The sequence below is a fragment of the Triturus cristatus genome, unplaced genomic scaffold (assembly GCF_964204655.1).
Source record: "Triturus cristatus unplaced genomic scaffold, aTriCri1.1 SCAFFOLD_465, whole genome shotgun sequence".
NCBI lineage: Eukaryota > Metazoa > Chordata > Amphibia > Caudata > Salamandridae > Triturus > Triturus cristatus.
In genome coordinates, this window is record NW_028187791.1 from 15,671 (window position 1) to 152,460 (window position 136,790).

A 136,790-nucleotide genomic window follows, 5' to 3' on the forward strand; every position below is an offset into this window, starting at 1 on the left:
ATTTGTAGGTGTTAGGCTTCAAGGGGATGAAGTCGCACCTTCTACCCAGGGTCATGGAGCTTCGCGCAGGGTAAGATTTCAGGGTTCACCCCTGGCTGGAGGTGTGAAAATAAAACACTTCACATACTCAGGAAAGTGTATTTAACTGCTTTACAGTATCACAATAAGGCCTGCAAGGCCTTGGGTGTGTTTCCAGCCTCCAGGCATCAGTTTTACTGATACTTGTGACATTTGCAGGTGTTAGGCTTCAAGGGGATGAAGTCGCACCTTCTACCCAGGGTTATGGAGCTCCGCGCAGGGTGAGATTTCAGGGTTCACCCCTGGATGGAAGTGTGAAAATAAAACACTTCACTTACTCAGGAAAGTGTATTTAACTCCTTTACAGTATCAGAACAAGGCCTGCAAGGCCTTGGGTTTGTTTCCAGCCTCCAGGCACCAGTTGTACTGATACTTGTGACACTTGGAGGTGTTATGCTTCAAGGGGATGAAGTCGCACCTTCTACCCAGGGTTATGGAGCTCCGCGCAGGGTGAGATTTCAGGGTTCACCCCTGGATGGAAGTGTGAAAACAAAACACTTCACATTCTCAGTAAAGTGTATTTAACTCCTTTACAGTATCAGAATAGGACCTGCAATGCCTTGGGTGTGTTTCCAGCCTCCAGACACCAGTTTTACTGATACTGGTGACATTTGCAGGTGTTAGGCTTCAAGGGGATGAAGTCGCAACTTCTACCCAGCGTTATGGAGCTCCGCGCAGGGTGAGAATTCAGGGTTCACCCCTGGCTGTTGGTGTGAAAACAAAACACTTTACATACTCAGTAAAGTGTATTTAACTCCTTCACAGTATCATAACAAGGCCTTGGGCCTAGTTCCAGCCTCCTAGCACCAATTTACTGATACTTGTGACATTTGCAGGTGTTAGGCTTCAAGGGGATGAAGTTGCACCTTCTACCCAAGGTTATGGAGCTCCGCGCAGGGTGAGAATTCAGGGTTCACCCCTGGCTGTTGGTGTGAAAACAAAACACTTTACATACTCAGTAAAGTGTATTTAACTCCTTCACAGTATCAGAACAAGGCCTGCCAGGCCTTGGGCCTAATTCCAGCCTCCTGGCACCAATTTACTGATACTTGTGACATTTGCAGGTGTTAGGCTTCAAGGGGATAAAGTTGCACCTTCTACCCAAGGGTATGGAGCTCCGCGCAGGGTGAGATATCAGGGTTCACCCCTGGCTGGAGGTGTGAAAATAAAACACTTCACATACTCAGGAAAGTGTATTTAACTCCTTTACAGTATCAGAATAAGGCCTGCAAGGCCTTGGGTGTGTTTCCAGCATCCAGGCACCAGTTTTACTGATGCTTGTGACATTTGCAGGTGTTAGGCTTCAAGGGGATGAAGTCGCACCTTCTACCCAGGGTCATGGAGCTCCGCGCAGGGTTATGTTTCAGGGTTCACCCCTGGCTCAAGGTGTGAAAACAAAACACTTCACATACTCAGGAAAGTGTATTTAGCTGCTTTACAGTATCAGAACAAGGCCTACAAGGCCTTGGGCCTACTTTCAGCCTCCTGGCACCAGTTTTACTGATACTGGTGACATTTGCAGGTGTTAGGCTTCAAGGGGATGAAGTCGCAACTTCTACCCAGGGTTATGGAGCTCCGCGCAGGGTGAGAATTCAGGGTTCACCCCTGGCTGTTGGTGTGAAAACAAAACACTTTACATACTCAGTAAAGTGTATTTAACTCCTTCACAGTATCAGAACAAGGCCTGCAAGGCCTTGGGCCTACTTCCAGCCTCCTAGCACCAATTTACTGATACTTGTGACATTTGCAGGTGTTAGGCTTCAAGGGGATGAAGTTGCACCTTCTACCCAAGGTTATGGAGCTCCGCTCAGGGTGAGAATTCAGGGTTCACCCCTGGCTGGTGGTGTGAAAACAAAACACTTTACATACTCAGTAAAGTGTATTTAACTCCTTCACAGTATCAGAACAAGGCCTGCAAGGCCTTGGGTGTGTTTCCAGCCTCCAGGTACCAGTTTTACTGATACTTTGTGACATTTTAAGGTGTTAAGCTTCAAGGGGATGAAGTCTCACCTTCTACCCAGGGTTATAGAGCTCCGCGCAGGGTGAGATTTCAGGGTTCACTCCAGGTTGGAGGTGTGAAAATAAAACACCTCACATTCTCAGGAAAGTGTATTTAGCTCCTTTACAGTATCAGAATATGGCCTGCAAGGCCTTGGGCCTACTTCCAGCCTCCTGGCACCAGTTGTACTGATACTTGTGACATTTGTAGGTGTTAGGCTTCAAGGGGATGAAGTCGCACCTTCTACCCAGGGTCATGGAGCTCCGCGCAGGGTGAGATTTCAGGCTTCACCCCTGGCTGGAGGTGTGAAAATAAAACACTTCACATACTCAGGAAAGCGTATTTAGCTGCTTTACAGTATCAGAATAAGGCCTGCAAGGCCTTGGGCCTACTTCCAGCCTCCTGGCACCAGTTTTACTGATACTTGTGACATTTGTAGGTGTTAGGCTTCAAGGGGATGAAGTCGCACCTTCTACCCAGGGTCATGGAGCTCCGCGCAGGGTGAGATTTCAGGGTTCACCCCAGGCTTGAGGTGTGAAAAATATACACTTCACATACTCAGGAAAGTGTATTTAGCTGCTTTACAATATCAGAATAAGGCCTGCAAGGCCTTGGGCCTACTTCCAGCCTCCTGGCACCAGTTTTACTGATACTTGTGACATTTGTAGGTGTTAGGCTTCAAGGGGATGAAGTCGCACCTTCTACCCAGGGTTATGGAGCTCCGCGCAGGGTGAGATTTCAGGGTTCACCCCTGGATGGAAGTGTGAAAATAAAACACTTCACATACTCAGGAAAGTGCATTTAGCTGCTTTACAGTATCAGAATAAGGCCTGCAAGGCCTTGGGCCTACTTCCAGCCTCCTGGCACCAGATTTACTGATACTTGTGACATTTGCAGGTGTTAGGCTTCAAGGGGATGAAGTCGCACCTTCTACCCAGGGTTATGGAGCTCCGCGCAGGGTGAGATTTCAGGGTTCACCCCTGGATGGAAGTGTGAAAATAAAACACTTCACTTACTCAGGAAAGTGTATTTAACTCCTTTACAGTATCAGAACAAGGCCTGCAAGGCCTTGGGTTTGTTTCCAGCCTCCAGGCACCAGTTGTACTGATACTTGTGACACTTGGAGGTGTTATGCTTCAAGGGGATGAAGTCGCACCTTCTACCCAGGGTCATGGAGCTCCGCGCAGGGTGAGATTTCAGGCTTCACCCCTGGCTGGAGGTGTGAAAATAAAACACTTCACATACTCAGGAAAGTGTATTTAGCTGCTTTACAGTATCAGAATAAGGCCTGCAAGGCCTTGGGCCTACTTCCAGCCTCCTGGCACCAGTTTTACTGATACTTGTGACATTTGTAGGTGTTAGGCTTAAAGGGGATGAAGTTGCACCTTCTACCCAGGGTTATGGACCTTCGCGCAGGGTATGATTTCGGGTTTCAACCCTGGCTGGAGATGTGAAATCAAAACACTTCACAGACTCAGTAAAGAGTATTTAAGTCCTTCACAGTAACAGAACAAGGCCTGCAAGGCCTTTGGCCTGATTCCAGCCTCCTGGCACTAATTTACTGATACTTGTGACATTTGCAGGCGTTAGGCTTCAAGGGGACAAAGTCGCACCTTCTACCCGGGCTTATGGAGCTCCGCGCAGGGTGAGATATCAGGGTTCACCCCTGGCTGGAGGTGTGAAAATAAAGCACTTCGCATACTCAGGAAAGTGTATTTAACTCCTTTAACGTATCAGAATAATGCCTGCAAGGCCTTGGGTGTGTTTCCAGCCTCCAGGCACCAGTTTTACTGATAATTGTGACATTTGCCGGTGTTAGGCTTCATGGGGATGAAGTTGCACCTTCTACCCAGGGTTATGGAGCTCCGCGCAGGGTGAGAAGTCAGGGTTCACCCCTGGCTGGAGGTGTGAAAATAAAACACTTCACATACTCAGGAAAGTGTATTTAGCTGCTTTACAGTATCGGAATAAGGCCTGCAAGGCCTTGGGCCTACTTCCAGCCTCCTGGCACCAGTTTTACTGATACTTGTGACATTTGTAGGTGTTAGGCTTCAAGGGGATGAAGTCGCAACTTCTACCCAGGGTTATGGAGCTCCGCGCAGGGTGAGATTTCAGGGTTCACCCCTGGATGGAAGTGTGAAAATAAAACACTTCACTTACTCAGGAAAGTGTATTTAACTCCTTTACAGTATCAGGATAAGGCCTGCAAGGCCTTGGGTGTGTTTCCAGCACCCAGGCACCAGTTTTACTGATGCTTGTGACGTTTGCAGGTGTTAGGCTTCAAGGGGATGAAGTCGCACCTTCTACCCAGGGTTATGGAGCTCCGCTCAGGGTGAGAATTCAGGGTTCCCCCCTGGCTGGTGGTGTGAAAACAAAACACTTCACATACTCATTAAAGTGTATTTAACTCCTTTACAGTATCAGAATAGGACCTGCAATGCCTTGGGTGTGTTTCCAGCCTCCAGACTCCAGTTTTACTGATACTGGTGACATTTGCAGGTGTTAGGCTTCAAGGGGATGAAGTCGCAACTTCTACCCAGGGTTATGGAGCTCCGCGCAGGGTGAGATATCAGGGTTCACCCCTGGATGGAAGTGTGAAAATAAAACACTTCACTTACTCAGGAAAGTGTATTTAACTCATTTACAGTATCAGAACAAGGCCTGCAAGGCCTTGGGTTTGTTTCCAGCCTCGAGGCACCAGTTGTACTGATACTTGTGACACTTGGAGGTGTTATGCTTCAAGGGGATGAAGTCGCACCTTCTACCCAGGGTCATGGAGCTTCGCGCAGGGTAAGATTTCAGGGTTCACCCCTGGCTGGAGGTGTGAAAATAAAACACTTCACATACTCAGGAAAGTGTATTTAACTGCTTTACAGTATCATAATAAGGCCTGCAAGGCCTTGGGTGTGTTTCCAGCCTCCAGGCACCAGTTTTACTGATACTTGTGACATTTGCAGGTGTTAGGCTTCAAGGGGATGAAGTCGCACCTTCTACCCAGGGTTATGGAGCTCCGCGCAGGGTGAGATTTCAGGGTTCACCCCTGGATGGAAGTGTGAAAATAAAACACTTCACTTACTCAGGAAAGTGTATTTAACTCCTTTACAGTATCAGAACAAGGCCTGCAAGGCCTTGGGTTTGTTTCCAGCCTCCAGGCACCAGTTGTACTGATACTTGTGACACTTGGAGGTGTTATGCTTCAAGGGGATGAAGTCGCACCTTCTACCCAGGGTCATGGAGCTCCGCGCAGGGTGAGATTTCAGGCTTCACCCCTGGCTGGAGGTGTGAAAATAAAACACTTCACATACTCAGGAAAGTGTATTTAGCTGATTTACAGTATCAGAATAAGGCCTGCAAGGCCTTGGTACTACTTCCAGCCTCCTGGCACCAGTTTTACTGATACTTGTGACATTTGTAGGTGTTAGGCTTAAAGGGGATGAAGTTGCACCTTCTACCCAGGGTTATGGACCTTCGCGCAGGGTATGATTTCGGGTTTCAACCCTGGCTGGAGATGTGAAATCAAAACACTTCACAGACTCAGTAAAGAGTATTTAAGTCCTTCACAGTAACAGAACAAGGCCTGCAAGGCCTTTGGCCTGATTCCAGCCTCCTGGCACTAATTTACTGATACTTGTGACATTTGCAGGCGTTAGGCTTCAAGGGGACAAAGTCGCACCTTCTACCCGGGCTTATGGAGCTCCGCGCAGGGTGAGATATCAGGGTTCACCCCTGGCTGGAGGTGTGAAAATAAAGCACTTCGCATACTCAGGAAAGTGTATTTAACTCCTTTAACGTATCAGAATAATGCCTGCAAGGCCTTGGGTGTGTTTCCAGCCTCCAGGCACCAGTTTTACTGATAATTGTGACATTTGCCGGTGTTAGGCTTCATGGGGATGAAGTCGCACCTTCTACCCAGGGTTATGGAGCTCCGCGCAGGGTGAGAAGTCAGGGTTCACCCCTGGCTGGAGGTGTGAAAATAAAACACTTCACATACTCAGGAAAGTGTATTTAACTCCTTTACAGTATCAGAATAAGGCCTGCAAGGCCTTGGGTGTGTTTCCAGCATCCAGGCACCAGTTTTACTGATGCTTGTGACCTTTGCAGGTGTTAGGCTTCAAGGGGAGGAAGTCGCACCTTCTACCCAGGGTCATGGAGCTCCGCGCAGGGTTAGATTTCAGGGTTCACCCCTGGCTCAAGGTGTGAAAACAAATCACTTCACATACTCAGTAAAGTGTATTTCACTCCTTTACAGTATCAGAATAGGGCCTGCAATGCCTTGGGTGTGTTTCCAGCCTCCAGACACCAGTTTTACTGATACTGGTGACATTTGCAGGTGTTAGGCTTCAAGGGGAAGAAGTCGCACCTTCTACCCAGGGTCATGGAGCTCCGCGCAGGGTTAGATTTCAGGGTTCACCCCTGGCTCAAGGTGTGAAAACAAAACACTTCACATACTCAGGAAAGTGTATTTAACTCCTTTACAGTATCAGGATAAGGCCTGCAAGGCCTTGGGTGTGTTTCCAGCACCCAGGCACCAGTTTTACTGATGCTTGTGACGTTTGCAGGTGTTAGGCTTCAAGGGGATGAAGTCGCACCTTCTACCCAGGGTTATGGAGCTCCGCTCAGGGTGAGAATTCAGGGTTCACCCCTGGCTGGTGGTGTGAAAACAAAACACTTCACATACTCAGTAAAGTGTATTTAACTCCTTTACAGTATCAGAATAGGACCTGCAATGCCTTGGGTGTGTTTCCAGCCTCCAGACTCCAGTTTTACTGATGCTTGTGACATTTGCAGGTGTTAGGCTTCAAGGGGATGAAGTCGCAACTTCTACCCAGGGTTATGGAGCTCCGCGCAGGGTGAGAATTCAGGGTTCACCCCTGGCTGTTGGTGTGAAAACAAAACACTTTACATACTCAGTAAAGTGTATTTAACTCCTTCACAGTATCAGAACAAGGCCTGCAAGGCCTTGGGCCTACTTCCAGCCTCCTAGCACCAATTTACTGATACTTGTGACATTTGCAGGTGTTAGGCTTCAAGGGGATGAAGTTGCACCTTCTACCCAAGGTTATGGAGCTCCGCGCAGGGTGAGAATTCAGGGTTCACCCCTGGCTGTTGGTGTGAAAACAAAACACTTTACATACTCAGTAAAGTGTATTTAACTCCTTCACGGTATCAGAACAAGGCCTGCAAGGCCTTGGGCCTAATTCCAGCCTCCTGGCACCAATTTACTGATACTTGTGACATTTGCAGGTGTTAGGCTTCAAGGGGATAAAGTTGCACCTTCTACCCAAGGGTATGGAGCTCCGCGCAGGGTGAGATATCAGGGTTCAACCCTGGCTGGAGGTGTGAAAATAAAACACTTCACATACTCAGCAAAGTGTATTTAACTCCTTTACAGTATCAGAATAAGGCCTGCAAGGCCTTGGGTGTGTTTCCAGCATCCAGGAACCAGTTTTACTGATGCTTGTGACATTTGCAGGTGTTAGGCTTCAAGGGGATGAAGTCGCACCTTCTACCCAGGGTTATGGAGCTCCGCGCAGGGTGAGAATTCAGGGTTCACCCCTGGCTGTTGGTGTGAAAACAAAACACTTTACATACTCAGTAAAGTGTATTTAACTCCTTCACAGTATCAGAACAAGGCCTGCAAGGCCTTGGGCCTACTTCCAGCCTCCTAGCACCAATTTACTGATACTTGTGACATTTGCAGGTGTTAGGCTTCAAGGGGATGAAGTTGCACCTTCTACCCAAGGTTATGGAGCTCCGCGCAGGGTGAGAATTCAGGGTTCACCCCTGGCTGTTGGTGTGAAAACAAAACACTTTACATACTCAGTAAAGTGTATTTAACTCCTTCACAGTATCAGAACAAGGCCTGCAAGGCCTTGGGCCTAATTCCAGCCTCCTGGCACCAATGTACTGATACTTGTGACATTTGCAGGTGTTAGGCTTCAAGGGGATAAAGTTGCACCTTCTACCCAAGGGTATGGAGCTCCGCGCAGGGTGAGATATCAGGGTTCACCCCTGGCTGGAGGTGTGAAAATAAAACACTTCACATACTCAGGAAAGTGTATTTAACTCCTTTACAGTATCAGAATAAGGCCTGCAAGGCCTTGGGTGTGTTTCCAGCATCCAGGCACCAGTTTTACTGATGCTTGTGACATTTGCAGGTGTTAGGCTTCAAGGGGATGAAGTCGCACCTTCTACCCAGGGTTATGGAGCTCTGCGCAGGGTGAGAATTCAGGGTTCACCCCTGGCTGTTTGTGTGTAAACAAAACACTTCACATACTCAGTAAAGAGTATCTATCTCCTTCACAGTAACTGAACAAGGCCTGCAAGGCCTTGGGCCTAATTCCAGCCTCCAGACACCAGTTTTAATGATCCTTGTGACATTTGCAGGTGTTAGGCTTCAAGGGGAGGAAGTCGCACCTTCTACCCAGGGTCATGGAGCTCCGCGCAGGGTTAGATTTCAGGGTTCACCCCTGGCTCAAGGTGTGAAAACAAAACACTTCACATTCTCAGTAAAGTGTATTTAACTCCTTTACAGTATCAGAATAGGACCTGCAATGCCTTGGGTGTGTTTCCAGCCTCCAGACACCAGTTTTACTGATACTGGTGACATTTGCAGGTGTTAGGCTTCAAGGGGATGAAGTCGCAACTTCTACCCAGCGTTATGGAGCTCCGCGCAGGGTGAGAATTCAGGGTTCACCCCTGGCTGTTGGTGTGAAAACAAAACACTTTACATACTCAGTAAAGTGTATTTAACTCCTTCACAGTATCAGAACAAGGCCTGCAAGGCCTTGGGCCTACTTCCAGCCTCCTAGCACCAATTTACTGATACTTGTGACATTTGCAGGTGTTAGGCTTCAAGGGGATGAAGTTGCACCTTCTACCCAAGGTTATGGAGCTCCGCGCAGGGTGAGAATTCAGGGTTCACCCCTGGCTGTTGGTGTGAAAACAAAACACTTTACATACTCAGTAAAGTGTATTTAACTCCTTCACAGTATCAGAACAAGGCCTGCAAGGCCTTGGGCCTAATTCCAACCTCCTGGCACCAATTTACTGATACTTGTGACATTTGCAGGTGTTAGGCTTCAAGGGGATAAAGTTGCACCTTCTACCCAAGGGTATGGAGCTCCGCGCAGGGTGAGATATCAGGGTTCACCCCTGTCTGGAGGTGTGAAAATAAAACACTTCACATACTCAGGAAAGTGTATTTAACTGCTTTACAGTATCATAATAAGGCCTGCAAGGCCTTGGGTGTGTTTCCAGCCTCCAGACACCAGTTTTACTGATACTGGTGACATTTGCAGGTGTTAGGCTTCAAGGGGATGAAGTTGCACCTTCTACCCAAGGTTATGGAGCTCCGCGCAGGGTGAGAATTCAGGGTTCACCCCTGGCTGTTGGTGTGAAAACAAAACACTTTACATACTCAGTAAAGTGTATTTAACTCCTTCACAGTATCAGAACAAGGCCTGCAAGGCCTTGGGCCTAATTCCAGCCTCCTGGCACCAATTTACTGATACTTGTGACATTTGCAGGTGTTAGGCTTCAAGGGGATAAAGTTGCACCTTCTACCCAAGGGTATGGAGCTCCGCGCAGGGTGAGATATCAGGGTTCACCCCTGGCTGGAGGTGTGAAAATAAAACACTTCACATACTCAGGAAAGTGTATTTAACTCCTTTACAGTATCAGAATAAGGCCTGCAAGGCCTTGGGTGTGTTTCCAGCATCCAGGCACCAGTTTTACTGATGCTTGTGACATTTGCAGGTGTTAGGCTTCAAGGGGATGAAGTCGCACCTTCTACCCAGGGTTATGGAGCTCCGCGCAGGGTGAGAATTCAGGGTTCACCCCTGGCTGTTTGTGTGTAAACAAAACACTTCACATACTCAGTAAAGAGTATTTATCTCCTTCACAGTAACTGAACAAGGCCTGCAAGGCCTTGGGCCTAATTCCAGCCTCCAGACACCAGTTTTACTGATGCTTGTGACATTTGCAGATGTTAGGCTTCAAGGGGAAGAAGTCGCACCTTCTACCCATGGTCACGGAGCTCCGCGCAGGGTTAGATTTCAGGGTTCACCCCTGGCTCAAGGTGTGAAAACAAAACACTTCACATACTCAGTAAAGTGTATTTCACTCCTTTACAGTATCAGAATAGGGCCTGCAATGCCTTGGGTGTGTTTCCAGCCTCCAGACACCAGTTTTACTGATACTGGTGACATTTGCAGGTGTTAGGCTTCAAGGGGAAGAAGTCGCACCTTCTACCCAGGGTCATGGAGCTCCGCGCAGGGTTAGATTTCAGGGTTCACCCCTGGCTCAAGGTGTGAAAACAAAACACTTCACATACTCAGGAAAGTGTATTTAACTCCTTTACAGTATCAGGATAAGGCCTGCAAGGCCCTGGGTGTGTTTCCAGCATCCAGGCACCAGTTTTACTGATGCTTGTGACGTTTGCAGGTGTTAGGCTTCAAGGGGATGAAGTCGCACCTTCTACCCAGGGTTATGGAGCTCCGCTCAGGGTGAGAATTCAGGGTTCACCCCTGGCTGGTGGTGTGAAAACAAAACACTTCACATACTCAGTAAAGTGTATTTAACTCCTTTACAGTATCAGAATAGGACCTGCAATGCCTTGGGTGTGTTTCCAGCCTCCTAGCACCAATTTACTGATACTTGTGACATTTGCAGGTGTTAGGCTTCAAGGGGATGAAGTTGCACCTTCTACCCAAGGTTATGGAGCTCCGCGCAGGGTGAGAATTCAGGGTTCACCCCTGGCTGTTGGTGTGAAAACAAAACACTTTACATACTCAGTAAAGTGTATTTAACTCCTTCACAGTATCAGAACAAGGCCTGCAAGGCCTTGGGTGTGTTTCCAGCCTCCAGGTACCAGTTTTACTGATACTTTGTGACATTTTAAGGTGTTAAGCTTCAAGGGGATGAAGTCTCACCTTCTACCCAGGGTTATAGAGCTCCGCGCAGGGTGAGATTTCAGGGTTCACCCCAGGTTGGAGGTGTGAAAATAAAACACCTCACATTCTCAGGAAAGTGTATTTAGCTCCTTTACAGTATCAGAATATGGCCTGCAAGGCCTTGGGCCTACTTCCAGCCTCCTGGCACCAGTTGTACTGATACTTGTGACATTTGTAGGTGTTAGGCTTCAAGGGGATGAAGTCGCACCTTCTACCCAGGGTCATGGAGCTCCGCGCAGGGTGAGATTTCAGGGTTCACCCCTGGATGGAGGTGTGACTATGTGGAGTGTTTTGTTTTCACACCTCCAGCCAGGCATGAACCCTGAAATCTCACCCTGCGCGGAGCTCCTCAACCCTGTGTAGAAGGTGCAACTTCATCCCCTTGAAGCTGTACACCTCCAAATGTCACACATATTACTAAAACAGGTACCTGGAAGCTAGGGATGGGCCGGAGATCCTGAAGGCTAAGATCTGATACTGGGACTGGTGTTCATGTACGTTCTGGACTATGTGAAGTGTTCTGTTTTCTTCCCCTACCTCCGTCCAAATTAGCAGCAGGCCTCGATTAGGCTACAGGGCGCAGAATATCATTTCTGGTCTCAGGTCTCCCTCGTGATATACCATTGGATTCAGGAGTGGTCCCCACTCCAGCGATAGGGCTCAGTAGAACAGTTGTAGTCACATGCCTCACTCTGTACTGTACTATTCAGTTCCGCAGTGGGCCTCCCCCCGGTCATAGGCTCAGCGTCTGACATACAGTAACTCACTCTGTCTACAGATGTCACCTCAGACGTACACCTAGCTCCAGCTTTAAAAATCAGCTCAGTAGAGTGCCTCCATGCCGGTACTGGGGTCTCCATTTCAGGTGCATTCCCACCCTCTGCTCTCACTTGGGGTGTTTTTAAACATGTAGGCCTAACTCGGCCGCCTTCCTTCGTTGTGTCACTGTATTTATTTTATTTAGTCTGCGCCCGCCTCCTCTGGCTCGGCGCTCGGCAGTGAATGCCCTCTGCCTGCATGTGAAGCTGCCAGCACACGGCCGCCTGGTGATGCATGCGAGGCCGGAGCCAGGGCCGTGCCCCGCTGCTTGTAAAAGGCCTCCGGTTGCGCCCCCCCCAGCCGTGGGTGCCACAGCCGAGGGTGCAGGCGCCGGGCTGGGGGCTCCCTGGCATTGTTTCCACCCCGCGCTCGGCCGGCGGAGCCCTGTGTTACTTCGGCCCGTTCCAGAACGCGCTCCCCGCGGCCCCCGCAGCCCCACTGTGACGCCGCAGGGCCCGCTCCCTGCAGGAGCCCCCTCCCTCCCGCGGGCCGCCGCTCCCGGCCGCAGGAGGCGAGAGTGGACCGGGGAAAAGGGGCCGGGAGCCCGCGATTTCAGGCATGGAGGCGTCCACCGTCGGGGGAGCGCCGTCTCCCCGCGGATCACAAGCCAGGGACGAGGGGTGGATCCGAAACGGGGGCAGGCCCGGGAGAGGGCCGAAGCTGGGCTCCTGGTCATACATGTGTGGAAGCGCGTGTTTAACTGATTGTGCTTTAAAACGTGGATAATCGGAAGGTAGGAAACACAAAAGTCAGCTCGGAGCAGAGAGCCGAGTGTGCCTCGCAGAGCCCTGTCTGCTCGCGACCAATCAGAGGCTGGCTCCTCCCTGTATATATTCACGGGGCTCGGGCCGAGAGGGACATTTCTGTTCTGTGACAGCGCCCGCGCCGAGACTTGCATTGCAATGGCCGAAACCGCTCCAGCCGCCGCGGCGCCTCCCGCTGAGGTCGCCCCCAAGAAGAAGCAGCAGAAGAAGACAGCGGGGGCCTCCAAGGCCAAGAAGCCTTCCGGCCCCAGCGTGGCCGATCTGATCTTGAAGGTGGTGACCGCCTCTGCCGAGAGGAAGGGAGTCTCCCTGTCGGCCATGAAGAAGGGGCTGATCGCCGAGGGCTACGATGTGGACAAGAACAAGAGCCGGGTCAAGGCCTCCGTCAAGAGCCTGGTCAGCAAAGGCGCCCTGGCCCAGCTGAAGGGCACCGGGGCCTCCGGATCCTTCAAGGTGAACAAGAAGCAGCTGGAGGGCAAGAAGGCGGCCAAGAAGGCGGCCGCCAAGACCAAGAAACCAGCGGCCAAGAAAGCTGCCCCTGCTGCCAAGAAGCCCAAAAAGGCTCCCGCGGGGGTCAAGAAGAGCCCTAAGAAGGTCAAGAAGCCAGCGGCAGCAAAGAGCCCCAAGAAGCCCAAGGCTGCCCCCGCCAAGAAGGCTGCCAAGAGCCCAGCGAAAGCCAAGGCGGCGAAGCCCAAAGTGGCCAAGAAAAGCCCTGCCAAGGTAGTCAAACCCAAGGCAGCCAAGCCCAAAGCAGCCAAGCCCAAGAAGGCAGCGCCCAAGAAGAAGTAAGGGCTTGCACCGAGACACTGCAAACACAACGGCTCTTTTAAGAGCCATCCACCCGGTCTAGAAGAGAGCTTGTTCACCCCCACCCTTTCACCCCGCGTGCACACTTCTCAATAATAATAAACGGCACAGTAAATCCCTAGCGCACCTTTACACACGCGAGTGCCGTGTGTGATCTTGGTCATATGAACGGCTCTTTTGGTGCTGCGTGGATTGGAATCTTTATAACAAAGAAAGAAGGGGGTCTGGGAGTTATTAGACCTCAGTTTATAATAAATGTGAGATAACGTGTGCCTTGGTGCTTTCACTGTATCCGGGCAGACTCGAAGTGGTGTCTGCATAAAGCAGACGATTGTGAACGTGAAATCGAGCGCAGTCAACGGCGGCGTGTTCCAGGGTGACCAAGGGCGGTACACTTAAAACATCCTGGTCTCCTCGCCCAGTTGATCGGGGGCGAGTGGTTCGTGTGACTACAAATGAGTGGATGGACACGGAGACAAAGGTTGACCGAAGCGCGGGCTTCGGCTCCAACGTACATCGTCCAATCGGAGGGTGTCTTTTTCTCCACAGCTCATTGGAGAGGCAGGCTACAGCCTCCGGTTGAGTAGCCAATCGTTGCACACCGCGGGCTGTTTTCAAACCTGGGGCGGTCGCTTCAGCCAACCAGAGCAGCCCTCCGTCTTCGAGTGCATAAATAGGGCTCTTGCCTGCTCGAACTCCATTCTTCCTCGCTCGTCGTTGAGAGAGACCGCTCCCGCCATGGCCCGCACCAAGCAGACAGCCCGCAAGTCCACCGGCGGCAAAGCGCCTCGCAAGCAGCTGGCCACCAAGGCTGCCCGCAAGAGCGCCCCTGCCACCGGTGGAGTCAAGAAGCCTCACCGCTACCGACCCGGCACTGTGGCTCTCCGCGAGATCCGCCGCTACCAGAAGTCCACCGAGCTCCTCATCCGCAAGCTGCCCTTCCAGCGCTTGGTGAGGGAGATCGCCCAGGACTTCAAGACCGACCTGCGCTTCCAGAGCTCCGCCGTCATGGCCCTGCAAGAGGCCAGCGAGGCCTACCTGGTCGGGCTCTTCGAGGACACCAACCTGTGCGCCATCCACGCCAAGAGGGTGACCATCATGCCCAAGGACATCCAGCTGGCCCGTCGTATCCGAGGCGAGAGGGCCTAAGGAGACACCGACCCGAACAACCACCACAACGGCTCTTTTAAGGGCCACCACCCTGTCACCTACGAGCTTCTCTTATCTGCCATGTTCTACAGGTGTGGGTGGGTGGGCTGGCTGAGAGTACCCCGAGTACTGGGTAACTTATACCGGCACTGGGAAACTTATACCGGCACTGGGAAATCCGAGCACTCGGTGTGCACAGCCACCTCTTCAATTAATAAAGCGCTTTGTTTGGGTAGAGGGTCGTGCTGGGATCCGCTGGTCACAAGCCAGCGCTGTGGGGCATCTGTACATCGGGTTTATGTGTCCCGATTTCGGGAGCCTTTGCCCTGGGGCGGATGTTAGCCGTTGCCCCTGGTCTTAAAGTACAAACACAACGTGACACCCGCACACACTAAAACTGGTCGCAGGAAACAATAAGCCCGGGGGCAGCCGTGCGAGTTCCGCGTGGGCTTTATTTAACGTCATCGTTACATTACAGTGCTTGTGTGACACTTGGTCCCAAAGAGGGCTCATTCATATAAACATGCTTATTAAAACGGGTTGCCTGGTCCATCGTCCCTCGGTCTGCAGCAAGCCCCGTGAGAGCGGGTCTTGTGCGCTCAACATTACCGTTTAAAACACTTCTTTCTCCGGTCATAAATGAAGCACATTAGCTCTTAGGGGAGGACGTGAGTGGCCCTTAAAAGAGCCGTTGTGTTAGTTGGGGATGCGCCTCGAAGCCTTACTTGGCGCTGGTGTACTTGGTGACGGCCTTGGTGCCCTCGGACACGGCGTGCTTGGCCAGCTCTCCGGGCAGCAGCAGACGCACTGCGGTCTGGATCTCCCGGGAGGTGATGGTGCGCCGCGAGTTGTAGTGGGCCAGGCGGGAAGCCTCCCCGGCGATGCGCTCGAAGATGTCGTTCACGAAGGAGTTCATGATGCCCATGGCCTTGGAGGAGATGCCGGTGTCCGGGTGCACCTGCTTCATCACTTTGTAAATGTAGATAGCATAGCTTTCCTTCCTGCTCCTCTTGCGCTTCTTCCCGTCCTTCTTGGGCGGCTTGGAGAGCGCTTTCTTGGAGCCCTTCTTGGGAGCCGGCGCGGACTTGGCTGGTTCAGGCATGGTCGACAATCTGCACCGCTTCCTGTGGAGCCGAGAGAAATAAGGCAGGCGAGCCCGGCACTTGTATTTATAGGCTGGCCGTGTAAAGTAGCTGCTTCTCTGCTCTCCCGTCTCATTGGCAGGCTCAGGCAGGGCCCCCACTTCCCTTTGTAATGCGGTACTGGAACTTTGATTGGTGAAAAGGAAGCCCTCCTCCCTCCAATGAGAAGAACTATCAGAGCCTAGCTGTCAACCAATCAGAAGCGCCCGAAGTCTTTATATCGCCGGAGTCCCGCAGAACAGCAGTACTATTCTCTCTGTTGTGTGAGTGAGCCCCTGCATCGATCGCCATGTCTGGACGCGGAAAGCAAGGAGGAAAGGCCCGCGCTAAGGCCAAGACACGCTCTTCCAGAGCCGGGCTCCAGTTCCCCGTGGGCCGTGTGCACAGGCTGCTCCGCAAGGGAAGCTACGCCGAGAGGGTGGGCGCCGGTGCCCCAGTCTATCTGGCTGCAGTCCTGGAGTACCTGACCGCTGAGATCCTGGAGCTGGCCGGCAACGCGGCCCGGGACAACAAAAAGACCCGCATCATCCCCAGACACCTCCAGCTGGCCATCCGCAACGACGAGGAGCTGAACAAGCTGCTGGGCCGAGTCACCATCGCCCAGGGAGGAGTCCTGCCCAACATCCAGGCCGTGCTGCTGCCCAAGAAAACCGAGAGCCACAAGGCAGGGGGCAAAGCAAGCAAGTAAAGGCCCGCAGACCACCGTGGAAACGCACCCTAAACACAAAGGCTCTTTTCAGGGCCAACCACAGACTCCATCAAAGAGCGTATCCGTGGCCAAGGTGTTACTCTGGCGGCTTCATAGTTGCGGCAGCGCCCGCACCGTCGCTACATAGGAGGGCATGCACAAGCCCTCGGACGTACACGTAGATCTTGCCCCCGTCCCAAAACCTAGCTTGAGGCCCACAATAATAATGTTTTTGTAAAAAAAAAAAAAAAATGTACATTTTAATAGGGGCAGTTTACAGACTTGCCACAACCGGGCGTGACATGTGGACAGTGTTACGGGGTGGCGGGCGGCCGCACACAGCTGGGTGCTGCCGGCGAGGCCGTTAACCTGTTTGCTCCATTAACACTTTTCAGAGCCTTCTGTTCATGGTGGGAGCGGGCACCGAGCGCCAGGGTTAGGCGGGCCGCGGTGACGAGTGGGGGCCCGGGAAGGGAGGCGCGTGTGTGTGTGCTTGACTGTGATCTATGCCCCGGCGGCAGCTGCAGAGTCCACGACAAAGAGGCGGCTGGGAGCGCGCTCTTTTTCAAACGGCAACGGCCGCTCCAGCCCCCGCTCCCTGCAGAGGGCGGTCCGGGGCGGGCTCCCTCGCCATCCTTTGAGTCACGTGGGCCGCTTGCAGCGCCCTAGCTGGTCCGGCACAGCTCCTCCATATAAGCAGCCGCCGCTGGCCGCGGCCCTCATTTCTGCTCAGTCACAGCACCGACAGGAGACCATGTCTGGACGCGGTAAAGGAGGGAAGGGGCTCGGCAAAGGCGGCGCCAAGAGGCACCGCAAGGTGCTCCGGGACAACATCCAGGGCATCACCAAGCCAGCCATTCGCCGCCTGGCGCGCCGTGGCGGGGTCAAGCGCATCTCCGGCCTCATCTACGAGGAGACCCGCGGGGTGTTGAAGGTTTTCCTGGAGAACGTGATCCGGGACGCCGTCACCTACACCGAGCACGCCAAGAGGAAGACCGTCACCGCCATGGATGTGGTCTACGCCCTGAAGCGTCAGGGTCGCACCCTCTACGGATTCGGCGGGTAAACACTCGGCTTGCCCACGGAAAAAACAAAACAAAACCCAAAGGCTCTTTTAAGAGCCGACCACGATGTCATGGGAGAGCTGTGTCTATGCGCTAGGGCTGCTTTCTAGGCCCACAGCGGGTCGAGTGAGGGGTGCATCAGGGGAACTCTCCGCAGCCACCCTGCCATGCAAGGCACTGTCCCGGGGCCAGGGTGCCTTCCTGGAGCCCCGGCATGGGGGTCCAGGGGCGCGTTCATCCCAGTCCAGCCCATGGGGCCGCTATCCTGAAGCCCTGTACTGGGCACCTAAGGCGGGTATAGCCCGGCCCAGGGGCCCGCCATCCTGGAGCCCTGAACTGGGGACCTAAGGCGGGTATAGGCCGGCCCAGGGGCCCGCCATCCTAGAGCCCTGTACTGGGGACCCAAGGCGAGTTTGGCCCGGCCCAGGGCCGGTCATTTCTCCCTCAACTATTAAGCCCCCACGTAGTGGGGGTTTACAGAACACGGACGAGGGACAAAGGTTAGAGTTAGCCGCGCCGGGAGTGCGGCCGGCCATCTGGTCGCCGAGTTGCGCGACCAGATGGCCCTCGGAGCTGAGCGACCAGATGGCCGGGCGGCGGATCGGCCGCGCTAACTCTAACTTTTGTCTCCCGCTCGGGCGCTGTAAGCCCCCACTCCGTGGGGGCTTAATAGTCAGTAAAATAGAGTTCCCATGCAGGGCCATGGGGTGTGGGATCCTCATTTTTTTTGTGATCGATCGTGACCGATTTCGGGACCCTCTGGGCCTCTAAGCACCTGTTTTAGTACTTTTTTTAAATTTATTTATTTATTCTTTTGTTGGCATTTTGGTTCAAGGGGACCATGGCACTACTTCTACCCAGGGCAATGGAGCTCCGCTTCGGGTAACATTTCAGGTTTTCCCCCTTAGCTGGAGATGGGCCCCAATAAAAAAAAAAAATCGCAATAATAATATAATACATATATTTTTATTTTTTTATTTTTTTTTCGCCCAAAAATGAAATAATGTCCTTCACAGTATCTGGTCCATTTTATTAGCCTCCAGTCACCCCTTTAACAATGTTTAATACAAAAATAAAAAAAAAGTACTAACATTTTAGGTCCAAGGGGACGAAGTCACTTTTTCTACACAGGGCTATGGAGCTTCGATTGGGGTAATATTTCAGGATTTAACCCTCGGCTGGAGGTGGGAAAAAAAACTTCACTCAAAAGGTACACAAAGCCCTTTACATTATCAGATCCAAGACTTCAGTGTCTCGGGCCCATTTCTAGCCTCCAGGCGCTTGATTTATTCTTTTTATGACATTTTGAAAATTACAGGTTTAAGGGGACACAGTATCTCCTTCTACCCAGGGCTATGGAGCTCCGCGCAGGGTGAGATTTCAGGGTTCACCCCTGGCTGCAGGTGTGAAGATAAAACACTTCACATAATCAGGAAAGTGTATTTAGCTGCTTTACAGTATCAGAACAAGGCCTGCAAGGTCTTGGGTTTGTTTCCAGCCTCCAGGCACCAGTTGTACTGATCCTTGTGACACTTGGAGGTGTTATGCTTCAAGGGGATGAAGTCGCACCTTCTACCCAGGGTCATGGAGCTCCGCACAGGGTGAGATTTCAGGCTTCACCCCTGGCTGGAGGTGTGAAAATAAAACACTTCACATACTCAGGAAAGTGTATTTAGCTGCTTTACAGTATCAGAATAAGGCCTGCAAGGCCTTGGGCCTACTTCCAGCCTCCTGGCACCAGTTTTACTGATACTTGTGACATTTGCAGGTGTTAGGCTTCAAGGGGATGACGTCTCACCTTCTACCCAGGGTCATGGAGCTCCGCGCAGGGTGAGATTTCAGGGTTCACCCCTGGATGGAAGTGTGAAAATAAAACACTTCACATACTCAGGAAAGTGTATTTAACTCCTTTACAGTATCAGAACAAGGCCTGCAAGGCCTTGGGCCTACTTCCAGCCTCCTGGCACCAGATTTACTGATACTTGTGACATTTGTAGGTGTTAGGCTTCAAGGGGATGAAGTCGCACCTTCTACCCAGTGTCATGGAGCTCCGTGCAGGGTGAGATTTCAGGCTTCACCCCTGGCTCAAGGTGTGAAAACAAAACACTTCACATACTCAGTAAAGTGTATTTCACTCCTTTACAGTATCAGAATAGGGCCTGCAATGCCTTGGGTGTGTTTCCAGCCTCCAGACACCAGTTTTACTGATACTGGTGACATTTGCAGGTGTTAGGCTTCAAGGGGAAGAAGTCGCACCTTCTACCCAGGGTCATGGAGCTCCGCGCAGGGTTAGATTTCAGGGTTCACCCCTGGCTCAAGGTGTGAAAACAAAACACTTCACATACTCATGAAAGTGTATTTAACTCCTTTACAGTATCAGAACAAGGCCTTGGGCCTACTTCCAGCCTCCTGGCACCAGATTTACTGATACTTGTGACATTTGTAGGTGTTAGGCTTCAAGGGGATGAAGTCGCACCTTCTACCCAGGGTCATGGAGCTCCGCGCAGGGTGAGATTTCAGGGTTCACCCCAGGCTTGAGGTGTGAAAATAAAACACTTCACATACTCAGGAAAGTGTATTTAGCTCCTTTACAGTATCAGAATAAGGCCTGCAAGGCCTTGGGCCTACATCCAGCCTACTGGCACCAGTTTTACTGATACTTGTGACATTTGCAGGTGTTGGGCTTCAAGGGGATCAAGTCGCACTTTCTACCCAGGGTTATGGAGCTCCGCGCAGGGTGAGATTTCAGGGTTCACCCCATGCTTGAGGTGTGAAAATAAAAGCTTCACATACTCAGGAAAGTACATTTAGCTCCTTTACAGTATCAGAATAAGGCCTGCAAGGCCTTGGGCCTACTTCCAGCCTCCTGGCACCAGATTTACTGATACTTGTGACATTTGTAGGTGTTAGGCTTCAAGGGGATGAAGTCGCACCTTCTACCCAGTGTCATGGAGCTCCGTGCAGGGTGAGATTTCAGGCTTCCCCCCTGGCTGGAGGTGTGAAAATAAAACACTTCACATACTCAGGAAAGCGTATTTAGCTGCTTTACAGTATCAGAATAAGGCCTGCAAGGCCTTGGGCCTACTTCCAGCCTCCTGGCACCAGTTTTACTGATACTTGTGACACTTGGAGGTGTTATGCTTCAAGGGGATGAAGTCGCACCTTCTACCCAGGGTCATGGAGCTCCGCGCAGGGTGAGATTTCAGGCTTCACCCCTGGCTGGAGGTGTGAAAATAAAACACTTCACATACTCAGGAAAGTGTATTTAGCTGCTTTACAGTATCGGAATAAGGCCTGCAAGGCCTTGGGCCTACTTCCAGCCTCCTGGCACCAGTTTTACTGATACTTGTGACATTTGTAGGTGTTAGGCTTCAAGGGGATGAAGTCGCACCTTCTACCCAGGGTCATGGAGCTCCGCGCAGGGTGAGATTTCAGGCTTCACCCCTGGCTGGAGGTGTGAAAATAAAACACTTCACATACTCAGGAAAGTGTATTTAGCTCCTTTACAGTATCAGAATAAGGCCTGCAAGGCCTTGGGCCTACTTCCAGCCTCCTGGCACCAGTTTTACTGATACTTGTGACATTTGCAGGTGTTAGGCTTCAAGGGGATGAAGTCGCACCTTCTACCCAGGGTCATGGAGCTCCGCGCAGGGTAAGGTTTCAGGCTTCACCCTAGGCTGGAGGTGTGAAAATAAAACACTTCACATACTCAGGAAAGTGTATTTAGCTGCTTTACAGTATCAGAATAAGGCCTGCAAGGCCTTGGGCCTACTTCCAGCCTCCTGGCACCAGATTTACTGATACTTGTGACATTTGTAGGTGTTAGGCTTCAAGGGGGTGAAGTCGCACCTTCTACCCAGGGTCATGGAGCTCCGCGCAGGGTGAGATTTCAGGGTTCACCCCAGGCTTGAGGTGTGAAAATAAAACACTTCACATACTCAGGAAAGTGTATTTAGCTCCTTTACAGTATCAGAATAAGGCCTGCAAGGCCTTGGGCCTACATCCAGCCTACTGGCACCAGTTTTACTGATACTTGTGACATTTGCAGGTGTTGGGCTTCAAGGGGATCAAGTCGCACCTTCTACCCAGGGTTATGGAGCTCCGCGCAGGGTGAGATTTCAGGGTTCACCCCATGCTTGAGGTGTGAAAATAAAAGCTTCACATACTCAGGAAAGTATATTTAGCTCCTTTACAGTATCAGAATAAGGCCTGCAAGGCCTTGGGCCTACTTCCAGCCTCCTGGCACCAGTTTTACTGATACTTGTGACATTTGCAGGTGTTAGGCTTCAAGGGGATGAAGTCGCACCTTCTACCCAGCGTCATGGAGCTCCGCGCAGGGTGAGATTTCAGGCTTCACCCCTGGCTGGAGGTGTGAAAATAAAACACTTCACATACTCAGGAAATTGTATTTAGCTGCTTTACAGTATCAGAATAAGGCCTGCAAGGCCTTGGGCCTACTTCCAGCGTCCTGGCACCAGTTTTACTGATACTTGTGACATTTGCAGGTGTTAGGCTTCAAGGGGATGAAGTCGCACCTTCTACCCAGTGTCATTGAGCTCCGCGCAGGGTGAGATTTCTGGCTTCACCCCAGGCTTGAGGTGTGAAAATAAAACACTTCACATCCTCAGGAAAGTGTATTTAACTGCTTTACAGTATCATATTAAGGCCTGCAAGGCCTTGGGTGTGTTTCCAGCCTCCAGGCACCAGTTTTACTGATACTTGTGACATTTGCAGGTGTTAGGCTTCAAGGGGATGAAGTCGCACCTTCTACCCAGGGTCATGGAGCTCCGCGCAGGGTGAGATTTCAGGGTTCACCCCAGGCTTGAGGTGTGAAAAATATACACTTCACATACTCAGGAAAGTGTATTTAGCTGCTTTACAGTATCAGAATAAGGCCTGCAAGGCCTTGGGCCTACTTCCAGCCTCCTGGCACCAGTTTTACTGATACTTGTGACATTTGTAGGTGTTAGGCTTCAAGGGGATGAAGTCGCACCTTCTACCCAGGGTTATGGAGCTCCGCGCAGGGTGAGATTTCAGGGTTCACCCCTGGATGGAAGTGTGAAAATAAAACACTTCACATACTCAGGAAAGCGTATTTAGCTGCTTTACAGTATCAGAATAAGGCCTGCAAGGCCTTTGGCCTACTTCCAGCCTCCTGGCACCAGATTTACTGATACTTGTGACATTTGCAGGTGTTAGGCTTCAAGGGGATGAAGCCGCACCTTCTACCCAGGGTTATGGAGCTCCGCGCAGGGTGAGATTTCAGGCTTCACCCCTGGCTGGAGGTGTGAAAATAAAACACTTCACATACTCAGGAAAGCGTATTTAGCTGCTTTACAGTATCAGAATAAGGCCTGCAAGGCCTTGGGCCTACTTCCAGCCTCCTGGCACCAGTTTTACTGATACTTGTGACATTTGTAGGTGTTAGGCTTCAAGGGGATGAAGTCGCACCTTCTACCCAGGGTCATGGAGCTCCGCGCAGGGTGAGATTTCAGGCTTCACCCCTGGCTGGAGGTGTGAAAATAAAACACTTCACACACTCAGGAAAGTGTATTTAGCTCCTTTACAGTATCAGAATAAGGCCTGCAAGGCCTTGGGCCTACTTCCAGCCTCCTGGCACCAGTTTTACTGATACTTGTGACATTTGCAGGTGTTAGGCTTCAAGGGGATGAAGTCGCACCTTCTACCCAGGGTCATGGAGCTTCGCGCAGGGTGAGATTTCAGGGTTCACCCCTGGATGGAAGTGTGAAAATAAAACACTTCACATACTCAGGAAAGCGTATTTAGCTGCTTTACAGTATCAGAATAAGGCCTGCAAGGCCTTTGGCCTACTTCCAGCCTCCTGGCACCAGATTTACTGATACTTGTGACATTTGCAGGTGTTAGGCTTCAAGGGGATGAAGCCGCACCTTCTACCCAGGGTTATGGAGCTCCGCGCAGGGTGAGATTTCAGGCTTCACCCCTGGCTGGAGGTGTGAAAATAAAACACTTCACATACTCAGGAAAGCGTATTTAGCTGCTTTACAGTATCAGAATAAGGCCTGCAAGGCCTTGGGCCTACTTCCAGCCTCCTGGCACCAGTTTTACTGATACTTGTGACATTTGTAGGTGTTAGGCTTCAAGGGGATGAAGTCGCACCTTCTACCCAGGGTCATGGAGCTCCGCGCAGGGTGAGATTTCAGGCTTCACCCCTGGCTGGAGGTGTGAAAATAAAACACTTCACACACTCAGGAAAGTGTATTTAGCTCCTTTACAGTATCAGAATAAGGCCTGCAAGGCCTTGGGCCTACTTCCAGCCTCCTGGCACCAGTTTTACTGATACTTGTGACATTTGCAGGTGTTAGGCTTCAAGGGGATGAAGTCGCACCTTCTACCCAGGGTCATGGAGCTTCGCGCAGGGTGAGATTTCAGGGTTCACCCCTGGATGGAAGTGTGAAAATAAAACACTTCACTTACTCAGGAAAGTGTATTTAACTCATTTACAGTATCAGAACAAGGCCTGCAAGGCCTTGGGTTTGTTTCCAGCCTCCAGGCACCAGTTGTACTGATACTTGTGACACTTGGAGGTGTTATGCTTCAAGGGGATGAAGTCGCACCTTCTACCCAGGGTCATGGAGCTTCGCGCAGGGTAAGATTTCAGGATTCACCCCTGGCTGGAGGTGTGAAAATAAAACACTTCACATACTCAGGAAAGTGTATTTAACTGCTTTACAGTATCACAATAAGGCCTGCAAGGCCTTGGGTGTGTTTCCAGCCTCCAGGCACCAGTTTTACTGATACTTGTGACATTTGCAGGTGTTAGGCTTCAAGGGGATGAAGTCGCACCTTCTACCCAGGGTTATGGAGCTCCGCGCAGGGTGAGATTTCAGGGTTCACCCCTGGATGGAAGTGTGAAAATAAAACACTTCACTTACTCAGGAAAGTGTATTTAACTCCTTTACAGTATCAGAACAAGGCCTGCAAGGCCTTGGGTTTGTTTCCAGCCTCCAGGCACCAGTTGTACTGATACTTGTGACACTTGGAGGTGTTATGCTTCAAGGGGATGAAGTCGCACCTTCTACCCAGGGTCATGGAGCTCCGCGCAGGGTAAGATTTCAGGGTTCACCCCTGGCTGGAGGTGTGAAAACAAATCACTTCACATACTCATTAAAGTGTATTTCACTCCTTTACAGTATCAGAATAGGGCCTGCAATGCCTTGGGTGTGTTTCCAGCCTCCAGTCACCAGTTTTACTGATACTGGTGACATTTGCAGGTGTTAGGCTTCAAGGGGAAGAAGTCGCACCTTCTACCCAGGGTCATGGAGCTCCGCGCAGGGTTAGATTTCAGGGTTCACCCCTGGCTCAAGGTGTGAAAACAAAACACTTCACATACTCAGGAAAGTGTATTTAACTCCTTTACAGTATCAGGATAAGGCCTGCAAGGCCTTGGGTGTGTTTCCAGCACCCAGGCACCAGTTTTACTGATGCTTGTGACGTTTGCAGGTGTTAGGCTTCAAGGGGATGAAGTCGCACCTTCTACCCAGGGTTATGGAGCTCCGCTCAGGGTGAGAATTCAGGGTTCACCCCTGGCTGGTGGTGTGAAAACAAAACACTTCACATACTCATTAAAGTGTATTTAACTCCTTTACAGTATCAGAATAGGACCTGCAATGCCTTGGGTGTGTTTCCAGCCTCCAGACTCCAGTTTTACTGATACTGGTGACATTTGCAGGTGTTAGGCTTCAAGGGGATGAAGTCGCAACTTCTACCCAGGGTTATGGAGCTCCGCGCAGGGTGAGATATCAGGGTTCACCCCTGGATGAAAGTGTGAAAATAAAACACTTCACTTACTCAGGAAAGTGTATTTAACTCATTTACAGTATCAGAACAAGGCCTGCAAGGCCTTGGGTTTGTTTCCAGCCTCCAGGCACCAGTTTTACTGATACTGGTGACATTTGCAGGTGTTATGCTTCAAGGGGATGAAGTCGCACCTTCTACCCAGGGTCATGGAGCTTCGCGCAGGGTAAGATTTCAGGGTTCACCCCTGGCTGGAGGTGTGAAAATAAAACACTTCACATACTCAGGAAAGTGTATTTAACTGCTTTACAGTATCACAATAAGGCCTGCAAGGCCTTGGGTGTGTTTCCAGCCTCCAGGCACCAGTTTTACTGATACTTGTGACATTTGCAGGTGTTAGGCTTCAAGGGGATGAAGTCGCACCTTCTACCCAGAGTTATGGAGCTCCGCGCAGGGTGAGATTTCAGGGTTCACCCCTGGATGGAAGTGTGAAAATAAAACACTTCACTTACTCAGGAAAGTGTATTTAACTCCTTTACAGTATCAGAACAAGGCCTGCAAGGCCTTGGGTTTGTTTCCAGCCTCCAGGCACCAGTTGTACTGATACTTGTGACACTTGGAGGTGTTATGCTTCAAGGGGATGAAGTCGCACCTTCTACCCAGGGTCATGGAGCTCCGCGCAGGGTGAGATTTCAGGCTTCACCCCTGGCTGGAGGTGTGAAAATAAAACACTTCACATACTCAGGAAAGTGTATTTAGCTCCTTTACAGTATCAGAATAAGGCCTGCAAGGCCTTGGGCCTACTTCCAGCCTCCTGGCACCAGTTTTACTGATACTTGTGACATTTGCAGGTGTTAGGCTTCAAGGGGATGAAGTCGCACCTTCTACCCAGGGTCATGGAGCTCCGCGCAGGGTAAGGTTTCAGGCTTCACCCCAGGCTGGAGGTGTGAAAATAAAACACTTCACATACTCAGGAAAGTGTATTTAGCTGCTTTACTGTATCAGAATAAGGCCTGCAAGGCCTTGGGCCTACTTCCAGCCTCCTGGCACCAGTTTTACTGATACTTGTGACATTTGCAGGTGTTAGGCTTCAAGGGGATGAAGTCGCACCTTCTACCCAGGGTCATGGAGCTCCGCGCAGGGTGAGATTTCAGGCTTCACCCCTGGCTGGAGGTGTGAAAATAAAACACTTCACATACTCAGGAAATTGTATTTAGCTGCTTTACAGTATCAGAATAAGGCCTGCAAGGCCTTGGGCCTACTTCCAGCGTCCTGGCACCAGTTTTACTGATACTTGTGACATTTGCAGGTGTTAGGCTTCAAGGGGATGAAGTCGCACCTTCTACCCAGTGTCATGGAGCTCCGCGCAGGGTGAGATTTCTGGCTTCACCCCAGGCTTGAGGTGTGAAAATAAAACACTTCACATCCTCAGGAAAGTGTATTTAACTGCTTTACAGTATCATAATAAGGCCTGCAAGGCCTTGGGTGTGTTTCCAGCCTCCAGGCACCAGTTTTACTGATACTTGTGACATTTGCAGGTGTTAGGCTTCAAGGGGATGAAGTCGCACCTTCTACCCAGGGTCATGGAGCTCCGCGCAGGGTGAGAATTCAGGGTTCACCCCTGGCTGTTGGTGTGAAAACAAAACACTTTACATACTCAGTAAAGTGTATTTAACTCCTTCACAGTATCAGAACAAGGCCTGCAAGGCCTTGGGCCTACTTCCAGCCTCCTGGCACCAGTTTTACTGATACTTGTGACATTTGTAGGTGTTAGGCTTCAAGGGGATGAAGTCGCACCTTCTACCCAGGGTCATGGAGCTTCGCGCAGGGTAAGATTTCAGGGTTCACCCCTGGCTGGAGGTGTGAAAATAAAACACTTCACATACTCAGGAAAGTGTATTTAACTGCTTTACAGTATCACAATAAGGCCTGCAAGGCCTTGGGTGTGTTTCCAGCCTCCAGGCATCAGTTTTACTGATACTTGTGACATTTGCAGGTGTTAGGCTTCAAGGGGATGAAGTCGCACCTTCTACCCAGGGTTATGGAGCTCCGCGCAGGGTGAGATTTCAGGGTTCACCCCTGGATGGAAGTGTGAAAATAAAACACTTCACTTACTCAGGAAAGTGTATTTAACTCCTTTACAGTATCAGAACAAGGCCTGCAAGGCCTTGGGTTTGTTTCCAGCCTCCAGGCACCAGTTGTACTGATACTTGTGACACTTGGAGGTGTTATGCTTCAAGGGGATGAAGTCGCACCTTCTACCCAGGGTTATGGAGCTCCGCGCAGGGTGAGATTTCAGGGTTCACCCCTGGATGGAAGTGTGAAAACAAAACACTTCACATTCTCAGTAAAGTGTATTTAACTCCTTTACAGTATCAGAATAGGACCTGCAATGCCTTGGGTGTGTTTCCAGCCTCCAGACACCAGTTTTACTGATACTGGTGACATTTGCAGGTGTTAGGCTTCAAGGGGATGAAGTCGCAACTTCTACCCAGCGTTATGGAGCTCCGCGCAGGGTGAGAATTCAGGGTTCACCCCTGGCTGTTGGTGTGAAAACAAAACACTTTACATACTCAGTAAAGTGTATTTAACTCCTTCACAGTATCATAACAAGGCCTTGGGCCTAGTTCCAGCCTCCTAGCACCAATTTACTGATACTTGTGACATTTGCAGGTGTTAGGCTTCAAGGGGATGAAGTTGCACCTTCTACCCAAGGTTATGGAGCTCCGCGCAGGGTGAGAATTCAGGGTTCACCCCTGGCTGTTGGTGTGAAAACAAAACACTTTACATACTCAGTAAAGTGTATTTAACTCCTTCACAGTATCAGAACAAGGCCTGCCAGGCCTTGGGCCTAATTCCAGCCTCCTGGCACCAATTTACTGATACTTGTGACATTTGCAGGTGTTAGGCTTCAAGGGGATAAAGTTGCACCTTCTACCCAAGGGTATGGAGCTCCGCGCAGGGTGAGATATCAGGGTTCACCCCTGGCTGGAGGTGTGAAAATAAAACACTTCACATACTCAGGAAAGTGTATTTAACTCCTTTACAGTATCAGAATAAGGCCTGCAAGGCCTTGGGTGTGTTTCCAGCATCCAGGCACCAGTTTTACTGATGCTTGTGACATTTGCAGGTGTTAGGCTTCAAGGGGATGAAGTCGCACCTTCTACCCAGGGTCATGGAGCTCCGCGCAGGGTTATGTTTCAGGGTTCACCCCTGGCTCAAGGTGTGAAAACAAAACACTTCACATACTCAGGAAAGTGTATTTAGCTGCTTTACAGTATCAGAACAAGGCCTACAAGGCCTTGGGCCTACTTTCAGCCTCCTGGCACCAGTTTTACTGATACTGGTGACATTTGCAGGTGTTAGGCTTCAAGGGGATGAAGTCGCAACTTCTACCCAGGGTTATGGAGCTCCGCGCAGGGTGAGAATTCAGGGTTCACCCCTGGCTGTTGGTGTGAAAACAAAACACTTTACATACTCAGTAAAGTGTATTTAACTCCTTCACAGTATCAGAACAAGGCCTGCAAGGCCTTGGGCCTACTTCCAGCCTCCTAGCACCAATTTACTGATACTTGTGACATTTGCAGGTGTTAGGCTTCAAGGGGATGAAGTTGCACCTTCTACCCAAGGTTATGGAGCTCCGCTCAGGGTGAGAATTCAGGGTTCACCCCTGGCTGGTGGTGTGAAAACAAAACACTTTACATACTCAGTAAAGTGTATTTAACTCCTTCACAGTATCAGAACAAGGCCTGCAAGGCCTTGGGTGTGTTTCCAGCCTCCAGGTACCAGTTTTACTGATACTTTGTGACATTTTAAGGTGTTAAGCTTCAAGGGGATGAAGTCTCACCTTCTACCCAGGGTTATAGAGCTCCGCGCAGGGTGAGATTTCAGGGTTCACTCCAGGTTGGAGGTGTGAAAATAAAACACCTCACATTCTCAGGAAAGTGTATTTAGCTCCTTTACAGTATCAGAATATGGCCTGCAAGGCCTTGGGCCTACTTCCAGCCTCCTGGCACCAGTTGTACTGATACTTGTGACATTTGTAGGTGTTAGGCTTCAAGGGGATGAAGTCGCACCTTCTACCCAGGGTCATGGAGCTCCGCGCAGGGTGAGATTTCAGGCTTCACCCCTGGCTGGAGGTGTGAAAATAAAACACTTCACATACTCAGGAAAGCGTATTTAGCTGCTTTACAGTATCAGAATAAGGCCTGCAAGGCCTTGGGCCTACTTCCAGCCTCCTGGCACCAGTTTTACTGATACTTGTGACATTTGTAGGTGTTAGGCTTCAAGGGGATGAAGTCGCACCTTCTACCCAGGGTCATGGAGCTCCGCGCAGGGTGAGATTTCAGGGTTCACCCCAGGCTTGAGGTGTGAAAAATATACACTTCACATACTCAGGAAAGTGTATTTAGCTGCTTTACAATATCAGAATAAGGCCTGCAAGGCCTTGGGCCTACTTCCAGCCTCCTGGCACCAGTTTTACTGATACTTGTGACATTTGTAGGTGTTAGGCTTCAAGGGGATGAAGTCGCACCTTCTACCCAGGGTTATGGAGCTCCGCGCAGGGTGAGATTTCAGGGTTCACCCCTGGATGGAAGTGTGAAAATAAAACACTTCACATACTCAGGAAAGTGCATTTAGCTGCTTTACAGTATCAGAATAAGGCCTGCAAGGCCTTGGGCCTACTTCCAGCCTCCTGGCACCAGATTTACTGATACTTGTGACATTTGCAGGTGTTAGGCTTCAAGGGGATGATGTCGCACCTTCTACCCAGGGTTATGGAGCTCCGCGCAGGGTGAGATTTCAGGGTTCACCCCTGGATGGAAGTGTGAAAATAAAACACTTCACTTACTCAGGAAAGTGTATTTAACTCCTTTACAGTATCAGAACAAGGCCTGCAAGGCCTTGGGTTTGTTTCCAGCCTCCAGGCACCAGTTGTACTGATACTTGTGACACTTGGAGGTGTTATGCTTCAAGGGGATGAAGTCGCACCTTCTACCCAGGGTCATGGAGCTCCGCGCAGGGTGAGATTTCAGGCTTCACCCCTGGCTGGAGGTGTGAAAATAAAACACTTCACATACTCAGGAAAGTGTATTTAGCTGCTTTACAGTATCAGAATAAGGCCTGCAAGGCCTTGGGCCTACTTCCAGCCTCCTGGCACCAGTTTTACTGATACTTGTGACATTTGTAGGTGTTAGGCTTAAAGGGGATGAAGTTGCACCTTCTACCCAGGGTTATGGACCTTCGCGCAGGGTATGATTTCGGGTTTCAACCCTGGCTGGAGATGTGAAATCAAAACACTTCACAGACTCAGTAAAGAGTATTTAAGTCCTTCACAGTAACAGAACAAGGCCTGCAAGGCCTTTGGCCTGATTCCAGCCTCCTGGCACTAATTTACTGATACTTGTGACATTTGCAGGCGTTAGGCTTCAAGGGGACAAAGTCGCACCTTCTACCCGGGCTTATGGAGCTCCGCGCAGGGTGAGATATCAGGGTTCACCCCTGGCTGGAGGTGTGAAAATAAAGCACTTCGCATACTCAGGAAAGTGTATTTAACTCCTTTAACGTATCAGAATAATGCCTGCAAGGCCTTGGGTGTGTTTCCAGCCTCCAGGCACCAGTTTTACTGATAATTGTGACATTTGCCGGTGTTAGGCTTCATGGGGATGAAGTTGCACCTTCTACCCAGGGTTATGGAGCTCCGCGCAGGGTGAGAAGTCAGGGTTCACCCCTGGCTGGAGGTGTGAAAATAAAACACTTCACATACTCAGGAAAGTGTATTTAGCTGCTTTACAGTATCGGAATAAGGCCTGCAAGGCCTTGGGCCTACTTCCAGCCTCCTGGCACCAGTTTTACTGATACTTGTGACATTTGTAGGTGTTAGGCTTCAAGGGGATGAAGTCGCAACTTCTACCCAGGGTTATGGAGCTCCGCGCAGGGTGAGATTTCAGGGTTCACCCCTGGATGGAAGTGTGAAAATAAAACACTTCACTTACTCAGGAAAGTGTATTTAACTCCTTTACAGTATCAGGATAAGGCCTGCAAGGCCTTGGGTGTGTTTCCAGCACCCAGGCACCAGTTTTACTGATGCTTGTGACGTTTGCAGGTGTTAGGCTTCAAGGGGATGAAGTCGCACCTTCTACCCAGGGTTATGGAGCTCCGCTCAGGGTGAGAATTCAGGGTTCCCCCCTGGCTGGTGGTGTGAAAACAAAACACTTCACATACTCATTAAAGTGTATTTAACTCCTTTACAGTATCAGAATAGGACCTGCAATGCCTTGGGTGTGTTTCCAGCCTCCAGACTCCAGTTTTACTGATACTGGTGACATTTGCAGGTGTTAGGCTTCAAGGGGATGAAGTCGCAACTTCTACCCAGGGTTATGGAGCTCCGCGCAGGGTGAGATATCAGGGTTCACCCCTGGATGGAAGTGTGAAAATAAAACACTTCACTTACTCAGGAAAGTGTATTTAACTCATTTACAGTATCAGAACAAGGCCTGCAAGGCCTTGGGTTTGTTTCCAGCCTCGAGGCACCAGTTGTACTGATACTTGTGACACTTGGAGGTGTTATGCTTCAAGGGGATGAAGTCGCACCTTCTACCCAGGGTCATGGAGCTTCGCGCAGGGTAAGATTTCAGGGTTCACCCCTGGCTGGAGGTGTGAAAATAAAACACTTCACATACTCAGGAAAGTGTATTTAACTGCTTTACAGTATCATAATAAGGCCTGCAAGGCCTTGGGTGTGTTTCCAGCCTCCAGGCACCAGTTTTACTGATACTTGTGACATTTGCAGGTGTTAGGCTTCAAGGGGATGAAGTCGCACCTTCTACCCAGGGTTATGGAGCTCCGCGCAGGGTGAGATTTCAGGGTTCACCCCTGGATGGAAGTGTGAAAATAAAACACTTCACTTACTCAGGAAAGTGTATTTAACTCCTTTACAGTATCAGAACAAGGCCTGCAAGGCCTTGGGTTTGTTTCCAGCCTCCAGGCACCAGTTGTACTGATACTTGTGACACTTGGAGGTGTTATGCTTCAAGGGGATGAAGTCGCACCTTCTACCCAGGGTCATGGAGCTCCGCGCAGGGTGAGATTTCAGGCTTCACCCCTGGCTGGAGGTGTGAAAATAAAACACTTCACATACTCAGGAAAGTGTATTTAGCTGATTTACAGTATCAGAATAAGGCCTGCAAGGCCTTGGTACTACTTCCAGCCTCCTGGCACCAGTTTTACTGATACTTGTGACATTTGTAGGTGTTAGGCTTAAAGGGGATGAAGTTGCACCTTCTACCCAGGGTTATGGACCTTCGCGCAGGGTATGATTTCGGGTTTCAACCCTGGCTGGAGATGTGAAATCAAAACACTTCACAGACTCAGTAAAGAGTATTTAAGTCCTTCACAGTAACAGAACAAGGCCTGCAAGGCCTTTGGCCTGATTCCAGCCTCCTGGCACTAATTTACTGATACTTGTGACATTTGCAGGCGTTAGGCTTCAAGGGGACAAAGTCGCACCTTCTACCCGGGCTTATGGAGCTCCGCGCAGGGTGAGATATCAGGGTTCACCCCTGGCTGGAGGTGTGAAAATAAAGCACTTCGCATACTCAGGAAAGTGTATTTAACTCCTTTAACGTATCAGAATAATGCCTGCAAGGCCTTGGGTGTGTTTCCAGCCTCCAGGCACCAGTTTTACTGATAATTGTGACATTTGCCGGTGTTAGGCTTCATGGGGATGAAGTCGCACCTTCTACCCAGGGTTATGGAGCTCCGCGCAGGGTGAGAAGTCAGGGTTCACCCCTGGCTGGAGGTGTGAAAATAAAACACTTCACATACTCAGGAAAGTGTATTTAACTCCTTTACAGTATCAGAATAAGGCCTGCAAGGCCTTGGGTGTGTTTCCAGCATCCAGGCACCAGTTTTACTGATGCTTGTGACCTTTGCAGGTGTTAGGCTTCAAGGGGAGGAAGTCGCACCTTCTACCCAGGGTCATGGAGCTCCGCGCAGGGTTAGATTTCAGGGTTCACCCCTGGCTCAAGGTGTGAAAACAAATCACTTCACATACTCAGTAAAGTGTATTTCACTCCTTTACAGTATCAGAATAGGGCCTGCAATGCCTTGGGTGTGTTTCCAGCCTCCAGACACCAGTTTTACTGATACTGGTGACATTTGCAGGTGTTAGGCTTCAAGGGGAAGAAGTCGCACCTTCTACCCAGGGTCATGGAGCTCCGCGCAGGGTTAGATTTCAGGGTTCACCCCTGGCTCAAGGTGTGAAAACAAAACACTTCACATACTCAGGAAAGTGTATTTAACTCCTTTACAGTATCAGGATAAGGCCTGCAAGGCCTTGGGTGTGTTTCCAGCACCCAGGCACCAGTTTTACTGATGCTTGTGACGTTTGCAGGTGTTAGGCTTCAAGGGGATGAAGTCGCACCTTCTACCCAGGGTTATGGAGCTCCGCTCAGGGTGAGAATTCAGGGTTCACCCCTGGCTGGTGGTGTGAAAACAAAACACTTCACATACTCAGTAAAGTGTATTTAACTCCTTTACAGTATCAGAATAGGACCTGCAATGCCTTGGGTGTGTTTCCAGCCTCCAGACTCCAGTTTTACTGATGCTTGTGACATTTGCAGGTGTTAGGCTTCAAGGGGATGAAGTCGCAACTTCTACCCAGGGTTATGGAGCTCCGCGCAGGGTGAGAATTCAGGGTTCACCCCTGGCTGTTGGTGTGAAAACAAAACACTTTACATACTCAGTAAAGTGTATTTAACTCCTTCACAGTATCAGAACAAGGCCTGCAAGGCCTTGGGCCTACTTCCAGCCTCCTAGCACCAATTTACTGATACTTGTGACATTTGCAGGTGTTAGGCTTCAAGGGGATGAAGTTGCACCTTCTACCCAAGGTTATGGAGCTCCGCGCAGGGTGAGAATTCAGGGTTCACCCCTGGCTGTTGGTGTGAAAACAAAACACTTTACATACTCAGTAAAGTGTATTTAACTCCTTCACGGTATCAGAACAAGGCCTGCAAGGCCTTGGGCCTAATTCCAGCCTCCTGGCACCAATTTACTGATACTTGTGACATTTGCAGGTGTTAGGCTTCAAGGGGATAAAGTTGCACCTTCTACCCAAGGGTATGGAGCTCCGCGCAGGGTGAGATATCAGGGTTCAACCCTGGCTGGAGGTGTGAAAATAAAACACTTCACATACTCAGCAAAGTGTATTTAACTCCTTTACAGTATCAGAATAAGGCCTGCAAGGCCTTGGGTGTGTTTCCAGCATCCAGGAACCAGTTTTACTGATGCTTGTGACATTTGCAGGTGTTAGGCTTCAAGGGGATGAAGTCGCACCTTCTACCCAGGGTTATGGAGCTCCGCGCAGGGTGAGAATTCAGGGTTCACCCCTGGCTGTTGGTGTGAAAACAAAACACTTTACATACTCAGTAAAGTGTATTTAACTCCTTCACAGTATCAGAACAAGGCCTGCAAGGCCTTGGGCCTACTTCCAGCCTCCTAGCACCAATTTACTGATACTTGTGACATTTGCAGGTGTTAGGCTTCAAGGGGATGAAGTTGCACCTTCTACCCAAGGTTATGGAGCTCCGCGCAGGGTGAGAATTCAGGGTTCACCCCTGGCTGTTGGTGTGAAAACAAAACACTTTACATACTCAGTAAAGTGTATTTAACTCCTTCACAGTATCAGAACAAGGCCTGCAAGGCCTTGGGCCTAATTCCAGCCTCCTGGCACCAATGTACTGATACTTGTGACATTTGCAGGTGTTAGGCTTCAAGGGGATAAAGTTGCACCTTCTACCCAAGGGTATGGAGCTCCGCGCAGGGTGAGATATCAGGGTTCACCCCTGGCTGGAGGTGTGAAAATAAAACACTTCACATACTCAGGAAAGTGTATTTAACTCCTTTACAGTATCAGAATAAGGCCTGCAAGGCCTTGGGTGTGTTTCCAGCATCCAGGCACCAGTTTTACTGATGCTTGTGACATTTGCAGGTGTTAGGCTTCAAGGGGATGAAGTCGCACCTTCTACCCAGGGTTATGGAGCTCTGCGCAGGGTGAGAATTCAGGGTTCACCCCTGGCTGTTTGTGTGTAAACAAAACACTTCACATACTCAGTAAAGAGTATCTATCTCCTTCACAGTAACTGAACAAGGCCTGCAAGGCCTTGGGCCTAATTCCAGCCTCCAGACACCAGTTTTAATGATCCTTGTGACATTTGCAGGTGTTAGGCTTCAAGGGGAGGAAGTCGCACCTTCTACCCAGGGTCATGGAGCTCCGCGCAGGGTTAGATTTCAGGGTTCACCCCTGGCTCAAGGTGTGAAAACAAAACACTTCACATTCTCAGTAAAGTGTATTTAACTCCTTTACAGTATCAGAATAGGACCTGCAATGCCTTGGGTGTGTTTCCAGCCTCCAGACACCAGTTTTACTGATACTGGTGACATTTGCAGGTGTTAGGCTTCAAGGGGATGAAGTCGCAACTTCTACCCAGCGTTATGGAGCTCCGCGCAGGGTGAGAATTCAGGGTTCACCCCTGGCTGTTGGTGTGAAAACAAAACACTTTACATACTCAGTAAAGTGTATTTAACTCCTTCACAGTATCAGAACAAGGCCTGCAAGGCCTTGGGCCTACTTCCAGCCTCCTAGCACCAATTTACTGATACTTGTGACATTTGCAGGTGTTAGGCTTCAAGGGGATGAAGTTGCACCTTCTACCCAAGGTTATGGAGCTCCGCGCAGGGTGAGAATTCAGGGTTCACCCCTGGCTGTTGGTGTGAAAACAAAACACTTTACATACTCAGTAAAGTGTATTTAACTCCTTCACAGTATCAGAACAAGGCCTGCAAGGCCTTGGGCCTAATTCCAACCTCCTGGCACCAATTTACTGATACTTGTGACATTTGCAGGTGTTAGGCTTCAAGGGGATAAAGTTGCACCTTCTACCCAAGGGTATGGAGCTCCGCGCAGGGTGAGATATCAGGGTTCACCCCTGTCTGGAGGTGTGAAAATAAAACACTTCACATACTCAGGAAAGTGTATTTAACTGCTTTACAGTATCATAATAAGGCCTGCAAGGCCTTGGGTGTGTTTCCAGCCTCCAGACACCAGTTTTACTGATACTGGTGACATTTGCAGGTGTTAGGCTTCAAGGGGATGAAGTTGCACCTTCTACCCAAGGTTATGGAGCTCCGCGCAGGGTGAGAATTCAGGGTTCACCCCTGGCTGTTGGTGTGAAAACAAAACACTTTACATACTCAGTAAAGTGTATTTAACTCCTTCACAGTATCAGAACAAGGCCTGCAAGGCCTTGGGCCTAATTCCAGCCTCCTGGCACCAATTTACTGATACTTGTGACATTTGCAGGTGTTAGGCTTCAAGGGGATAAAGTTGCACCTTCTACCCAAGGGTATGGAGCTCCGCGCAGGGTGAGATATCAGGGTTCACCCCTGGCTGGAGGTGTGAAAATAAAACACTTCACATACTCAGGAAAGTGTATTTAACTCCTTTACAGTATCAGAATAAGGCCTGCAAGGCCTTGGGTGTGTTTCCAGCATCCAGGCACCAGTTTTACTGATGCTTGTGACATTTGCAGGTGTTAGGCTTCAAGGGGATGAAGTCGCACCTTCTACCCAGGGTTATGGAGCTCCGCGCAGGGTGAGAATTCAGGGTTCACCCCTGGCTGTTTGTGTGTAAACAAAACACTTCACATACTCAGTAAAGAGTATTTATCTCCTTCACAGTAACTGAACAAGGCCTGCAAGGCCTTGGGCCTAATTCCAGCCTCCAGACACCAGTTTTACTGATGCTTGTGACATTTGCAGATGTTAGGCTTCAAGGGGAAGAAGTCGCACCTTCTACCCATGGTCACGGAGCTCCGCGCAGGGTTAGATTTCAGGGTTCACCCCTGGCTCAAGGTGTGAAAACAAAACACTTCACATACTCAGTAAAGTGTATTTCACTCCTTTACAGTATCAGAATAGGGCCTGCAATGCCTTGGGTGTGTTTCCAGCCTCCAGACACCAGTTTTACTGATACTGGTGACATTTGCAGGTGTTAGGCTTCAAGGGGAAGAAGTCGCACCTTCTACCCAGGGTCATGGAGCTCCGCGCAGGGTTAGATTTCAGGGTTCACCCCTGGCTCAAGGTGTGAAAACAAAACACTTCACATACTCAGGAAAGTGTATTTAACTCCTTTACAGTATCAGGATAAGGCCTGCAAGGCCCTGGGTGTGTTTCCAGCATCCAGGCACCAGTTTTACTGATGCTTGTGACGTTTGCAGGTGTTAGGCTTCAAGGGGATGAAGTCGCACCTTCTACCCAGGGTTATGGAGCTCCGCTCAGGGTGAGAATTCAGGGTTCACCCCTGGCTGGTGGTGTGAAAACAAAACACTTCACATACTCAGTAAAGTGTATTTAACTCCTTTACAGTATCAGAATAGGACCTGCAATGCCTTGGGTGTGTTTCCAGCCTCCTAGCACCAATTTACTGATACTTGTGACATTTGCAGGTGTTAGGCTTCAAGGGGATGAAGTTGCACCTTCTACCCAAGGTTATGGAGCTCCGCGCAGGGTGAGAATTCAGGGTTCACCCCTGGCTGTTGGTGTGAAAACAAAACACTTTACATACTCAGTAAAGTGTATTTAACTCCTTCACAGTATCAGAACAAGGCCTGCAAGGCCTTGGGTGTGTTTCCAGCCTCCAGGTACCAGTTTTACTGATACTTTGTGACATTTTAAGGTGTTAAGCTTCAAGGGGATGAAGTCTCACCTTCTACCCAGGGTTATAGAGCTCCGCGCAGGGTGAGATTTCAGGGTTCACCCCAGGTTGGAGGTGTGAAAATAAAACACCTCACATTCTCAGGAAAGTGTATTTAGCTCCTTTACAGTATCAGAATATGGCCTGCAAGGCCTTGGGCCTACTTCCAGCCTCCTGGCACCAGTTGTACTGATACTTGTGACATTTGTAGGTGTTAGGCTTCAAGGGGATGAAGTCGCACCTTCTACCCAGGGTCATGGAGCTCCGCGCAGGGTGAGATTTCAGGGTTCACCCCTGGATGGAGGTGTGACTATGTGGAGTGTTTTGTTTTCACACCTCCAGCCAGGCATGAACCCTGAAATCTCACCCTGCGCGGAGCTCCTCAACCCTGTGTAGAAGGTGCAACTTCATCCCCTTGAAGCTGTACACCTCCAAATGTCACACATATTACTAAAACAGGTACCTGGAAGCTAGGGATGGGCCGGAGATCCTGAAGGCTAAGATCTGATACTGGGACTGGTGTTCATGTACGTTCTGGACTATGTGAAGTGTTCTGTTTTCTTCCCCTACCTCCGTCCAAATTAGCAGCAGGCCTCGATTAGGCTACAGGGCGCAGAATATCATTTCTGGTCTCAGGTCTCCCTCGTGATATACCATTGGATTCAGGAGTGGTCCCCACTCCAGCGATAGGGCTCAGTAGAACAGTTGTAGTCACATGCCTCACTCTGTACTGTACTATTCAGTTCCGCAGTGGGCCTCCCCCCGGTCATAGGCTCAGCGTCTGACATACAGTAACTCACTCTGTCTACAGATGTCACCTCAGACGTACACCTAGCTCCAGCTTTAAAAATCAGCTCAGTAGAGTGCCTCCATGCCGGTACTGGGGTCTCCATTTCAGGTGCATTCCCACCCTCTGCTCTCACTTGGGGTGTTTTTAAACATGTAGGCCTAACTCGGCCGCCTTCCTTCGTTGTGTCACTGTATTTATTTTATTTAGTCTGCGCCCGCCTCCTCTGGCTCGGCGCTCGGCAGTGAATGCCCTCTGCCTGCATGTGAAGCTGCCAGCACACGGCCGCCTGGTGATGCATGCGAGGCCGGAGCCAGGGCCGTGCCCCGCTGCTTGTAAAAGGCCTCCGGTTGCGCCCCCCCCAGCCGTGGGTGCCACAGCCGAGGGTGCAGGCGCCGGGCTGGGGGCTCCCTGGCATTGTTTCCACCCCGCGCTCGGCCGGCGGAGCCCTGTGTTACTTCGGCCCGTTCCAGAACGCGCTCCCCGCGGCCCCCGCAGCCCCACTGTGACGCCGCAGGGCCCGCTCCCTGCAGGAGCCCCCTCCCTCCCGCGGGCCGCCGCTCCCGGCCGCAGGAGGCGAGAGTGGACCGGGGAAAAGGGGCCGGGAGCCCGCGATTTCAGGCATGGAGGCGTCCACCGTCGGGGGAGCGCCGTCTCCCCGCGGATCACAAGCCAGGGACGAGGGGTGGATCCGAAACGGGGGCAGGCCCGGGAGAGGGCCGAAGCTGGGCTCCTGGTCATACATGTGTGGAAGCGCGTGTTTAACTGATTGTGCTTTAAAACGTGGATAATCGGAAGGTAGGAAACACAAAAGTCAGCTCGGAGCAGAGAGCCGAGTGTGCCTCGCAGAGCCCTGTCTGCTCGCGACCAATCAGAGGCTGGCTCCTCCCTGTATATATTCACGGGGCTCGGGCCGAGAGGGACATTTCTGTTCTGTGACAGCGCCCGCGCCGAGACTTGCATTGCAATGGCCGAAACCGCTCCAGCCGCCGCGGCGCCTCCCGCTGAGGTCGCCCCCAAGAAGAAGCAGCAGAAGAAGACAGCGGGGGCCTCCAAGGCCAAGAAGCCTTCCGGCCCCAGCGTGGCCGATCTGATCTTGAAGGTGGTGACCGCCTCTGCCGAGAGGAAGGGAGTCTCCCTGTCGGCCATGAAGAAGGGGCTGATCGCCGAGGGCTACGATGTGGACAAGAACAAGAGCCGGGTCAAGGCCTCCGTCAAGAGCCTGGTCAGCAAAGGCGCCCTGGCCCAGCTGAAGGGCACCGGGGCCTCCGGATCCTTCAAGGTGAACAAGAAGCAGCTGGAGGGCAAGAAGGCGGCCAAGAAGGCGGCCGCCAAGACCAAGAAACCAGCGGCCAAGAAAGCTGCCCCTGCTGCCAAGAAGCCCAAAAAGGCTCCCGCGGGGGTCAAGAAGAGCCCTAAGAAGGTCAAGAAGCCAGCGGCAGCAAAGAGCCCCAAGAAGCCCAAGGCTGCCCCCGCCAAGAAGGCTGCCAAGAGCCCAGCGAAAGCCAAGGCGGCGAAGCCCAAAGTGGCCAAGAAAAGCCCTGCCAAGGTAGTCAAACCCAAGGCAGCCAAGCCCAAAGCAGCCAAGCCCAAGAAGGCAGCGCCCAAGAAGAAGTAAGGGCTTGCACCGAGACACTGCAAACACAACGGCTCTTTTAAGAGCCATCCACCCGGTCTAGAAGAGAGCTTGTTCACCCCCACCCTTTCACCCCGCGTGCACACTTCTCAATAATAATAAACGGCACAGTAAATCCCTAGCGCACCTTTACACACGCGAGTGCCGTGTGTGATCTTGGTCATATGAACGGCTCTTTTGGTGCTGCGTGGATTGGAATCTTTATAACAAAGAAAGAAGGGGGTCTGGGAGTTATTAGACCTCAGTTTATAATAAATGTGAGATAACGTGTGCCTTGGTGCTTTCACTGTATCCGGGCAGACTCGAAGTGGTGTCTGCATAAAGCAGACGATTGTGAACGTGAAATCGAGCGCAGTCAACGGCGGCGTGTTCCAGGGTGACCAAGGGCGGTACACTTAAAACATCCTGGTCTCCTCGCCCAGTTGATCGGGGGCGAGTGGTTCGTGTGACTACAAATGAGTGGATGGACACGGAGACAAAGGTTGACCGAAGCGCGGGCTTCGGCTCCAACGTACATCGTCCAATCGGAGGGTGTCTTTTTCTCCACAGCTCATTGGAGAGGCAGGCTACAGCCTCCGGTTGAGTAGCCAATCGTTGCACACCGCGGGCTGTTTTCAAACCTGGGGCGGTCGCTTCAGCCAACCAGAGCAGCCCTCCGTCTTCGAGTGCATAAATAGGGCTCTTGCCTGCTCGAACTCCATTCTTCCTCGCTCGTCGTTGAGAGAGACCGCTCCCGCCATGGCCCGCACCAAGCAGACAGCCCGCAAGTCCACCGGCGGCAAAGCGCCTCGCAAGCAGCTGGCCACCAAGGCTGCCCGCAAGAGCGCCCCTGCCACCGGTGGAGTCAAGAAGCCTCACCGCTACCGACCCGGCACTGTGGCTCTCCGCGAGATCCGCCGCTACCAGAAGTCCACCGAGCTCCTCATCCGCAAGCTGCCCTTCCAGCGCTTGGTGAGGGAGATCGCCCAGGACTTCAAGACCGACCTGCGCTTCCAGAGCTCCGCCGTCATGGCCCTGCAAGAGGCCAGCGAGGCCTACCTGGTCGGGCTCTTCGAGGACACCAACCTGTGCGCCATCCACGCCAAGAGGGTGACCATCATGCCCAAGGACATCCAGCTGGCCCGTCGTATCCGAGGCGAGAGGGCCTAAGGAGACACCGACCCGAACAACCACCACAACGGCTCTTTTAAGGGCCACCACCCTGTCACCTACGAGCTTCTCTTATCTGCCATGTTCTACAGGTGTGGGTGGGTGGGCTGGCTGAGAGTACCCCGAGTACTGGGTAACTTATACCGGCACTGGGAAACTTATACCGGCACTGGGAAATCCGAGCACTCGGTGTGCACAGCCACCTCTTCAATTAATAAAGCGCTTTGTTTGGGTAGAGGGTCGTGCTGGGATCCGCTGGTCACAAGCCAGCGCTGTGGGGCATCTGTACATCGGGTTTATGTGTCCCGATTTCGGGAGCCTTTGCCCTGGGGCGGATGTTAGCCGTTGCCCCTGGTCTTAAAGTACAAACACAACGTGACACCCGCACACACTAAAACTGGTCGCAGGAAACAATAAGCCCGGGGGCAGCCGTGCGAGTTCCGCGTGGGCTTTATTTAACGTCATCGTTACATTACAGTGCTTGTGTGACACTTGGTCCCAAAGAGGGCTCATTCATATAAACATGCTTATTAAAACGGGTTGCCTGGTCCATCGTCCCTCGGTCTGCAGCAAGCCCCGTGAGAGCGGGTCTTGTGCGCTCAACATTACCGTTTAAAACACTTCTTTCTCCGGTCATAAATGAAGCACATTAGCTCTTAGGGGAGGACGTGAGTGGCCCTTAAAAGAGCCGTTGTGTTAGTTGGGGATGCGCCTCGAAGCCTTACTTGGCGCTGGTGTACTTGGTGACGGCCTTGGTGCCCTCGGACACGGCGTGCTTGGCCAGCTCTCCGGGCAGCAGCAGACGCACTGCGGTCTGGATCTCCCGGGAGGTGATGGTGCGCCGCGAGTTGTAGTGGGCCAGGCGGGAAGCCTCCCCGGCGATGCGCTCGAAGATGTCGTTCACGAAGGAGTTCATGATGCCCATGGCCTTGGAGGAGATGCCGGTGTCCGGGTGCACCTGCTTCATCACTTTGTAAATGTAGATAGCATAGCTTTCCTTCCTGCTCCTCTTGCGCTTCTTCCCGTCCTTCTTGGGCGGCTTGGAGAGCGCTTTCTTGGAGCCCTTCTTGGGAGCCGGCGCGGACTTGGCTGGTTCAGGCATGGTCGACAATCTGCACCGCTTCCTGTGGAGCCGAGAGAAATAAGGCAGGCGAGCCCGGCACTTGTATTTATAGGCTGGCCGTGTAAAGTAGCTGCTTCTCTGCTCTCCCGTCTCATTGGCAGGCTCAGGCAGGGCCCCCACTTCCCTTTGTAATGCGGTACTGGAACTTTGATTGGTGAAAAGGAAGCCCTCCTCCCTCCAATGAGAAGAACTATCAGAGCCTAGCTGTCAACCAATCAGAAGCGCCCGAAGTCTTTATATCGCCGGAGTCCCGCAGAACAGCAGTACTATTCTCTCTGTTGTGTGAGTGAGCCCCTGCATCGATCGCCATGTCTGGACGCGGAAAGCAAGGAGGAAAGGCCCGCGCTAAGGCCAAGACACGCTCTTCCAGAGCCGGGCTCCAGTTCCCCGTGGGCCGTGTGCACAGGCTGCTCCGCAAGGGAAGCTACGCCGAGAGGGTGGGCGCCGGTGCCCCAGTCTATCTGGCTGCAGTCCTGGAGTACCTGACCGCTGAGATCCTGGAGCTGGCCGGCAACGCGGCCCGGGACAACAAAAAGACCCGCATCATCCCCAGACACCTCCAGCTGGCCATCCGCAACGACGAGGAGCTGAACAAGCTGCTGGGCCGAGTCACCATCGCCCAGGGAGGAGTCCTGCCCAACATCCAGGCCGTGCTGCTGCCCAAGAAAACCGAGAGCCACAAGGCAGGGGGCAAAGCAAGCAAGTAAAGGCCCGCAGACCACCGTGGAAACGCACCCTAAACACAAAGGCTCTTTTCAGGGCCAACCACAGACTCCATCAAAGAGCGTATCCGTGGCCAAGGTGTTACTCTGGCGGCTTCATAGTTGCGGCAGCGCCCGCACCGTCGCTACATAGGAGGGCATGCACAAGCCCTCGGACGTACACGTAGATCTTGCCCCCGTCCCAAAACCTAGCTTGAGGCCCACAATAATAATGTTTTTGTAAAAAAAAAAAAAAAATGTACATTTTAATAGGGGCAGTTTACAGACTTGCCACAACCGGGCGTGACATGTGGACAGTGTTACGGGGTGGCGGGCGGCCGCACACAGCTGGGTGCTGCCGGCGAGGCCGTTAACCTGTTTGCTCCATTAACACTTTTCAGAGCCTTCTGTTCATGGTGGGAGCGGGCACCGAGCGCCAGGGTTAGGCGGGCCGCGGTGACGAGTGGGGGCCCGGGAAGGGAGGCGCGTGTGTGTGTGCTTGACTGTGATCTATGCCCCGGCGGCAGCTGCAGAGTCCACGACAAAGAGGCGGCTGGGAGCGCGCTCTTTTTCAAACGGCAACGGCCGCTCCAGCCCCCGCTCCCTGCAGAGGGCGGTCCGGGGCGGGCTCCCTCGCCATCCTTTGAGTCACGTGGGCCGCTTGCAGCGCCCTAGCTGGTCCGGCACAGCTCCTCCATATAAGCAGCCGCCGCTGGCCGCGGCCCTCATTTCTGCTCAGTCACAGCACCGACAGGAGACCATGTCTGGACGCGGTAAAGGAGGGAAGGGGCTCGGCAAAGGCGGCGCCAAGAGGCACCGCAAGGTGCTCCGGGACAACATCCAGGGCATCACCAAGCCAGCCATTCGCCGCCTGGCGCGCCGTGGCGGGGTCAAGCGCATCTCCGGCCTCATCTACGAGGAGACCCGCGGGGTGTTGAAGGTTTTCCTGGAGAACGTGATCCGGGACGCCGTCACCTACACCGAGCACGCCAAGAGGAAGACCGTCACCGCCATGGATGTGGTCTACGCCCTGAAGCGTCAGGGTCGCACCCTCTACGGATTCGGCGGGTAAACACTCGGCTTGCCCACGGAAAAAACAAAACAAAACCCAAAGGCTCTTTTAAGAGCCGACCACGATGTCATGGGAGAGCTGTGTCTATGCGCTAGGGCTGCTTTCTAGGCCCACAGCGGGTCGAGTGAGGGGTGCATCAGGGGAACTCTCCGCAGCCACCCTGCCATGCAAGGCACTGTCCCGGGGCCAGGGTGCCTTCCTGGAGCCCCGGCATGGGGGTCCAGGGGCGCGTTCATCCCAGTCCAGCCCATGGGGCCGCTATCCTGAAGCCCTGTACTGGGCACCTAAGGCGGGTATAGCCCGGCCCAGGGGCCCGCCATCCTGGAGCCCTGAACTGGGGACCTAAGGCGGGTATAGGCCGGCCCAGGGGCCCGCCATCCTAGAGCCCTGTACTGGGGACCCAAGGCGAGTTTGGCCCGGCCCAGGGCCGGTCATTTCTCCCTCAACTATTAAGCCCCCACGTAGTGGGGGTTTACAGAACACGGACGAGGGACAAAGGTTAGAGTTAGCCGCGCCGGGAGTGCGGCCGGCCATCTGGTCGCCGAGTTGCGCGACCAGATGGCCCTCGGAGCTGAGCGACCAGATGGCCGGGCGGCGGATCGGCCGCGCTAACTCTAACTTTTGTCTCCCGCTCGGGCGCTGTAAGCCCCCACTCCGTGGGGGCTTAATAGTCAGTAAAATAGAGTTCCCATGCAGGGCCATGGGGTGTGGGATCCTCATTTTTTTTGTGATCGATCGTGACCGATTTCGGGACCCTCTGGGCCTCTAAGCACCTGTTTTAGTACTTTTTTTAAATTTATTTATTTATTCTTTTGTTGGCATTTTGGTTCAAGGGGACCATGGCACTACTTCTACCCAGGGCAATGGAGCTCCGCTTCGGGTAACATTTCAGGTTTTCCCCCTTAGCTGGAGATGGGCCCCAATAAAAAAAAAAAATCGCAATAATAATATAATACATATATTTTTATTTTTTTATTTTTTTTTCGCCCAAAAATGAAATAATGTCCTTCACAGTATCTGGTCCATTTTATTAGCCTCCAGTCACCCCTTTAACAATGTTTAATACAAAAATAAAAAAAAAGTACTAACATTTTAGGTCCAAGGGGACGAAGTCACTTTTTCTACACAGGGCTATGGAGCTTCGATTGGGGTAATATTTCAGGATTTAACCCTCGGCTGGAGGTGGGAAAAAAAACTTCACTCAAAAGGTACACAAAGCCCTTTACATTATCAGATCCAAGACTTCAGTGTCTCGGGCCCATTTCTAGCCTCCAGGCGCTTGATTTATTCTTTTTATGACATTTTGAAAATTACAGGTTTAAGGGGACACAGTATCTCCTTCTACCCAGGGCTATGGAGCTCCGCGCAGGGTGAGATTTCAGGGTTCACCCCTGGCTGCAGGTGTGAAGATAAAACACTTCACATAATCAGGAAAGTGTATTTAGCTGCTTTACAGTATCAGAACAAGGCCTGCAAGGTCTTGGGTTTGTTTCCAGCCTCCAGGCACCAGTTGTACTGATCCTTGTGACACTTGGAGGTGTTATGCTTCAAGGGGATGAAGTCGCACCTTCTACCCAGGGTCATGGAGCTCCGCACAGGGTGAGATTTCAGGCTTCACCCCTGGCTGGAGGTGTGAAAATAAAACACTTCACATACTCAGGAAAGTGTATTTAGCTGCTTTACAGTATCAGAATAAGGCCTGCAAGGCCTTGGGCCTACTTCCAGCCTCCTGGCACCAGTTTTACTGATACTTGTGACATTTGCAGGTGTTAGGCTTCAAGGGGATGACGTCTCACCTTCTACCCAGGGTCATGGAGCTCCGCGCAGGGTGAGATTTCAGGGTTCACCCCTGGATGGAAGTGTGAAAATAAAACACTTCACATACTCAGGAAAGTGTATTTAACTCCTTTACAGTATCAGAACAAGGCCTGCAAGGCCTTGGGCCTACTTCCAGCCTCCTGGCACCAGATTTACTGATACTTGTGACATTTGTAGGTGTTAGGCTTCAAGGGGATGAAGTCGCACCTTCTACCCAGTGTCATGGAGCTCCGTGCAGGGTGAGATTTCAGGCTTCACCCCTGGCTCAAGGTGTGAAAACAAAACACTTCACATACTCAGTAAAGTGTATTTCACTCCTTTACAGTATCAGAATAGGGCCTGCAATGCCTTGGGTGTGTTTCCAGCCTCCAGACACCAGTTTTACTGATACTGGTGACATTTGCAGGTGTTAGGCTTCAAGGGGAAGAAGTCGCACCTTCTACCCAGGGTCATGGAGCTCCGCGCAGGGTTAGATTTCAGGGTTCACCCCTGGCTCAAGGTGTGAAAACAAAACACTTCACATACTCATGAAAGTGTATTTAACTCCTTTACAGTATCAGAACAAGGCCTTGGGCCTACTTCCAGCCTCCTGGCACCAGATTTACTGATACTTGTGACATTTGTAGGTGTTAGGCTTCAAGGGGATGAAGTCGCACCTTCTACCCAGGGTCATGGAGCTCCGCGCAGGGTGAGATTTCAGGGTTCACCCCAGGCTTGAGGTGTGAAAATAAAACACTTCACATACTCAGGAAAGTGTATTTAGCTCCTTTACAGTATCAGAATAAGGCCTGCAAGGCCTTGGGCCTACATCCAGCCTACTGGCACCAGTTTTACTGATACTTGTGACATTTGCAGGTGTTGGGCTTCAAGGGGATCAAGTCGCACTTTCTACCCAGGGTTATGGAGCTCCGCGCAGGGTGAGATTTCAGGGTTCACCCCATGCTTGAGGTGTGAAAATAAAAGCTTCACATACTCAGGAAAGTACATTTAGCTCCTTTACAGTATCAGAATAAGGCCTGCAAGGCCTTGGGCCTACTTCCAGCCTCCTGGCACCAGATTTACTGATACTTGTGACATTTGTAGGTGTTAGGCTTCAAGGGGATGAAGTCGCACCTTCTACCCAGTGTCATGGAGCTCCGTGCAGGGTGAGATTTCAGGCTTCCCCCCTGGCTGGAGGTGTGAAAATAAAACACTTCACATACTCAGGAAAGCGTATTTAGCTGCTTTACAGTATCAGAATAAGGCCTGCAAGGCCTTGGGCCTACTTCCAGCCTCCTGGCACCAGTTTTACTGATACTTGTGACACTTGGAGGTGTTATGCTTCAAGGGGATGAAGTCGCACCTTCTACCCAGGGTCATGGAGCTCCGCGCAGGGTGAGATTTCAGGCTTCACCCCTGGCTGGAGGTGTGAAAATAAAACACTTCACATACTCAGGAAAGTGTATTTAGCTGCTTTACAGTATCGGAATAAGGCCTGCAAGGCCTTGGGCCTACTTCCAGCCTCCTGGCACCAGTTTTACTGATACTTGTGACATTTGTAGGTGTTAGGCTTCAAGGGGATGAAGTCGCACCTTCTACCCAGGGTCATGGAGCTCCGCGCAGGGTGAGATTTCAGGCTTCACCCCTGGCTGGAGGTGTGAAAATAAAACACTTCACATACTCAGGAAAGTGTATTTAGCTCCTTTACAGTATCAGAATAAGGCCTGCAAGGCCTTGGGCCTACTTCCAGCCTCCTGGCACCAGTTTTACTGATACTTGTGACATTTGCAGGTGTTAGGCTTCAAGGGGATGAAGTCGCACCTTCTACCCAGGGTCATGGAGCTCCGCGCAGGGTAAGGTTTCAGGCTTCACCCTAGGCTGGAGGTGTGAAAATAAAACACTTCACATACTCAGGAAAGTGTATTTAGCTGCTTTACAGTATCAGAATAAGGCCTGCAAGGCCTTGGGCCTACTTCCAGCCTCCTGGCACCAGATTTACTGATACTTGTGACATTTGTAGGTGTTAGGCTTCAAGGGGGTGAAGTCGCACCTTCTACCCAGGGTCATGGAGCTCCGCGCAGGGTGAGATTTCAGGGTTCACCCCAGGCTTGAGGTGTGAAAATAAAACACTTCACATACTCAGGAAAGTGTATTTAGCTCCTTTACAGTATCAGAATAAGGCCTGCAAGGCCTTGGGCCTACATCCAGCCTACTGGCACCAGTTTTACTGATACTTGTGACATTTGCAGGTGTTGGGCTTCAAGGGGATCAAGTCGCACCTTCTACCCAGGGTTATGGAGCTCCGCGCAGGGTGAGATTTCAGGGTTCACCCCATGCTTGAGGTGTGAAAATAAAAGCTTCACATACTCAGGAAAGTATATTTAGCTCCTTTACAGTATCAGAATAAGGCCTGCAAGGCCTTGGGCCTACTTCCAGCCTCCTGGCACCAGTTTTACTGATACTTGTGACATTTGCAGGTGTTAGGCTTCAAGGGGATGAAGTCGCACCTTCTACCCAGCGTCATGGAGCTCCGCGCAGGGTGAGATTTCAGGCTTCACCCCTGGCTGGAGGTGTGAAAATAAAACACTTCACATACTCAGGAAATTGTATTTAGCTGCTTTACAGTATCAGAATAAGGCCTGCAAGGCCTTGGGCCTACTTCCAGCGTCCTGGCACCAGTTTTACTGATACTTGTGACATTTGCAGGTGTTAGGCTTCAAGGGGATGAAGTCGCACCTTCTACCCAGTGTCATTGAGCTCCGCGCAGGGTGAGATTTCTGGCTTCACCCCAGGCTTGAGGTGTGAAAATAAAACACTTCACATCCTCAGGAAAGTGTATTTAACTGCTTTACAGTATCATATTAAGGCCTGCAAGGCCTTGGGTGTGTTTCCAGCCTCCAGGCACCAGTTTTACTGATACTTGTGACATTTGCAGGTGTTAGGCTTCAAGGGGATGAAGTCGCACCTTCTACCCAGGGTCATGGAGCTCCGCGCAGGGTGAGATTTCAGGGTTCACCCCAGGCTTGAGGTGTGAAAAATATACACTTCACATACTCAGGAAAGTGTATTTAGCTGCTTTACAGTATCAGAATAAGGCCTGCAAGGCCTTGGGCCTACTTCCAGCCTCCTGGCACCAGTTTTACTGATACTTGTGACATTTGTAGGTGTTAGGCTTCAAGGGGATGAAGTCGCACCTTCTACCCAGGGTTATGGAGCTCCGCGCAGGGTGAGATTTCAGGGTTCACCCCTGGATGGAAGTGTGAAAATAAAACACTTCACATACTCAGGAAAGCGTATTTAGCTGCTTTACAGTATCAGAATAAGGCCTGCAAGGCCTTTGGCCTACTTCCAGCCTCCTGGCACCAGATTTACTGATACTTGTGACATTTGCAGGTGTTAGGCTTCAAGGGGATGAAGTCGCACCTTCTACCCAGTGTCATGGAGCTCCGTGCAGGGTGAGATTTCAGGCTTCACCCCTGGCTCAAGGTGTGAAAACAAAACACTTCACATACTCAGTAAAGTGTATTTCACTCCTTTACAGTATCAGAATAGGGCCTGCAATGCCTTGGGTGTGTTTCCAGCCTCCAGACACCAGTTTTACTGATACTGGTGACATTTGCAGGTGTTAGGCTTCAAGGGGAAGAAGTCGCACCTTCTACCCAGGGTCATGGAGCTCCGCGCAGGGTTAGATTTCAGGGTTCACCCCTGGCTCAAGGTGTGAAAACAAAACACTTCACATACTCATGAAAGTGTATTTAACTCCTTTACAGTATCAGAACAAGGCCTTGGGCCTACTTCCAGCCTCCTGGCACCAGTTTTACTGATACTTGTGACATTTGCAGGTGTTAGGCTTCAAGGGGATGAAGTCGCACCTTCTACCCAGGGTCATGGAGCTTCGCGCAGGGTGAGATTTCAGGGTTCACCCCTGGATGGAAGTGTGAAAATAAAACACTTCACATACTCAGGAAAGCGTATTTAGCTGCTTTACAGTATCAGAATAAGGCCTGCAAGGCCTTTGGCCTACTTCCAGCCTCCTGGCACCAGATTTACTGATACTTGTGACATTTGCAGGTGTTAGGCTTCAAGGGGATGAAGCCGCACCTTCTACCCAGGGTTATGGAGCTCCGCGCAGGGTGAGATTTCAGGCTTCACCCCTGGCTGGAGGTGTGAAAATAAAACACTTCACATACTCAGGAAAGCGTATTTAGCTGCTTTACAGTATCAGAATAAGGCCTGCAAGGCCTTGGGCCTACTTCCAGCCTCCTGGCACCAGTTTTACTGATACTTGTGACATTTGTAGGTGTTAGGCTTCAAGGGGATGAAGTCGCACCTTCTACCCAGGGTCATGGAGCTCCGCGCAGGGTGAGATTTCAGGCTTCACCCCTGGCTGGAGGTGTGAAAATAAAACACTTCACACACTCAGGAAAGTGTATTTAGCTCCTTTACAGTATCAGAATTAGGCCTGCAAGGCCTTGGGCCTACTTCCAGCCTCCTGGCACCAGTTTTACTGATACTTGTGACATTTGCAGGTGTTAGGCTTCAAGGGGATGAAGTCGCACCTTCTACCCAGGGTCATGGAGCTTCGCGCAGGGTGAGATTTCAGGGTTCACCCCTGGATGGAAGTGTGAAAATAAAACACTTCACTTACTCAGGAAAGTGTATTTAACTCATTTACAGTATCAGAACAAGGCCTGCAAGGCCTTGGGTTTGTTTCCAGCCTCCAGGCACCAGTTGTACTGATACTTGTGACACTTGGAGGTGTTATGCTTCAAGGGGATGAAGTCGCACCTTCTACCCAGGGTCATGGAGCTTCGCGCAGGGTAAGATTTCAGGATTCACCCCTGGCTGGAGGTGTGAAAATAAAACACTTCACATACTCAGGAAAGTGTATTTAACTGCTTTACAGTATCACAATAAGGCCTGCAAGGCCTTGGGTGTGTTTCCAGCCTCCAGGCACCAGTTTTACTGATACTTGTGACATTTGCAGGTGTTAGGCTTCAAGGGGATGAAGTCGCACCTTCTACCCAGGGTTATGGAGCTCCGCGCAGGGTGAGATTTCAGGGTTCACCCCTGGATGGAAGTGTGAAAATAAAACACTTCACTTACTCAGGAAAGTGTATTTAACTCCTTTACAGTATCAGAACAAGGCCTGCAAGGCCTTGGGTTTGTTTCCAGCCTCCAGGCACCAGTTGTACTGATACTTGTGACACTTGGAGGTGTTATGCTTCAAGGGGATGAAGTCGCACCTTCTACCCAGGGTCATGGAGCTCCGCGCAGGGTAAGATTTCAGGGTTCACCCCTGGCTGGAGGTGTGAAAACAAATCACTTCACATACTCATTAAAGTGTATTTCACTCCTTTACAGTATCAGAATAGGGCCTGCAATGCCTTGGGTGTGTTTCCAGCCTCCAGTCACCAGTTTTACTGATACTGGTGACATTTGCAGGTGTTAGGCTTCAAGGGGAAGAAGTCGCACCTTCTACCCAGGGTCATGGAGCTCCGCGCAGGGTTAGATTTCAGGGTTCACCCCTGGCTCAAGGTGTGAAAACAAAACACTTCACATACTCAGGAAAGTGTATTTAACTCCTTTACAGTATCAGGATAAGGCCTGCAAGGCCTTGGGTGTGTTTCCAGCACCCAGGCACCAGTTTTACTGATGCTTGTGACGTTTGCAGGTGTTAGGCTTCAAGGGGATGAAGTCGCACCTTCTACCCAGGGTTATGGAGCTCCGCTCAGGGTGAGAATTCAGGGTTCACCCCTGGCTGGTGGTGTGAAAACAAAACACTTCACATACTCATTAAAGTGTATTTAACTCCTTTACAGTATCAGAATAGGACCTGCAATGCCTTGGGTGTGTTTCCAGCCTCCAGACTCCAGTTTTACTGATACTGGTGACATTTGCAGGTGTTAGGCTTCAAGGGGATGAAGTCGCAACTTCTACCCAGGGTTATGGAGCTCCGCGCAGGGTGAGATATCAGGGTTCACCCCTGGATGAAAGTGTGAAAATAAAACACTTCACTTACTCAGGAAAGTGTATTTAACTCATTTACAGTATCAGAACAAGGCCTGCAAGGCCTTGGGTTTGTTTCCAGCCTCCAGGCACCAGTTTTACTGATACTGGTGACATTTGCAGGTGTTATGCTTCAAGGGGATGAAGTCGCACCTTCTACCCAGGGTCATGGAGCTTCGCGCAGGGTAAGATTTCAGGGTTCACCCCTGGCTGGAGGTGTGAAAATAAAACACTTCACATACTCAGGAAAGTGTATTTAACTGCTTTACAGTATCACAATAAGGCCTGCAAGGCCTTGGGTGTGTTTCCAGCCTCCAGGCACCAGTTTTACTGATACTTGTGACATTTGCAGGTGTTAGGCTTCAAGGGGATGAAGTCGCACCTTCTACCCAGGGTTATGGAGCTCCGCGCAGGGTGAGATTTCAGGGTTCACCCCTGGATGGAAGTGTGAAAATAAAACACTTCACTTACTCAGGAAAGTGTATTTAACTCCTTTACAGTATCAGAACAAGGCCTGCAAGGCCTTGGGTTTGTTTCCAGCCTCCAGGCACCAGTTGTACTGATACTTGTGACACTTGGAGGTGTTATGCTTCAAGGGGATGAAGTCGCACCTTCTACCCAGGGTCATGGAGCTCCGCGCAGGGTGAGATTTCAGGCTTCACCCCTGGCTGGAGGTGTGAAAATAAAACACTTCACATACTCAGGAAAGTGTATTTAGCTCCTTTACAGTATCAGAATAAGGCCTGCAAGGCCTTGGGCCTACTTCCAGCCTCCTGGCACCAGTTTTACTGATACTTGTGACATTTGCAGGTGTTAGGCTTCAAGGGGATGAAGTCGCACCTTCTACCCAGGGTCATGGAGCTCCGCGCAGGGTAAGGTTTCAGGCTTCACCCCAGGCTGGAGGTGTGAAAATAAAACACTTCACATACTCAGGAAAGTGTATTTAGCTGCTTTACTGTATCAGAATAAGGCCTGCAAGGCCTTGGGCCTACTTCCAGCCTCCTGGCACCAGTTTTACTGATACTTGTGACATTTGCAGGTGTTAGGCTTCAAGGGGATGAAGTCGCACCTTCTACCCAGGGTCATGGAGCTCCGCGCAGGGTGAGATTTCAGGCTTCACCCCTGGCTGGAGGTGTGAAAATAAAACACTTCACATACTCAGGAAATTGTATTTAGCTGCTTTACAGTATCAGAATAAGGCCTGCAAGGCCTTGGGCCTACTTCCAGCGTCCTGGCACCAGTTTTACTGATACTTGTGACATTTGCAGGTGTTAGGCTTCAAGGGGATGAAGTCGCACCTTCTACCCAGTGTCATGGAGCTCCGCGCAGGGTGAGATTTCTGGCTTCACCCCAGGCTTGAGGTGTGAAAATAAAACACTTCACATCCTCAGGAAAGTGTATTTAACTGCTTTACAGTATCATAATAAGGCCTGCAAGGCCTTGGGTGTGTTTCCAGCCTCCAGGCACCAGTTTTACTGATACTTGTGACATTTGCAGGTGTTAGGCTTCAAGGGGATGAAGTCGCACCTTCTACCCAGGGTCATGGAGCTCCGCGCAGGGTGAGAATTCAGGGTTCACCCCTGGCTGTTGGTGTGAAAACAAAACACTTTACATACTCAGTAAAGTGTATTTAACTCCTTCACAGTATCAGAACAAGGCCTGCAAGGCCTTGGGCCTACTTCCAGCCTCCTGGCACCAGTTTTACTGATACTTGTGACATTTGTAGGTGTTAGGCTTCAAGGGGATGAAGTCGCACCTTCTACCCAGGGTCATGGAGCTTCGCGCAGGGTAAGATTTCAGGGTTCACCCCTGGCTGGAGGTGTGAAAATAAAACACTTCACATACTCAGGAAAGTGTATTTAACTGCTTTACAGTATCACAATAAGGCCTGCAAGGCCTTGGGTGTGTTTCCAGCCTCCAGGCATCAGTTTTACTGATACTTGTGACATTTGCAGGTGTTAGGCTTCAAGGGGATGAAGTCGCACCTTCTACCCAGGGTTATGGAGCTCCGCGCAGGGTGAGATTTCAGGGTTCACCCCTGGATGGAAGTGTGAAAATAAAACACTTCACTTACTCAGGAAAGTGTATTTAACTCCTTTACAGTATCAGAACAAGGCCTGCAAGGCCTTGGGTTTGTTTCCAGCCTCCAGGCACCAGTTGTACTGATACTTGTGACACTTGGAGGTGTTATGCTTCAAGGGGATGAAGTCGCACCTTCTACCCAGGGTTATGGAGCTCCGCGCAGGGTGAGATTTCAGGGTTCACCCCTGGATGGAAGTGTGAAAACAAAACACTTCACATTCTCAGTAAAGTGTATTTAACTCCTTTACAGTATCAGAATAGGACCTGCAATGCCTTGGGTGTGTTTCCAGCCTCCAGACACCAGTTTTACTGATACTGGTGACATTTGCAGGTGTTAGGCTTCAAGGGGATGAAGTCGCAACTTCTACCCAGCGTTATGGAGCTCCGCGCAGGGTGAGAATTCAGGGTTCACCCCTGGCTGTTGGTGTGAAAACAAAACACTTTACATACTCAGTAAAGTGTATTTAACTCCTTCACAGTATCATAACAAGGCCTTGGGCCTAGTTCCAGCCTCCTAGCACCAATTTACTGATACTTGTGACATTTGCAGGTGTTAGGCTTCAAGGGGATGAAGTTGCACCTTCTACCCAAGGTTATGGGGCTCCGCGCAGGGTGAGAATTCAGGGTTCACCCCTGGCTGTTGGTGTGAAAACAAAACACTTTACATACTCAGTAAAGTGTATTTAACTCCTTCACAGTATCAGAACAAGGCCTGCCAGGCCTTGGGCCTAATTCCAGCCTCCTGGCACCAATTTACTGATACTTGTGACATTTGCAGGTGTTAGGCTTCAAGGGGATAAAGTTGCACCTTCTACCCAAGGGTATGGAGCTCCGCGCAGGGTGAGATATCAGGGTTCACCCCTGGCTGGAGGTGTGAAAATAAAACACTTCACATACTCAGGAAAGTGTATTTAACTCCTTTACAGTATCAGAATAAGGCCTGCAAGGCCTTGGGTGTGTTTCCAGCATCCAGGCACCAGTTTTACTGATGCTTGTGACATTTGCAGGTGTTAGGCTTCAAGGGGATGAAGTCGCACCTTCTACCCAGGGTCATGGAGCTCCGCGCAGGGTTATGTTTCAGGGTTCACCCCTGGCTCAAGGTGTGAAAACAAAACACTTCACATACTCAGGAAAGTGTATTTAGCTGCTTTACAGTATCAGAACAAGGCCTACAAGGCCTTGGGCCTACTTTCAGCCTCCTGGCACCAGTTTTACTGATACTGGTGACATTTGCAGGTGTTAGGCTTCAAGGGGATGAAGTCGCAACTTCTACCCAGGGTTATGGAGCTCCGCGCAGGGTGAGAATTCAGGGTTCACCCCTGGCTGTTGGTGTGAAAACAAAACACTTTACATACTCAGTAAAGTGTATTTAACTCCTTCACAGTATCAGAACAAGGCCTGCAAGGCCTTGGGCCTACTTCCAGCCTCCTAGCACCAATTTACTGATACTTGTGACATTTGCAGGTGTTAGGCTTCAAGGGGATGAAGTTGCACCTTCTACCCAAGGTTATGGAGCTCCGCTCAGGGTGAGAATTCAGGGTTCACCCCTGGCTGGTGGTGTGAAAACAAAACACTTTACATACTCAGTAAAGTGTATTTAACTCCTTCACAGTATCAGAACAAGGCCTGCAAGGCCTTGGGTGTGTTTCCAGCCTCCAGGTACCAGTTTTACTGATACTTTGTGACATTTTAAGGTGTTAAGCTTCAAGGGGATGAAGTCTCACCTTCTACCCAGGGTTATAGAGCTCCGCGCAGGGTGAGATTTCAGGGTTCACTCCAGGTTGGAGGTGTGAAAATAAAACACCTCACATTCTCAGGAAAGTGTATTTAGCTCCTTTACAGTATCAGAATATGGCCTGCAAGGCCTTGGGCCTACTTCCAGCCTCCTGGCACCAGTTGTACTGATACTTGTGACATTTGTAGGTGTTAGGCTTCAAGGGGATGAAGTCGCACCTTCTACCCAGGGTCATGGAGCTCCGCGCAGGGTGAGATTTCAGGCTTCACCCCTGGCTGGAGGTGTGAAAATAAAACACTTCACATACTCAGGAAAGCGTATTTAGCTGCTTTACAGTATCAGAATAAGGCCTGCAAGGCCTTGGGCCTACTTCCAGCCTCCTGGCACCAGTTTTACTGATACTTGTGACATTTGTAGGTGTTAGGCTTCAAGGGGATGAAGTCGCACCTTCTACCCAGGGTCATGGAGCTCCGCGCAGGGTGAGATTTCAGGGTTCACCCCAGGCTTGAGGTGTGAAAAATATACACTTCACATACTCAGGAAAGTGTATTTAGCTGCTTTACAATATCAGAATAAGGCCTGCAAGGCCTTGGGCCTACTTCCAGCCTCCTGGCACCAGTTTTACTGATACTTGTGACATTTGTAGGTGTTAGGCTTCAAGGGGATGAAGTCGCACCTTCTACCCAGGGTTATGGAGCTCCGCGCAGGGTGAGATTTCAGGGTTCACCCCTGGATGGAAGTGTGAAAATAAAACACTTCACATACTCAGGAAAGTGCATTTAGCTGCTTTACAGTATCAGAATAAGGCCTGCAAGGCCTTGGGCCTACTTCCAGCCTCCTGGCACCAGATTTACTGATACTTGTGACATTTGCAGGTGTTAGGCTTCAAGGGGATGAAGTCGCACCTTCTACCCAGGGTTATGGAGCTCCGCGCAGGGTGAGATTTCAGGGTTCACCCCTGGATGGAAGTGTGAAAATAAAACACTTCACTTACTCAGGAAAGTGTATTTAACTCCTTTACAGTATCAGAACAAGGCCTGCAAGGCCTTGGGTTTGTTTCCAGCCTCCAGGCACCAGTTGTACTGATACTTGTGACACTTGGAGGTGTTATGCTTCAAGGGGATGAAGTCGCACCTTCTACCCAGGGTCATGGAGCTCCGCGCAGGGTGAGATTTCAGGCTTCACCCCTGGCTGGAGGTGTGAAAATAAAACACTTCACATACTCAGGAAAGTGTATTTAGCTGCTTTACAGTATCAGAATAAGGCCTGCAAGGCCTTGGGCCTACTTCCAGCCTCCTGGCACCAGTTTTACTGATACTTGTGACATTTGTAGGTGTTAGGCTTAAAGGGGATGAAGTTGCACCTTCTACCCAGGGTTATGGACCTTCGCGCAGGGTATGATTTCGGGTTTCAACCCTGGCTGGAGATGTGAAATCAAAACACTTCACAGACTCAGTAAAGAGTATTTAAGTCCTTCACAGTAACAGAACAAGGCCTGCAAGGCCTTTGGCCTGATTCCAGCCTCCTGGCACTAATTTACTGATACTTGTGACATTTGCAGGCGTTAGGCTTCAAGGGGACAAAGTCGCACCTTCTACCCGGGCTTATGGAGCTCCGCGCAGGGTGAGATATCAGGGTTCACCCCTGGCTGGAGGTGTGAAAATAAAGCACTTCGCATACTCAGGAAAGTGTATTTAACTCCTTTAACGTATCAGAATAATGCCTGCAAGGCCTTGGGTGTGTTTCCAGCCTCCAGGCACCAGTTTTACTGATAATTGTGACATTTGCCGGTGTTAGGCTTCATGGGGATGAAGTTGCACCTTCTACCCAGGGTTATGGAGCTCCGCGCAGGGTGAGAAGTCAGGGTTCACCCCTGGCTGGAGGTGTGAAAATAAAACACTTCACATACTCAGGAAAGTGTATTTAGCTGCTTTACAGTATCGGAATAAGGCCTGCAAGGCCTTGGGCCTACTTCCAGCCTCCTGGCACCAGTTTTACTGATACTTGTGACATTTGTAGGTGTTAGGCTTCAAGGGGATGAAGTCGCAACTTCTACCCAGGGTTATGGAGCTCCGCGCAGGGTGAGATTTCAGGGTTCACCCCTGGATGGAAGTGTGAAAATAAAACACTTCACTTACTCAGGAAAGTGTATTTAACTCCTTTACAGTATCAGGATAAGGCCTGCAAGGCCTTGGGTGTGTTTCCAGCACCCAGGCACCAGTTTTACTGATGCTTGTGACGTTTGCAGGTGTTAGGCTTCAAGGGGATGAAGTCGCACCTTCTACCCAGGGTTATGGAGCTCCGCTCAGGGTGAGAATTCAGGGTTCCCCCCTGGCTGGTGGTGTGAAAACAAAACACTTCACATACTCATTAAAGTGTATTTAACTCCTTTACAGTATCAGAATAGGACCTGCAATGCCTTGGGTGTGTTTCCAGCCTCCAGACTCCAGTTTTACTGATACTGGTGACATTTGCAGGTGTTAGGCTTCAAGGGGATGAAGTCGCAACTTCTACCCAGGGTTATGGAGCTCCGCGCAGGGTGAGATATCAGGGTTCACCCCTGGATGGAAGTGTGAAAATAAAACACTTCACTTACTCAGGAAAGTGTATTTAACTCATTTACAGTATCAGAACAAGGCCTGCAAGGCCTTGGGTTTGTTTCCAGCCTCGAGGCACCAGTTGTACTGATACTTGTGACACTTGGAGGTGTTATGCTTCAAGGGGATGAAGTCGCACCTTCTACCCAGGGTCATGGAGCTTCGCGCAGGGTAAGATTTCAGGGTTCACCCCTGGCTGGAGGTGTGAAAATAAAACACTTCACATACTCAGGAAAGTGTATTTAACTGCTTTACAGTATCATAATAAGGCCTGCAAGGCCTTGGGTGTGTTTCCAGCCTCCAGGCACCAGTTTTACTGATACTTGTGACATTTGCAGGTGTTAGGCTTCAAGGGGATGAAGTCGCACCTTCTACCCAGGGTTATGGAGCTCCGCGCAGGGTGAGATTTCAGGGTTCACCCCTGGATGGAAGTGTGAAAATAAAACACTTCACTTACTCAGGAAAGTGTATTTAACTCCTTTACAGTATCAGAACAAGGCCTGCAAGGCCTTGGGTTTGTTTCCAGCCTCCAGGCACCAGTTGTACTGATACTTGTGACACTTGGAGGTGTTATGCTTCAAGGGGATGAAGTCGCACCTTCTACCCAGGGTCATGGAGCTCCGCGCAGGGTGAGATTTCAGGCTTCACCCCTGGCTGGAGGTGTGAAAATAAAACACTTCACATACTCAGGAAAGTGTATTTAGCTGATTTACAGTATCAGAATAAGGCCTGCAAGGCCTTGGTACTACTTCCAGCCTCCTGGCACCAGTTTTACTGATACTTGTGACATTTGTAGGTGTTAGGCTTAAAGGGGATGAAGTTGCACCTTCTACCCAGGGTTATGGACCTTCGCGCAGGGTATGATTTCGGGTTTCAACCCTGGCTGGAGATGTGAAATCAAAACACTTCACAGACTCAGTAAAGAGTATTTAAGTCCTTCACAGTAACAGAACAAGGCCTGCAAGGCCTTTGGCCTGATTCCAGCCTCCTGGCACTAATTTACTGATACTTGTGACATTTGCAGGCGTTAGGCTTCAAGGGGACAAAGTCGCACCTTCTACCCGGGCTTATGGAGCTCCGCGCAGGGTGAGATATCAGGGTTCACCCCTGGCTGGAGGTGTGAAAATAAAGCACTTCGCATACTCAGGAAAGTGTATTTAACTCCTTTAACGTATCAGAATAATGCCTGCAAGGCCTTGGGTGTGTTTCCAGCCTCCAGGCACCAGTTTTACTGATAATTGTGACATTTGCCGGTGTTAGGCTTCATGGGGATGAAGTCGCACCTTCTACCCAGGGTTATGGAGCTCCGCGCAGGGTGAGAAGTCAGGGTTCACCCCTGGCTGGAGGTGTGAAAATAAAACACTTCACATACTCAGGAAAGTGTATTTAACTCCTTTACAGTATCAGAATAAGGCCTGCAAGGCCTTGGGTGTGTTTCCAGCATCCAGGCACCAGTTTTACTGATGCTTGTGACCTTTGCAGGTGTTAGGCTTCAAGGGGAGGAAGTCGCACCTTCTACCCAGGGTCATGGAGCTCCGCGCAGGGTTAGATTTCAGGGTTCACCCCTGGCTCAAGGTGTGAAAACAAATCACTTCACATACTCAGTAAAGTGTATTTCACTCCTTTACAGTATCAGAATAGGGCCTGCAATGCCTTGGGTGTGTTTCCAGCCTCCAGACACCAGTTTTACTGATACTGGTGACATTTGCAGGTGTTAGGCTTCAAGGGGAAGAAGTCGCACCTTCTACCCAGGGTCATGGAGCTCCGCGCAGGGTTAGATTTCAGGGTTCACCCCTGGCTCAAGGTGTGAAAACAAAACACTTCACATACTCAGGAAAGTGTATTTAACTCCTTTACAGTATCAGGATAAGGCCTGCAAGGCCTTGGGTGTGTTTCCAGCACCCAGGCACCAGTTTTACTGATGCTTGTGACGTTTGCAGGTGTTAGGCTTCAAGGGGATGAAGTCGCACCTTCTACCCAGGGTTATGGAGCTCCGCTCAGGGTGAGAATTCAGGGTTCACCCCTGGCTGGTGGTGTGAAAACAAAACACTTCACATACTCAGTAAAGTGTATTTAACTCCTTTACAGTATCAGAATAGGACCTGCAATGCCTTGGGTGTGTTTCCAGCCTCCAGACTCCAGTTTTACTGATGCTTGTGACATTTGCAGGTGTTAGGCTTCAAGGGGATGAAGTCGCAACTTCTACCCAGGGTTATGGAGCTCCGCGCAGGGTGAGAATTCAGGGTTCACCCCTGGCTGTTGGTGTGAAAACAAAACACTTTACATACTCAGTAAAGTGTATTTAACTCCTTCACAGTATCAGAACAAGGCCTGCAAGGCCTTGGGCCTACTTCCAGCCTCCTAGCACCAATTTACTGATACTTGTGACATTTGCAGGTGTTAGGCTTCAAGGGGATGAAGTTGCACCTTCTACCCAAGGTTATGGAGCTCCGCGCAGGGTGAGAATTCAGGGTTCACCCCTGGCTGTTGGTGTGAAAACAAAACACTTTACATACTCAGTAAAGTGTATTTAACTCCTTCACGGTATCAGAACAAGGCCTGCAAGGCCTTGGGCCTAATTCCAGCCTCCTGGCACCAATTTACTGATACTTGTGACATTTGCAGGTGTTAGGCTTCAAGGGGATAAAGTTGCACCTTCTACCCAAGGGTATGGAGCTCCGCGCAGGGTGAGATATCAGGGTTCAACCCTGGCTGGAGGTGTGAAAATAAAACACTTCACATACTCAGCAAAGTGTATTTAACTCCTTTACAGTATCAGAATAAGGCCTGCAAGGCCTTGGGTGTGTTTCCAGCATCCAGGAACCAGTTTTACTGATGCTTGTGACATTTGCAGGTGTTAGGCTTCAAGGGGATGAAGTCGCACCTTCTACCCAGGGTTATGGAGCTCCGCGCAGGGTGAGAATTCAGGGTTCACCCCTGGCTGTTGGTGTGAAAACAAAACACTTTACATACTCAGTAAAGTGTATTTAACTCCTTCACAGTATCAGAACAAGGCCTGCAAGGCCTTGGGCCTACTTCCAGCCTCCTAGCACCAATTTACTGATACTTGTGACATTTGCAGGTGTTAGGCTTCAAGGGGATGAAGTTGCACCTTCTACCCAAGGTTATGGAGCTCCGCGCAGGGTGAGAATTCAGGGTTCACCCCTGGCTGTTGGTGTGAAAACAAAACACTTTACATACTCAGTAAAGTGTATTTAACTCCTTCACAGTATCAGAACAAGGCCTGCAAGGCCTTGGGCCTAATTCCAGCCTCCTGGCACCAATGTACTGATACTTGTGACATTTGCAGGTGTTAGGCTTCAAGGGGATAAAGTTGCACCTTCTACCCAAGGGTATGGAGCTCCGCGCAGGGTGAGATATCAGGGTTCACCCCTGGCTGGAGGTGTGAAAATAAAACACTTCACATACTCAGGAAAGTGTATTTAACTCCTTTACAGTATCAGAATAAGGCCTGCAAGGCCTTGGGTGTGTTTCCAGCATCCAGGCACCAGTTTTACTGATGCTTGTGACATTTGCAGGTGTTAGGCTTCAAGGGGATGAAGTCGCACCTTCTACCCAGGGTTATGGAGCTCTGCGCAGGGTGAGAATTCAGGGTTCACCCCTGGCTGTTTGTGTGTAAACAAAACACTTCACATACTCAGTAAAGAGTATCTATCTCCTTCACAGTAACTGAACAAGGCCTGCAAGGCCTTGGGCCTAATTCCAGCCTCCAGACACCAGTTTTAATGATCCTTGTGACATTTGCAGGTGTTAGGCTTCAAGGGGAGGAAGTCGCACCTTCTACCCAGGGTCATGGAGCTCCGCGCAGGGTTAGATTTCAGGGTTCACCCCTGGCTCAAGGTGTGAAAACAAAACACTTCACATTCTCAGTAAAGTGTATTTAACTCCTTTACAGTATCAGAATAGGACCTGCAATGCCTTGGGTGTGTTTCCAGCCTCCAGACACCAGTTTTACTGATACTGGTGACATTTGCAGGTGTTAGGCTTCAAGGGGATGAAGTCGCAACTTCTACCCAGCGTTATGGAGCTCCGCGCAGGGTGAGAATTCAGGGTTCACCCCTGGCTGTTGGTGTGAAAACAAAACACTTTACATACTCAGTAAAGTGTATTTAACTCCTTCACAGTATCAGAACAAGGCCTGCAAGGCCTTGGGCCTACTTCCAGCCTCCTAGCACCAATTTACTGATACTTGTGACATTTGCAGGTGTTAGGCTTCAAGGGGATGAAGTTGCACCTTCTACCCAAGGTTATGGAGCTCCGCGCAGGGTGAGAATTCAGGGTTCACCCCTGGCTGTTGGTGTGAAAACAAAACACTTTACATACTCAGTAAAGTGTATTTAACTCCTTCACAGTATCAGAACAAGGCCTGCAAGGCCTTGGGCCTAATTCCAACCTCCTGGCACCAATTTACTGATACTTGTGACATTTGCAGGTGTTAGGCTTCAAGGGGATAAAGTTGCACCTTCTACCCAAGGGTATGGAGCTCCGCGCAGGGTGAGATATCAGGGTTCACCCCTGTCTGGAGGTGTGAAAATAAAACACTTCACATACTCAGGAAAGTGTATTTAACTGCTTTACAGTATCATAATAAGGCCTGCAAGGCCTTGGGTGTGTTTCCAGCCTCCAGACACCAGTTTTACTGATACTGGTGACATTTGCAGGTGTTAGGCTTCAAGGGGATGAAGTTGCACCTTCTACCCAAGGTTATGGAGCTCCGCGCAGGGTGAGAATTCAGGGTTCACCCCTGGCTGTTGGTGTGAAAACAAAACACTTTACATACTCAGTAAAGTGTATTTAACTCCTTCACAGTATCAGAACAAGGCCTGCAAGGCCTTGGGCCTAATTCCAGCCTCCTGGCACCAATTTACTGATACTTGTGACATTTGCAGGTGTTAGGCTTCAAGGGGATAAAGTTGCACCTTCTACCCAAGGGTATGGAGCTCCGCGCAGGGTGAGATATCAGGGTTCACCCCTGGCTGGAGGTGTGAAAATAAAACACTTCACATACTCAGGAAAGTGTATTTAACTCCTTTACAGTATCAGAATAAGGCCTGCAAGGCCTTGGGTGTGTTTCCAGCATCCAGGCACCAGTTTTACTGATGCTTGTGACATTTGCAGGTGTTAGGCTTCAAGGGGATGAAGTCGCACCTTCTACCCAGGGTTATGGAGCTCCGCGCAGGGTGAGAATTCAGGGTTCACCCCTGGCTGTTTGTGTGTAAACAAAACACTTCACATACTCAGTAAAGAGTATTTATCTCCTTCACAGTAACTGAACAAGGCCTGCAAGGCCTTGGGCCTAATTCCAGCCTCCAGACACCAGTTTTACTGATGCTTGTGACATTTGCAGATGTTAGGCTTCAAGGGGAAGAAGTCGCACCTTCTACCCATGGTCACGGAGCTCCGCGCAGGGTTAGATTTCAGGGTTCACCCCTGGCTCAAGGTGTGAAAACAAAACACTTCACATACTCAGTAAAGTGTATTTCACTCCTTTACAGTATCAGAATAGGGCCTGCAATGCCTTGGGTGTGTTTCCAGCCTCCAGACACCAGTTTTACTGATACTGGTGACATTTGCAGGTGTTAGGCTTCAAGGGGAAGAAGTCGCACCTTCTACCCAGGGTCATGGAGCTCCGCGCAGGGTTAGATTTCAGGGTTCACCCCTGGCTCAAGGTGTGAAAACAAAACACTTCACATACTCAGGAAAGTGTATTTAACTCCTTTACAGTATCAGGATAAGGCCTGCAAGGCCCTGGGTGTGTTTCCAGCATCCAGGCACCAGTTTTACTGATGCTTGTGACGTTTGCAGGTGTTAGGCTTCAAGGGGATGAAGTCGCACCTTCTACCCAGGGTTATGGAGCTCCGCTCAGGGTGAGAATTCAGGGTTCACCCCTGGCTGGTGGTGTGAAAACAAAACACTTCACATACTCAGTAAAGTGTATTTAACTCCTTTACAGTATCAGAATAGGACCTGCAATGCCTTGGGTGTGTTTCCAGCCTCCTAGCACCAATTTACTGATACTTGTGACATTTGCAGGTGTTAGGCTTCAAGGGGATGAAGTTGCACCTTCTACCCAAGGTTATGGAGCTCCGCGCAGGGTGAGAATTCAGGGTTCACCCCTGGCTGTTGGTGTGAAAACAAAACACTTTACATACTCAGTAAAGTGTATTTAACTCCTTCACAGTATCAGAACAAGGCCTGCAAGGCCTTGGGTGTGTTTCCAGCCTCCAGGTACCAGTTTTACTGATACTTTGTGACATTTTAAGGTGTTAAGCTTCAAGGGGATGAAGTCTCACCTTCTACCCAGGGTTATAGAGCTCCGCGCAGGGTGAGATTTCAGGGTTCACCCCAGGTTGGAGGTGTGAAAATAAAACACCTCACATTCTCAGGAAAGTGTATTTAGCTCCTTTACAGTATCAGAATATGGCCTGCAAGGCCTTGGGCCTACTTCCAGCCTCCTGGCACCAGTTGTACTGATACTTGTGACATTTGTAGGTGTTAGGCTTCAAGGGGATGAAGTCGCACCTTCTACCCAGGGTCATGGAGCTCCGCGCAGGGTGAGATTTCAGGGTTCACCCCTGGATGGAGGTGTGACTATGTGGAGTGTTTTGTTTTCACACCTCCAGCCAGGCATGAACCCTGAAATCTCACCCTGCGCGGAGCTCCTCAACCCTGTGTAGAAGGTGCAACTTCATCCCCTTGAAGCTGTACACCTCCAAATGTCACACATATTACTAAAACAGGTACCTGGAAGCTAGGGATGGGCCGGAGATCCTGAAGGCTAAGATCTGATACTGGGACTGGTGTTCATGTACGTTCTGGACTATGTGAAGTGTTCTGTTTTCTTCCCCTACCTCCGTCCAAATTAGCAGCAGGCCTCGATTAGGCTACAGGGCGCAGAATATCATTTCTGGTCTCAGGTCTCCCTCGTGATATACCATTGGATTCAGGAGTGGTCCCCACTCCAGCGATAGGGCTCAGTAGAACAGTTGTAGTCACATGCCTCACTCTGTACTGTACTATTCAGTTCCGCAGTGGGCCTCCCCCCGGTCATAGGCTCAGCGTCTGACATACAGTAACTCACTCTGTCTACAGATGTCACCTCAGACGTACACCTAGCTCCAGCTTTAAAAATCAGCTCAGTAGAGTGCCTCCATGCCGGTACTGGGGTCTCCATTTCAGGTGCATTCCCACCCTCTGCTCTCACTTGGGGTGTTTTTAAACATGTAGGCCTAACTCGGCCGCCTTCCTTCGTTGTGTCACTGTATTTATTTTATTTAGTCTGCGCCCGCCTCCTCTGGCTCGGCGCTCGGCAGTGAATGCCCTCTGCCTGCATGTGAAGCTGCCAGCACACGGCCGCCTGGTGATGCATGCGAGGCCGGAGCCAGGGCCGTGCCCCGCTGCTTGTAAAAGGCCTCCGGTTGCGCCCCCCCCAGCCGTGGGTGCCACAGCCGAGGGTGCAGGCGCCGGGCTGGGGGCTCCCTGGCATTGTTTCCACCCCGCGCTCGGCCGGCGGAGCCCTGTGTTACTTCGGCCCGTTCCAGAACGCGCTCCCCGCGGCCCCCGCAGCCCCACTGTGACGCCGCAGGGCCCGCTCCCTGCAGGAGCCCCCTCCCTCCCGCGGGCCGCCGCTCCCGGCCGCAGGAGGCGAGAGTGGACCGGGGAAAAGGGGCCGGGAGCCCGCGATTTCAGGCATGGAGGCGTCCACCGTCGGGGGAGCGCCGTCTCCCCGCGGATCACAAGCCAGGGACGAGGGGTGGATCCGAAACGGGGGCAGGCCCGGGAGAGGGCCGAAGCTGGGCTCCTGGTCATACATGTGTGGAAGCGCGTGTTTAACTGATTGTGCTTTAAAACGTGGATAATCGGAAGGTAGGAAACACAAAAGTCAGCTCGGAGCAGAGAGCCGAGTGTGCCTCGCAGAGCCCTGTCTGCTCGCGACCAATCAGAGGCTGGCTCCTCCCTGTATATATTCACGGGGCTCGGGCCGAGAGGGACATTTCTGTTCTGTGACAGCGCCCGCGCCGAGACTTGCATTGCAATGGCCGAAACCGCTCCAGCCGCCGCGGCGCCTCCCGCTGAGGTCGCCCCCAAGAAGAAGCAGCAGAAGAAGACAGCGGGGGCCTCCAAGGCCAAGAAGCCTTCCGGCCCCAGCGTGGCCGATCTGATCTTGAAGGTGGTGACCGCCTCTGCCGAGAGGAAGGGAGTCTCCCTGTCGGCCATGAAGAAGGGGCTGATCGCCGAGGGCTACGATGTGGACAAGAACAAGAGCCGGGTCAAGGCCTCCGTCAAGAGCCTGGTCAGCAAAGGCGCCCTGGCCCAGCTGAAGGGCACCGGGGCCTCCGGATCCTTCAAGGTGAACAAGAAGCAGCTGGAGGGCAAGAAGGCGGCCAAGAAGGCGGCCGCCAAGACCAAGAAACCAGCGGCCAAGAAAGCTGCCCCTGCTGCCAAGAAGCCCAAAAAGGCTCCCGCGGGGGTCAAGAAGAGCCCTAAGAAGGTCAAGAAGCCAGCGGCAGCAAAGAGCCCCAAGAAGCCCAAGGCTGCCCCCGCCAAGAAGGCTGCCAAGAGCCCAGCGAAAGCCAAGGCGGCGAAGCCCAAAGTGGCCAAGAAAAGCCCTGCCAAGGTAGTCAAACCCAAGGCAGCCAAGCCCAAAGCAGCCAAGCCCAAGAAGGCAGCGCCCAAGAAGAAGTAAGGGCTTGCACCGAGACACTGCAAACACAACGGCTCTTTTAAGAGCCATCCACCCGGTCTAGAAGAGAGCTTGTTCACCCCCACCCTTTCACCCCGCGTGCACACTTCTCAATAATAATAAACGGCACAGTAAATCCCTAGCGCACCTTTACACACGCGAGTGCCGTGTGTGATCTTGGTCATATGAACGGCTCTTTTGGTGCTGCGTGGATTGGAATCTTTATAACAAAGAAAGAAGGGGGTCTGGGAGTTATTAGACCTCAGTTTATAATAAATGTGAGATAACGTGTGCCTTGGTGCTTTCACTGTATCCGGGCAGACTCGAAGTGGTGTCTGCATAAAGCAGACGATTGTGAACGTGAAATCGAGCGCAGTCAACGGCGGCGTGTTCCAGGGTGACCAAGGGCGGTACACTTAAAACATCCTGGTCTCCTCGCCCAGTTGATCGGGGGCGAGTGGTTCGTGTGACTACAAATGAGTGGATGGACACGGAGACAAAGGTTGACCGAAGCGCGGGCTTCGGCTCCAACGTACATCGTCCAATCGGAGGGTGTCTTTTTCTCCACAGCTCATTGGAGAGGCAGGCTACAGCCTCCGGTTGAGTAGCCAATCGTTGCACACCGCGGGCTGTTTTCAAACCTGGGGCGGTCGCTTCAGCCAACCAGAGCAGCCCTCCGTCTTCGAGTGCATAAATAGGGCTCTTGCCTGCTCGAACTCCATTCTTCCTCGCTCGTCGTTGAGAGAGACCGCTCCCGCCATGGCCCGCACCAAGCAGACAGCCCGCAAGTCCACCGGCGGCAAAGCGCCTCGCAAGCAGCTGGCCACCAAGGCTGCCCGCAAGAGCGCCCCTGCCACCGGTGGAGTCAAGAAGCCTCACCGCTACCGACCCGGCACTGTGGCTCTCCGCGAGATCCGCCGCTACCAGAAGTCCACCGAGCTCCTCATCCGCAAGCTGCCCTTCCAGCGCTTGGTGAGGGAGATCGCCCAGGACTTCAAGACCGACCTGCGCTTCCAGAGCTCCGCCGTCATGGCCCTGCAAGAGGCCAGCGAGGCCTACCTGGTCGGGCTCTTCGAGGACACCAACCTGTGCGCCATCCACGCCAAGAGGGTGACCATCATGCCCAAGGACATCCAGCTGGCCCGTCGTATCCGAGGCGAGAGGGCCTAAGGAGACACCGACCCGAACAACCACCACAACGGCTCTTTTAAGGGCCACCACCCTGTCACCTACGAGCTTCTCTTATCTGCCATGTTCTACAGGTGTGGGTGGGTGGGCTGGCTGAGAGTACCCCGAGTACTGGGTAACTTATACCGGCACTGGGAAACTTATACCGGCACTGGGAAATCCGAGCACTCGGTGTGCACAGCCACCTCTTCAATTAATAAAGCGCTTTGTTTGGGTAGAGGGTCGTGCTGGGATCCGCTGGTCACAAGCCAGCGCTGTGGGGCATCTGTACATCGGGTTTATGTGTCCCGATTTCGGGAGCCTTTGCCCTGGGGCGGATGTTAGCCGTTGCCCCTGGTCTTAAAGTACAAACACAACGTGACACCCGCACACACTAAAACTGGTCGCAGGAAACAATAAGCCCGGGGGCAGCCGTGCGAGTTCCGCGTGGGCTTTATTTAACGTCATCGTTACATTACAGTGCTTGTGTGACACTTGGTCCCAAAGAGGGCTCATTCATATAAACATGCTTATTAAAACGGGTTGCCTGGTCCATCGTCCCTCGGTCTGCAGCAAGCCCCGTGAGAGCGGGTCTTGTGCGCTCAACATTACCGTTTAAAACACTTCTTTCTCCGGTCATAAATGAAGCACATTAGCTCTTAGGGGAGGACGTGAGTGGCCCTTAAAAGAGCCGTTGTGTTAGTTGGGGATGCGCCTCGAAGCCTTACTTGGCGCTGGTGTACTTGGTGACGGCCTTGGTGCCCTCGGACACGGCGTGCTTGGCCAGCTCTCCGGGCAGCAGCAGACGCACTGCGGTCTGGATCTCCCGGGAGGTGATGGTGCGCCGCGAGTTGTAGTGGGCCAGGCGGGAAGCCTCCCCGGCGATGCGCTCGAAGATGTCGTTCACGAAGGAGTTCATGATGCCCATGGCCTTGGAGGAGATGCCGGTGTCCGGGTGCACCTGCTTCATCACTTTGTAAATGTAGATAGCATAGCTTTCCTTCCTGCTCCTCTTGCGCTTCTTCCCGTCCTTCTTGGGCGGCTTGGAGAGCGCTTTCTTGGAGCCCTTCTTGGGAGCCGGCGCGGACTTGGCTGGTTCAGGCATGGTCGACAATCTGCACCGCTTCCTGTGGAGCCGAGAGAAATAAGGCAGGCGAGCCCGGCACTTGTATTTATAGGCTGGCCGTGTAAAGTAGCTGCTTCTCTGCTCTCCCGTCTCATTGGCAGGCTCAGGCAGGGCCCCCACTTCCCTTTGTAATGCGGTACTGGAACTTTGATTGGTGAAAAGGAAGCCCTCCTCCCTCCAATGAGAAGAACTATCAGAGCCTAGCTGTCAACCAATCAGAAGCGCCCGAAGTCTTTATATCGCCGGAGTCCCGCAGAACAGCAGTACTATTCTCTCTGTTGTGTGAGTGAGCCCCTGCATCGATCGCCATGTCTGGACGCGGAAAGCAAGGAGGAAAGGCCCGCGCTAAGGCCAAGACACGCTCTTCCAGAGCCGGGCTCCAGTTCCCCGTGGGCCGTGTGCACAGGCTGCTCCGCAAGGGAAGCTACGCCGAGAGGGTGGGCGCCGGTGCCCCAGTCTATCTGGCTGCAGTCCTGGAGTACCTGACCGCTGAGATCCTGGAGCTGGCCGGCAACGCGGCCCGGGACAACAAAAAGACCCGCATCATCCCCAGACACCTCCAGCTGGCCATCCGCAACGACGAGGAGCTGAACAAGCTGCTGGGCCGAGTCACCATCGCCCAGGGAGGAGTCCTGCCCAACATCCAGGCCGTGCTGCTGCCCAAGAAAACCGAGAGCCACAAGGCAGGGGGCAAAGCAAGCAAGTAAAGGCCCGCAGACCACCGTGGAAACGCACCCTAAACACAAAGGCTCTTTTCAGGGCCAACCACAGACTCCATCAAAGAGCGTATCCGTGGCCAAGGTGTTACTCTGGCGGCTTCATAGTTGCGGCAGCGCCCGCACCGTCGCTACATAGGAGGGCATGCACAAGCCCTCGGACGTACACGTAGATCTTGCCCCCGTCCCAAAACCTAGCTTGAGGCCCACAATAATAATGTTTTTGTAAAAAAAAAAAAAAAATGTACATTTTAATAGGGGCAGTTTACAGACTTGCCACAACCGGGCGTGACATGTGGACAGTGTTACGGGGTGGCGGGCGGCCGCACACAGCTGGGTGCTGCCGGCGAGGCCGTTAACCTGTTTGCTCCATTAACACTTTTCAGAGCCTTCTGTTCATGGTGGGAGCGGGCACCGAGCGCCAGGGTTAGGCGGGCCGCGGTGACGAGTGGGGGCCCGGGAAGGGAGGCGCGTGTGTGTGTGCTTGACTGTGATCTATGCCCCGGCGGCAGCTGCAGAGTCCACGACAAAGAGGCGGCTGGGAGCGCGCTCTTTTTCAAACGGCAACGGCCGCTCCAGCCCCCGCTCCCTGCAGAGGGCGGTCCGGGGCGGGCTCCCTCGCCATCCTTTGAGTCACGTGGGCCGCTTGCAGCGCCCTAGCTGGTCCGGCACAGCTCCTCCATATAAGCAGCCGCCGCTGGCCGCGGCCCTCATTTCTGCTCAGTCACAGCACCGACAGGAGACCATGTCTGGACGCGGTAAAGGAGGGAAGGGGCTCGGCAAAGGCGGCGCCAAGAGGCACCGCAAGGTGCTCCGGGACAACATCCAGGGCATCACCAAGCCAGCCATTCGCCGCCTGGCGCGCCGTGGCGGGGTCAAGCGCATCTCCGGCCTCATCTACGAGGAGACCCGCGGGGCGTTGAAGGTTTTCCTGGAGAACGTGATCCGGGACGCCGTCACCTACACCGAGCACGCCAAGAGGAAGACCGTCACCGCCATGGATGTGGTCTACGCCCTGAAGCGTCAGGGTCGCACCCTCTACGGATTCGGCGGGTAAACACTCGGCTTGCCCACGGAAAAAACAAAACAAAACCCAAAGGCTCTTTTAAGAGCCGACCACGATGTCATGGGAGAGCTGTGTCTATGCGCTAGGGCTGCTTTCTAGGCCCACAGCGGGTCGAGTGAGGGGTGCATCAGGGGAACTCTCCGCAGCCACCCTGCCATGCAAGGCACTGTCCCGGGGCCAGGGTGCCTTCCTGGAGCCCCGGCATGGGGGTCCAGGGGCGCGTTCATCCCAGTCCAGCCCATGGGGCCGCTATCCTGAAGCCCTGTACTGGGCACCTAAGGCGGGTATAGCCCGGCCCAGGGGCCCGCCATCCTGGAGCCCTGAACTGGGGACCTAAGGCGGGTATAGGCCGGCCCAGGGGCCCGCCATCCTAGAGCCCTGTACTGGGGACCCAAGGCGAGTTTGGCCCGGCCCAGGGCCGGTCATTTCTCCCTCAACTATTAAGCCCCCACGTAGTGGGGGTTTACAGAACACGGACGAGGGACAAAGGTTAGAGTTAGCCGCGCCGGGAGTGCGGCCGGCCATCTGGTCGCCGAGTTGCGCGACCAGATGGCCCTCGGAGCTGAGCGACCAGATGGCCGGGCGGCGGATCGGCCGCGCTAACTCTAACTTTTGTCTCCCGCTCGGGCGCTGTAAGCCCCCACTCCGTGGGGGCTTAATAGTCAGTAAAATAGAGTTCCCATGCAGGGCCATGGGGTGTGGGATCCTCATTTTTTTTGTGATCGATCGTGACCGATTTCGGGACCCTCTGGGCCTCTAAGCACCTGTTTTAGTACTTTTTTTAAATTTATTTATTTATTCTTTTGTTGGCATTTTGGTTCAAGGGGACCATGGCACTACTTCTACCCAGGGCAATGGAGCTCCGCTTCGGGTAACATTTCAGGTTTTCCCCCTTAGCTGGAGATGGGCCCCAATAAAAAAAAAAAATCGCAATAATAATATAATACATATATTTTTATTTTTTTATTTTTTTTTCGCCCAAAAATGAAATAATGTCCTTCACAGTATCTGGTCCATTTTATTAGCCTCCAGTCACCCCTTTAACAATGTTTAATACAAAAATAAAAAAAAAGTACTAACATTTTAGGTCCAAGGGGACGAAGTCACTTTTTCTACACAGGGCTATGGAGCTTCGATTGGGGTAATATTTCAGGATTTAACCCTCGGCTGGAGGTGGGAAAAAAAACTTCACTCAAAAGGTACACAAAGCCCTTTACATTATCAGATCCAAGACTTCAGTGTCTCGGGCCCATTTCTAGCCTCCAGGCGCTTGATTTATTCTTTTTATGACATTTTGAAAATTACAGGTTTAAGGGGACACAGTATCTCCTTCTACCCAGGGCTATGGAGCTCCGCGCAGGGTGAGATTTCAGGGTTCACCCCTGGCTGCAGGTGTGAAGATAAAACACTTCACATAATCAGGAAAGTGTATTTAGCTGCTTTACAGTATCAGAACAAGGCCTGCAAGGTCTTGGGTTTGTTTCCAGCCTCCAGGCACCAGTTGTACTGATCCTTGTGACACTTGGAGGTGTTATGCTTCAAGGGGATGAAGTCGCACCTTCTACCCAGGGTCATGGAGCTCCGCACAGGGTGAGATTTCAGGCTTCACCCCTGGCTGGAGGTGTGAAAATAAAACACTTCACATACTCAGGAAAGTGTATTTAGCTGCTTTACAGTATCAGAATAAGGCCTGCAAGGCCTTGGGCCTACTTCCAGCCTCCTGGCACCAGTTTTACTGATACTTGTGACATTTGCAGGTGTTAGGCTTCAAGGGGATGACGTCTCACCTTCTACCCAGGGTCATGGAGCTCCGCGCAGGGTGAGATTTCAGGGTTCACCCCTGGATGGAAGTGTGAAAATAAAACACTTCACATACTCAGGAAAGTGTATTTAACTCCTTTACAGTATCAGAACAAGGCCTGCAAGGCCTTGGGCCTACTTCCAGCCTCCTGGCACCAGATTTACTGATACTTGTGACATTTGTAGGTGTTAGGCTTCAAGGGGATGAAGTCGCACCTTCTACCCAGTGTCATGGAGCTCCGTGCAGGGTGAGATTTCAGGCTTCACCCCTGGCTCAAGGTGTGAAAACAAAACACTTCACATACTCAGTAAAGTGTATTTCACTCCTTTACAGTATCAGAATAGGGCCTGCAATGCCTTGGGTGTGTTTCCAGCCTCCAGACACCAGTTTTACTGATACTGGTGACATTTGCAGGTGTTAGGCTTCAAGGGGAAGAAGTCGCACCTTCTACCCAGGGTCATGGAGCTCCGCGCAGGGTTAGATTTCAGGGTTCACCCCTGGCTCAAGGTGTGAAAACAAAACACTTCACATACTCATGAAAGTGTATTTAACTCCTTTACAGTATCAGAACAAGGCCTTGGGCCTACTTCCAGCCTCCTGGCACCAGATTTACTGATACTTGTGACATTTGTAGGTGTTAGGCTTCAAGGGGATGAAGTCGCACCTTCTACCCAGGGTCATGGAGCTCCGCGCAGGGTGAGATTTCAGGGTTCACCCCAGGCTTGAGGTGTGAAAATAAAACACTTCACATACTCAGGAAAGTGTATTTAGCTCCTTTACAGTATCAGAATAAGGCCTGCAAGGCCTTGGGCCTACATCCAGCCTACTGGCACCAGTTTTACTGATACTTGTGACATTTGCAGGTGTTGGGCTTCAAGGGGATCAAGTCGCACTTTCTACCCAGGGTTATGGAGCTCCGCGCAGGGTGAGATTTCAGGGTTCACCCCATGCTTGAGGTGTGAAAATAAAAGCTTCACATACTCAGGAAAGTACATTTAGCTCCTTTACAGTATCAGAATAAGGCCTGCAAGGCCTTGGGCCTACTTCCAGCCTCCTGGCACCAGATTTACTGATACTTGTGACATTTGTAGGTGTTAGGCTTCAAGGGGATGAAGTCGCACCTTCTACCCAGTGTCATGGAGCTCCGTGCAGGGTGAGATTTCAGGCTTCCCCCCTGGCTGGAGGTGTGAAAATAAAACACTTCACATACTCAGGAAAGCGTATTTAGCTGCTTTACAGTATCAGAATAAGGCCTGCAAGGCCTTGGGCCTACTTCCAGCCTCCTGGCACCAGTTTTACTGATACTTGTGACACTTGGAGGTGTTATGCTTCAAGGGGATGAAGTCGCACCTTCTACCCAGGGTCATGGAGCTCCGCGCAGGGTGAGATTTCAGGCTTCACCCCTGGCTGGAGGTGTGAAAATAAAACACTTCACATACTCAGGAAAGTGTATTTAGCTGCTTTACAGTATCGGAATAAGGCCTGCAAGGCCTTGGGCCTACTTCCAGCCTCCTGGCACCAGTTTTACTGATACTTGTGACATTTGTAGGTGTTAGGCTTCAAGGGGATGAAGTCGCACCTTCTACCCAGGGTCATGGAGCTCCGCGCAGGGTGAGATTTCAGGCTTCACCCCTGGCTGGAGGTGTGAAAATAAAACACTTCACATACTCAGGAAAGTGTATTTAGCTCCTTTACAGTATCAGAATAAGGCCTGCAAGGCCTTGGGCCTACTTCCAGCCTCCTGGCACCAGTTTTACTGATACTTGTGACATTTGCAGGTGTTAGGCTTCAAGGGGATGAAGTCGCACCTTCTACCCAGGGTCATGGAGCTCCGCGCAGGGTAAGGTTTCAGGCTTCACCCTAGGCTGGAGGTGTGAAAATAAAACACTTCACATACTCAGGAAAGTGTATTTAGCTGCTTTACAGTATCAGAATAAGGCCTGCAAGGCCTTGGGCCTACTTCCAGCCTCCTGGCACCAGATTTACTGATACTTGTGACATTTGTAGGTGTTAGGCTTCAAGGGGGTGAAGTCGCACCTTCTACCCAGGGTCATGGAGCTCCGCGCAGGGTGAGATTTCAGGGTTCACCCCAGGCTTGAGGTGTGAAAATAAAACACTTCACATACTCAGGAAAGTGTATTTAGCTCCTTTACAGTATCAGAATAAGGCCTGCAAGGCCTTGGGCCTACATCCAGCCTACTGGCACCAGTTTTACTGATACTTGTGACATTTGCAGGTGTTGGGCTTCAAGGGGATCAAGTCGCACCTTCTACCCAGGGTTATGGAGCTCCGCGCAGGGTGAGATTTCAGGGTTCACCCCATGCTTGAGGTGTGAAAATAAAAGCTTCACATACTCAGGAAAGTATATTTAGCTCCTTTACAGTATCAGAATAAGGCCTGCAAGGCCTTGGGCCTACTTCCAGCCTCCTGGCACCAGTTTTACTGATACTTGTGACATTTGCAGGTGTTAGGCTTCAAGGGGATGAAGTCGCACCTTCTACCCAGCGTCATGGAGCTCCGCGCAGGGTGAGATTTCAGGCTTCACCCCTGGCTGGAGGTGTGAAAATAAAACACTTCACATACTCAGGAAATTGTATTTAGCTGCTTTACAGTATCAGAATAAGGCCTGCAAGGCCTTGGGCCTACTTCCAGCGTCCTGGCACCAGTTTTACTGATACTTGTGACATTTGCAGGTGTTAGGCTTCAAGGGGATGAAGTCGCACCTTCTACCCAGTGTCATTGAGCTCCGCGCAGGGTGAGATTTCTGGCTTCACCCCAGGCTTGAGGTGTGAAAATAAAACACTTCACATCCTCAGGAAAGTGTATTTAACTGCTTTACAGTATCATATTAAGGCCTGCAAGGCCTTGGGTGTGTTTCCAGCCTCCAGGCACCAGTTTTACTGATACTTGTGACATTTGCAGGTGTTAGGCTTCAAGGGGATGAAGTCGCACCTTCTACCCAGGGTCATGGAGCTCCGCGCAGGGTGAGATTTCAGGGTTCACCCCAGGCTTGAGGTGTGAAAAATATACACTTCACATACTCAGGAAAGTGTATTTAGCTGCTTTACAGTATCAGAATAAGGCCTGCAAGGCCTTGGGCCTACTTCCAGCCTCCTGGCACCAGTTTTACTGATACTTGTGACATTTGTAGGTGTTAGGCTTCAAGGGGATGAAGTCGCACCTTCTACCCAGGGTTATGGAGCTCCGCGCAGGGTGAGATTTCAGGGTTCACCCCTGGATGGAAGTGTGAAAATAAAACACTTCACATACTCAGGAAAGCGTATTTAGCTGCTTTACAGTATCAGAATAAGGCCTGCAAGGCCTTTGGCCTACTTCCAGCCTCCTGGCACCAGATTTACTGATACTTGTGACATTTGCAGGTGTTAGGCTTCAAGGGGATGAAGCCGCACCTTCTACCCAGGGTTATGGAGCTCCGCGCAGGGTGAGATTTCAGGCTTCACCCCTGGCTGGAGGTGTGAAAATAAATCACTTCACATACTCAGGAAAGCGTATTTAGCTGCTTTACAGTATCAGAATAAGGCCTGCAAGGCCTTGGGCCTACTTCCAGCCTCCTGGCACCAGTTTTACTGATACTTGTGACATTTGTAGGTGTTAGGCTTCAAGGGGATGAAGTCGCACCTTCTACCCAGGGTCATGGAGCTCCGCGCAGGGTGAGATTTCAGGCTTCACCCCTGGCTGGAGGTGTGAAAATAAAACACTTCACACACTCAGGAAAGTGTATTTAGCTCCTTTACAGTATCAGAATAAGGCCTGCAAGGCCTTGGGCCTACTTCCAGCCTCCTGGCACCAGTTTTACTGATACTTGTGACATTTGCAGGTGTTAGGCTTCAAGGGGATGAAGTCGCACCTTCTACCCAGGGTCATGGAGCTTCGCGCAGGGTGAGATTTCAGGGTTCACCCCTGGATGGAAGTGTGAAAATAAAACACTTCACATACTCAGGAAAGCGTATTTAGCTGCTTTACAGTATCAGAATAAGGCCTGCAAGGCCTTTGGCCTACTTCCAGCCTCCTGGCACCAGATTTACTGATACTTGTGACATTTGCAGGTGTTAGGCTTCAAGGGGATGAAGCCGCACCTTCTACCCAGGGTTATGGAGCTCCGCGCAGGGTGAGATTTCAGGCTTCACCCCTGGCTGGAGGTGTGAAAATAAAACACTTCACATACTCAGGAAAGCGTATTTAGCTGCTTTACAGTATCAGAATAAGGCCTGCAAGGCCTTGGGCCTACTTCCAGCCTCCTGGCACCAGTTTTACTGATACTTGTGACATTTGTAGGTGTTAGGCTTCAAGGGGATGAAGTCGCACCTTCTACCCAGGGTCATGGAGCTCCGCGCAGGGTGAGATTTCAGGCTTCACCCCTGGCTGGAGGTGTGAAAATAAAACACTTCACACACTCAGGAAAGTGTATTTAGCTCCTTTACAGTATCAGAATAAGGCCTGCAAGGCCTTGGGCCTACTTCCAGCCTCCTGGCACCAGTTTTACTGATACTTGTGACATTTGCAGGTGTTAGGCTTCAAGGGGATGAAGTCGCACCTTCTACCCAGGGTCATGGAGCTTCGCGCAGGGTGAGATTTCAGGGTTCACCCCTGGATGGAAGTGTGAAAATAAAACACTTCACTTACTCAGGAAAGTGTATTTAACTCATTTACAGTATCAGAACAAGGCCTGCAAGGCCTTGGGTTTGTTTCCAGCCTCCAGGCACCAGTTGTACTGATACTTGTGACACTTGGAGGTGTTATGCTTCAAGGGGATGAAGTCGCACCTTCTACCCAGGGTCATGGAGCTTCGCGCAGGGTAAGATTTCAGGATTCACCCCTGGCTGGAGGTGTGAAAATAAAACACTTCACATACTCAGGAAAGTGTATTTAACTGCTTTACAGTATCACAATAAGGCCTGCAAGGCCTTGGGTGTGTTTCCAGCCTCCAGGCACCAGTTTTACTGATACTTGTGACATTTGCAGGTGTTAGGCTTCAAGGGGATGAAGTCGCACCTTCTACCCAGGGTTATGGAGCTCCGCGCAGGGTGAGATTTCAGGGTTCACCCCTGGATGGAAGTGTGAAAATAAAACACTTCACTTACTCAGGAAAGTGTATTTAACTCCTTTACAGTATCAGAACAAGGCCTGCAAGGCCTTGGGTTTGTTTCCAGCCTCCAGGCACCAGTTGTACTGATACTTGTGACACTTGGAGGTGTTATGCTTCAAGGGGATGAAGTCGCACCTTCTACCCAGGGTCATGGAGCTCCGCGCAGGGTAAGATTTCAGGGTTCACCCCTGGCTGGAGGTGTGAAAACAAATCACTTCACATACTCATTAAAGTGTATTTCACTCCTTTACAGTATCAGAATAGGGCCTGCAATGCCTTGGGTGTGTTTCCAGCCTCCAGTCACCAGTTTTACTGATACTGGTGACATTTGCAGGTGTTAGGCTTCAAGGGGAAGAAGTCGCACCTTCTACCCAGGGTCATGGAGCTCCGCGCAGGGTTAGATTTCAGGGTTCACCCCTGGCTCAAGGTGTGAAAACAAAACACTTCACATACTCAGGAAAGTGTATTTAACTCCTTTACAGTATCAGGATAAGGCCTGCAAGGCCTTGGGTGTGTTTCCAGCACCCAGGCACCAGTTTTACTGATGCTTGTGACGTTTGCAGGTGTTAGGCTTCAAGGGGATGAAGTCGCACCTTCTACCCAGGGTTATGGAGCTCCGCTCAGGGTGAGAATTCAGGGTTCACCCCTGGCTGGTGGTGTGAAAACAAAACACTTCACATACTCATTAAAGTGTATTTAACTCCTTTACAGTATCAGAATAGGACCTGCAATGCCTTGGGTGTGTTTCCAGCCTCCAGACTCCAGTTTTACTGATACTGGTGACATTTGCAGGTGTTAGGCTTCAAGGGGATGAAGTCGCAACTTCTACCCAGGGTTATGGAGCTCCGCGCAGGGTGAGATATCAGGGTTCACCCCTGGATGAAAGTGTGAAAATAAAACACTTCACTTACTCAGGAAAGTGTATTTAACTCATTTACAGTATCAGAACAAGGCCTGCAAGGCCTTGGGTTTGTTTCCAGCCTCCAGGCACCAGTTTTACTGATACTGGTGACATTTGCAGGTGTTATGCTTCAAGGGGATGAAGTCGCACCTTCTACCCAGGGTCATGGAGCTTCGCGCAGGGTAAGATTTCAGGGTTCACCCCTGGCTGGAGGTGTGAAAATAAAACACTTCACATACTCAGGAAAGTGTATTTAACTGCTTTACAGTATCACAATAAGGCCTGCAAGGCCTTGGGTGTGTTTCCAGCCTCCAGGCACCAGTTTTACTGATACTTGTGACATTTGCAGGTGTTAGGCTTCAAGGGGATCAAGTCGCACCTTCTACCCAGGGTTATGGAGCTCCGCGCAGGGTGAGATTTCAGGGTTCACCCCTGGATGGAAGTGTGAAAATAAAACACTTCACTTACTCAGGAAAGTGTATTTAACTCCTTTACAGTATCAGAACAAGGCCTGCAAGGCCTTGGGTTTGTTTCCAGCCTCCAGGCACCAGTTGTACTGATACTTGTGACACTTGGAGGTGTTATGCTTCAAGGGGATGAAGTCGCACCTTCTACCCAGGGTCATGGAGCTCCGCGCAGGGTGAGATTTCAGGCTTCACCCCTGGCTGGAGGTGTGAAAATAAAACACTTCACATACTCAGGAAAGTGTATTTAGCTCCTTTACAGTATCAGAATAAGGCCTGCAAGGCCTTGGGCCTACTTCCAGCCTCCTGGCACCAGTTTTACTGATACTTGTGACATTTGCAGGTGTTAGGCTTCAAGGGGATGAAGTCGCACCTTCTACCCAGGGTCATGGAGCTCCGCGCAGGGTAAGGTTTCAGGCTTCACCCCAGGCTGGAGGTGTGAAAATAAAACACTTCACATACTCAGGAAAGTGTATTTAGCTGCTTTACTGTATCAGAATAAGGCCTGCAAGGCCTTGGGCCTACTTCCAGCCTCCTGGCACCAGTTTTACTGATACTTGTGACATTTGCAGGTGTTAGGCTTCAAGGGGATGAAGTCGCACCTTCTACCCAGGGTCATGGAGCTCCGCGCAGGGTGAGATTTCAGGCTTCACCCCTGGCTGGAGGTGTGAAAATAAAACACTTCACATACTCAGGAAATTGTATTTAGCTGCTTTACAGTATCAGAATAAGGCCTGCAAGGCCTTGGGCCTACTTCCAGCGTCCTGGCACCAGTTTTACTGATACTTGTGACATTTGCAGGTGTTAGGCTTCAAGGGGATGAAGTCGCACCTTCTACCCAGTGTCATGGAGCTCCGCGCAGGGTGAGATTTCTGGCTTCACCCCAGGCTTGAGGTGTGAAAATAAAACACTTCACATCCTCAGGAAAGTGTATTTAACTGCTTTACAGTATCATAATAAGGCCTGCAAGGCCTTGGGTGTGTTTCCAGCCTCCAGGCACCAGTTTTACTGATACTTGTGACATTTGCAGGTGTTAGGCTTCAAGGGGATGAAGTCGCACCTTCTACCCAGGGTCATGGAGCTTCGCGCAGGGTAAGATTTCAGGGTTCACCCCTGGCTGGAGGTGTGAAAATAAAACACTTCACATACTCAGGAAAGTGTATTTAACTGCTTTACAGTATCACAATAAGGCCTGCAAGGCCTTGGGTGTGTTTCCAGCCTCCAGGCATCAGTTTTACTGATACTTGTGACATTTGCAGGTGTTAGGCTTCAAGGGGATGAAGTCGCACCTTCTACCCAGGGTTATGGAGCTCCGCGCAGGGTGAGATTTCAGGGTTCACCCCTGGATGGAAGTGTGAAAATAAAACACTTCACTTACTCAGGAAAGTGTATTTAACTCCTTTACAGTATCAGAACAAGGCCTGCAAGGCCTTGGGTTTGTTTCCAGCCTCCAGGCACCAGTTGTACTGATACTTGTGACACTTGGAGGTGTTATGCTTCAAGGGGATGAAGTCGCACCTTCTACCCAGGGTTATGGAGCTCCGCGCAGGGTGAGATTTCAGGGTTCACCCCTGGATGGAAGTGTGAAAACAAAACACTTCACATTCTCAGTAAAGTGTATTTAACTCCTTTACAGTATCAGAATAGGACCTGCAATGCCTTGGGTGTGTTTCCAGCCTCCAGACACCAGTTTTACTGATACTGGTGACATTTGCAGGTGTTAGGCTTCAAGGGGATGAAGTCGCAACTTCTACCCAGCGTTATGGAGCTCCGCGCAGGGTGAGAATTCAGGGTTCACCCCTGGCTGTTGGTGTGAAAACAAAACACTTTACATACTCAGTAAAGTGTATTTAACTCCTTCACAGTATCATAACAAGGCCTTGGGCCTAGTTCCAGCCTCCTAGCACCAATTTACTGATACTTGTGACATTTGCAGGTGTTAGGCTTCAAGGGGATGAAGTTGCACCTTCTACCCAAGGTTATGGAGCTCCGCGCAGGGTGAGAATTCAGGGTTCACCCCTGGCTGTTGGTGTGAAAACAAAACACTTTACATACTCAGTAAAGTGTATTTAACTCCTTCACAGTATCAGAACAAGGCCTGCCAGGCCTTGGGCCTAATTCCAGCCTCCTGGCACCAATTTACTGATACTTGTGACATTTGCAGGTGTTAGGCTTCAAGGGGATAAAGTTGCACCTTCTACCCAAGGGTATGGAGCTCCGCGCAGGGTGAGATATCAGGGTTCACCCCTGGCTGGAGGTGTGAAAATAAAACACTTCACATACTCAGGAAAGTGTATTTAACTCCTTTACAGTATCAGAATAAGGCCTGCAAGGCCTTGGGTGTGTTTCCAGCATCCAGGCACCAGTTTTACTGATGCTTGTGACATTTGCAGGTGTTAGGCTTCAAGGGGATGAAGTCGCACCTTCTACCCAGGGTCATGGAGCTCCGCGCAGGGTTATGTTTCAGGGTTCACCCCTGGCTCAAGGTGTGAAAACAAAACACTTCACATACTCAGGAAAGTGTATTTAGCTGCTTTACAGTATCAGAACAAGGCCTACAAGGCCTTGGGCCTACTTTCAGCCTCCTGGCACCAGTTTTACTGATACTGGTGACATTTGCAGGTGTTAGGCTTCAAGGGGATGAAGTCGCAACTTCTACCCAGGGTTATGGAGCTCCGCGCAGGGTGAGAATTCAGGGTTCACCCCTGGCTGTTGGTGTGAAAACAAAACACTTTACATACTCAGTAAAGTGTATTTAACTCCTTCACAGTATCAGAACAAGGCCTGCAAGGCCTTGGGCCTACTTCCAGCCTCCTAGCACCAATTTACTGATACTTGTGACATTTGCAGGTGTTAGGCTTCAAGGGGATGAAGTTGCACCTTCTACCCAAGGTTATGGAGCTCCGCTCAGGGTGAGAATTCAGGGTTCACCCCTGGCTGGTGGTGTGAAAACAAAACACTTTACATACTCAGTAAAGTGTATTTAACTCCTTCACAGTATCAGAACAAGGCCTGCAAGGCCTTGGGTGTGTTTCCAGCCTCCAGGTACCAGTTTTACTGATACTTTGTGACATTTTAAGGTGTTAAGCTTCAAGGGGATGAAGTCTCACCTTCTACCCAGGGTTATAGAGCTCCGCGCAGGGTGAGATTTCAGGGTTCACTCCAGGTTGGAGGTGTGAAAATAAAACACCTCACATTCTCAGGAAAGTGTATTTAGCTCCTTTACAGTATCAGAATATGGCCTGCAAGGCCTTGGGCCTACTTCCAGCCTCCTGGCACCAGTTGTACTGATACTTGTGACATTTGTAGGTGTTAGGCTTCAAGGGGATGAAGTCGCACCTTCTACCCAGGGTCATGGAGCTCCGCGCAGGGTGAGATTTCAGGCTTCACCCCTGGCTGGAGGTGTGAAAATAAAACACTTCACATACTCAGGAAAGCGTATTTAGCTGCTTTACAGTATCAGAATAAGGCCTGCAAGGCCTTGGGCCTACTTCCAGCCTCCTGGCACCAGTTTTACTGATACTTGTGACATTTGTAGGTGTTAGGCTTCAAGGGGATGAAGTCGCACCTTCTACCCAGGGTCATGGAGCTCCGCGCAGGGTGAGATTTCAGGGTTCACCCCAGGCTTGAGGTGTGAAAAATATACACTTCACATACTCAGGAAAGTGTATTTAGCTGCTTTACAATATCAGAATAAGGCCTGCAAGGCCTTGGGCCTACTTCCAGCCTCCTGGCACCAGTTTTACTGATACTTGTGACATTTGTAGGTGTTAGGCTTCAAGGGGATGAAGTCGCACCTTCTACCCAGGGTTATGGAGCTCCGCGCAGGGTGAGATTTCAGGGTTCACCCCTGGATGGAAGTGTGAAAATAAAACACTTCACATACTCAGGAAAGTGCATTTAGCTGCTTTACAGTATCAGAATAAGGCCTGCAAGGCCTTGGGCCTACTTCCAGCCTCCTGGCACCAGATTTACTGATACTTGTGACATTTGCAGGTGTTAGGCTTCAAGGGGATGAAGTCGCACCTTCTACCCAGGGTTATGGAGCTCCGCGCAGGGTGAGATTTCAGGGTTCACCCCTGGATGGAAGTGTGAAAATAAAACACTTCACTTACTCAGGAAAGTGTATTTAACTCCTTTACAGTATCAGAACAAGGCCTGCAAGGCCTTGGGTTTGTTTCCAGCCTCCAGGCACCAGTTGTACTGATACTTGTGACACTTGGAGGTGTTATGCTTCAAGGGGATGAAGTCGCACCTTCTACCCAGGGTCATGGAGCTCCGCGCAGGGTGAGATTTCAGGCTTCACCCCTGGCTGGAGGTGTGAAAATAAAACACTTCACATACTCAGGAAAGTGTATTTAGCTGCTTTACAGTATCAGAATAAGGCCTGCAAGGCCTTGGGCCTACTTCCAGCCTCCTGGCACCAGTTTTACTGATACTTGTGACATTTGTAGGTGTTAGGCTTAAAGGGGATGAAGTTGCACCTTCTACCCAGGGTTATGGACCTTCGCGCAGGGTATGATTTCGGGTTTCAACCCTGGCTGGAGATGTGAAATCAAAACACTTCACAGACTCAGTAAAGAGTATTTAAGTCCTTCACAGTAACAGAACAAGGCCTGCAAGGCCTTTGGCCTGATTCCAGCCTCCTGGCACTAATTTACTGATACTTGTGACATTTGCAGGCGTTAGGCTTCAAGGGGACAAAGTCGCACCTTCTACCCGGGCTTATGGAGCTCCGCGCAGGGTGAGATATCAGGGTTCACCCCTGGCTGGAGGTGTGAAAATAAAGCACTTCGCATACTCAGGAAAGTGTATTTAACTCCTTTAACGTATCAGAATAATGCCTGCAAGGCCTTGGGTGTGTTTCCAGCCTCCAGGCACCAGTTTTACTGATAATTGTGACATTTGCCGGTGTTAGGCTTCATGGGGATGAAGTTGCACCTTCTACCCAGGGTTATGGAGCTCCGCGCAGGGTGAGAAGTCAGGGTTCACCCCTGGCTGGAGGTGTGAAAATAAAACACTTCACATACTCAGGAAAGTGTATTTAGCTGCTTTACAGTATCGGAATAAGGCCTGCAAGGCCTTGGGCCTACTTCCAGCCTCCTGGCACCAGTTTTACTGATACTTGTGACATTTGTAGGTGTTAGGCTTCAAGGGGATGAAGTCGCAACTTCTACCCAGGGTTATGGAGCTCCGCGCAGGGTGAGATTTCAGGGTTCACCCCTGGATGGAAGTGTGAAAATAAAACACTTCACTTACTCAGGAAAGTGTATTTAACTCCTTTACAGTATCAGGATAAGGCCTGCAAGGCCTTGGGTGTGTTTCCAGCACCCAGGCACCAGTTTTACTGATGCTTGTGACGTTTGCAGGTGTTAGGCTTCAAGGGGATGAAGTCGCACCTTCTACCCAGGGTTATGGAGCTCCGCTCAGGGTGAGAATTCAGGGTTCCCCCCTGGCTGGTGGTGTGAAAACAAAACACTTCACATACTCATTAAAGTGTATTTAACTCCTTTACAGTATCAGAATAGGACCTGCAATGCCTTGGGTGTGTTTCCAGCCTCCAGACTCCAGTTTTACTGATACTGGTGACATTTGCAGGTGTTAGGCTTCAAGGGGATGAAGTCGCAACTTCTACCCAGGGTTATGGAGCTCCGCGCAGGGTGAGATATCAGGGTTCACCCCTGGATGGAAGTGTGAAAATAAAACACTTCACTTACTCAGGAAAGTGTATTTAACTCATTTACAGTATCAGAACAAGGCCTGCAAGGCCTTGGGTTTGTTTCCAGCCTCGAGGCACCAGTTGTACTGATACTTGTGACACTTGGAGGTGTTATGCTTCAAGGGGATGAAGTCGCACCTTCTACCCAGGGTCATGGAGCTTCGCGCAGGGTAAGATTTCAGGGTTCACCCCTGGCTGGAGGTGTGAAAATAAAACACTTCACATACTCAGGAAAGTGTATTTAACTGCTTTACAGTATCATAATAAGGCCTGCAAGGCCTTGGGTGTGTTTCCAGCCTCCAGGCACCAGTTTTACTGATACTTGTGACATTTGCAGGTGTTAGGCTTCAAGGGGATGAAGTCGCACCTTCTACCCAGGGTTATGGAGCTCCGCGCAGGGTGAGATTTCAGGGTTCACCCCTGGATGGAAGTGTGAAAATAAAACACTTCACTTACTCAGGAAAGTGTATTTAACTCCTTTACAGTATCAGAACAAGGCCTGCAAGGCCTTGGGTTTGTTTCCAGCCTCCAGGCACCAGTTGTACTGATACTTGTGACACTTGGAGGTGTTATGCTTCAAGGGGATGAAGTCGCACCTTCTACCCAGGGTCATGGAGCTCCGCGCAGGGTGAGATTTCAGGCTTCACCCCTGGCTGGAGGTGTGAAAATAAAACACTTCACATACTCAGGAAAGTGTATTTAGCTGATTTACAGTATCAGAATAAGGCCTGCAAGGCCTTGGTACTACTTCCAGCCTCCTGGCACCAGTTTTACTGATACTTGTGACATTTGTAGGTGTTAGGCTTAAAGGGGATGAAGTTGCACCTTCTACCCAGGGTTATGGACCTTCGCGCAGGGTATGATTTCGGGTTTCAACCCTGGCTGGAGATGTGAAATCAAAACACTTCACAGACTCAGTAAAGAGTATTTAAGTCCTTCACAGTAACAGAACAAGGCCTGCAAGGCCTTTGGCCTGATTCCAGCCTCCTGGCACTAATTTACTGATACTTGTGACATTTGCAGGCGTTAGGCTTCAAGGGGACAAAGTCGCACCTTCTACCCGGGCTTATGGAGCTCCGCGCAGGGTGAGATATCAGGGTTCACCCCTGGCTGGAGGTGTGAAAATAAAGCACTTCGCATACTCAGGAAAGTGTATTTAACTCCTTTAACGTATCAGAATAATGCCTGCAAGGCCTTGGGTGTGTTTCCAGCCTCCAGGCACCAGTTTTACTGATAATTGTGACATTTGCCGGTGTTAGGCTTCATGGGGATGAAGTCGCACCTTCTACCCAGGGTTATGGAGCTCCGCGCAGGGTGAGAAGTCAGGGTTCACCCCTGGCTGGAGGTGTGAAAATAAAACACTTCACATACTCAGGAAAGTGTATTTAACTCCTTTACAGTATCAGAATAAGGCCTGCAAGGCCTTGGGTGTGTTTCCAGCATCCAGGCACCAGTTTTACTGATGCTTGTGACCTTTGCAGGTGTTAGGCTTCAAGGGGAGGAAGTCGCACCTTCTACCCAGGGTCATGGAGCTCCGCGCAGGGTTAGATTTCAGGGTTCACCCCTGGCTCAAGGTGTGAAAACAAATCACTTCACATACTCAGTAAAGTGTATTTCACTCCTTTACAGTATCAGAATAGGGCCTGCAATGCCTTGGGTGTGTTTCCAGCCTCCAGACACCAGTTTTACTGATACTGGTGACATTTGCAGGTGTTAGGCTTCAAGGGGAAGAAGTCGCACCTTCTACCCAGGGTCATGGAGCTCCGCGCAGGGTTAGATTTCAGGGTTCACCCCTGGCTCAAGGTGTGAAAACAAAACACTTCACATACTCAGGAAAGTGTATTTAACTCCTTTACAGTATCAGGATAAGGCCTGCAAGGCCTTGGGTGTGTTTCCAGCACCCAGGCACCAGTTTTACTGATGCTTGTGACGTTTGCAGGTGTTAGGCTTCAAGGGGATGAAGTCGCACCTTCTACCCAGGGTTATGGAGCTCCGCTCAGGGTGAGAATTCAGGGTTCACCCCTGGCTGGTGGTGTGAAAACAAAACACTTCACATACTCAGTAAAGTGTATTTAACTCCTTTACAGTATCAGAATAGGACCTGCAATGCCTTGGGTGTGTTTCCAGCCTCCAGACTCCAGTTTTACTGATGCTTGTGACATTTGCAGGTGTTAGGCTTCAAGGGGATGAAGTCGCAACTTCTACCCAGGGTTATGGAGCTCCGCGCAGGGTGAGAATTCAGGGTTCACCCCTGGCTGTTGGTGTGAAAACAAAACACTTTACATACTCAGTAAAGTGTATTTAACTCCTTCACAGTATCAGAACAAGGCCTGCAAGGCCTTGGGCCTACTTCCAGCCTCCTAGCACCAATTTACTGATACTTGTGACATTTGCAGGTGTTAGGCTTCAAGGGGATGAAGTTGCACCTTCTACCCAAGGTTATGGAGCTCCGCGCAGGGTGAGAATTCAGGGTTCACCCCTGGCTGTTGGTGTGAAAACAAAACACTTTACATACTCAGTAAAGTGTATTTAACTCCTTCACGGTATCAGAACAAGGCCTGCAAGGCCTTGGGCCTAATTCCAGCCTCCTGGCACCAATTTACTGATACTTGTGACATTTGCAGGTGTTAGGCTTCAAGGGGATAAAGTTGCACCTTCTACCCAAGGGTATGGAGCTCCGCGCAGGGTGAGATATCAGGGTTCAACCCTGGCTGGAGGTGTGAAAATAAAACACTTCACATACTCAGCAAAGTGTATTTAACTCCTTTACAGTATCAGAATAAGGCCTGCAAGGCCTTGGGTGTGTTTCCAGCATCCAGGAACCAGTTTTACTGATGCTTGTGACATTTGCAGGTGTTAGGCTTCAAGGGGATGAAGTCGCACCTTCTACCCAGGGTTATGGAGCTCCGCGCAGGGTGAGAATTCAGGGTTCACCCCTGGCTGTTGGTGTGAAAACAAAACACTTTACATACTCAGTAAAGTGTATTTAACTCCTTCACAGTATCAGAACAAGGCCTGCAAGGCCTTGGGCCTACTTCCAGCCTCCTAGCACCAATTTACTGATACTTGTGACATTTGCAGGTGTTAGGCTTCAAGGGGATGAAGTTGCACCTTCTACCCAAGGTTATGGAGCTCCGCGCAGGGTGAGAATTCAGGGTTCACCCCTGGCTGTTGGTGTGAAAACAAAACACTTTACATACTCAGTAAAGTGTATTTAACTCCTTCACAGTATCAGAACAAGGCCTGCAAGGCCTTGGGCCTAATTCCAGCCTCCTGGCACCAATGTACTGATACTTGTGACATTTGCAGGTGTTAGGCTTCAAGGGGATAAAGTTGCACCTTCTACCCAAGGGTATGGAGCTCCGCGCAGGGTGAGATATCAGGGTTCACCCCTGGCTGGAGGTGTGAAAATAAAACACTTCACATACTCAGGAAAGTGTATTTAACTCCTTTACAGTATCAGAATAAGGCCTGCAAGGCCTTGGGTGTGTTTCCAGCATCCAGGCACCAGTTTTACTGATGCTTGTGACATTTGCAGGTGTTAGGCTTCAAGGGGATGAAGTCGCACCTTCTACCCAGGGTTATGGAGCTCTGCGCAGGGTGAGAATTCAGGGTTCACCCCTGGCTGTTTGTGTGTAAACAAAACACTTCACATACTCAGTAAAGAGTATCTATCTCCTTCACAGTAACTGAACAAGGCCTGCAAGGCCTTGGGCCTAATTCCAGCCTCCAGACACCAGTTTTAATGATCCTTGTGACATTTGCAGGTGTTAGGCTTCAAGGGGAGGAAGTCGCACCTTCTACCCAGGGTCATGGAGCTCCGCGCAGGGTTAGATTTCAGGGTTCACCCCTGGCTCAAGGTGTGAAAACAAAACACTTCACATTCTCAGTAAAGTGTATTTAACTCCTTTACAGTATCAGAATAGGACCTGCAATGCCTTGGGTGTGTTTCCAGCCTCCAGACACCAGTTTTACTGATACTGGTGACATTTGCAGGTGTTAGGCTTCAAGGGGATGAAGTCGCAACTTCTACCCAGCGTTATGGAGCTCCGCGCAGGGTGAGAATTCAGGGTTCACCCCTGGCTGTTGGTGTGAAAACAAAACACTTTACATACTCAGTAAAGTGTATTTAACTCCTTCACAGTATCAGAACAAGGCCTGCAAGGCCTTGGGCCTACTTCCAGCCTCCTAGCACCAATTTACTGATACTTGTGACATTTGCAGGTGTTAGGCTTCAAGGGGATGAAGTTGCACCTTCTACCCAAGGTTATGGAGCTCCGCGCAGGGTGAGAATTCAGGGTTCACCCCTGGCTGTTGGTGTGAAAACAAAACACTTTACATACTCAGTAAAGTGTATTTAACTCCTTCACAGTATCAGAACAAGGCCTGCAAGGCCTTGGGCCTAATTCCAACCTCCTGGCACCAATTTACTGATACTTGTGACATTTGCAGGTGTTAGGCTTCAAGGGGATAAAGTTGCACCTTCTACCCAAGGGTATGGAGCTCCGCGCAGGGTGAGATATCAGGGTTCACCCCTGTCTGGAGGTGTGAAAATAAAACACTTCACATACTCAGGAAAGTGTATTTAACTGCTTTACAGTATCATAATAAGGCCTGCAAGGCCTTGGGTGTGTTTCCAGCCTCCAGACACCAGTTTTACTGATACTGGTGACATTTGCAGGTGTTAGGCTTCAAGGGGATGAAGTTGCACCTTCTACCCAAGGTTATGGAGCTCCGCGCAGGGTGAGAATTCAGGGTTCACCCCTGGCTGTTGGTGTGAAAACAAAACACTTTACATACTCAGTAAAGTGTATTTAACTCCTTCACAGTATCAGAACAAGGCCTGCAAGGCCTTGGGCCTAATTCCAGCCTCCTGGCACCAATTTACTGATACTTGTGACATTTGCAGGTGTTAGGCTTCAAGGGGATAAAGTTGCACCTTCTACCCAAGGGTATGGAGCTCCGCGCAGGGTGAGATATCAGGGTTCACCCCTGGCTGGAGGTGTGAAAATAAAACACTTCACATACTCAGGAAAGTGTATTTAACTCCTTTACAGTATCAGAATAAGGCCTGCAAGGCCTTGGGTGTGTTTCCAGCATCCAGGCACCAGTTTTACTGATGCTTGTGACATTTGCAGGTGTTAGGCTTCAAGGGGATGAAGTCGCACCTTCTACCCAGGGTTATGGAGCTCCGCGCAGGGTGAGAATTCAGGGTTCACCCCTGGCTGTTTGTGTGTAAACAAAACACTTCACATACTCAGTAAAGAGTATTTATCTCCTTCACAGTAACTGAACAAGGCCTGCAAGGCCTTGGGCCTAATTCCAGCCTCCAGACACCAGTTTTACTGATGCTTGTGACATTTGCAGATGTTAGGCTTCAAGGGGAAGAAGTCGCACCTTCTACCCATGGTCACGGAGCTCCGCGCAGGGTTAGATTTCAGGGTTCACCCCTGGCTCAAGGTGTGAAAACAAAACACTTCACATACTCAGTAAAGTGTATTTCACTCCTTTACAGTATCAGAATAGGGCCTGCAATGCCTTGGGTGTGTTTCCAGCCTCCAGACACCAGTTTTACTGATACTGGTGACATTTGCAGGTGTTAGGCTTCAAGGGGAAGAAGTCGCACCTTCTACCCAGGGTCATGGAGCTCCGCGCAGGGTTAGATTTCAGGGTTCACCCCTGGCTCAAGGTGTGAAAACAAAACACTTCACATACTCAGGAAAGTGTATTTAACTCCTTTACAGTATCAGGATAAGGCCTGCAAGGCCCTGGGTGTGTTTCCAGCATCCAGGCACCAGTTTTACTGATGCTTGTGACGTTTGCAGGTGTTAGGCTTCAAGGGGATGAAGTCGCACCTTCTACCCAGGGTTATGGAGCTCCGCTCAGGGTGAGAATTCAGGGTTCACCCCTGGCTGGTGGTGTGAAAACAAAACACTTCACATACTCAGTAAAGTGTATTTAACTCCTTTACAGTATCAGAATAGGACCTGCAATGCCTTGGGTGTGTTTCCAGCCTCCTAGCACCAATTTACTGATACTTGTGACATTTGCAGGTGTTAGGCTTCAAGGGGATGAAGTTGCACCTTCTACCCAAGGTTATGGAGCTCCGCGCAGGGTGAGAATTCAGGGTTCACCCCTGGCTGTTGGTGTGAAAACAAAACACTTTACATACTCAGTAAAGTGTATTTAACTCCTTCACAGTATCAGAACAAGGCCTGCAAGGCCTTGGGTGTGTTTCCAGCCTCCAGGTACCAGTTTTACTGATACTTTGTGACATTTTAAGGTGTTAAGCTTCAAGGGGATGAAGTCTCACCTTCTACCCAGGGTTATAGAGCTCCGCGCAGGGTGAGATTTCAGGGTTCACCCCAGGTTGGAGGTGTGAAAATAAAACACCTCACATTCTCAGGAAAGTGTATTTAGCTCCTTTACAGTATCAGAATATGGCCTGCAAGGCCTTGGGCCTACTTCCAGCCTCCTGGCACCAGTTGTACTGATACTTGTGACATTTGTAGGTGTTAGGCTTCAAGGGGATGAAGTCGCACCTTCTACCCAGGGTCATGGAGCTCCGCGCAGGGTGAGATTTCAGGGTTCACCCCTGGATGGAGGTGTGACTATGTGGAGTGTTTTGTTTTCACACCTCCAGCCAGGCATGAACCCTGAAATCTCACCCTGCGCGGAGCTCCTCAACCCTGTGTAGAAGGTGCAACTTCATCCCCTTGAAGCTGTACACCTCCAAATGTCACACATATTACTAAAACAGGTACCTGGAAGCTAGGGATGGGCCGGAGATCCTGAAGGCTAAGATCTGATACTGGGACTGGTGTTCATGTACGTTCTGGACTATGTGAAGTGTTCTGTTTTCTTCCCCTACCTCCGTCCAAATTAGCAGCAGGCCTCGATTAGGCTACAGGGCGCAGAATATCATTTCTGGTCTCAGGTCTCCCTCGTGATATACCATTGGATTCAGGAGTGGTCCCCACTCCAGCGATAGGGCTCAGTAGAACAGTTGTAGTCACATGCCTCACTCTGTACTGTACTATTCAGTTCCGCAGTGGGCCTCCCCCCGGTCATAGGCTCAGCGTCTGACATACAGTAACTCACTCTGTCTACAGATGTCACCTCAGACGTACACCTAGCTCCAGCTTTAAAAATCAGCTCAGTAGAGTGCCTCCATGCCGGTACTGGGGTCTCCATTTCAGGTGCATTCCCACCCTCTGCTCTCACTTGGGGTGTTTTTAAACATGTAGGCCTAACTCGGCCGCCTTCCTTCGTTGTGTCACTGTATTTATTTTATTTAGTCTGCGCCCGCCTCCTCTGGCTCGGCGCTCGGCAGTGAATGCCCTCTGCCTGCATGTGAAGCTGCCAGCACACGGCCGCCTGGTGATGCATGCGAGGCCGGAGCCAGGGCCGTGCCCCGCTGCTTGTAAAAGGCCTCCGGTTGCGCCCCCCCCAGCCGTGGGTGCCACAGCCAAGGGTGCAGGCGCCGGGCTGGGGGCTCCCTGGCATTGTTTCCACCCCGCGCTCGGCCGGCGGAGCCCTGTGTTACTTCGGCCCGTTCCAGAACGCGCTCCCCGCGGCCCCCGCAGCCCCACTGTGACGCCGCAGGGCCCGCTCCCTGCAGGAGCCCCCTCCCTCCCGCGGGCCGCCGCTCCCGGCCGCAGGAGGCGAGAGTGGACCGGGGAAAAGGGGCCGGGAGCCCGCGATTTCAGGCATGGAGGCGTCCACCGTCGGGGGAGCGCCGTCTCCCCGCGGATCACAAGCCAGGGACGAGGGGTGGATCCGAAACGGGGGCAGGCCCGGGAGAGGGCCGAAGCTGGGCTCCTGGTCATACATGTGTGGAAGCGCGTGTTTAACTGATTGTGCTTTAAAACGTGGATAATCGGAAGGTAGGAAACACAAAAGTCAGCTCGGAGCAGAGAGCCGAGTGTGCCTCGCAGAGCCCTGTCTGCTCGCGACCAATCAGAGGCTGGCTCCTCCCTGTATATATTCACGGGGCTCGGGCCGAGAGGGACATTTCTGTTCTGTGACAGCGCCCGCGCCGAGACTTGCATTGCAATGGCCGAAACCGCTCCAGCCGCCGCGGCGCCTCCCGCTGAGGTCGCCCCCAAGAAGAAGCAGCAGAAGAAGACAGCGGGGGCCTCCAAGGCCAAGAAGCCTTCCGGCCCCAGCGTGGCCGATCTGATCTTGAAGGTGGTGACCGCCTCTGCCGAGAGGAAGGGAGTCTCCCTGTCGGCCATGAAGAAGGGGCTGATCGCCGAGGGCTACGATGTGGACAAGAACAAGAGCCGGGTCAAGGCCTCCGTCAAGAGCCTGGTCAGCAAAGGCGCCCTGGCCCAGCTGAAGGGCACCGGGGCCTCCGGATCCTTCAAGGTGAACAAGAAGCAGCTGGAGGGCAAGAAGGCGGCCAAGAAGGCGGCCGCCAAGACCAAGAAACCAGCGGCTAAGAAAGCTGCCCCTGCTGCCAAGAAGCCCAAAAAGGCTCCCGCGGGGGTCAAGAAGAGCCCTAAGAAGGTCAAGAAGCCAGCGGCAGCAAAGAGCCCCAAGAAGCCCAAGGCTGCCCCCGCCAAGAAGGCTGCCAAGAGCCCAGCGAAAGCCAAGGCGGCGAAGCCCAAAGTGGCCAAGAAAAGCCCTGCCAAGGTAGTCAAACCCAAGGCAGCCAAGCCCAAAGCAGCCAAGCCCAAGAAGGCAGCGCCCAAGAAGAAGTAAGGGCTTGCACCGAGACACTGCAAACACAACGGCTCTTTTAAGAGCCATCCACCCGGTCTAGAAGAGAGCTTGTTCACCCCCACCCTTTCACCCCGCGTGCACACTTCTCAATAATAATAAACGGCACAGTAAATCCCTAGCGCACCTTTACACACGCGAGTGCCGTGTGTGATCTTGGTCATATGAACGGCTCTTTTGGTGCTGCGTGGATTGGAATCTTTATAACAAAGAAAGAAGGGGGTCTGGGAGTTATTAGACCTCAGTTTATAATAAATGTGAGATAACGTGTGCCTTGGTGCTTTCACTGTATCCGGGCAGACTCGAAGTGGTGTCTGCATAAAGCAGACGATTGTGAACGTGAAATCGAGCGCAGTCAACGGCGGCGTGTTCCAGGGTGACCAAGGGCGGTACACTTAAAACATCCTGGTCTCCTCGCCCAGTTGATCGGGGGCGAGTGGTTCGTGTGACTACAAATGAGTGGATGGACACGGAGACAAAGGTTGACCGAAGCGCGGGCTTCGGCTCCAACGTACATCGTCCAATCGGAGGGTGTCTTTTTCTCCACAGCTCATTGGAGAGGCAGGCTACAGCCTCCGGTTGAGTAGCCAATCGTTGCACACCGCGGGCTGTTTTCAAACCTGGGGCGGTCGCTTCAGCCAACCAGAGCAGCCCTCCGTCTTCGAGTGCATAAATAGGGCTCTTGCCTGCTCGAACTCCATTCTTCCTCGCTCGTCGTTGAGAGAGACCGCTCCCGCCATGGCCCGCACCAAGCAGACAGCCCGCAAGTCCACCGGCGGCAAAGCGCCTCGCAAGCAGCTGGCCACCAAGGCTGCCCGCAAGAGCGCCCCTGCCACCGGTGGAGTCAAGAAGCCTCACCGCTACCGACCCGGCACTGTGGCTCTCCGCGAGATCCGCCGCTACCAGAAGTCCACCGAGCTCCTCATCCGCAAGCTGCCCTTCCAGCGCTTGGTGAGGGAGATCGCCCAGGACTTCAAGACCGACCTGCGCTTCCAGAGCTCCGCCGTCATGGCCCTGCAAGAGGCCAGCGAGGCCTACCTGGTCGGGCTCTTCGAGGACACCAACCTGTGCGCCATCCACGCCAAGAGGGTGACCATCATGCCCAAGGACATCCAGCTGGCCCGTCGTATCCGAGGCGAGAGGGCCTAAGGAGACACCGACCCGAACAACCACCACAACGGCTCTTTTAAGGGCCACCACCCTGTCACCTACGAGCTTCTCTTATCTGCCATGTTCTACAGGTGTGGGTGGGTGGGCTGGCTGAGAGTACCCCGAGTACTGGGTAACTTATACCGGCACTGGGAAACTTATACCGGCACTGGGAAATCCGAGCACTCGGTGTGCACAGCCACCTCTTCAATTAATAAAGCGCTTTGTTTGGGTAGAGGGTCGTGCTGGGATCCGCTGGTCACAAGCCAGCGCTGTGGGGCATCTGTACATCGGGTTTATGTGTCCCGATTTCGGGAGCCTTTGCCCTGGGGCGGATGTTAGCCGTTGCCCCTGGTCTTAAAGTACAAACACAACGTGACACCCGCACACACTAAAACTGGTCGCAGGAAACAATAAGCCCGGGGGCAGCCGTGCGAGTTCCGCGTGGGCTTTATTTAACGTCATCGTTACATTACAGTGCTTGTGTGACACTTGGTCCCAAAGAGGGCTCATTCATATAAACATGCTTATTAAAACGGGTTGCCTGGTCCATCGTCCCTCGGTCTGCAGCAAGCCCCGTGAGAGCGGGTCTTGTGCGCTCAACATTACCGTTTAAAACACTTCTTTCTCCGGTCATAAATGAAGCACATTAGCTCTTAGGGGAGGACGTGAGTGGCCCTTAAAAGAGCCGTTGTGTTAGTTGGGGATGCGCCTCGAACCCTTACTTGGCGCTGGTGTACTTGGTGACGGCCTTGGTGCCCTCGGACACGGCGTGCTTGGCCAGCTCTCCGGGCAGCAGCAGACGCACTGCGGTCTGGATCTCCCGGGAGGTGATGGTGCGCCGCGAGTTGTAGTGGGCCAGGCGGGAAGCCTCCCCGGCGATGCGCTCGAAGATGTCGTTCACGAAGGAGTTCATGATGCCCATGGCCTTGGAGGAGATGCCGGTGTCCGGGTGCACCTGCTTCATCACTTTGTAAATGTAGATAGCATAGCTTTCCTTCCTGCTCCTCTTGCGCTTCTTCCCGTCCTTCTTGGGCGGCTTGGAGAGCGCTTTCTTGGAGCCCTTCTTGGGAGCCGGCGCGGACTTGGCTGGTTCAGGCATGGTCGACAATCTGCACCGCTTCCTGTGGAGCCGAGAGAAATAAGGCAGGCGAGCCCGGCACTTGTATTTATAGGCTGGCCGTGTAAAGTAGCTGCTTCTCTGCTCTCCCGTCTCATTGGCAGGCTCAGGCAGGGCCCCCACTTCCCTTTGTAATGCGGTACTGGAACTTTGATTGGTGAAAAGGAAGCCCTCCTCCCTCCAATGAGAAGAACTATCAGAGCCTAGCTGTCAACCAATCAGAAGCGCCCGAAGTCTTTATATCGCCGGAGTCCCGCAGAACAGCAGTACTATTCTCTCTGTTGTGTGAGTGAGCCCCTGCATCGATCGCCATGTCTGGACGCGGAAAGCAAGGAGGAAAGGCCCGCGCTAAGGCCAAGACACGCTCTTCCAGAGCCGGGCTCCAGTTCCCCGTGGGCCGTGTGCACAGGCTGCTCCGCAAGGGAAGCTACGCCGAGAGGGTGGGCGCCGGTGCCCCAGTCTATCTGGCTGCAGTCCTGGAGTACCTGACCGCTGAGATCCTGGAGCTGGCCGGCAACGCGGCCCGGGACAACAAAAAGACCCGCATCATCCCCAGACACCTCCAGCTGGCCATCCGCAACGACGAGGAGCTGAACAAGCTGCTGGGCCGAGTCACCATCGCCCAGGGAGGAGTCCTGCCCAACATCCAGGCCGTGCTGCTGCCCAAGAAAACCGAGAGCCACAAGGCAGGGGGCAAAGCAAGCAAGTAAAGGCCCGCAGACCACCGTGGAAACGCACCCTAAACACAAAGGCTCTTTTCAGGGCCAACCACAGACTCCATCAAAGAGCGTATCCGTGGCCAAGGTGTTACTCTGGCGGCTTCATAGTTGCGGCAGCGCCCGCACCGTCGCTACATAGGAGGGCATGCACAAGCCCTCGGACGTACACGTAGATCTTGCCCCCGTCCCAAAACCTAGCTTGAGGCCCACAATAATAATGTTTTTGTAAAAAAAAAAAAAAAATGTACATTTTAATAGGGGCAGTTTACAGACTTGCCACAACCGGGCGTGACATGTGGACAGTGTTACGGGGTGGCGGGCGGCCGCACACAGCTGGGTGCTGCCGGCGAGGCCGTTAACCTGTTTGCTCCATTAACACTTTTCAGAGCCTTCTGTTCATGGTGGGAGCGGGCACCGAGCGCCAGGGTTAGGCGGGCCGCGGTGACGAGTGGGGGCCCGGGAAGGGAGGCGCGTGTGTGTGTGCTTGACTGTGATCTATGCCCCGGCGGCAGCTGCAGAGCCCACGACAAAGAGGCGGCTGGGAGCGCGCTCTTTTTCAAACGGCAACGGCCGCTCCAGCCCCCGCTCCCTGCAGAGGGCGGTCCGGGGCGGGCTCCCTCGCCATCCTTTGAGTCACGTGGGCCGCTTGCAGCGCCCTAGCTGGTCCGGCACAGCTCCTCCATATAAGCAGCCGCCGCTGGCCGCGGCCCTCATTTCTGCTCAGTCACAGCACCGACAGGAGACCATGTCTGGACGCGGTAAAGGAGGGAAGGGGCTCGGCAAAGGCGGCGCCAAGAGGCACCGCAAGGTGCTCCGGGACAACATCCAGGGCATCACCAAGCCAGCCATTCGCCGCCTGGCGCGCCGTGGCGGGGTCAAGCGCATCTCCGGCCTCATCTACGAGGAGACCCGCGGGGTGTTGAAGGTTTTCCTGGAGAACGTGATCCGGGACGCCGTCACCTACACCGAGCACGCCAAGAGGAAGACCGTCACCGCCATGGATGTGGTCTACGCCCTGAAGCGTCAGGGTCGCACCCTCTACGGATTCGGCGGGTAAACACTCGGCTTGCCCACGGAAAAAACAAAACAAAACCCAAAGGCTCTTTTAAGAGCCGACCACGATGTCATGGGAGAGCTGTGTCTATGCGCTAGGGCTGCTTTCTAGGCCCACAGCGGGTCGAGTGAGGGGTGCATCAGGGGAACTCTCCGCAGCCACCCTGCCATGCAAGGCACTGTCCCGGGGCCAGGGTGCCTTCCTGGAGCCCCGGCATGGGGGTCCAGGGGCGCGTTCATCCCAGTCCAGCCCATGGGGCCGCTATCCTGAAGCCCTGTACTGGGCACCTAAGGCGGGTATAGCCCGGCCCAGGGGCCCGCCATCCTGGAGCCCTGAACTGGGGACCTAAGGCGGGTATAGGCCGGCCCAGGGGCCCGCCATCCTAGAGCCCTGTACTGGGGACCCAAGGCGAGTTTGGCCCGGCCCAGGGCCGGTCATTTCTCCCTCAACTATTAAGCCCCCACGTAGTGGGGGTTTACAGAACACGGACGAGGGACAAAGGTTAGAGTTAGCCGCGCCGGGAGTGCGGCCGGCCATCTGGTCGCCGAGTTGCGCGACCAGATGGCCCTCGGAGCTGAGCGACCAGATGGCCGGGCGGCGGATCGGCCGCGCTAACTCTAACTTTTGTCTCCCGCTCGGGCGCTGTAAGCCCCCACTCCGTGGGGGCTTAATAGTCAGTAAAATAGAGTTCCCATGCAGGGCCATGGGGTGTGGGATCCTCATTTTTTTTGTGATCGATCGTGACCGATTTCGGGACCCTCTGGGCCTCTAAGCACCTGTTTTAGTACTTTTTTTAAATTTATTTATTTATTCTTTTGTTGGCATTTTGGTTCAAGGGGACCATGGCACTACTTCTACCCAGGGCAATGGAGCTCCGCTTCGGGTAACATTTCAGGTTTTCCCCCTTAGCTGGAGATGGGCCCCAATAAAAAAAAAAAATCGCAATAATAATATAATACATATATTTTTATTTTTTTATTTTTTTTTCGCCCAAAAATGAAATAATGTCCTTCACAGTATCTGGTCCATTTTATTAGCCTCCAGTCACCCCTTTAACAATGTTTAATACAAAAATAAAAAAAAAGTACTAACATTTTAGGTCCAAGGGGACGAAGTCACTTTTTCTACACAGGGCTATGGAGCTTCGATTGGGGTAATATTTCAGGATTTAACCCTCGGCTGGAGGTGGGAAAAAAAACTTCACTCAAAAGGTACACAAAGCCCTTTACATTATCAGATCCAAGACTTCAGTGTCTCGGGCCCATTTCTAGCCTCCAGGCGCTTGATTTATTCTTTTTATGACATTTTGAAAATTACAGGTTTAAGGGGACACAGTATCTCCTTCTACCCAGGGCTATGGAGCTCCGCGCAGGGTGAGATTTCAGGGTTCACCCCTGGCTGCAGGTGTGAAGATAAAACACTTCACATAATCAGGAAAGTGTATTTAGCTGCTTTACAGTATCAGAACAAGGCCTGCAAGGTCTTGGGTTTGTTTCCAGCCTCCAGGCACCAGTTGTACTGATCCTTGTGACACTTGGAGGTGTTATGCTTCAAGGGGATGAAGTCGCACCTTCTACCCAGGGTCATGGAGCTCCGCACAGGGTGAGATTTCAGGCTTCACCCCTGGCTGGAGGTGTGAAAATAAAACACTTCACATACTCAGGAAAGTGTATTTAGCTGCTTTACAGTATCAGAATAAGGCCTGCAAGGCCTTGGGCCTACTTCCAGCCTCCTGGCACCAGTTTTACTGATACTTGTGACATTTGCAGGTGTTAGGCTTCAAGGGGATGACGTCTCACCTTCTACCCAGGGTCATGGAGCTCCGCGCAGGGTGAGATTTCAGGGTTCACCCCTGGATGGAAGTGTGAAAATAAAACACTTCACATACTCAGGAAAGTGTATTTAACTCCTTTACAGTATCAGAACAAGGCCTGCAAGGCCTTGGGCCTACTTCCAGCCTCCTGGCACCAGATTTACTGATACTTGTGACATTTGTAGGTGTTAGGCTTCAAGGGGATGAAGTCGCACCTTCTACCCAGTGTCATGGAGCTCCGTGCAGGGTGAGATTTCAGGCTTCACCCCTGGCTCAAGGTGTGAAAACAAAACACTTCACATACTCAGTAAAGTGTATTTCACTCCTTTACAGTATCAGAATAGGGCCTGCAATGCCTTGGGTGTGTTTCCAGCCTCCAGACACCAGTTTTACTGATACTGGTGACATTTGCAGGTGTTAGGCTTCAAGGGGAAGAAGTCGCACCTTCTACCCAGGGTCATGGAGCTCCGCGCAGGGTTAGATTTCAGGGTTCACCCCTGGCTCAAGGTGTGAAAACAAAACACTTCACATACTCATGAAAGTGTATTTAACTCCTTTACAGTATCAGAACAAGGCCTTGGGCCTACTTCCAGCCTCCTGGCACCAGATTTACTGATACTTGTGACATTTGTAGGTGTTAGGCTTCAAGGGGATGAAGTCGCACCTTCTACCCAGGGTCATGGAGCTCCGCGCAGGGTGAGATTTCAGGGTTCACCCCAGGCTTGAGGTGTGAAAATAAAACACTTCACATACTCAGGAAAGTGTATTTAGCTCCTTTACAGTATCAGAATAAGGCCTGCAAGGCCTTGGGCCTACATCCAGCCTACTGGCACCAGTTTTACTGATACTTGTGACATTTGCAGGTGTTGGGCTTCAAGGGGATCAAGTCGCACTTTCTACCCAGGGTTATGGAGCTCCGCGCAGGGTGAGATTTCAGGGTTCACCCCATGCTTGAGGTGTGAAAATAAAAGCTTCACATACTCAGGAAAGTACATTTAGCTCCTTTACAGTATCAGAATAAGGCCTGCAAGGCCTTGGGCCTACTTCCAGCCTCCTGGCACCAGATTTACTGATACTTGTGACATTTGTAGGTGTTAGGCTTCAAGGGGATGAAGTCGCACCTTCTACCCAGTGTCATGGAGCTCCGTGCAGGGTGAGATTTCAGGCTTCCCCCCTGGCTGGAGGTGTGAAAATAAAACACTTCACATACTCAGGAAAGCGTATTTAGCTGCTTTACAGTATCAGAATAAGGCCTGCAAGGCCTTGGGCCTACTTCCAGCCTCCTGGCACCAGTTTTACTGATACTTGTGACACTTGGAGGTGTTATGCTTCAAGGGGATGAAGTCGCACCTTCTACCCAGGGTCATGGAGCTCCGCGCAGGGTGAGATTTCAGGCTTCACCCCTGGCTGGAGGTGTGAAAATAAAACACTTCACATACTCAGGAAAGTGTATTTAGCTGCTTTACAGTATCGGAATAAGGCCTGCAAGGCCTTGGGCCTACTTCCAGCCTCCTGGCACCAGTTTTACTGATACTTGTGACATTTGTAGGTGTTAGGCTTCAAGGGGATGAAGTCGCACCTTCTACCCAGGGTCATGGAGCTCCGCGCAGGGTGAGATTTCAGGCTTCACCCCTGGCTGGAGGTGTGAAAATAAAACACTTCACATACTCAGGAAAGTGTATTTAGCTCCTTTACAGTATCAGAATAAGGCCTGCAAGGCCTTGGGCCTACTTCCAGCCTCCTGGCACCAGTTTTACTGATACTTGTGACATTTGCAGGTGTTAGGCTTCAAGGGGATGAAGTCGCACCTTCTACCCAGGGTCATGGAGCTCCGCGCAGGGTAAGGTTTCAGGCTTCACCCTAGGCTGGAGGTGTGAAAATAAAACACTTCACATACTCAGGAAAGTGTATTTAGCTGCTTTACAGTATCAGAATAAGGCCTGCAAGGCCTTGGGCCTACTTCCAGCCTCCTGGCACCAGATTTACTGATACTTGTGACATTTGTAGGTGTTAGGCTTCAAGGGGGTGAAGTCGCACCTTCTACCCAGGGTCATGGAGCTCCGCGCAGGGTGAGATTTCAGGGTTCACCCCAGGCTTGAGGTGTGAAAATAAAACACTTCACATACTCAGGAAAGTGTATTTAGCTCCTTTACAGTATCAGAATAAGGCCTGCAAGGCCTTGGGCCTACATCCAGCCTACTGGCACCAGTTTTACTGATACTTGTGACATTTGCAGGTGTTGGGCTTCAAGGGGATCAAGTCGCACCTTCTACCCAGGGTTATGGAGCTCCGCGCAGGGTGAGATTTCAGGGTTCACCCCATGCTTGAGGTGTGAAAATAAAAGCTTCACATACTCAGGAAAGTATATTTAGCTCCTTTACAGTATCAGAATAAGGCCTGCAAGGCCTTGGGCCTACTTCCAGCCTCCTGGCACCAGTTTTACTGATACTTGTGACATTTGCAGGTGTTAGGCTTCAAGGGGATGAAGTCGCACCTTCTACCCAGCGTCATGGAGCTCCGCGCAGGGTGAGATTTCAGGCTTCACCCCTGGCTGGAGGTGTGAAAATAAAACACTTCACATACTCAGGAAATTGTATTTAGCTGCTTTACAGTATCAGAATAAGGCCTGCAAGGCCTTGGGCCTACTTCCAGCGTCCTGGCACCAGTTTTACTGATACTTGTGACATTTGCAGGTGTTAGGCTTCAAGGGGATGAAGTCGCACCTTCTACCCAGTGTCATTGAGCTCCGCGCAGGGTGAGATTTCTGGCTTCACCCCAGGCTTGAGGTGTGAAAATAAAACACTTCACATCCTCAGGAAAGTGTATTTAACTGCTTTACAGTATCATATTAAGGCCTGCAAGGCCTTGGGTGTGTTTCCAGCCTCCAGGCACCAGTTTTACTGATACTTGTGACATTTGCAGGTGTTAGGCTTCAAGGGGATGAAGTCGCACCTTCTACCCAGGGTCATGGAGCTCCGCGCAGGGTGAGATTTCAGGGTTCACCCCAGGCTTGAGGTGTGAAAAATATACACTTCACATACTCAGGAAAGTGTATTTAGCTGCTTTACAGTATCAGAATAAGGCCTGCAAGGCCTTGGGCCTACTTCCAGCCTCCTGGCACCAGTTTTACTGATACTTGTGACATTTGTAGGTGTTAGGCTTCAAGGGGATGAAGTCGCACCTTCTACCCAGGGTTATGGAGCTCCGCGCAGGGTGAGATTTCAGGGTTCACCCCTGGATGGAAGTGTGAAAATAAAACACTTCACATACTCAGGAAAGCGTATTTAGCTGCTTTACAGTATCAGAATAAGGCCTGCAAGGCCTTTGGCCTACTTCCAGCCTCCTGGCACCAGATTTACTGATACTTGTGACATTTGCAGGTGTTAGGCTTCAAGGGGATGAAGCCGCACCTTCTACCCAGGGTTATGGAGCTCCGCGCAGGGTGAGATTTCAGGCTTCACCCCTGGCTGGAGGTGTGAAAATAAATCACTTCACATACTCAGGAAAGCGTATTTAGCTGCTTTACAGTATCAGAATAAGGCCTGCAAGGCCTTGGGCCTACTTCCAGCCTCCTGGCACCAGTTTTACTGATACTTGTGACATTTGTAGGTGTTAGGCTTCAAGGGGATGAAGTCGCACCTTCTACCCAGGGTCATGGAGCTCCGCGCAGGGTGAGATTTCAGGCTTCACCCCTGGCTGGAGGTGTGAAAATAAAACACTTCACACACTCAGGAAAGTGTATTTAGCTCCTTTACAGTATCAGAATAAGGCCTGCAAGGCCTTGGGCCTACTTCCAGCCTCCTGGCACCAGTTTTACTGATACTTGTGACATTTGCAGGTGTTAGGCTTCAAGGGGATGAAGTCGCACCTTCTACCCAGGGTCATGGAGCTTCGCGCAGGGTGAGATTTCAGGGTTCACCCCTGGATGGAAGTGTGAAAATAAAACACTTCACATACTCAGGAAAGCGTATTTAGCTGCTTTACAGTATCAGAATAAGGCCTGCAAGGCCTTTGGCCTACTTCCAGCCTCCTGGCACCAGATTTACTGATACTTGTGACATTTGCAGGTGTTAGGCTTCAAGGGGATGAAGCCGCACCTTCTACCCAGGGTTATGGAGCTCCGCGCAGGGTGAGATTTCAGGCTTCACCCCTGGCTGGAGGTGTGAAAATAAAACACTTCACATACTCAGGAAAGCGTATTTAGCTGCTTTACAGTATCAGAATAAGGCCTGCAAGGCCTTGGGCCTACTTCCAGCCTCCTGGCACCAGTTTTACTGATACTTGTGACATTTGTAGGTGTTAGGCTTCAAGGGGATGAAGTCGCACCTTCTACCCAGGGTCATGGAGCTCCGCGCAGGGTGAGATTTCAGGCTTCACCCCTGGCTGGAGGTGTGAAAATAAAACACTTCACACACTCAGGAAAGTGTATTTAGCTCCTTTACAGTATCAGAATAAGGCCTGCAAGGCCTTGGGCCTACTTCCAGCCTCCTGGCACCAGTTTTACTGATACTTGTGACATTTGCAGGTGTTAGGCTTCAAGGGGATGAAGTCGCACCTTCTACCCAGGGTCATGGAGCTTCGCGCAGGGTGAGATTTCAGGGTTCACCCCTGGATGGAAGTGTGAAAATAAAACACTTCACTTACTCAGGAAAGTGTATTTAACTCATTTACAGTATCAGAACAAGGCCTGCAAGGCCTTGGGTTTGTTTCCAGCCTCCAGGCACCAGTTGTACTGATACTTGTGACACTTGGAGGTGTTATGCTTCAAGGGGATGAAGTCGCACCTTCTACCCAGGGTCATGGAGCTTCGCGCAGGGTAAGATTTCAGGATTCACCCCTGGCTGGAGGTGTGAAAATAAAACACTTCACATACTCAGGAAAGTGTATTTAACTGCTTTACAGTATCACAATAAGGCCTGCAAGGCCTTGGGTGTGTTTCCAGCCTCCAGGCACCAGTTTTACTGATACTTGTGACATTTGCAGGTGTTAGGCTTCAAGGGGATGAAGTCGCACCTTCTACCCAGGGTTATGGAGCTCCGCGCAGGGTGAGATTTCAGGGTTCACCCCTGGATGGAAGTGTGAAAATAAAACACTTCACTTACTCAGGAAAGTGTATTTAACTCCTTTACAGTATCAGAACAAGGCCTGCAAGGCCTTGGGTTTGTTTCCAGCCTCCAGGCACCAGTTGTACTGATACTTGTGACACTTGGAGGTGTTATGCTTCAAGGGGATGAAGTCGCACCTTCTACCCAGGGTCATGGAGCTCCGCGCAGGGTAAGATTTCAGGGTTCACCCCTGGCTGGAGGTGTGAAAACAAATCACTTCACATACTCATTAAAGTGTATTTCACTCCTTTACAGTATCAGAATAGGGCCTGCAATGCCTTGGGTGTGTTTCCAGCCTCCAGTCACCAGTTTTACTGATACTGGTGACATTTGCAGGTGTTAGGCTTCAAGGGGAAGAAGTCGCACCTTCTACCCAGGGTCATGGAGCTCCGCGCAGGGTTAGATTTCAGGGTTCACCCCTGGCTCAAGGTGTGAAAACAAAACACTTCACATACTCAGGAAAGTGTATTTAACTCCTTTACAGTATCAGGATAAGGCCTGCAAGGCCTTGGGTGTGTTTCCAGCACCCAGGCACCAGTTTTACTGATGCTTGTGACGTTTGCAGGTGTTAGGCTTCAAGGGGATGAAGTCGCACCTTCTACCCAGGGTTATGGAGCTCCGCTCAGGGTGAGAATTCAGGGTTCACCCCTGGCTGGTGGTGTGAAAACAAAACACTTCACATACTCATTAAAGTGTATTTAACTCCTTTACAGTATCAGAATAGGACCTGCAATGCCTTGGGTGTGTTTCCAGCCTCCAGACTCCAGTTTTACTGATACTGGTGACATTTGCAGGTGTTAGGCTTCAAGGGGATGAAGTCGCAACTTCTACCCAGGGTTATGGAGCTCCGCGCAGGGTGAGATATCAGGGTTCACCCCTGGATGAAAGTGTGAAAATAAAACACTTCACTTACTCAGGAAAGTGTATTTAACTCATTTACAGTATCAGAACAAGGCCTGCAAGGCCTTGGGTTTGTTTCCAGCCTCCAGGCACCAGTTTTACTGATACTGGTGACATTTGCAGGTGTTATGCTTCAAGGGGATGAAGTCGCACCTTCTACCCAGGGTCATGGAGCTTCGCGCAGGGTAAGATTTCAGGGTTCACCCCTGGCTGGAGGTGTGAAAATAAAACACTTCACATACTCAGGAAAGTGTATTTAACTGCTTTACAGTATCACAATAAGGCCTGCAAGGCCTTGGGTGTGTTTCCAGCCTCCAGGCACCAGTTTTACTGATACTTGTGACATTTGCAGGTGTTAGGCTTCAAGGGGATGAAGTCGCACCTTCTACCCAGGGTTATGGAGCTCCGCGCAGGGTGAGATTTCAGGGTTCACCCCTGGATGGAAGTGTGAAAATAAAACACTTCACTTACTCAGGAAAGTGTATTTAACTCCTTTACAGTATCAGAACAAGGCCTGCAAGGCCTTGGGTTTGTTTCCAGCCTCCAGGCACCAGTTGTACTGATACTTGTGACACTTGGAGGTGTTATGCTTCAAGGGGATGAAGTCGCACCTTCTACCCAGGGTCATGGAGCTCCGCGCAGGGTGAGATTTCAGGCTTCACCCCTGGCTGGAGGTGTGAAAATAAAACACTTCACATACTCAGGAAAGTGTATTTAGCTCCTTTACAGTATCAGAATAAGGCCTGCAAGGCCTTGGGCCTACTTCCAGCCTCCTGGCACCAGTTTTACTGATACTTGTGACATTTGCAGGTGTTAGGCTTCAAGGGGATGAAGTCGCACCTTCTACCCAGGGTCATGGAGCTCCGCGCAGGGTAAGGTTTCAGGCTTCACCCCAGGCTGGAGGTGTGAAAATAAAACACTTCACATACTCAGGAAAGTGTATTTAGCTGCTTTACTGTATCAGAATAAGGCCTGCAAGGCCTTGGGCCTACTTCCAGCCTCCTGGCACCAGTTTTACTGATACTTGTGACATTTGCAGGTGTTAGGCTTCAAGGGGATGAAGTCGCACCTTCTACCCAGGGTCATGGAGCTCCGCGCAGGGTGAGATTTCAGGCTTCACCCCTGGCTGGAGGTGTGAAAATAAAACACTTCACATACTCAGGAAATTGTATTTAGCTGCTTTACAGTATCAGAATAAGGCCTGCAAGGCCTTGGGCCTACTTCCAGCGTCCTGGCACCAGTTTTACTGATACTTGTGACATTTGCAGGTGTTAGGCTTCAAGGGGATGAAGTCGCACCTTCTACCCAGTGTCATGGAGCTCCGCGCAGGGTGAGATTTCTGGCTTCACCCCAGGCTTGAGGTGTGAAAATAAAACACTTCACATCCTCAGGAAAGTGTATTTAACTGCTTTACAGTATCATAATAAGGCCTGCAAGGCCTTGGGTGTGTTTCCAGCCTCCAGGCACCAGTTTTACTGATACTTGTGACATTTGCAGGTGTTAGGCTTCAAGGGGATGAAGTCGCACCTTCTACCCAGGGTCATGGAGCTCCGCGCAGGGTGAGAATTCAGGGTTCACCCCTGGCTGTTGGTGTGAAAACAAAACACTTTACATACTCAGTAAAGTGTATTTAACTCCTTCACAGTATCAGAACAAGGCCTGCAAGGCCTTGGGCCTACTTCCAGCCTCCTGGCACCAGTTTTACTGATACTTGTGACATTTGTAGGTGTTAGGCTTCAAGGGGATGAAGTCGCACCTTCTACCCAGGGTCATGGAGCTTCGCGCAGGGTAAGATTTCAGGGTTCACCCCTGGCTGGAGGTGTGAAAATAAAACACTTCACATACTCAGGAAAGTGTATTTAACTGCTTTACAGTATCACAATAAGGCCTGCAAGGCCTTGGGTGTGTTTCCAGCCTCCAGGCATCAGTTTTACTGATACTTGTGACATTTGCAGGTGTTAGGCTTCAAGGGGATGAAGTCGCACCTTCTACCCAGGGTTATGGAGCTCCGCGCAGGGTGAGATTTCAGGGTTCACCCCTGGATGGAAGTGTGAAAATAAAACACTTCACTTACTCAGGAAAGTGTATTTAACTCCTTTACAGTATCAGAACAAGGCCTGCAAGGCCTTGGGTTTGTTTCCAGCCTCCAGGCACCAGTTGTACTGATACTTGTGACACTTGGAGGTGTTATGCTTCAAGGGGATGAAGTCGCACCTTCTACCCAGGGTTATGGAGCTCCGCGCAGGGTGAGATTTCAGGGTTCACCCCTGGATGGAAGTGTGAAAACAAAACACTTCACATTCTCAGTAAAGTGTATTTAACTCCTTTACAGTATCAGAATAGGACCTGCAATGCCTTGGGTGTGTTTCCAGCCTCCAGACACCAGTTTTACTGATACTGGTGACATTTGCAGGTGTTAGGCTTCAAGGGGATGAAGTCGCAACTTCTACCCAGCGTTATGGAGCTCCGCGCAGGGTGAGAATTCAGGGTTCACCCCTGGCTGTTGGTGTGAAAACAAAACACTTTACATACTCAGTAAAGTGTATTTAACTCCTTCACAGTATCATAACAAGGCCTTGGGCCTAGTTCCAGCCTCCTAGCACCAATTTACTGATACTTGTGACATTTGCAGGTGTTAGGCTTCAAGGGGATGAAGTTGCACCTTCTACCCAAGGTTATGGAGCTCCGCGCAGGGTGAGAATTCAGGGTTCACCCCTGGCTGTTGGTGTGAAAACAAAACACTTTACATACTCAGTAAAGTGTATTTAACTCCTTCACAGTATCAGAACAAGGCCTGCCAGGCCTTGGGCCTAATTCCAGCCTCCTGGCACCAATTTACTGATACTTGTGACATTTGCAGGTGTTAGGCTTCAAGGGGATAAAGTTGCACCTTCTACCCAAGGGTATGGAGCTCCGCGCAGGGTGAGATATCAGGGTTCACCCCTGGCTGGAGGTGTGAAAATAAAACACTTCACATACTCAGGAAAGTGTATTTAACTCCTTTACAGTATCAGAATAAGGCCTGCAAGGCCTTGGGTGTGTTTCCAGCATCCAGGCACCAGTTTTACTGATGCTTGTGACATTTGCAGGTGTTAGGCTTCAAGGGGATGAAGTCGCACCTTCTACCCAGGGTCATGGAGCTCCGCGCAGGGTTATGTTTCAGGGTTCACCCCTGGCTCAAGGTGTGAAAACAAAACACTTCACATACTCAGGAAAGTGTATTTAGCTGCTTTACAGTATCAGAACAAGGCCTACAAGGCCTTGGGCCTACTTTCAGCCTCCTGGCACCAGTTTTACTGATACTGGTGACATTTGCAGGTGTTAGGCTTCAAGGGGATGAAGTCGCAACTTCTACCCAGGGTTATGGAGCTCCGCGCAGGGTGAGAATTCAGGGTTCACCCCTGGCTGTTGGTGTGAAAACAAAACACTTTACATACTCAGTAAAGTGTATTTAACTCCTTCACAGTATCAGAACAAGGCCTGCAAGGCCTTGGGCCTACTTCCAGCCTCCTAGCACCAATTTACTGATACTTGTGACATTTGCAGGTGTTAGGCTTCAAGGGGATGAAGTTGCACCTTCTACCCAAGGTTATGGAGCTCCGCTCAGGGTGAGAATTCAGGGTTCACCCCTGGCTGGTGGTGTGAAAACAAAACACTTTACATACTCAGTAAAGTGTATTTAACTCCTTCACAGTATCAGAACAAGGCCTGCAAGGCCTTGGGTGTGTTTCCAGCCTCCAGGTACCAGTTTTACTGATACTTTGTGACATTTTAAGGTGTTAAGCTTCAAGGGGATGAAGTCTCACCTTCTACCCAGGGTTATAGAGCTCCGCGCAGGGTGAGATTTCAGGGTTCACTCCAGGTTGGAGGTGTGAAAATAAAACACCTCACATTCTCAGGAAAGTGTATTTAGCTCCTTTACAGTATCAGAATATGGCCTGCAAGGCCTTGGGCCTACTTCCAGCCTCCTGGCACCAGTTGTACTGATACTTGTGACATTTGTAGGTGTTAGGCTTCAAGGGGATGAAGTCACACCTTCTACCCAGGGTCATGGAGCTCCGCGCAGGGTGAGATTTCAGGCTTCACCCCTGGCTGGAGGTGTGAAAATAAAACACTTCACATACTCAGGAAAGCGTATTTAGCTGCTTTACAGTATCAGAATAAGGCCTGCAAGGCCTTGGGCCTACTTCCAGCCTCCTGGCACCAGTTTTACTGATACTTGTGACATTTGTAGGTGTTAGGCTTCAAGGGGATGAAGTCGCACCTTCTACCCAGGGTCATGGAGCTCCGCGCAGGGTGAGATTTCAGGGTTCACCCCAGGCTTGAGGTGTGAAAAATATACACTTCACATACTCAGGAAAGTGTATTTAGCTGCTTTACAATATCAGAATAAGGCCTGCAAGGCCTTGGGCCTACTTCCAGCCTCCTGGCACCAGTTTTACTGATACTTGTGACATTTGTAGGTGTTAGGCTTCAAGGGGATGAAGTCGCACCTTCTACCCAGGGTTATGGAGCTCCGCGCAGGGTGAGATTTCAGGGTTCACCCCTGGATGGAAGTGTGAAAATAAAACACTTCACATACTCAGGAAAGTGCATTTAGCTGCTTTACAGTATCAGAATAAGGCCTGCAAGGCCTTGGGCCTACTTCCAGCCTCCTGGCACCAGATTTACTGATACTTGTGACATTTGCAGGTGTTAGGCTTCAAGGGGATGAAGTCGCACCTTCTACCCAGGGTTATGGAGCTCCGCGCAGGGTGAGATTTCAGGGTTCACCCCTGGATGGAAGTGTGAAAATAAAACACTTCACTTACTCAGGAAAGTGTATTTAACTCCTTTACAGTATCAGAACAAGGCCTGCAAGGCCTTGGGTTTGTTTCCAGCCTCCAGGCACCAGTTGTACTGATACTTGTGACACTTGGAGGTGTTATGCTTCAAGGGGATGAAGTCGCACCTTCTACCCAGGGTCATGGAGCTCCGCGCAGGGTGAGATTTCAGGCTTCACCCCTGGCTGGAGGTGTGAAAATAAAACACTTCACATACTCAGGAAAGTGTATTTAGCTGCTTTACAGTATCAGAATAAGGCCTGCAAGGCCTTGGGCCTACTTCCAGCCTCCTGGCACCAGTTTTACTGATACTTGTGACATTTGTAGGTGTTAGGCTTAAAGGGGATGAAGTTGCACCTTCTACCCAGGGTTATGGACCTTCGCGCAGGGTATGATTTCGGGTTTCAACCCTGGCTGGAGATGTGAAATCAAAACACTTCACAGACTCAGTAAAGAGTATTTAAGTCCTTCACAGTAACAGAACAAGGCCTGCAAGGCCTTTGGCCTGATTCCAGCCTCCTGGCACTAATTTACTGATACTTGTGACATTTGCAGGCGTTAGGCTTCAAGGGGACAAAGTCGCACCTTCTACCCGGGCTTATGGAGCTCCGCGCAGGGTGAGATATCAGGGTTCACCCCTGGCTGGAGGTGTGAAAATAAAGCACTTCGCATACTCAGGAAAGTGTATTTAACTCCTTTAACGTATCAGAATAATGCCTGCAAGGCCTTGGGTGTGTTTCCAGCCTCCAGGCACCAGTTTTACTGATAATTGTGACATTTGCCGGTGTTAGGCTTCATGGGGATGAAGTTGCACCTTCTACCCAGGGTTATGGAGCTCCGCGCAGGGTGAGAAGTCAGGGTTCACCCCTGGCTGGAGGTGTGAAAATAAAACACTTCACATACTCAGGAAAGTGTATTTAACTCCTTTACAGTATCAGAATAAGGCCTGCAAGGCCTTGGGTGTGTTTCCAGCATCCAGGCACCAGTTTTACTGATGCTTGTGACCTTTGCAGGTGTTAGGCTTCAAGGGGAGGAAGTCGCACCTTCTACCCAGGGTCATGGAGCTCCGCGCAGGGTTAGATTTCAGGGTTCACCCCTGGCTCAAGGTGTGAAAACAAATCACTTCACATACTCAGTAAAGTGTATTTCACTCCTTTACAGTATCAGAATAGGGCATGCAATGCCTTGGGTGTGTTTCCAGCCTCCAGACACCAGTTTTACTGATACTGGTGACATTTGCAGGTGTTAGGCTTCAAGGGGAAGAAGTCGCACCTTCTACCCAGGGTCATGGAGCTCCGCGCAGGGTTAGATTTCAGGGTTCACCCCTGGCTCAAGGTGTGAAAACAAAACACTTCACATACTCAGGAAAGTGTATTTAACTCCTTTACAGTATCAGGATAAGGCCTGCAAGGCCTTGGGTGTGTTTCCAGCACCCAGGCACCAGTTTTACTGATGCTTGTGACGTTTGCAGGTGTTAGGCTTCAAGGGGATGAAGTCGCACCTTCTACCCAGGGTTATGGAGCTCCGCTCAGGGTGAGAATTCAGGGTTCACCCCTGGCTGGTGGTGTGAAAACAAAACACTTCACATACTCAGTAAAGTGTATTTAACTCCTTTACAGTATCAGAATAGGACCTGCAATGCCTTAGGTGTATTTCCAGCCTCCAGACTCCAGTTTTACTGATGCTTGTGACATTTGCAGGTGTTAGGCTTCAAGGGGATGAAGTCGCAACTTCTACCCAGGGTTATGGAGCTCCGCGCAGGGTGAGATTTCAGGGTTCACCCCTGGATGGAAGTGTGAAAATAAAACACTTCACTTACTCAGGAAAGTGTATTTAACTCCTTTACAGTATCAGGATAAGGCCTGCAAGGCCTTGGGTGTGTTTCCAGCACCCAGGCACCAGTTTTACTGATGCTTGTGACGTTTGCAGGTGTTAGGCTTCAAGGGGATGAAGTCGCACCTTCTACCCAGGGTTATGGAGCTCCGCTCAGGGTGAGAATTCAGGGTTCCCCCCTGGCTGGTGGTGTGAAAACAAAACACTTCACATACTCATTAAAGTGTATTTAACTCCTTTACAGTATCAGAATAGGACCTGCAATGCCTTGGGTGTGTTTCCAGCCTCCAGACTCCAGTTTTACTGATACTGGTGACATTTGCAGGTGTTAGGCTTCAAGGGGATGAAGTCGCAACTTCTACCCAGGGTTATGGAGCTCCGCGCAGGGTGAGATATCAGGGTTCACCCCTGGATGGAAGTGTGAAAATAAAACACTTCACTTACTCAGGAAAGTGTATTTAACTCATTTACAGTATCAGAACAAGGCCTGCAAGGCCTTGGGTTTGTTTCCAGCCTCGAGGCACCAGTTGTACTGATACTTGTGACACTTGGAGGTGTTATGCTTCAAGGGGATGAAGTCGCACCTTCTACCCAGGGTCATGGAGCTTCGCGCAGGGTAAGATTTCAGGGTTCACCCCTGGCTGGAGGTGTGAAAATAAAACACTTCACATACTCAGGAAAGTGTATTTAACTGCTTTACAGTATCATAATAAGGCCTGCAAGGCCTTGGGTGTGTTTCCAGCCTCCAGGCACCAGTTTTACTGATACTTGTGACATTTGCAGGTGTTAGGCTTCAAGGGGATGAAGTCGCACCTTCTACCCAGGGTTATGGAGCTCCGCGCAGGGTGAGATTTCAGGGTTCACCCCTGGATGGAAGTGTGAAAATAAAACACTTCACTTACTCAGGAAAGTGTATTTAACTCCTTTACAGTATCAGAACAAGGCCTGCAAGGCCTTGGGTTTGTTTCCAGCCTCCAGGCACCAGTTGTACTGATACTTGTGACACTTGGAGGTGTTATGCTTCAAGGGGATGAAGTCGCACCTTCTACCCAGGGTCATGGAGCTCCGCGCAGGGTGAGATTTCAGGCTTCACCCCTGGCTGGAGGTGTGAAAATAAAACACTTCACATACTCAGGAAAGTGTATTTAGCTGATTTACAGTATCAGAATAAGGCCTGCAAGGCCTTGGTACTACTTCCAGCCTCCTGGCACCAGTTTTACTGATACTTGTGACATTTGTAGGTGTTAGGCTTAAAGGGGATGAAGTTGCACCTTCTACCCAGGGTTATGGACCTTCGCGCAGGGTATGATTTCGGGTTTCAACCCTGGCTGGAGATGTGAAATCAAAACACTTCACAGACTCAGTAAAGAGTATTTAAGTCCTTCACAGTAACAGAACAAGGCCTGCAAGGCCTTTGGCCTGATTCCAGCCTCCTGGCACTAATTTACTGATACTTGTGACATTTGCAGGCGTTAGGCTTCAAGGGGACAAAGTCGCACCTTCTACCCGGGCTTATGGAGCTCCGCGCAGGGTGAGATATCAGGGTTCACCCCTGGCTGGAGGTGTGAAAATAAAGCACTTCGCATACTCAGGAAAGTGTATTTAACTCCTTTAACGTATCAGAATAATGCCTGCAAGGCCTTGGGTGTGTTTCCAGCCTCCAGGCACCAGTTTTACTGATAATTGTGACATTTGCCGGTGTTAGGCTTCATGGGGATGAAGTCGCACCTTCTACCCAGGGTTATGGAGCTCCGCGCAGGGTGAGAAGTCAGGGTTCACCCCTGGCTGGAGGTGTGAAAATAAAACACTTCACATACTCAGGAAAGTGTATTTAACTCCTTTACAGTATCAGAATAAGGCCTGCAAGGCCTTGGGTGTGTTTCCAGCATCCAGGCACCAGTTTTACTGATGCTTGTGACCTTTGCAGGTGTTAGGCTTCAAGGGGAGGAAGTCGCACCTTCTACCCAGGGTCATGGAGCTCCGCGCAGGGTTAGATTTCAGGGTTCACCCCTGGCTCAAGGTGTGAAAACAAATCACTTCACATACTCAGTAAAGTGTATTTCACTCCTTTACAGTATCAGAATAGGGCCTGCAATGCCTTGGGTGTGTTTCCAGCCTCCAGACACCAGTTTTACTGATACTGGTGACATTTGCAGGTGTTAGGCTTCAAGGGGAAGAAGTCGCACCTTCTACCCAGGGTCATGGAGCTCCGCGCAGGGTTAGATTTCAGGGTTCACCCCTGGCTCAAGGTGTGAAAACAAAACACTTCACATACTCAGGAAAGTGTATTTAACTCCTTTACAGTATCAGGATAAGGCCTGCAAGGCCTTGGGTGTGTTTCCAGCACCCAGGCACCAGTTTTACTGATGCTTGTGACGTTTGCAGGTGTTAGGCTTCAAGGGGATGAAGTCGCACCTTCTACCCAGGGTTATGGAGCTCCGCTCAGGGTGAGAATTCAGGGTTCACCCCTGGCTGGTGGTGTGAAAACAAAACACTTCACATACTCAGTAAAGTGTATTTAACTCCTTTACAGTATCAGAATAGGACCTGCAATGCCTTGGGTGTGTTTCCAGCCTCCAGACTCCAGTTTTACTGATGCTTGTGACATTTGCAGGTGTTAGGCTTCAAGGGGATGAAGTCGCAACTTCTACCCAGGGTTATGGAGCTCCGCGCAGGGTGAGAATTCAGGGTTCACCCCTGGCTGTTGGTGTGAAAACAAAACACTTTACATACTCAGTAAAGTGTATTTAACTCCTTCACAGTATCAGAACAAGGCCTGCAAGGCCTTGGGCCTACTTCCAGCCTCCTAGCACCAATTTACTGATACTTGTGACATTTGCAGGTGTTAGGCTTCAAGGGGATGAAGTTGCACCTTCTACCCAAGGTTATGGAGCTCCGCGCAGGGTGAGAATTCAGGGTTCACCCCTGGCTGTTGGTGTGAAAACAAAACACTTTACATACTCAGTAAAGTGTATTTAACTCCTTCACGGTATCAGAACAAGGCCTGCAAGGCCTTGGGCCTAATTCCAGCCTCCTGGCACCAATTTACTGATACTTGTGACATTTGCAGGTGTTAGGCTTCAAGGGGATAAAGTTGCACCTTCTACCCAAGGGTATGGAGCTCCGCGCAGGGTGAGATATCAGGGTTCAACCCTGGCTGGAGGTGTGAAAATAAAACACTTCACATACTCAGCAAAGTGTATTTAACTCCTTTACAGTATCAGAATAAGGCCTGCAAGGCCTTGGGTGTGTTTCCAGCATCCAGGAACCAGTTTTACTGATGCTTGTGACATTTGCAGGTGTTAGGCTTCAAGGGGATGAAGTCGCACCTTCTACCCAGGGTTATGGAGCTCCGCGCAGGGTGAGAATTCAGGGTTCACCCCTGGCTGTTGGTGTGAAAACAAAACACTTTACATACTCAGTAAAGTGTATTTAACTCCTTCACAGTATCAGAACAAGGCCTGCAAGGCCTTGGGCCTACTTCCAGCCTCCTAGCACCAATTTACTGATACTTGTGACATTTGCAGGTGTTAGGCTTCAAGGGGATGAAGTTGCACCTTCTACCCAAGGTTATGGAGCTCCGCGCAGGGTGAGAATTCAGGGTTCACCCCTGGCTGTTGGTGTGAAAACAAAACACTTTACATACTCAGTAAAGTGTATTTAACTCCTTCACAGTATCAGAACAAGGCCTGCAAGGCCTTGGGCCTAATTCCAGCCTCCTGGCACCAATGTACTGATACTTGTGACATTTGCAGGTGTTAGGCTTCAAGGGGATAAAGTTGCACCTTCTACCCAAGGGTATGGAGCTCCGCGCAGGGTGAGATATCAGGGTTCACCCCTGGCTGGAGGTGTGAAAATAAAACACTTCACATACTCAGGAAAGTGTATTTAACTCCTTTACAGTATCAGAATAAGGCCTGCAAGGCCTTGGGTGTGTTTCCAGCATCCAGGCACCAGTTTTACTGATGCTTGTGACATTTGCAGGTGTTAGGCTTCAAGGGGATGAAGTCGCACCTTCTACCCAGGGTTATGGAGCTCTGCGCAGGGTGAGAATTCAGGGTTCACCCCTGGCTGTTTGTGTGTAAACAAAACACTTCACATACTCAGTAAAGAGTATCTATCTCCTTCACAGTAACTGAACAAGGCCTGCAAGGCCTTGGGCCTAATTCCAGCCTCCAGACACCAGTTTTAATGATCCTTGTGACATTTGCAGGTGTTAGGCTTCAAGGGGAGGAAGTCGCACCTTCTACCCAGGGTCATGGAGCTCCGCGCAGGGTTAGATTTCAGGGTTCACCCCTGGCTCAAGGTGTGAAAACAAAACACTTCACATTCTCAGTAAAGTGTATTTAACTCCTTTACAGTATCAGAATAGGACCTGCAATGCCTTGGGTGTGTTTCCAGCCTCCAGACACCAGTTTTACTGATACTGGTGACATTTGCAGGTGTTAGGCTTCAAGGGGATGAAGTCGCAACTTCTACCCAGCGTTATGGAGCTCCGCGCAGGGTGAGAATTCAGGGTTCACCCCTGGCTGTTGGTGTGAAAACAAAACACTTTACATACTCAGTAAAGTGTATTTAACTCCTTCACAGTATCAGAACAAGGCCTGCAAGGCCTTGGGCCTACTTCCAGCCTCCTAGCACCAATTTACTGATACTTGTGACATTTGCAGGTGTTAGGCTTCAAGGGGATGAAGTTGCACCTTCTACCCAAGGTTATGGAGCTCCGCGCAGGGTGAGAATTCAGGGTTCACCCCTGGCTGTTGGTGTGAAAACAAAACACTTTACATACTCAGTAAAGTGTATTTAACTCCTTCACAGTATCAGAACAAGGCCTGCAAGGCCTTGGGCCTAATTCCAACCTCCTGGCACCAATTTACTGATACTTGTGACATTTGCAGGTGTTAGGCTTCAAGGGGATAAAGTTGCACCTTCTACCCAAGGGTATGGAGCTCCGCGCAGGGTGAGATATCAGGGTTCACCCCTGTCTGGAGGTGTGAAAATAAAACACTTCACATACTCAGGAAAGTGTATTTAACTGCTTTACAGTATCATAATAAGGCCTGCAAGGCCTTGGGTGTGTTTCCAGCCTCCAGACACCAGTTTTACTGATACTGGTGACATTTGCAGGTGTTAGGCTTCAAGGGGATGAAGTTGCACCTTCTACCCAAGGTTATGGAGCTCCGCGCAGGGTGAGAATTCAGGGTTCACCCCTGGCTGTTGGTGTGAAAACAAAACACTTTACATACTCAGTAAAGTGTATTTAACTCCTTCACAGTATCAGAACAAGGCCTGCAAGGCCTTGGGCCTAATTCCAGCCTCCTGGCACCAATTTACTGATACTTGTGACATTTGCAGGTGTTAGGCTTCAAGGGGATAAAGTTGCACCTTCTACCCAAGGGTATGGAGCTCCGCGCAGGGTGAGATATCAGGGTTCACCCCTGGCTGGAGGTGTGAAAATAAAACACTTCACATACTCAGGAAAGTGTATTTAACTCCTTTACAGTATCAGAATAAGGCCTGCAAGGCCTTGGGTGTGTTTCCAGCATCCAGGCACCAGTTTTACTGATGCTTGTGACATTTGCAGGTGTTAGGCTTCAAGGGGATGAAGTCGCACCTTCTACCCAGGGTTATGGAGCTCCGCGCAGGGTGAGAATTCAGGGTTCACCCCTGGCTGTTTGTGTGTAAACAAAACACTTCACATACTCAGTAAAGAGTATTTATCTCCTTCACAGTAACTGAACAAGGCCTGCAAGGCCTTGGGCCTAATTCCAGCCTCCAGACACCAGTTTTACTGATGCTTGTGACATTTGCAGATGTTAGGCTTCAAGGGGAAGAAGTCGCACCTTCTACCCATGGTCACGGAGCTCCGCGCAGGGTTAGATTTCAGGGTTCACCCCTGGCTCAAGGTGTGAAAACAAAACACTTCACATACTCAGTAAAGTGTATTTCACTCCTTTACAGTATCAGAATAGGGCCTGCAATGCCTTGGGTGTGTTTCCAGCCTCCAGACACCAGTTTTACTGATACTGGTGACATTTGCAGGTGTTAGGCTTCAAGGGGAAGAAGTCGCACCTTCTACCCAGGGTCATGGAGCTCCGCGCAGGGTTAGATTTCAGGGTTCACCCCTGGCTCAAGGTGTGAAAACAAAACACTTCACATACTCAGGAAAGTGTATTTAACTCCTTTACAGTATCAGGATAAGGCCTGCAAGGCCCTGGGTGTGTTTCCAGCATCCAGGCACCAGTTTTACTGATGCTTGTGACGTTTGCAGGTGTTAGGCTTCAAGGGGATGAAGTCGCACCTTCTACCCAGGGTTATGGAGCTCCGCTCAGGGTGAGAATTCAGGGTTCACCCCTGGCTGGTGGTGTGAAAACAAAACACTTCACATACTCAGTAAAGTGTATTTAACTCCTTTACAGTATCAGAATAGGACCTGCAATGCCTTGGGTGTGTTTCCAGCCTCCTAGCACCAATTTACTGATACTTGTGACATTTGCAGGTGTTAGGCTTCAAGGGGATGAAGTTGCACCTTCTACCCAAGGTTATGGAGCTCCGCGCAGGGTGAGAATTCAGGGTTCACCCCTGGCTGTTGGTGTGAAAACAAAACACTTTACATACTCAGTAAAGTGTATTTAACTCCTTCACAGTATCAGAACAAGGCCTGCAAGGCCTTGGGTGTGTTTCCAGCCTCCAGGTACCAGTTTTACTGATACTTTGTGACATTTTAAGGTGTTAAGCTTCAAGGGGATGAAGTCTCACCTTCTACCCAGGGTTATAGAGCTCCGCGCAGGGTGAGATTTCAGGGTTCACCCCAGGTTGGAGGTGTGAAAATAAAACACCTCACATTCTCAGGAAAGTGTATTTAGCTCCTTTACAGTATCAGAATATGGCCTGCAAGGCCTTGGGCCTACTTCCAGCCTCCTGGCACCAGTTGTACTGATACTTGTGACATTTGTAGGTGTTAGGCTTCAAGGGGATGAAGTCGCACCTTCTACCCAGGGTCATGGAGCTCCGCGCAGGGTGAGATTTCAGGGTTCACCCCTGGATGGAGGTGTGACTATGTGGAGTGTTTTGTTTTCACACCTCCAGCCAGGCATGAACCCTGAAATCTCACCCTGCGCGGAGCTCCTCAACCCTGTGTAGAAGGTGCAACTTCATCCCCTTGAAGCTGTACACCTCCAAATGTCACACATATTACTAAAACAGGTACCTGGAAGCTAGGGATGGGCCGGAGATCCTGAAGGCTAAGATCTGATACTGGGACTGGTGTTCATGTACGTTCTGGACTATGTGAAGTGTTCTGTTTTCTTCCCCTACCTCCGTCCAAATTAGCAGCAGGCCTCGATTAGGCTACAGGGCGCAGAATATCATTTCTGGTCTCAGGTCTCCCTCGTGATATACCATTGGATTCAGGAGTGGTCCCCACTCCAGCGATAGGGCTCAGTAGAACAGTTGTAGTCACATGCCTCACTCTGTACTGTACTATTCAGTTCCGCAGTGGGCCTCCCCCCGGTCATAGGCTCAGCGTCTGACATACAGTAACTCACTCTGTCTACAGATGTCACCTCAGACGTACACCTAGCTCCAGCTTTAAAAATCAGCTCAGTAGAGTGCCTCCATGCCGGTACTGGGGTCTCCATTTCAGGTGCATTCCCACCCTCTGCTCTCACTTGGGGTGTTTTTAAACATGTAGGCCTAACTCGGCCGCCTTCCTTCGTTGTGTCACTGTATTTATTTTATTTAGTCTGCGCCCGCCTCCTCTGGCTCGGCGCTCGGCAGTGAATGCCCTCTGCCTGCATGTGAAGCTGCCAGCACACGGCCGCCTGGTGATGCATGCGAGGCCGGAGCCAGGGCCGTGCCCCGCTGCTTGTAAAAGGCCTCCGGTTGCGCCCCCCCCAGCCGTGGGTGCCACAGCCGAGGGTGCAGGCGCCGGGCTGGGGGCTCCCTGGCATTGTTTCCACCCCGCGCTCGGCCGGCGGAGCCCTGTGTTACTTCGGCCCGTTCCAGAACGCGCTCCCCGCGGCCCCCGCAGCCCCACTGTGACGCCGCAGGGCCCGCTCCCTGCAGGAGCCCCCTCCCTCCCGCGGGCCGCCGCTCCCGGCCGCAGGAGGCGAGAGTGGACCGGGGAAAAGGGGCCGGGAGCCCGCGATTTCAGGCATGGAGGCGTCCACCGTCGGGGGAGCGCCGTCTCCCCGCGGATCACAAGCCAGGGACGAGGGGTGGATCCGAAACGGGGGCAGGCCCGGGAGAGGGCCGAAGCTGGGCTCCTGGTCATACATGTGTGGAAGCGCGTGTTTAACTGATTGTGCTTTAAAACGTGGATAATCGGAAGGTAGGAAACACAAAAGTCAGCTCGGAGCAGAGAGCCGAGTGTGCCTCGCAGAGCCCTGTCTGCTCGCGACCAATCAGAGGCTGGCTCCTCCCTGTATATATTCACGGGGCTCGGGCCGAGAGGGACATTTCTGTTCTGTGACAGCGCCCGCGCCGAGACTTGCATTGCAATGGCCGAAACCGCTCCAGCCGCCGCGGCGCCTCCCGCTGAGGTCGCCCCCAAGAAGAAGCAGCAGAAGAAGACAGCGGGGGCCTCCAAGGCCAAAAAGCCTTCCGGCCCCAGCGTGGCCGATCTGATCTTGAAGGTGGTGACCGCCTCTGCCGAGAGGAAGGGAGTCTCCCTGTCGGCCATGAAGAAGGGGCTGATCGCCGAGGGCTACGATGTGGACAAGAACAAGAGCCGGGTCAAGGCCTCCGTCAAGAGCCTGGTCAGCAAAGGCGCCCTGGCCCAGCTGAAGGGCACCGGGGCCTCCGGATCCTTCAAGGTGAACAAGAAGCAGCTGGAGGGCAAGAAGGCGGCCAAGAAGGCGGCCGCCAAGACCAAGAAACCAGCGGCCAAGAAAGCTGCCCCTGCTGCCAAGAAGCCCAAAAAGGCTCCCGCGGGGGTCAAGAAGAGCCCTAAGAAGGTCAAGAAGCCAGCGGCAGCAAAGAGCCCCAAGAAGCCCAAGGCTGCCCCCGCCAAGAAGGCTGCCAAGAGCCCAGCGAAAGCCAAGGCGGCGAAGCCCAAAGTGGCCAAGAAAAGCCCTGCCAAGGTAGTCAAACCCAAGGCAGCCAAGCCCAAAGCAGCCAAGCCCAAGAAGGCAGCGCCCAAGAAGAAGTAAGGGCTTGCACCGAGACACTGCAAACACAACGGCTCTTTTAAGAGCCATCCACCCGGTCTAGAAGAGAGCTTGTTCACCCCCACCCTTTCACCCCGCGTGCACACTTCTCAATAATAATAAACGGCACAGTAAATCCCTAGCGCACCTTTACACACGCGAGTGCCGTGTGTGATCTTGGTCATATGAACGGCTCTTTTGGTGCTGCGTGGATTGGAATCTTTATAACAAAGAAAGAAGGGGGTCTGGGAGTTATTAGACCTCAGTTTATAATAAATGTGAGATAACGTGTGCCTTGGTGCTTTCACTGTATCCGGGCAGACTCGAAGTGGTGTCTGCATAAAGCAGACGATTGTGAACGTGAAATCGAGCGCAGTCAACGGCGGCGTGTTCCAGGGTGACCAAGGGCGGTACACTTAAAACATCCTGGTCTCCTCGCCCAGTTGATCGGGGGCGAGTGGTTCGTGTGACTACAAATGAGTGGATGGACACGGAGACAAAGGTTGACCGAAGCGCGGGCTTCGGCTCCAACGTACATCGTCCAATCGGAGGGTGTCTTTTTCTCCACAGCTCATTGGAGAGGCAGGCTACAGCCTCCGGTTGAGTAGCCAATCGTTGCACACCGCGGGCTGTTTTCAAACCTGGGGCGGTCGCTTCAGCCAACCAGAGCAGCCCTCCGTCTTCGAGTGCATAAATAGGGCTCTTGCCTGCTCGAACTCCATTCTTCCTCGCTCGTCGTTGAGAGAGACCGCTCCCGCCATGGCCCGCACCAAGCAGACAGCCCGCAAGTCCACCGGCGGCAAAGCGCCTCGCAAGCAGCTGGCCACCAAGGCTGCCCGCAAGAGCGCCCCTGCCACCGGTGGAGTCAAGAAGCCTCGCCGCTACCGACCCGGCACTGTGGCTCTCCGCGAGATCCGCCGCTACCAGAAGTCCACCGAGCTCCTCATCCGCAAGCTGCCCTTCCAGCGCTTGGTGAGGGAGATCGCCCAGGACTTCAAGACCGACCTGCGCTTCCAGAGCTCCGCCGTCATGGCCCTGCAAGAGGCCAGCGAGGCCTACCTGGTCGGGCTCTTCGAGGACACCAACCTGTGCGCCATCCACGCCAAGAGGGTGACCATCATGCCCAAGGACATCCAGCTGGCCCGTCGTATCCGAGGCGAGAGGGCCTAAGGAGACACCGACCCGAACAACCACCACAACGGCTCTTTTAAGGGCCACCACCCTGTCACCTACGAGCTTCTCTTATCTGCCATGTTCTACAGGTGTGGGTGGGTGGGCTGGCTGAGAGTACCCCGAGTACTGGGTAACTTATACCGGCACTGGGAAACTTATACCGGCACTGGGAAATCCGAGCACTCGGTGTGCACAGCCACCTCTTCAATTAATAAAGCGCTTTGTTTGGGTAGAGGGTCGTGCTGGGATCCGCTGGTCACAAGCCAGCGCTGTGGGGCATCTGTACATCGGGTTTATGTGTCCCGATTTCGGGAGCCTTTGCCCTGGGGCGGATGTTAGCCGTTGCCCCTGGTCTTAAAGTACAAACACAACGTGACACCCGCACACACTAAAACTGGTCGCAGGAAACAATAAGCCCGGGGGCAGCCGTGCGAGTTCCGCGTGGGCTTTATTTAACGTCATCGTTACATTACAGTGCTTGTGTGACACTTGGTCCCAAAGAGGGCTCATTCATATAAACATGCTTATTAAAACGGGTTGCCTGGTCCATCGTCCCTCGGTCTGCAGCAAGCCCCGTGAGAGCGGGTCTTGTGCGCTCAACATTACCGTTTAAAACACTTCTTTCTCCGGTCATAAATGAAGCACATTAGCTCTTAGGGGAGGACGTGAGTGGCCCTTAAAAGAGCCGTTGTGTTAGTTGGGGATGCGCCTCGAACCCTTACTTGGCGCTGGTGTACTTGGTGACGGCCTTGGTGCCCTCGGACACGGCGTGCTTGGCCAGCTCTCCGGGCAGCAGCAGACGCACTGCGGTCTGGATCTCCCGGGAGGTGATGGTGCGCCGCGAGTTGTAGTGGGCCAGGCGGGAAGCCTCCCCGGCGATGCGCTCGAAGATGTCGTTCACGAAGGAGTTCATGATGCCCATGGCCTTGGAGGAGATGCCGGTGTCCGGGTGCACCTGCTTCATCACTTTGTAAATGTAGATAGCATAGCTTTCCTTCCTGCTCCTCTTGCGCTTCTTCCCGTCCTTCTTGGGCGGCTTGGAGAGCGCTTTCTTGGAGCCCTTCTTGGGAGCCGGCGCGGACTTGGCTGGTTCAGGCATGGTCGACAATCTGCACCGCTTCCTGTGGAGCCGAGAGAAATAAGGCAGGCGAGCCCGGCACTTGTATTTATAGGCTGGCCGTGTAAAGTAGCTGCTTCTCTGCTCTCCCGTCTCATTGGCAGGCTCAGGCAGGGCCCCCACTTCCCTTTGTAATGCGGTACTGGAACTTTGATTGGTGAAAAGGAAGCCCTCCTCCCTCCAATGAGAAGAACTATCAGAGCCTAGCTGTCAACCAATCAGAAGCGCCCGAAGTCTTTATATCGCCGGAGTCCCGCAGAACAGCAGTACTATTCTCTCTGTTGTGTGAGTGAGCCCCTGCATCGATCGCCATGTCTGGACGCGGAAAGCAAGGAGGAAAGGCCCGCGCTAAGGCCAAGACACGCTCTTCCAGAGCCGGGCTCCAGTTCCCCGTGGGCCGTGTGCACAGGCTGCTCCGCAAGGGAAGCTACGCCGAGAGGGTGGGCGCCGGTGCCCCAGTCTATCTGGCTGCAGTCCTGGAGTACCTGACCGCTGAGATCCTGGAGCTGGCCGGCAACGCGGCCCGGGACAACAAAAAGACCCGCATCATCCCCAGACACCTCCAGCTGGCCATCCGCAACGACGAGGAGCTGAACAAGCTGCTGGGCCGAGTCACCATCGCCCAGGGAGGAGTCCTGCCCAACATCCAGGCCGTGCTGCTGCCCAAGAAAACCGAGAGCCACAAGGCAGGGGGCAAAGCAAGCAAGTAAAGGCCCGCAGACCACCGTGGAAACGCACCCTAAACACAAAGGCTCTTTTCAGGGCCAACCACAGACTCCATCAAAGAGCGTATCCGTGGCCAAGGTGTTACTCTGGCGGCTTCATAGTTGCGGCAGCGCCCGCACCGTCGCTACATAGGAGGGCATGCACAAGCCCTCGGACGTACACGTAGATCTTGCCCCCGTCCCAAAACCTAGCTTGAGGCCCACAATAATAATGTTTTTGTAAAAAAAAAAAAAAAATGTACATTTTAATAGGGGCAGTTTACAGACTTGCCACAACCGGGCGTGACATGTGGACAGTGTTACGGGGTGGCGGGCGGCCGCACACAGCTGGGTGCTGCCGGCGAGGCCGTTAACCTGTTTGCTCCATTAACACTTTTCAGAGCCTTCTGTTCATGGTGGGAGCGGGCACCGAGCGCCAGGGTTAGGCGGGCCGCGGTGACGAGTGGGGGCCCGGGAAGGGAGGCGCGTGTGTGTGTGCTTGACTGTGATCTATGCCCCGGCGGCAGCTGCAGAGCCCACGACAAAGAGGCGGCTGGGAGCGCGCTCTTTTTCAAACGGCAACGGCCGCTCCAGCCCCCGCTCCCTGCAGAGGGCGGTCCGGGGCGGGCTCCCTCGCCATCCTTTGAGTCACGTGGGCCGCTTGCAGCGCCCTAGCTGGTCCGGCACAGCTCCTCCATATAAGCAGCCGCCGCTGGCCGCGGCCCTCATTTCTGCTCAGTCACAGCACCGACAGGAGACCATGTCTGGACGCGGTAAAGGAGGGAAGGGGCTCGGCAAAGGCGGCGCCAAGAGGCACCGCAAGGTGCTCCGGGACAACATCCAGGGCATCACCAAGCCAGCCATTCGCCGCCTGGCGCGCCGTGGCGGGGTCAAGCGCATCTCCGGCCTCATCTACGAGGAGACCCGCGGGGTGTTGAAGGTTTTCCTGGAGAACGTGATCCGGGACGCCGTCACCTACACCGAGCACGCCAAGAGGAAGACCGTCACCGCCATGGATGTGGTCTACGCCCTGAAGCGTCAGGGTCGCACCCTCTACGGATTCGGCGGGTAAACACTCGGCTTGCCCACGGAAAAAACAAAACAAAACCCAAAGGCTCTTTTAAGAGCCGACCACGATGTCATGGGAGAGCTGTGTCTATGCGCTAGGGCTGCTTTCTAGGCCCACAGCGGGTCGAGTGAGGGGTGCATCAGGGGAACTCTCCGCAGCCACCCTGCCATGCAAGGCACTGTCCCGGGGCCAGGGTGCCTTCCTGGAGCCCCGGCATGGGGGTCCAGGGGCGCGTTCATCCCAGTCCAGCCCATGGGGCCGCTATCCTGAAGCCCTGTACTGGGCACCTAAGGCGGGTATAGCCCGGCCCAGGGGCCCGCCATCCTGGAGCCCTGAACTGGGGACCTAAGGCGGGTATAGGCCGGCCCAGGGGCCCGCCATCCTAGAGCCCTGTACTGGGGACCCAAGGCGAGTTTGGCCCGGCCCAGGGCCGGTCATTTCTCCCTCAACTATTAAGCCCCCACGTAGTGGGGGTTTACAGAACACTGACGAGGGACAAAGGTTAGAGTTAGCCGCGCCGGGAGTGCGGCCGGCCATCTGGTCGCCGAGTTGCGCGACCAGATGGCCCTCGGAGCTGAGCGACCAGATGGCCGGGCGGCGGATCGGCCGCGCTAACTCTAACTTTTGTCTCCCGCTCGGGCGCTGTAAGCCCCCACTCCGTGGGGGCTTAATAGTCAGTAAAATAGAGTTCCCATGCAGGGCCATGGGGTGTGGGATCCTCATTTTTTTTGTGATCGATCGTGACCGATTTCGGGACCCTCTGGGCCTCTAAGCACCTGTTTTAGTACTTTTTTTAAATTTATTTATTTATTCTTTTGTTGGCATTTTGGTTCAAGGGGACCATGGCACTACTTCTACCCAGGGCAATGGAGCTCCGCTTCGGGTAACATTTCAGGTTTTCCCCCTTAGCTGGAGATGGGCCCCAATAAAAAAAAAAAATCGCAATAATAATATAATACATATATTTTTATTTTTTTATTTTTTTTTCGCCCAAAAATGAAATAATGTCCTTCACAGTATCTGGTCCATTTTATTAGCCTCCAGTCACCCCTTTAACAATGTTTAATACAAAAATAAAAAAAAAGTACTAACATTTTAGGTCCAAGGGGACGAAGTCACTTTTTCTACACAGGGCTATGGAGCTTCGATTGGGGTAATATTTCAGGATTTAACCCTCGGCTGGAGGTGGGAAAAAAAACTTCACTCAAAAGGTACACAAAGCCCTTTACATTATCAGATCCAAGACTTCAGTGTCTCGGGCCCATTTCTAGCCTCCAGGCGCTTGATTTATTCTTTTTATGACATTTTGAAAATTACAGGTTTAAGGGGACACAGTATCTCCTTCTACCCAGGGCTATGGAGCTCCGCGCAGGGTGAGATTTCAGGGTTCACCCCTGGCTGCAGGTGTGAAGATAAAACACTTCACATAATCAGGAAAGTGTATTTAGCTGCTTTACAGTATCAGAACAAGGCCTGCAAGGTCTTGGGTTTGTTTCCAGCCTCCAGGCACCAGTTGTACTGATCCTTGTGACACTTGGAGGTGTTATGCTTCAAGGGGATGAAGTCGCACCTTCTACCCAGGGTCATGGAGCTCCGCACAGGGTGAGATTTCAGGCTTCACCCCTGGCTGGTGGTGTGAAAACAAAACACTTCACATACTCATTAAAGTGTATTTAACTCCTTTACAGTATCAGAATAGGACCTGCAATGCCTTGGGTGTGTTTCCAGCCTCCAGACTCCAGTTTTACTGATACTGGTGACATTTGCAGGTGTTAGGCTTCAAGGGGATGAAGTCGCAACTTCTACCCAGGGTTATGGAGCTCCGCGCAGGGTGAGATATCAGGGTTCACCCCTGGATGGAAGTGTGAAAATAAAACACTTCACTTACTCAGGAAAGTGTATTTAACTCATTTACAGTATCAGAACAAGGCCTGCAAGGCCTTGGGTTTGTTTCCAGCCTCCAGGCACCAGTTGTACTGATACTTGTGACACTTGGAGGTGTTATGCTTCAAGGGGATGAAGTCGCACCTTCTACCCAGGGTCATGGAGCTTCGCGCAGGGTAAGATTTCAGGGTTCACCCCTGGCTGGAGGTGTGAAAATAAAACACTTCACATACTCAGGAAAGTGTATTTAACTGCTTTACAGTATCACAATAAGGCCTGCAAGGCCTTGGGTGTGTTTCCAGCCTCCAGGCACCAGTTGTACTGATACTTGTGACACTTGGAGGTGTTAGGCTTCAAGGGGATGAAGTCGCACCTTCTACCCAGGGTCATGGAGCTCCGCGCAGGGTGAGATTTCAGGCTTCACCCCTGGCTGGAGGTGTGAAAATAAAACACTTCACATACTCAGGAAAGTGTATTTAGCTGCTTTACAGTATCGGAATAAGGCCTGCAAGGCCTTGGGCCTACTTCCAGCCTCCTGGCACCAGTTTTACTGATACTTGTGACATTTGTAGGTGTTAGGCTTCAAGGGGATGAAGTCGCACCTTCTACCCAGGGTCATGGAGCTCCGCGCAGGGTGAGATTTCAGGCTTCACCCCTGGCTGGAGGTGTGAAAATAAAACACTTCACATACTCAGGAAAGTGTATTTAGCTCCTTTACAGTATCAGAATAAGGCCTGCAAGGCCTTGGGCCTACTTCCAGCCTCCTGGCACCAGTTTTACTGATACTTGTGACATTTGCAGGTGTTAGGCTTCAAGGGGATGAAGTCGCACCTTCTACCCAGGGTCATGGAGCTCCGTGCAGGGTAAGGTTTCAGGCTTCACCCCAGGCTGGAGGTGTTAAAATAAAACACTTCACATACTCAGGAAAGTGTATTTAGCTGCTTTACTGTATCAGAATAAGGCCTGCAAGGCCTTGGGCCTACTTCCAGCCTCCTGGCACCAGATTTACTGATACTTGTGACATTTGTAGGTGTTAGGCTTCAAGGGGATGAAGTCGCACCTTCTACCCAGGGTCATGGAGCTCCGCGCAGGGTGAGATTTCAGGGTTCACCCCAGGCTTGAGGTGTGAAAATAAAACACTTCACATACTCAGGAAAGTGTATTTAGCTCCTTTACAGTATCAGAATAAGGCCTGCAAGGCCTTGGGCCTACATCCAGCCTACTGGCACCAGTTTTACTGATACTTGTGACATTTGCAGGTGTTGGGCTTCAAGGGGATCAAGTCGCACCTTCTACCCAGGGTTATGGAGCTCCGCGCAGGGTGAGATTTCAGGGTTCACCCCATGCTTGAGGTGTGAAAATAAAAGCTTCACATACTCAGGAAAGTATATTTAGCTCCTTTACAGTATCAGAATAAGGCCTGCAAGGCCTTGGGCCTACTTCCAGCCTCCTGGCACCAGTTTTACTGATACTTGTGACATTTGCAGGTGTTAGGCTTCAAGGGGATGAAGTCGCACCTTCTACCCAGGGTCATGGAGCTCCGCGCAGGGTGAGATTTCAGGCTTCACCCCTGGCTGGAGGTGTGAAAATAAAACACTTCACATACTCAGGAAATTGTATTTAGCTGCTTTACAGTATCAGAATAAGGCCTGCAAGGCCTTGGGCCTACTTCCAGCGTCCTGGCACCAGTTTTACTGATACTTGTGACATTTGCAGGTGTTAGGCTTCAAGGGGATGAAGTCGCACCTTCTACCCAGTGTCATGGAGCTCCGCGCAGGGTGAGATTTCTGGCTTCACCCCAGGCTTGAGGTGTGAAAATAAAACACTTCACATCCTCAGGAAAGTGTATTTAACTGCTTTACAGTATCATAATAAGGCCTGCAAGGCCTTGGGTGTGTTTCCAGCCTCCAGGCACCAGTTTTACTGATACTTGTGACATTTGCAGGTGTTAGGCTTCAAGGGGATGAAGTCGCACCTTCTACCCAGGGTCATGGAGCTCCGCGCAGGGTGAGATTTCAGGGTTCACCCCTGGATGGAAGTGTGAAAATAAAACACTTCACATACTCAGGAAAGTGTATTTAACTCCTCTACAGTATCAGAACAAGGCCTGCAAGGCCTTGGGCCTACTTCCAGCCTCCTGGCACCAGTTTTACTGATACTTGTGACATTTGTAGGTGTTAGGCTTCAAGGGGATGAAGTCGCACCTTCTACCCAGTGTCATGGAGCTCCGTGCAGGGTGAGATTTCAGGCTTCACCCCTGGCTCAAGGTGTGAAAACAAAACACTTCACATACTCAGTAAAGTGTATTTCACTCCTTTACAGTATCAGAATAGGGCCTGCAATGCCTTGGGTGTGTTTCCAGCCTCCAGACACCAGTTTTACTGATACTGGTGACATTTGCAGGTGTTAGGCTTCAAGGGGAAGAAGTCGCACCTTCTACCCAGGGTCATGGAGCTCCGCGCAGGGTTAGATTTCAGGGTTCACCCCTGGCTCAAGGTGTGAAAACAAAACACTTCACATACTCATGAAAGTGTATTTAACTCCTTTACAGTATCAGAACAAGGCCTTGGGCCTACTTCCAGCCTCCTGGCACCAGATTTACTGATACTTGTGACATTTGTAGGTGTTAGGCTTCAAGGGGATGAAGTCGCACCTTCTACCCAGGGTCATGGAGCTCCGCGCAGGGTGAGATTTCAGGGTTCACCCCAGGCTTGAGGTGTGAAAATAAAACACTTCACATACTCAGGAAAGTGTATTTAGCTCCTTTACAGTATCAGAATAAGGCCTGCAAGGCCTTGGGCCTACATCCAGCCTACTGGCACCAGTTTTACTGATACTTGTGACATTTGCAGGTGTTGGGCTTCAAGGGGATCAAGTCGCACTTTCTACCCAGGGTTATGGAGCTCCGCGCAGGGTGAGATTTCAGGGTTCACCCCATGCTTGAGGTGTGAAAATAAAAGCTTCACATACTCAGGAAAGTACATTTAGCTCCTTTACAGTATCAGAATAAGGCCTGCAAGGCCTTGGGCCTACTTCCAGCCTCCTGGCACCAGATTTACTGATACTTGTGACATTTGTAGGTGTTAGGCTTCAAGGGGATGAAGTCGCACCTTCTACCCAGTGTCATGGAGCTCCGTGCAGGGTGAGATTTCAGGCTTCCCCCCTGGCTGGAGGTGTGAAAATAAAACACTTCACATACTCAGGAAAGCGTATTTAGCTGCTTTACAGTATCAGAATAAGGCCTGCAAGGCCTTGGGCCTACTTCCAGCCTCCTGGCACCAGTTTTACTGATACTTGTGACACTTGGAGGTGTTATGCTTCAAGGGGATGAAGTCGCACCTTCTACCCAGGGTCATGGAGCTCCGCGCAGGGTGAGATTTCAGGCTTCACCCCTGGCTGGAGGTGTGAAAATAAAACACTTCACATACTCAGGAAAGTGTATTTAGCTGCTTTACAGTATCGGAATAAGGCCTGCAAGGCCTTGGGCCTACTTCCAGCCTCCTGGCACCAGTTTTACTGATACTTGTGACATTTGTAGGTGTTAGGCTTCAAGGGGATGAAGTCGCACCTTCTACCCAGGGTCATGGAGCTCCGCGCAGGGTGAGATTTCAGGCTTCACCCCTGGCTGGAGGTGTGAAAATAAAACACTTCACATACTCAGGAAAGTGTATTTAGCTCCTTTACAGTATCAGAATAAGGCCTGCAAGGCCTTGGGCCTACTTCCAGCCTCCTGGCACCAGTTTTACTGATACTTGTGACATTTGCAGGTGTTAGGCTTCAAGGGGATGAAGTCGCACCTTCTACCCAGGGTCATGGAGCTCCGCGCAGGGTAAGGTTTCAGGCTTCACCCTAGGCTGGAGGTGTGAAAATAAAACACTTCACATACTCAGGAAAGTGTATTTAGCTGCTTTACAGTATCAGAATAAGGCCTGCAAGGCCTTGGGCCTACTTCCAGCCTCCTGGCACCAGATTTACTGATACTTGTGACATTTGTAGGTGTTAGGCTTCAAGGGGGTGAAGTCGCACCTTCTACCCAGGGTCATGGAGCTCCGCGCAGGGTGAGATTTCAGGGTTCACCCCAGGCTTGAGGTGTGAAAATAAAACACTTCACATACTCAGGAAAGTGTATTTAGCTCCTTTACAGTATCAGAATAAGGCCTGCAAGGCCTTGGGCCTACATCCAGCCTACTGGCACCAGTTTTACTGATACTTGTGACATTTGCAGGTGTTGGGCTTCAAGGGGATCAAGTCGCACCTTCTACCCAGGGTTATGGAGCTCCGCGCAGGGTGAGATTTCAGGGTTCACCCCATGCTTGAGGTGTGAAAATAAAAGCTTCACATACTCAGGAAAGTATATTTAGCTCCTTTACAGTATCAGAATAAGGCCTGCAAGGCCTTGGGCCTACTTCCAGCCTCCTGGCACCAGTTTTACTGATACTTGTGACATTTGCAGGTGTTAGGCTTCAAGGGGATGAAGTCGCACCTTCTACCCAGCGTCATGGAGCTCCGCGCAGGGTGAGATTTCAGGCTTCACCCCTGGCTGGAGGTGTGAAAATAAAACACTTCACATACTCAGGAAATTGTATTTAGCTGCTTTACAGTATCAGAATAAGGCCTGCAAGGCCTTGGGCCTACTTCCAGCGTCCTGGCACCAGTTTTACTGATACTTGTGACATTTGCAGGTGTTAGGCTTCAAGGGGATGAAGTCGCACCTTCTACCCAGTGTCATTGAGCTCCGCGCAGGGTGAGATTTCTGGCTTCACCCCAGGCTTGAGGTGTGAAAATAAAACACTTCACATCCTCAGGAAAGTGTATTTAACTGCTTTACAGTATCATATTAAGGCCTGCAAGGCCTTGGGTGTGTTTCCAGCCTCCAGGCACCAGTTTTACTGATACTTGTGACATTTGCAGGTGTTAGGCTTCAAGGGGATGAAGTCGCACCTTCTACCCAGGGTCATGGAGCTCCGCGCAGGGTGAGATTTCAGGGTTCACCCCAGGCTTGAGGTGTGAAAAATATACACTTCACATACTCAGGAAAGTGTATTTAGCTGCTTTACAGTATCAGAATAAGGCCTGCAAGGCCTTGGGCCTACTTCCAGCCTCCTGGCACCAGTTTTACTGATACTTGTGACATTTGTAGGTGTTAGGCTTCAAGGGGATGAAGTCGCACCTTCTACCCAGGGTTATGGAGCTCCGCGCAGGGTGAGATTTCAGGGTTCACCCCTGGATGGAAGTGTGAAAATAAAACACTTCACATACTCAGGAAAGCGTATTTAGCTGCTTTACAGTATCAGAATAAGGCCTGCAAGGCCTTTGGCCTACTTCCAGCCTCCTGGCACCAGATTTACTGATACTTGTGACATTTGCAGGTGTTAGGCTTCAAGGGGATGAAGCCGCACCTTCTACCCAGGGTTATGGAGCTCCGCGCAGGGTGAGATTTCAGGCTTCACCCCTGGCTGGAGGTGTGAAAATAAATCACTTCACATACTCAGGAAAGCGTATTTAGCTGCTTTACAGTATCAGAATAAGGCCTGCAAGGCCTTGGGCCTACTTCCAGCCTCCTGGCACCAGTTTTACTGATACTTGTGACATTTGTAGGTGTTAGGCTTCAAGGGGATGAAGTCGCACCTTCTACCCAGGGTCATGGAGCTCCGCGCAGGGTGAGATTTCAGGCTTCACCCCTGGCTGGAGGTGTGAAAATAAAACACTTCACACACTCAGGAAAGTGTATTTAGCTCCTTTACAGTATCAGAATAAGGCCTGCAAGGCCTTGGGCCTACTTCCAGCCTCCTGGCACCAGTTTTACTGATACTTGTGACATTTGCAGGTGTTAGGCTTCAAGGGGATGAAGTCGCACCTTCTACCCAGGGTCATGGAGCTTCGCGCAGGGTGAGATTTCAGGGTTCACCCCTGGATGGAAGTGTGAAAATAAAACACTTCACATACTCAGGAAAGCGTATTTAGCTGCTTTACAGTATCAGAATAAGGCCTGCAAGGCCTTTGGCCTACTTCCAGCCTCCTGGCACCAGATTTACTGATACTTGTGACATTTGCAGGTGTTAGGCTTCAAGGGGATGAAGCCGCACCTTCTACCCAGGGTTATGGAGCTCCGCGCAGGGTGAGATTTCAGGCTTCACCCCTGGCTGGAGGTGTGAAAATAAAACACTTCACATACTCAGGAAAGCGTATTTAGCTGCTTTACAGTATCAGAATAAGGCCTGCAAGGCCTTGGGCCTACTTCCAGCCTCCTGGCACCAGTTTTACTGATACTTGTGACATTTGTAGGTGTTAGGCTTCAAGGGGATGAAGTCGCACCTTCTACCCAGGGTCATGGAGCTCCGCGCAGGGTGAGATTTCAGGCTTCACCCCTGGCTGGAGGTGTGAAAATAAAACACTTCACACACTCAGGAAAGTGTATTTAGCTCCTTTACAGTATCAGAATAAGGCCTGCAAGGCCTTGGGCCTACTTCCAGCCTCCTGGCACCAGTTTTACTGATACTTGTGACATTTGCAGGTGTTAGGCTTCAAGGGGATGAAGTCGCACCTTCTACCCAGGGTCATGGAGCTTCGCGCAGGGTGAGATTTCAGGGTTCACCCCTGGATGGAAGTGTGAAAATAAAACACTTCACTTACTCAGGAAAGTGTATTTAACTCATTTACAGTATCAGAACAAGGCCTGCAAGGCCTTGGGTTTGTTTCCAGCCTCCAGGCACCAGTTGTACTGATACTTGTGACACTTGGAGGTGTTATGCTTCAAGGGGATGAAGTCGCACCTTCTACCCAGGGTCATGGAGCTTCGCGCAGGGTAAGATTTCAGGATTCACCCCTGGCTGGAGGTGTGAAAATAAAACACTTCACATACTCAGGAAAGTGTATTTAACTGCTTTACAGTATCACAATAAGGCCTGCAAGGCCTTGGGTGTGTTTCCAGCCTCCAGGCACCAGTTTTACTGATACTTGTGACATTTGCAGGTGTTAGGCTTCAAGGGGATGAAGTCGCACCTTCTACCCAGGGTTATGGAGCTCCGCGCAGGGTGAGATTTCAGGGTTCACCCCTGGATGGAAGTGTGAAAATAAAACACTTCACTTACTCAGGAAAGTGTATTTAACTCCTTTACAGTATCAGAACAAGGCCTGCAAGGCCTTGGGTTTGTTTCCAGCCTCCAGGCACCAGTTGTACTGATACTTGTGACACTTGGAGGTGTTATGCTTCAAGGGGATGAAGTCGCACCTTCTACCCAGGGTCATGGAGCTCCGCGCAGGGTAAGATTTCAGGGTTCACCCCTGGCTGGAGGTGTGAAAACAAATCACTTCACATACTCATTAAAGTGTATTTCACTCCTTTACAGTATCAGAATAGGGCCTGCAATGCCTTGGGTGTGTTTCCAGCCTCCAGTCACCAGTTTTACTGATACTGGTGACATTTGCAGGTGTTAGGCTTCAAGGGGAAGAAGTCGCACCTTCTACCCAGGGTCATGGAGCTCCGCGCAGGGTTAGATTTCAGGGTTCACCCCTGGCTCAAGGTGTGAAAACAAAACACTTCACATACTCAGGAAAGTGTATTTAACTCCTTTACAGTATCAGGATAAGGCCTGCAAGGCCTTGGGTGTGTTTCCAGCACCCAGGCACCAGTTTTACTGATGCTTGTGACGTTTGCAGGTGTTAGGCTTCAAGGGGATGAAGTCGCACCTTCTACCCAGGGTTATGGAGCTCCGCTCAGGGTGAGAATTCAGGGTTCACCCCTGGCTGGTGGTGTGAAAACAAAACACTTCACATACTCATTAAAGTGTATTTAACTCCTTTACAGTATCAGAATAGGACCTGCAATGCCTTGGGTGTGTTTCCAGCCTCCAGACTCCAGTTTTACTGATACTGGTGACATTTGCAGGTGTTAGGCTTCAAGGGGATGAAGTCGCAACTTCTACCCAGGGTTATGGAGCTCCGCGCAGGGTGAGATATCAGGGTTCACCCCTGGATGAAAGTGTGAAAATAAAACACTTCACTTACTCAGGAAAGTGTATTTAACTCATTTACAGTATCAGAACAAGGCCTGCAAGGCCTTGGGTTTGTTTCCAGCCTCCAGGCACCAGTTTTACTGATACTGGTGACATTTGCAGGTGTTATGCTTCAAGGGGATGAAGTCGCACCTTCTACCCAGGGTCATGGAGCTTCGCGCAGGGTAAGATTTCAGGGTTCACCCCTGGCTGGAGGTGTGAAAATAAAACACTTCACATACTCAGGAAAGTGTATTTAACTGCTTTACAGTATCACAATAAGGCCTGCAAGGCCTTGGGTGTGTTTCCAGCCTCCAGGCACCAGTTTTACTGATACTTGTGACATTTGCAGGTGTTAGGCTTCAAGGGGATGAAGTCGCACCTTCTACCCAGGGTTATGGAGCTCCGCGCAGGGTGAGATTTCAGGGTTCACCCCTGGATGGAAGTGTGAAAATAAAACACTTCACTTACTCAGGAAAGTGTATTTAACTCCTTTACAGTATCAGAACAAGGCCTGCAAGGCCTTGGGTTTGTTTCCAGCCTCCAGGCACCAGTTGTACTGATACTTGTGACACTTGGAGGTGTTATGCTTCAAGGGGATGAAGTCGCACCTTCTACCCAGGGTCATGGAGCTCCGCGCAGGGTGAGATTTCAGGCTTCACCCCTGGCTGGAGGTGTGAAAATAAAACACTTCACATACTCAGGAAAGTGTATTTAGCTCCTTTACAGTATCAGAATAAGGCCTGCAAGGCCTTGGGCCTACTTCCAGCCTCCTGGCACCAGTTTTACTGATACTTGTGACATTTGCAGGTGTTAGGCTTCAAGGGGATGAAGTCGCACCTTCTACCCAGGGTCATGGAGCTCCGCGCAGGGTAAGGTTTCAGGCTTCACCCCAGGCTGGAGGTGTGAAAATAAAACACTTCACATACTCAGGAAAGTGTATTTAGCTGCTTTACTGTATCAGAATAAGGCCTGCAAGGCCTTGGGCCTACTTCCAGCCTCCT

At 50.9% G+C, this 136,790-nt stretch overlaps 20 protein-coding genes across 20 annotated transcripts; 16 read left to right on the forward strand and 4 right to left on the reverse strand.

Moving 5' to 3' along the window:
• The first annotated feature begins 12,523 nt into the window (after positions 1 to 12,523).
• Positions 12,524 to 13,450, forward strand: LOC146770487 (histone H1.3-like). The gene has a single exon (XM_085640412.1). It carries the CDS (start codon positions 12,753 to 12,755, stop codon positions 13,401 to 13,403), a length of 651 nt encoding a protein of 216 aa, XP_085496538.1. The 5' UTR covers positions 12,524 to 12,752; the 3' UTR covers positions 13,404 to 13,450.
• Positions 13,451 to 13,577: 127 nt separating this feature from the next.
• Positions 13,578 to 14,576, forward strand: LOC146770488 (histone H3). Its single transcript, XM_085640414.1, has one exon. It carries the CDS (start codon positions 14,160 to 14,162, stop codon positions 14,568 to 14,570), a length of 411 nt encoding a protein of 136 aa, XP_085496540.1. The 5' UTR covers positions 13,578 to 14,159; the 3' UTR covers positions 14,571 to 14,576.
• Positions 14,577 to 15,212: 636 nt separating this feature from the next.
• On the reverse strand, positions 15,213 to 15,679 carry LOC146770489 (histone H2B 1.2-like). The gene has a single exon (XM_085640413.1). It carries the CDS (start codon positions 15,670 to 15,672, stop codon positions 15,292 to 15,294), a length of 381 nt encoding a protein of 126 aa, XP_085496539.1. The 5' UTR covers positions 15,673 to 15,679; the 3' UTR covers positions 15,213 to 15,291.
• Positions 15,680 to 15,866: 187 nt separating this feature from the next.
• Positions 15,867 to 16,604, forward strand: LOC146770490 (histone H2A type 2-C-like). Its single transcript, XM_085640415.1, has one exon. It carries the CDS (start codon positions 16,002 to 16,004, stop codon positions 16,398 to 16,400), a length of 399 nt encoding a protein of 132 aa, XP_085496541.1. The 5' UTR covers positions 15,867 to 16,001; the 3' UTR covers positions 16,401 to 16,604.
• A 356-nt stretch (positions 16,605 to 16,960) lies between these two features.
• On the forward strand, positions 16,961 to 17,525 carry LOC146770491 (histone H4). Its single transcript, XM_085640416.1, has one exon. It carries the CDS (start codon positions 17,155 to 17,157, stop codon positions 17,464 to 17,466), a length of 312 nt encoding a protein of 103 aa, XP_085496542.1. The 5' UTR covers positions 16,961 to 17,154; the 3' UTR covers positions 17,467 to 17,525.
• Positions 17,526 to 39,522: 21,997 nt separating this feature from the next.
• On the forward strand, positions 39,523 to 40,449 carry LOC146770492 (histone H1.3-like). The gene has a single exon (XM_085640417.1). It carries the CDS (start codon positions 39,752 to 39,754, stop codon positions 40,400 to 40,402), a length of 651 nt encoding a protein of 216 aa, XP_085496543.1. The 5' UTR covers positions 39,523 to 39,751; the 3' UTR covers positions 40,403 to 40,449.
• Positions 40,450 to 40,576: 127 nt separating this feature from the next.
• On the forward strand, positions 40,577 to 41,575 carry LOC146770493 (histone H3). Its single transcript, XM_085640418.1, has one exon. It carries the CDS (start codon positions 41,159 to 41,161, stop codon positions 41,567 to 41,569), a length of 411 nt encoding a protein of 136 aa, XP_085496544.1. The 5' UTR covers positions 40,577 to 41,158; the 3' UTR covers positions 41,570 to 41,575.
• Positions 41,576 to 42,211: 636 nt separating this feature from the next.
• LOC146770494 (histone H2B 1.2-like) lies at positions 42,212 to 42,818 on the reverse strand. Its single transcript, XM_085640419.1, has one exon. It carries the CDS (start codon positions 42,669 to 42,671, stop codon positions 42,291 to 42,293), a length of 381 nt encoding a protein of 126 aa, XP_085496545.1. The 5' UTR covers positions 42,672 to 42,818; the 3' UTR covers positions 42,212 to 42,290.
• Positions 42,819 to 43,628: 810 nt separating this feature from the next.
• On the forward strand, positions 43,629 to 44,524 carry LOC146770495 (histone H4). The gene has a single exon (XM_085640420.1). The coding sequence runs from the start codon at positions 44,154 to 44,156 to the stop codon at positions 44,463 to 44,465; it is 312 nt and encodes a 103-aa protein (XP_085496546.1). The 5' UTR covers positions 43,629 to 44,153; the 3' UTR covers positions 44,466 to 44,524.
• Positions 44,525 to 66,512: 21,988 nt separating this feature from the next.
• On the forward strand, positions 66,513 to 67,439 carry LOC146770496 (histone H1.3-like). Its single transcript, XM_085640422.1, has one exon. The coding sequence runs from the start codon at positions 66,742 to 66,744 to the stop codon at positions 67,390 to 67,392; it is 651 nt and encodes a 216-aa protein (XP_085496548.1). The 5' UTR covers positions 66,513 to 66,741; the 3' UTR covers positions 67,393 to 67,439.
• Positions 67,440 to 67,566: 127 nt separating this feature from the next.
• On the forward strand, positions 67,567 to 68,565 carry LOC146770497 (histone H3). Its single transcript, XM_085640423.1, has one exon. It carries the CDS (start codon positions 68,149 to 68,151, stop codon positions 68,557 to 68,559), a length of 411 nt encoding a protein of 136 aa, XP_085496549.1. The 5' UTR covers positions 67,567 to 68,148; the 3' UTR covers positions 68,560 to 68,565.
• Positions 68,566 to 69,201: 636 nt separating this feature from the next.
• LOC146770498 (histone H2B 1.2-like) lies at positions 69,202 to 70,619 on the reverse strand. The gene has a single exon (XM_085640424.1). It carries the CDS (start codon positions 69,659 to 69,661, stop codon positions 69,281 to 69,283), a length of 381 nt encoding a protein of 126 aa, XP_085496550.1. The 5' UTR covers positions 69,662 to 70,619; the 3' UTR covers positions 69,202 to 69,280.
• Positions 70,620 to 71,143: 524 nt separating this feature from the next.
• On the forward strand, positions 71,144 to 71,455 carry LOC146770499 (histone H4-like). Its single transcript, XM_085640406.1, has one exon. The coding sequence runs from the start codon at positions 71,144 to 71,146 to the stop codon at positions 71,453 to 71,455; it is 312 nt and encodes a 103-aa protein (XP_085496532.1).
• Positions 71,456 to 93,280: 21,825 nt separating this feature from the next.
• On the forward strand, positions 93,281 to 94,209 carry LOC146770500 (histone H1.3-like). Its single transcript, XM_085640391.1, has one exon. It carries the CDS (start codon positions 93,512 to 93,514, stop codon positions 94,160 to 94,162), a length of 651 nt encoding a protein of 216 aa, XP_085496517.1. The 5' UTR covers positions 93,281 to 93,511; the 3' UTR covers positions 94,163 to 94,209.
• A 127-nt stretch (positions 94,210 to 94,336) lies between these two features.
• On the forward strand, positions 94,337 to 95,335 carry LOC146770501 (histone H3). Its single transcript, XM_085640392.1, has one exon. It carries the CDS (start codon positions 94,919 to 94,921, stop codon positions 95,327 to 95,329), a length of 411 nt encoding a protein of 136 aa, XP_085496518.1. The 5' UTR covers positions 94,337 to 94,918; the 3' UTR covers positions 95,330 to 95,335.
• Positions 95,336 to 96,047: 712 nt separating this feature from the next.
• LOC146770502 (histone H2B 1.2-like) lies at positions 96,048 to 96,578 on the reverse strand. Its single transcript, XM_085640393.1, has one exon. It carries the CDS (start codon positions 96,429 to 96,431, stop codon positions 96,051 to 96,053), a length of 381 nt encoding a protein of 126 aa, XP_085496519.1. The 5' UTR covers positions 96,432 to 96,578; the 3' UTR covers positions 96,048 to 96,050.
• An 847-nt stretch (positions 96,579 to 97,425) lies between these two features.
• On the forward strand, positions 97,426 to 98,284 carry LOC146770503 (histone H4). Its single transcript, XM_085640394.1, has one exon. It carries the CDS (start codon positions 97,914 to 97,916, stop codon positions 98,223 to 98,225), a length of 312 nt encoding a protein of 103 aa, XP_085496520.1. The 5' UTR covers positions 97,426 to 97,913; the 3' UTR covers positions 98,226 to 98,284.
• A 22,670-nt stretch (positions 98,285 to 120,954) lies between these two features.
• Positions 120,955 to 121,895, forward strand: LOC146770504 (histone H1.3-like). The gene has a single exon (XM_085640395.1). It carries the CDS (start codon positions 121,198 to 121,200, stop codon positions 121,846 to 121,848), a length of 651 nt encoding a protein of 216 aa, XP_085496521.1. The 5' UTR covers positions 120,955 to 121,197; the 3' UTR covers positions 121,849 to 121,895.
• A 127-nt stretch (positions 121,896 to 122,022) lies between these two features.
• On the forward strand, positions 122,023 to 123,015 carry LOC146770505 (histone H3-like). The gene has a single exon (XM_085640397.1). The coding sequence runs from the start codon at positions 122,605 to 122,607 to the stop codon at positions 123,013 to 123,015; it is 411 nt and encodes a 136-aa protein (XP_085496523.1). The 5' UTR covers positions 122,023 to 122,604.
• Positions 123,016 to 125,074: 2,059 nt separating this feature from the next.
• On the forward strand, positions 125,075 to 125,970 carry LOC146770506 (histone H4). Its single transcript, XM_085640398.1, has one exon. It carries the CDS (start codon positions 125,600 to 125,602, stop codon positions 125,909 to 125,911), a length of 312 nt encoding a protein of 103 aa, XP_085496524.1. The 5' UTR covers positions 125,075 to 125,599; the 3' UTR covers positions 125,912 to 125,970.
• Positions 125,971 to 136,790: the final 10,820 nt, after the last annotated feature.

Excerpts from the sequence above, each read along its gene's own strand:
- LOC146770487 (XM_085640412.1), top strand. The coding sequence starts at position 12,753 with ATGGCCGAAACCGCTCCAGCCGCCGCGGCGCCTCCCGCTGAGGTCGCC.
- LOC146770488 (XM_085640414.1), top strand. The coding sequence starts at position 14,160 with ATGGCCCGCACCAAGCAGACAGCCCGCAAGTCCACCGGCGGCAAAGCG.
- LOC146770489 (XM_085640413.1), bottom strand. The coding sequence starts at position 15,672 with ATGCCTGAACCAGCCAAGTCCGCGCCGGCTCCCAAGAAGGGCTCCAAG.
- LOC146770490 (XM_085640415.1), top strand. The coding sequence starts at position 16,002 with ATGTCTGGACGCGGAAAGCAAGGAGGAAAGGCCCGCGCTAAGGCCAAG.
- LOC146770491 (XM_085640416.1), top strand. The coding sequence starts at position 17,155 with ATGTCTGGACGCGGTAAAGGAGGGAAGGGGCTCGGCAAAGGCGGCGCC.
- LOC146770492 (XM_085640417.1), top strand. The coding sequence starts at position 39,752 with ATGGCCGAAACCGCTCCAGCCGCCGCGGCGCCTCCCGCTGAGGTCGCC.
- LOC146770493 (XM_085640418.1), top strand. The coding sequence starts at position 41,159 with ATGGCCCGCACCAAGCAGACAGCCCGCAAGTCCACCGGCGGCAAAGCG.
- LOC146770494 (XM_085640419.1), bottom strand. The coding sequence starts at position 42,671 with ATGCCTGAACCAGCCAAGTCCGCGCCGGCTCCCAAGAAGGGCTCCAAG.
- LOC146770495 (XM_085640420.1), top strand. The coding sequence starts at position 44,154 with ATGTCTGGACGCGGTAAAGGAGGGAAGGGGCTCGGCAAAGGCGGCGCC.
- LOC146770496 (XM_085640422.1), top strand. The coding sequence starts at position 66,742 with ATGGCCGAAACCGCTCCAGCCGCCGCGGCGCCTCCCGCTGAGGTCGCC.
- LOC146770497 (XM_085640423.1), top strand. The coding sequence starts at position 68,149 with ATGGCCCGCACCAAGCAGACAGCCCGCAAGTCCACCGGCGGCAAAGCG.
- LOC146770498 (XM_085640424.1), bottom strand. The coding sequence starts at position 69,661 with ATGCCTGAACCAGCCAAGTCCGCGCCGGCTCCCAAGAAGGGCTCCAAG.
- LOC146770499 (XM_085640406.1), top strand. The coding sequence starts at position 71,144 with ATGTCTGGACGCGGTAAAGGAGGGAAGGGGCTCGGCAAAGGCGGCGCC.
- LOC146770500 (XM_085640391.1), top strand. The coding sequence starts at position 93,512 with ATGGCCGAAACCGCTCCAGCCGCCGCGGCGCCTCCCGCTGAGGTCGCC.
- LOC146770501 (XM_085640392.1), top strand. The coding sequence starts at position 94,919 with ATGGCCCGCACCAAGCAGACAGCCCGCAAGTCCACCGGCGGCAAAGCG.
- LOC146770502 (XM_085640393.1), bottom strand. The coding sequence starts at position 96,431 with ATGCCTGAACCAGCCAAGTCCGCGCCGGCTCCCAAGAAGGGCTCCAAG.
- LOC146770503 (XM_085640394.1), top strand. The coding sequence starts at position 97,914 with ATGTCTGGACGCGGTAAAGGAGGGAAGGGGCTCGGCAAAGGCGGCGCC.
- LOC146770504 (XM_085640395.1), top strand. The coding sequence starts at position 121,198 with ATGGCCGAAACCGCTCCAGCCGCCGCGGCGCCTCCCGCTGAGGTCGCC.
- LOC146770505 (XM_085640397.1), top strand. The coding sequence starts at position 122,605 with ATGGCCCGCACCAAGCAGACAGCCCGCAAGTCCACCGGCGGCAAAGCG.
- LOC146770506 (XM_085640398.1), top strand. The coding sequence starts at position 125,600 with ATGTCTGGACGCGGTAAAGGAGGGAAGGGGCTCGGCAAAGGCGGCGCC.